Source organism: Platichthys flesus, chromosome 10, assembly GCF_949316205.1.
Source record: "Platichthys flesus chromosome 10, fPlaFle2.1, whole genome shotgun sequence".
Classification (NCBI taxonomy): Eukaryota; Metazoa; Chordata; class Actinopteri; order Pleuronectiformes; family Pleuronectidae; genus Platichthys; species Platichthys flesus.
The window spans coordinates 11,091,122-11,213,017 of NC_084954.1; the positions used below are offsets into that span (position 1 = coordinate 11,091,122).

General features: G+C 44.3%; 3 protein-coding genes across 5 annotated transcripts; 1 reads left to right on the forward strand and 2 right to left on the reverse strand.

Moving 5' to 3' along the window:
* Nucleotides 1-33,325: 33,325 nt before the first annotated feature.
* Nucleotides 33,326-35,882, forward strand: id2a (inhibitor of DNA binding 2a). The gene is made up of 3 exons (XM_062397436.1): nt 33,326-33,782; nt 34,112-34,172; nt 35,089-35,882. The coding sequence occupies exons 1-2, from the start codon at nt 33,429-33,431 to the stop codon at nt 34,166-34,168; spliced, it is 411 nt and encodes a 136-aa protein (XP_062253420.1). The 5' UTR covers nt 33,326-33,428; the 3' UTR covers nt 34,169-34,172; nt 35,089-35,882.
* Nucleotides 35,883-37,221: 1,339 nt separating this feature from the next.
* Nucleotides 37,222-82,054, reverse strand: kidins220a (kinase D-interacting substrate 220a). 3 transcript variants are annotated; one of them, XM_062396997.1, is made up of 32 exons: nt 81,934-82,054; nt 76,731-76,889; nt 75,350-75,448; nt 74,560-74,658; nt 72,345-72,443; nt 71,909-72,007; nt 71,580-71,678; nt 70,286-70,483; nt 70,094-70,192; nt 69,716-69,814; nt 69,340-69,438; nt 69,046-69,223; nt 68,751-68,915; nt 68,392-68,571; nt 67,658-67,823; nt 67,347-67,498; nt 66,860-66,960; nt 66,574-66,759; nt 66,301-66,441; nt 65,181-65,418; nt 64,982-65,073; nt 62,767-62,911; nt 62,472-62,634; nt 48,125-48,303; nt 45,712-45,923; nt 45,144-45,257; nt 44,631-44,690; nt 41,457-41,573; nt 41,120-41,218; nt 39,994-40,212; nt 39,048-39,269; nt 37,222-38,623 (listed from the first exon to the last, which is right to left on the reverse strand). In XM_062396997.1, the coding sequence occupies exons 2-32, from the start codon at nt 76,860-76,862 to the stop codon at nt 37,760-37,762; spliced, it is 5,115 nt and encodes a 1,704-aa protein (XP_062252981.1). In that variant the 5' UTR covers nt 76,863-76,889; nt 81,934-82,054; the 3' UTR covers nt 37,222-37,759. The 3 variants fall into 3 exon arrangements, with proteins under 3 accessions (XP_062252981.1, XP_062252982.1, XP_062252984.1); XM_062396998.1 differs by lacking the exon at nt 44,631-44,690; XM_062397000.1 differs by lacking the exons at nt 44,631-44,690; nt 45,144-45,257.
* Nucleotides 82,055-82,790: 736 nt separating this feature from the next.
* Nucleotides 82,791-121,605, reverse strand: mboat2a (membrane bound O-acyltransferase domain containing 2a). Its single transcript, XM_062397262.1, has 13 exons — nt 121,385-121,605; nt 103,524-103,669; nt 99,286-99,363; nt 94,127-94,222; nt 92,750-92,805; nt 90,824-90,878; nt 89,742-89,928; nt 88,867-89,059; nt 88,222-88,325; nt 88,065-88,129; nt 87,315-87,447; nt 86,598-86,749; nt 82,791-85,300 (listed from the first exon to the last, which is right to left on the reverse strand). The coding sequence occupies exons 1-13, from the start codon at nt 121,466-121,468 to the stop codon at nt 85,135-85,137; spliced, it is 1,515 nt and encodes a 504-aa protein (XP_062253246.1). The 5' UTR covers nt 121,469-121,605; the 3' UTR covers nt 82,791-85,134.
* Nucleotides 121,606-121,896: the final 291 nt, after the last annotated feature.

The following is a 121,896-nucleotide window of genomic DNA, read 5'->3' on the forward strand; positions in this document are numbered from 1 at the left end:
ATATAGCCCATTAAAAACAACAGGAGTTGAGCCAAAGCGCTTTAGAGGGAAAGCAAGACGGATAGAAGGGATAAGAGTTGCATGATAAAAGACACAGGAGATAGAAAGAAGAAATAAATCAAATGAAATCACGATAGACACGATGAGAAAGAATTTAAAGACATTTTAAAAGGTGACTTTAAATTAGATTTAAATTACTCTACTAGAATTTGGTAGATATTAAATCTAACCTATTGACAGAGCTTCACCCAATTTGTCTTTCAACCACCATATTGTACCAGCATGTGTTTTCATTCGATCTTCCTGAGGCTTCACCAGTGTGGGTCCCAGTCCAAGAGGGGAGGTGGGCCAAAACCTTTGATATCGAGATTAGAGTCTGAAACTTGTTCTATATGCCAGAAATGTTTGTATTGGTGTGTGTGTGTATGTGTGTGTGTGTGTGTGTGTGTGTATGTGTGTGCCTGGGAAACGGACAGGTAGACGCAGTGAGACAGACTTCACTGGACATTGTGAACCAAAAAGAGCCAATGATCCTTCCGGGGGCCCAGATGCACAGTGTCCCGGAGGTGATCAGAGCCGTGACCTGACACTCCGATGTCCCAGCATGCTCGGCAGATGTGGGTCAACCGACATCTGTTTCTCACCACTGCCTGGGCTCAGCTCAGCTCGGCCCGACCCAACCCTGATGCCATATTCATCCTAATAACCACTCCCATAATCACCAGGGATTATTCTAATATTAGTGAGCACGCGCATACAAAGACACACACACAAACACACACACACACACACACACAGAGGGACTGCTCTGATTAAGGTATAGTGCTCCATATGGTTTTTTGGAGGGGTTTGGGAGGGATTTGTATGTTTTTAGCCTTTCAGTGAAAAGCCTTGAAAAAGCCAGCTTAGAGAGGACTAAAGAGAGACCCTGCATAAATAATATTGGAAAATAGCCTGGGCAGCGGTGGAAGGGGGATGGGGGGGGGGGGGCGGGGGGGTCACGCTGGGGTGAGACGTGGACTGCCAGCAGAGGTGCTCCGACAATGTGAACACAAAGCGGGGGCTGCGGAGCCGAGACCTGGCCTTGAAGCGAGGCGTCGACGAGAGAGACAGTGGTGCGCTTTTTCTGTCTCCATAAAGGAGGGATTACGAGCCGCTGACAGGATGTGTGAATCAAGATGGCACACTCACCACACAACGGGCCTAGAAAGAGACACTGCGGGGGGCTGTCAAGACAGACCCGGAGTGAGCTGCGGAGGATTACCATATAATGATGAAAGATGATGAAGACTGATGAATGGCGCGGCGCTTTAGCTACGGGGGGACGGCCGATGACGAGCCTCTGTGAGGGACTTGACACTTCGAGCGCCGATGCCAGAGCTCCGGATTTGCAGTGTAAAGAAATGTGTTTTAGATTTACTCGCAGAATTGATTGCCTGTTATTTGGATTTTTTTTTTTTTCACTCCCCTTGTTCGATTGTAAACTCGTCACATTCCGTGCATTCTTTGAGTACATGTCTTTCTTCTCGTGTTGTGTGTGAATTCCCCCCCCCCACCCCAACCCAACCCTCCAGCCTCTCTTTTTTTTTTCTCCCCAAGAGGTCTATTTGTGGAAGTCATGGCCTGCTGGTGTTTATGAGTCTCACTGGGCCCTTACTGCTGGTGCCTCCCCCCCCTCCCCCACGCACACACACACACACACACACACACACACACACAACACACGCACAGACACACAAACATGCGTACACAGTGGGCCCTTACTGCTGACAGTCAACTTCATTCTTTGCTGCAGCTGCATCTGTTGTCACCATAGAGACCTTGTTTATTACTTAACCCCCCCTTGCTAACAAACACACACACACACACGCACACACACACACACACACACACACACACACACACACACTATGCCAGCGAAATAGGCAGGCTGCGTCTCCCTCTGTGTTTGATTTGGTGTTATAGGACCCATCGGATCACAGCCCCCAGCCATCCCGGGCCCATATGCACAAACACACACACGCAGCAGTTGGCCTGGATGGATGCAGCAGGCCCACGCTAAACACAGAGCCATAAGCAGCACACTACCTAATCACCTCCTGGCTGGTCTGGATAATGACATTTGTTAATGCTTTGACTCCACCTGCGTGAGCAGGGAGGCCAGCCGGGCCACCTCCCCTCTCACACACATCACCGATATAAATACAGAGGCTAACAAATGATGCACGTGATGTAAAGGAAGGCATGCATGTCCCGGTGTGAGTCTAGAGGGCGCTAGTGAAACCGCGTCCTGCTTGGCGGGCGGCGGCGTGCGGGCAGGTTTTTCAGGAGAGGGGGAATCTGTTATGCAACATGTGAGAGCCTGCTAATCTTGCCGAACAGCCTGCTCCTCCTGGCCACCACTCGGCTCGTACACACAAACACACACACACACACACACACACACACAAATATATAGGCACGTGCTCCCACACACCTCCCGGCCATCTTTCCAGCCACGCATGGCTACACACCCAGGTGGCCGTAATGGGTTTAAGAGCAGTCGGAGATCCTCCCGCACTTCTGTCCCGACCTGAGCCCTCCTGTCCCCGGTTTCCGAGTCTGACTGCGCAGGAGGACGCGCGAGAGGTCAAGGAGCCAAGAAGTCACAGAAGCACACCAGGGTGGGAGTTTGTTTACAGTCAGTCTAAGCAGAATGTAATGCAGCTTGAAATAAATTGCCTCTCGTTGCTTTAGTTCGGACTTGCTGGCAGTCGAGGAGAGTGTACGATGGCCAGCAGGGACACAAACAAGGGGCGCTTTAATGTTGTGTTGTTGTGCGGTGGCTGACTCTCATGGATCGATCTGCCATTTGGCAAGGGGGAATTTGGTATTTTTGGAGCCGGTGTCTTCTCCGAGACATCTGAAGGAAAGGTCATTGGGTAATCTATTGGGGTCAGGTGGCTCCACTCGCTAAGCTAACCCTCGGCAACATTGCTCAGCTTTTTGGCATATGCTGACAGGTTCCCAGCCGAGTGGCTCAGCCTGTTACTGACGCACACACACACAACACACACACACCTATGTGAGCTGTGAATACACACAGCCAAGCTGACCTTCAGGGGATATACGTCGTGCAGTCTGCTCTCCTCTGTAATTCCCTGACCTCACATGTGCCACTGCACACGACTACTCTAATGAGGATTCAAGCAGGGGAAGTCCCTAGTTTGTTATTATTTGTCTCACTTGACAGAGGAACAATTCTGAATTCCTCTTATCAATAATTCGCTTATCATTGCTCTGCGAGGCCGAGCTTCTTTCCAATTAGTTCCCTCTTTGATTTATGTGAATGGAACTAAAATCAGCCGCTCGGAGAAGCGATAAAAGTGTGAGAATGTTAACCAGTCGCACAAACTTGCACAGTGCAATCACTGCAACACCGAGAGACTTTGAAAGTGTCTTCTTATCAGGAACAGTTTGTCCTTATTTCATTTGTGCCCACAGCATTTCTTGCCATTTGGCCCCTGCTCCAGATATGTGACAGCTTTGATGTGCTGCGAGGCTCCGGGCCCTCTCTGCATCCACCACAGCAGCACAGCAGCACAATAAATACTTTGATAACGCCACAATCTCTCGGGCAAAAAACAAATAACTCCGGCAAAAACAAATAACACAGCGGTCCTTACAAGAGTTCTTTTGTCAGGGTTTGGTTCTGGATTCATGAACCGAACAAAACAATTGGTTCCAGATTGAGGCGGGCTTCTGTTCTCCCCAGGGGGATGGTTTAAATATATCAGAGGAGAGAGAGAGAGAGAGATAGAGAGAGAGAGAGAAGCAGGAATAACAGAGGAGAAATGGTGAGAAAGAAAATTGAGAGAGGAGGAGAGAGTGAAATGGAAAAGAACTCAAGCATGGCCAGTGTGGGAACATTTAAAGGGAATGGATGGGTTGGTGGATGCAAGGGTGAACGCTAGATAAAGTGCATACAATTAAAACAGGAAAAATAAAGACAACGCATAAAATCCAGACAGGAAGACTCCTTTGTGAAAACACACTGTATAATACTGTGGTCAGGGGAGGCACTGAGGTAAAGATAGGTGAGTGGTGAGATAAAAAACAAAGGAAAGGTTTTTTTAATATCAAATCAGATACATCCATGTTCATATCAAGTCAGTATGAGAACACTGGAATTGTTAGTGTTAAAATGTTTCCTTCTGTAGAACAGATTTGTTTCTATTAGCAAGAGACGGCCTTTCCCACAGTTTTTTGTATATTTCCCTATAAAATAAATGTTTGTTGAGAGTTATGAGATGTTACTATGGCGATAAGAGGTTTCCCAGAATTGAAGTGCAACGCCTTCGTTAGTTTCTGTGGAATTTCCATAACTTTTGTTTTCAGTTGCATTCCGACAGAGATTCACAGCTAAATGTACGAACAGCATCTTGACCGTACTGACCTTTGAGGGAACGTAGAGCCCAGAATGGGGGTTGCTTTCCGAACTCATTAGCCCCGATTTCGCTCAATCCATTTTTTTAACCTCTTCTGTGGGATTATGAACTGTGGATGTAGACAGTTGGTTCTCTTTGCCGTGAAGTAACAGAGCTAACTGTTAGCTAGCTCACAAACTTAGCAAAGACAAATGGACGTCACAGTAATAGATTGTACATAAAGATCTATTATAGTGGGAGATGTGTTTACACTTCTCCCACTATACAGAAGTGAAGCCCAAATATCAGGGATACAAACTCCACCATCTTTATTGATCCCAAGGAGGGCAATTCATTTGTAGCTAACCCACGATCACAGAAACAATATCCAATATGATGTGTCAAAAAGCACAGGTCAACAAACAAACAGAGGTCGATGAAGGACATCAGGATAACGATTAAGGAGGTAAACTAAACAGCAAAAAAAGACAATAATTAGATCATAAATTGACATTGTTACGTTGTGTTATCGTCATAAAATATGTCATTTAAAATGACTACTGTCTGAGTTTAGTAGCCTGATAGCAGAAGGAAGGAAAGATTTGGAGTATCGGTTAGTTCTCCTCAGAGGTACATGATAACCGCGGCCTGAAGGCATCACCGTGAACTCATGAGACAAAACATGATCAGGTTTGCTAATAATATTCTTTGTCTTCCTTTTCACCTGATTCTCCCAGAGGGAACATAAGTCTCTTTGCTTGACTCCAAATATCTTGGAGCAGACCCTGACAATGCTACATAGGCTGTTCTTATCTTTAGTAGATAATATAAGAATAATAACAAGAATATAATATACGTTGTCCCATCCACTAACACGGAGGAGGCAGGATTTATGATCTATACCGCAGCCTTTCCAGACGCTGCCATGTCGTCCATCTTTCTGTGCAGTCTATGGTGCCGCCCCATTGTGTGAGCAGAGGCCTTCAGTGAAAATTAAAGCAGAAGTGTGTTCAAAGGGTGATTCCTCTTTCAAGAGACAACCCTTGCCTGCAGACAGTGCTGACCTCGTACTGTACACATCTCACCATAGCTATACAGCACAGTTCTTTGTGCTATTTTTAGACCGCCCCATCTGTACGTAGCCAGCCAGCGAGCAGGAAGTTCGGGGACGAGGGTTGAGTGTGGGTGTGTTATTGGGGTTATGTCGGGGGCAATGTTCCATCCCAGATGTTCGGGTGGAATTGGGACCGCAGCACTTTCAAAAAACATCAACAAGAATTTCCCTTATCCCACCTCTGCACGCGCTCTCGACATTTAACACAGCTTACTCAACTGTGGCGCGGCGGCACGTTGCTGCTCTGTGACTTCAGGACTAATCTGAGCATTTTGTTCCTCGTTTGTCGCAGAGCATGAAAGAGGAGATGACTTTTTCAAGATGTTAATTATGTGACATGTTACATTGCTCTCTCTCACTCTAACACACACACACACACGCACACACACACACACACATTCTCTCTCTCTCTCTCTCTCTCTCTCTCTCTCTCTCTCTCTCTCTCTCTCTCTCTCTCAAGTGCATGCTTCATTCTTGAGAGGACATACTAAAAAGGACCTGGCAAGTGTTTGGCTAAGGTCCAGCTACCTTCAAACAGACAAACACACACACACACACACACACACACACACACACACACACAGCATACTTAGTCCCCATCTTGGGTGATTACATAGCCTTTCAAACTAATTTACACACACAAGCAGTCAAGCTGAAAACTAATTTGTCCCAACATACACAAAACAAGGATACGTCCACCAGAACACACACATACACACCCATACTCACACCAAACACACAGAAAAACACCCCCTCTTTCTCACACCCACAAGCGTAAACACAATATCAATAAAGCACGGAGAACAGAGGTGGAACGATATAACAACATCAGACCATGGCCACGTCGAATTTCGGAATGGTGATAAGTGACGATAATTTGACATGACAGCCATGAATTGTAAAATCAAACAATAAGAATCTGATGTCACAAAAGGACATCGCATAGCTGTGCAGGATGTGAGGCGTCAGTCGACAAATCCTCATCTGAAAGTCCGACTCAATTGGATGATTAGAAAAAGGGAGTTTCCTCCTTCCTTGCTCCTTATATGGCATCTTCTCTAACAACTTCCTACTTCCTAAATTCAATACTGCACCCCCAGCCATTAGCTGAGGCAGTACCTGTTTGGTCAGCTAATTACTCATTATCTGAGGTTCTACTGGTGTGTGTATGGATTTCTATAAGTGTGTGTGAGTGTGTGTGTGTCTTTGTGTTTAGGTGCCAACAGATGCAAACAGGAGGCAAGCCCGTACTCTGCAGAAAGGAGGCTGCTGTCGACTGAGCATCCACGCAGGGCGCTGGGGGAAATGAAGACAAACGGCTGCAGTGTCGGACGGATGACAGTTTGTGTGTCTCTTTCTGTGTATCTCTGTGAGTGTATGAGTATGTGTAAGTGCAGGAGAAGGACAGACAGACCGTTCTCCAGTTGATATGTCCCAGAGACAGATCCCTGGGCCATCTGACACCTCTTCCTGTTTGGACATCAGGCCCCTGAGGACACACACAGCTGGGGAAGGGACAAAGCTAGCTCCCTCTCTCTACATCCAAACACACACACATACACACACACACACACACACCACAGTGTCATCTATAAGGTCCCATCCATCAGCCATGTTGCTGACAAATTCTCCTTTTAATGTGTGACCAGCATCACATGGTCACACGAAGGATCTGAGACCAGCTGTGAGGGGCACACAGTGAAGCGTCTGTGTGCATGCATGGATGTGTGGATGTGCGTATGTGTGCGTGCAAGTTCTGGTCACGTTAGTCTGAGACAAACAAGTTTCTTCTGGCATCACCTTGTCATCAATGTGAAACGACTGTATCCAGAAAAAAAATCAGTCTGAATCCACAGCTGCATCACTGAGCAGAGCCAACAGTCTCAAAGTGAGACAAGAAAAATGACAAAGCAAGGTCTCAAACCTGCTCGTTTGGAACAGTTAGATCCAAAAGTTGTTTTTTTAAATGGTTCGCCCTTGGATCATTTGAGTTTTGGAGTTGAGAACACGCAAAAGGTTTTTCTTTAAGCATTTTGCCTTCATGGTAAACAGAGTGCAGGCGTGAAAGGGGGGGGGGGGGGAGACTGGGTAAGATGTGCAGCTAATGGCCACGTTGAAACCAAACCTGGGGCCGCTGGCTTCATGCTAAGCTAAAGTGTCCGTTGAAGTCAGATTCCCACTTACCATAGGAATGAGAACATCGGTATCGCTATCCCAACTACCGACAAATAACAAGTGTTCTTCACAAAATCTTGAGCTATCACTTATAAAGAGTGAAGGCCCTTGATAGGTCTGTGTAGAGCCAACAGCTTTGTCACTAGGTGGAAGTCCTGCACTCCTCACCTAACATCAGTATCTGACCTTGGATCTGCTCTTGTGACTGTAATCAGGAGGCTGTTACAGCAGCATACTATAGTTTGGGGTTTGACCATGTAGGGTTTTGACTTACAGACTTTACACAGTGTCAATGAAGTTGACTCAAAATTGGTATTTGGAAAGTTTCAGTATAAATTGCGCAACTGTGTTCTTTGGGTGTAGAATTCATCATCTCAAAAATGTATGTATGTGGGCGATGCTCTTTCTCTTGAGTCTCGCCCATGATGACATCACCCAAATTAGTAATTATAACTGGAGGATGTAGGTTGAACTGAATTTAGTCGATCTCTGTGAATTACGCTGATCTGACGGCATCGCTCCTCCCTAAGTATCTTGCCGAGCGTAGCTTTAAAAATATATGACCCTTACGGTGCCTGTCTGGATTTACAAGAGCGTTTCCACCCATGTTCTTGTGTCAGCAAGCTTTGGAGCAGCTCTTGCCTGGGGGCACTTAAACATTTAGCATGGCGTAGCATTTTATCCCGGCCTCACAAGGTCTGATAAGGGAGAAGACATGTGGTGCATTAGTGTGGCATCTTAGCCAGCCGGGCCTGTAATTCCTGCTTTGATATGAGCGAACCTAAGGAGGACGAGGGGAATATCTTAGCCGGCCACGCCAGTTAGAGCGAGCCTTGATATGGGACGACACGTGTGTGGGAGATAGAGGAGGAAGCAGAACGACTCTTCCCCTCATCTCTCGGCAGCAGGATTAGAATGTTTACCCGCTAATGTCTCCAGCTACTCTGGAGCAAGAGACGCACACAAATACATACACAATCTGATAATGGCTACTGTACATGCAAACATAGATGGAGGAACAGACGTGTTGTGCATGCATAATTTCATATACATACATAATCACACACACACACACACACACACACACACATACACATACATCGGGTACATTCAGCTGGCCTGGCCTTGCTTTGTGTGTTTGTGGGTGCTGAGGTCTGCACCCATCTGCTCCTGTGTGTGTGTAATCTGCCTCAGACAGGCTACAGTGCTTAGAGGGGCCAGACTGCAAACACTGCACTGGGATGAGACACCTGCCACAGGGCTAAGACCAAAGCCCTGACGCACAAAACACACACATGCACACACACACACGCTAACACACACAGATGGAGAGGCCACGGTTACCATGGACAAAGCAGTCACTTGATTAACGCTCAAGCGGAGCAACATTCAGGTGTTTTTCTATTGTCTCCAACCATATTTTCCACTTGGAGCGGTCTATTTCCTGGGGAGTGGGGATTTTCTGTCCCTGCGCTGCAACCTTCCATCCTAAACGGTTGTTCTAAGTTGTCCATCGAGGAAGCCCATTGGACAGCTCCATAACCGCACTGTTCATAACGATCTTCATAATGAGGAGTGGGGGGGGAAGAAAATCAGTACTTATCCTCATCTTGAAGTCTAGCTTTGAGCATCTGCTGTCAGAGTGTCACGTCTGAATTTAGCAAATGCCCAGGCACGAGGTGGCTGCGTTCTAAACGCCCAATGCTCAAAGGAGTGTCTGTCGTGCCGCGGTTCGGCGTGCCAAATCAGAGCTGGCTAGGAGCTCCCTATAGGCGAACAGATGGCCATTACTATCATTTATAACTTATTAGGGCCTATAATCCTACCTGCGTCAAACACACCCCGACGCTTAGGGCTGGCTCTCTCTCTCTTTTCTTTCTTTTTTTTCGTTTGTCTCATTTAAAACAAATCAATGTGCCAGAAAAAGTGAGTCCTCATGGTGATTTTCTCCGTCTCAATATCTCCCTCTGTACTTTTAATCGTCAAACTGCGTGGTGGACACATATGTGCGGGGATGATATGGTACAGGGATATCTCTCCTTTACATCAACAGTCAACAGATTGTCCCGCGATGGTGCAGAGCTGGAGGCTGGATCCAAATGCAGAAGCAACATGCAGGGTGCGTATTTATTTCATATTCTACTGCCTATAGACTGCATATAGCAACCCTACACAACTCTCCATCTGATATCCTGTGAACCTATGCTGCTGTTTGATGCCTTTAGACACTACAGGCACGTCTGTTAACAATTCTCTGGATCCATTTTCCTCCAGATTTTGTATCTTCAATAAAGTGCTGATGGTGTGCCACAGTGATAATTCACATTCTTGCGGTTCCCTGCGTCCTTCTTCATATTTTTTGTCGGAGTCTCAGTCTGGCTCCACAGAGGCAATCGTCAGTGATGCCTCACATTCACCACCCAAGCAGGTGTGGGCATTGACGTTTCTGCTGTGAACAGGCTGCATCTGTCATGTGGCAAAGCAGAAATAGCTCCAATCAATGTCCCCCTCGGACACACACACACACACACACACACACACACACACACACACACACACACTCACACACACTGACATACACATGCTAAGCTTGCACACACACCGCTGTTCTCCAGCAAACAAGGATCTGTGGAACAATCATTGTATACCACCCCGGCCAGCGGTGAGGACGATCGATCCGCTGCCTCCACTGTCTCGTACGGGAAGTCAGGCAGCTGTTGCAATCCCCCCCCCCCACCCCACCCAACACTCAACTCCACTCTTGCTTCAAAATAATCACAACCCGGAGAGAGGCCGCAGAGATCTCGAAACCTTTGACTTGGCGTCACCCACCCCCCACACGCCCATCTGTCGCCATTTTGCGGCAGGACACTTTATCGCAGCCATTTTGTGTCCCCGCCACTCTATTGAGCTTCGACTGTGGTATGCCAAATGTTGCGTGTGTACCCCCCCCCCCTCCCCATCTTGCCACCCCCTGTCCCATCGATGACAGACAAATAGACGGGCAGACAGAGAGACAGAAGGAAGGCAGATGACGGGCTTTGATGAGCTTTATGGGGATGTGTGCGGAAAGACGGACAGACAAATGTGTGTCGGCAAACAGACAGACAGATAGACAGACAGAAGGTATAGATGCGTGTGTGTGGGTGTGCGTGTCCATGTGTATTTGTGCGTGTGTGTGTGTGTGTGTGTGTATGTATGTATGAGCGGATGTCAGACCAGGTTGTGTGTTCCTGCAGTGGCAGAGATGAGAGGGAGAGAACAGGAAGCTGCTCTCCTGGAGACAGATGGACCGCCATGCTGTGGACACACACACACACACTCTCTACAACACTACAGCCAACAAGAGAACATATCAGAGCTCGACGGCTGAAAACAGAAAAACACAGCAACACGCTAGCCCAAACAGGCGCTCGAGGATGAAACTAGCCAATAGAACTGTTGAATCCACAGTTCACTTCAAGGCTTCGTCAGGGTCGGCCGCGTCCAGCCTCTCTCGAGTCTGCAGTGAACTTCTTCCCGTGGTTTGATCACAGAACTGAAGCTCACCTGTCTGCAAGATCCTTTTGCACAGAACTTCACCTCAAAAGCCTAGAATGAATGCAGGGGGGGGGACGCTCATTGAGTAACATGCCCGACACACTCATGAGTATACCAGGTGTTAATCCTGCCAGCCTCAGGTATGTGGTGACAACCCTCTCACACCCAACTCGAGAGCTCTGGCGGATCTGGGCTAAGCCAGGTTGTTACACAGGAAGTGTTGTGCGTCTACATATACACACACACAAACACACACACATACATACACACGCGCGTGCACACACACCTTCTGCTTCTACTCTTCACTTTTTCTGTGTCTCTCTTTTGAAACACAGGAAAAGGAAAGAGCGGCGGAGTGAGGGAGCGAAGATGAGAGAGTCTTCACAGACATCGACTCCAGCAGCGACAACAGCAGTATCACACCGTGTGTTTGGGTGTTTCTGCGAGTGCGTGCGAGTGTGTGTGCGAGCGACAGTGTCTGTGTGTGTGTGTGTGTGTGTGTGTGTGTTGCCCGGGCGCGTATGTTAGGTGTGTTTCACAGGATTGCCAACACATCTCCTCGCAGCGAGAGCCCTATAGGAACAGAGACATCTGTGGAGTGAAAAGACGCCAGCTTGCATGGCCGTCTCTGGAGAAAGCAGAAGAGAGAGGAGAGGAGAGGAGAGGAGAAGAGGAGAAAAGGAGAAGAGGTGAGGGTAGGATCTCCAAACCTTGTATGTCAGCTGATAATTAGAGAAGTCCTGTCTAATTTGGGCTGAGAACATGTCTAATCTGAAGATGCTTATTGAGTCATAAAGTAAACATTTTAAAGGAACAGGACAAAATTAATGAAATCTCTCATCTTATTTCACTTTTTTCCCTTGAAATTAAAGAACAACTTGTCACTACTAGTTATGGCATGAGGATTTTGTCGTTTTTCAATGCACTTTTCACAATCTCCTCTTACTCCAGACCCACCATAAGAAGTCGGTGATTACATGTGATGTGATTTCATGGTGATATACTTACATTCAGGTAGAGGTTATTTAATACAGGTAATTTAATAACTATGATTTATATGATTTGAATGAAAAGTGCCAAAGTGCAAAATCTGCTACAAGGGCCCTCTGTGAATATCAGCAGATTAGCAAATAGATATTGGAGACGTTGGCCTTCTCCAGCACTTCATCCAAAACCCTGCAGCCGGGGACTTCAGCCACAAATGGAGTTGATAACAATACAAGCAAATGTCCTCCTTGTGTGTACAAACAAGTGCACTCAAGCAGATGTGCACCGCAGACCTTGGGAATATGAGCCAGGGAACAGGACACAGGTGCACCTGCTCGCTGCTCTCAGAGAAAGGTCAGCCAAATTCAGAGAGGGATGCAACCTTCCGCTGTCGGTGTGTGAGTGAGCCGCAGGAAAAGCTGAACGTGCGCGAGGAGGGAGGCACAAGAGCGATGATGGTACATTTCAATTCTGAATATGCCGAGGAGATGTCTATTAACGTGTCTCCTTTGGTGGAATTAGTGTTGCCCTGTAAAGCTGGTCTCTTTTTTTTCTATAATCATTTTATACCACACTCTTTTTTTTCTAAGTAGCCATCATTGCCACACGTGGCTCGGTGATGCATGCCAAAGTGCATTTCCAGCGATCTGAGCAGGTATACAGGAGAAAACATGTGCAGCCGGACCGGTGCCAGGAGAGACAGAAGGTCCGCAATGATGTTTCACTACATAGATTATGCAGATGCCGCGGTCAGAACGAGGAACAGACAGGGGGAGAGGGAAACGTGAGAGAGGGAGGACGAGCGAGCGCGGAGAGAAACAGAGACGGCGAGCAGGCGGCGGGCAAACACAGACGGACGGCGAGGACGGAGACGGGAGCGAATGCAGAGAAATGGTTTGAGTGTGAGCATGAGAAGGGGAACATGAGAGACGGAGAGAGAGAGAGAGAGAGAGAGAGAGAGAGAGAGAGAGAGAGAGCGAGAGAGAGAGGGAAGCGGAGCAGGGGAAGGGGTGTGTGCAGGCTACAGCTGGCAGAGGGATTCCCAGAGCCAACTGCCAGTGTAGTGAAGCTCCTTAACAACTTCACAGGCCTCTCAGAAAGGAGCTTTAAAGTGGCCACATGGCCTGGCCAGCACAGCAGAGCAGAGCAGCAGGCTTTACTGGAGCTCTGCACACACACACACACAAACACACACACACACACACACACACACACACATTTGTGCACGAGCATTCGTACACACACAAGCTCAAACAAGACTCAGCCCGCCAGCTGCTGACAGGGACAAGAGTGTCCAGAGATAAATCTGCGAGCGTGTGCATTTGTGTGTGTGTGTGTTTGTGTGTGTGTGTGTGTGTGTGTGTGGGGCGGAGGGTTAAGCAAGATATAGCAAAAAAGTCAAATGCCTCTTCTATCCATACATGCTGCACAGAAGTTACTTTGCAGCGACATCCACCGAACTTCAGCCTCACACATGAGTCAAAGCCACTTCAACAAAAGTCCTCTCCCTCGTACCCACAGACGTCTTCCATGTCTTGCTAAGTAGCCTCTTTTTACATAAAACAAGAAACACAAATTCCTACAACTGCCGTCCTGTACCTGCAGTACGCCTCCAGCAGTGGAAACATGTGGCACACGCTGCTCAGCAAAGCAGCTTTGCTCCTCGCCGTTTGATTCTTTCCGATAACAGCGAGCGGCGGCTGATCATCAAATGTTTTTCAAAGAGTTAAGCCTCCTAATTTTGGAATCGCCGGCTGATCCTTTAAATGCCAGTGCTTGGAGCAAAGTAGAAATTGGTTCCCTCTCTCTCTCTCTCGTTCTTTCTCTCTTTTCTTTTTTCGCTCCATTCATATGCTTGATAATCATTATCCCTCTTTTGAGCCGAACTTAGAGGAAGGGATAGAGGAGGTTTAGAGCGGGGAGGGAGAGGGGAGGAGGAGGCCGGTGCATGAGATGCCTTGACACACCCCGACTCAGTGTGTGGTGAGACAAGTATCTCCCACTTACTTTCTCTTTCTCAGACCTTTGACTAGACCCCTGTCTGTCTGGATCAGCAAAGTATAGATTCCAAGGGGTTGTTCGGCGACAAGGGGTTTTGCAGTCGGGGGGGATTGTGGTCTTTCCCCTTTATTTTCCCACCGTCACTATGCTGGACCACTGCTATACTAATGGTGGGGCATTAGCATTTCAAGGAGCCTCCATTAAGGAGGGCAAGAAAAGCTGCTCTCGGCGGGGGGAAATCCATTTTGTCCCAGGCTCCAACATCTGCTGCAGCCGTCCCAGCCAGAAGGACGCTCGGATAAAGCCGAAGAGCCCTCTGATTTACTGTAATGACAGACAGACAGATAGACAGGCAGAACGGATGACCATATGCGTGAGCGAGGGAGGAAAAGGAAAAGACAAAAACAACTTCTGTCTCACTGTCTGTCATTTTCTGGTGCTTTCTATGCGCATGTGTCAGTGACAGTGGGGGAGAGGGACGCGGGGGGGGGGGGGGGGTCATGGGAAAGGCAGGTTGCCAGTATAAGCTCTGCTGGGTGAAATACTTCATACCCAAAGTCGTGGGCAGAACATAAAAACAACTTATGCGTAGATTTTCAAAATATCCTGATGGTAAGAATTTCCGGAGGAGACATCTGTCGTCCTAATGAGAGACGCGCACAGGTTGGCTGTCATCTGGTTCCACACGCCGGAGAGAAGACCTGAACCAAACAAGTCTGAGGGAGAAGCAGAGGGACGCAGGACCTTGATCCCTGGCCCATCTGTCCTGTTCTCTGCCTTCATCGCCTCCATCCTTCCATCTACATGGTTGTTTGCTTTGGTCTAAACTTATTAAGTCCCCCACCGCCCCTAAAGCAGGACAGCACGGCGGAGGCTGTCAGCAGACGGACATGGAGATAGACAGAGAGGACAGATCCATACATTTTAATCATAAACGGCTTTGTCAAACTTAAACAATCACTGCCCACAAGAGTGTTTGGGTCTGCATTGGTTTTAATGCCCGTCCATACAAACGCACCTGAAACAGATCATATGACCGCTCACCTACACTGGACATACGCATCAATCAATAACATTTTATTTGTATAGCCCATATTTACAATTTGTCTCATAGGGCTTATCAAAGTGCCTTTAACCCTCATGATAGCTCGTCTCCATCGCATGTCTTATTGTCAGTTGTTTTTATTCTAAAATGCAGCGTAACCGCACAACAGCAAAGACAACAGGGTCAGCAACGTTTGTAATAGATTAGCCAAGGCTAATGCTTCGTTTAATTACAAAATAGGGTCATGTGAAAGGACCCTGATGAGACATCATGACCGAAAACACCCAATCAGCAAACAGCTGCAAGTGTCTACGTCAGGGGTCTTCAAAGTTTTTCAGGCCAAGGTCCCCCAAACTGATGGCAAGAAGGAGAAGGGACCCCCTACTATATGAATTGCATAAAATAGTGTTCATATTATTCTGGGCCTAGTGCTATGTATAAACATAGCTACCCTGTTATTGTGCATTCAATACTACCCTTGTGGGTAGTAGCATGCTAACATTAGAAAGGTGGCTCAGACACCTCTCAAAATTCTCTCAGACTTATTTTACAGTAACACTAATGTTTTTTTTTACATTGCACAGTTTCTATTTCTCGGTAACTTTTAAAAAATTGAAGCAAAAAAAGTCAAACAAACAACTTTTAGGTACAAATACGAACATCTACGGAGTTTGGTCTGCCTTCTTTTATTTTTGAGCTTAGCGCTCTTTAGACGTGAGCATAAACGCGATCTGATTGGCTAGTGCCTGTGCTGTCGAATTTGCATGAAAGGTGCTGTGAACCGGTTCCCAGCTTGAGAGAGCTCCTGTGTGTAGCTGAATGTGTGCATTGCTGACTGAAAGATAACGTCTTCTGCCTCAATTTATCCGTTCCCTACAATATGTCGGACTCATGTTAATGTATATGTAAAGACAATAAAAACAATTCTGTCTCTGAAGACGACATTTTGTGGAAAAAAAATTGGTTGAAAAAAATTAAAGAAATTAAAAAAAAAATCTTAGCAACCAAAAATGTCTCGATCCCCCTGCAGTACCCCCGCGGACCCCCTAGGGGTCACGGACCCCCTGTTGAAGACAACTGGTCTACGTTATCGTTCACAAACATCTTCATTTCTGCTAAAACGCAAACCCAAAGTTCTCAAACTAAAATGGAGCCAGCAGCGTTTCCAAGCTTCTTTGTTTTATCGGCTCTAAAACGTCGGAGTAGGTGGACACCAGGCGTATCTGTGGCAGAGTTGATGCGTTGTCAAACAAATGGATGTGGCCGGGGAGACGTTTTCCAAACTCGGAAAATGCCAGCATGAAATCCAACGCAGGCAAAGAATGTGTGTGTTTTTTTTATCTATATAATAACTCATGTTATATAATGATACTGTGCCCTTCTAATGACAGAGTATATTGCAATTACATGACCTGTTCCTCCACCCGAATGGAGCGTCTGTGATGTCATGGCGCCACAGCGGAGATATTTATATGTCCATCTGTGTAGAGCATGCTTGATAATAGCCCATTCTCCGAGATAAACGCCGCAGCAGTAGTAGCAGGCATTTAACAACCTCTGGGCTGATGTGACACAACCCAACAGAACTGTGATGGATACTGACTGTTGCCATGCACCAAAACAAAAAGCTTGCCGAGGCTGATAAACTCTGCATTTCTTTATTTTTGCAGCAGAATATCTGACTCCGACTCTCTTTAGACACATTTGTCTCTGCTCTGTAACGTCTTCGAGGAGCAGAGATACAGATATAAAGTGTCTGCTGGAGTTTAAACAGATGGAGGGCCTCTACTGGGAAGAGCTTTTAAAGAGGTTTTTTCCACACAGAAAGACAGCAAACATCATTAAAAGTGTATTTATCAAGTCATTTCGTCTGACATTCAATCTTTGAAAGTCAGGCTTCATTCAGAAACAGAACAAAAGCTGGAACTGTCTCCAAAGAGCTTTCGATTCCACATGGATGAAATGTTTAACCTCAGCACCTGGAATCATCTACTTAACAGCTTGTTGAATATTTGTTTTCCTATGTGCAGGGATAAAATACTTTTTTAATATTGTCAGTTATTAATAATACAAAGACACAAACATACACACACACACGCTCGAGCTGCCTGGTCTAGAAGTGTGGTGAAGAAAAGGCCGATGATGTCATCAAGCCTTTGCAGCATCCCATCAGCGGCTGACCTGGTGATGTCGCCTGCGGTGAGCACCTGGCTGCTTTCACCACGAGAGAGCCATTACATGTCAGAAGGGTGTTTAGAACGCACAGTCATTACACACGCACACACACATGCTCACACACACACTCACACATACACACACACATAGCGCCAACAGCTGGTCTGCATCTCCAGCTGGACAAAACAATAAAACTTGGAACATCACAACACATTGGATGGTACAGAAATCTGGTAAATTTGGACAGAGCCGTGTGTGTGTGTGTGTGTGTTTGTGTGTGTGTGTGTGTGTGTCTCTCTCGCTCCTCCCTGCCACCAAGCCTTGACGCCACAGCTTTTAGCAGCAGCCTGACTGATGCTGTGTTACTCTGTGTGGTCCAGACGTAAGTCATCCAGGCCAGTTGCCTCACTTTGTTTACTAGTTGGTTACTTCTTGCGCACGCACGCACTCACACACACACACACATACACACACACACACACACAAAGACGTCATCTCTCGCTCCACAGGACTGGTTCTGAGCTCCATCACTCCTAACAATTATCTTTGGTGTTAGCTCACAGTCTGGGGCTGTTACAGACAAAGCGCACGCTGGCTTGGAGATGTGTTTACAAGAAGTGGGGGGGGAGTAAAGTGTGTGCATGTGTGTTATTGTGTGTCTGTGCGTGTGTTTGTGTGTGTGTGTGTGTTACACGTGTGAGACAGTAAATGTATGAGTAGTAAGAGCAGAAGATGAGCTTATAGTGTGCTACAGTCAGCAACACTTAAAAAGGAAGGCTTGTGGTGTGCTTTCTGCTACCGGATGATGTCCCAGTGTCCACACACTTATACACACACATAAACACACACACACACACGCACACACGCACACACACACAGAGCCAGATGGACAGCAGTGCTAAGGCTTAGTTTAATGACAAAAGGACCCTCAATCTGGACACGGATTTATCACTCACTTTAAAGTCCATCTGCGAGAAGTTTGGACTGAAAACACAACTGTGTGCCTTCCTCAGCTTGTGTTTGAGCTCAAACACACACAATACACACACACACACACTGCTCCAGCATCTGAATGAATGATAACTGTGAATGATGAATGTTTTAAAATGTTTGAAGACGTGTGGTGGCGGGAAAACAGACCAAAAAACGAGAGGGGACGACTGGGACTCGCAGCCTGGTGCCGATGTCTTGCGAACGACGTGGGCTTTTATTTCCGGGGATTTTAATGGTGTCCAGGGGCCTGGCAATATGTGGGGTGGGGGTGGGGGTTGGGGGGGGAGCGCAGGGTGAGCTGGAAGGCAGAGCGACAAGAAGAGTGACAGCACGGAGATAGACTAGCTACCTATTTATAGCCCGGGCCATCTGCAGAGCTCCCTCTTGTCTTTGGTCATCCTGTTCACAAAGGCTTGGAGGCAGATTCCAGCAGCCCAGCGCCCAGCCGCTCCATTCACTATTCATTCCAGAGCCGGCAGCACCATATGGATCCGGCCCCACTGCTGGGCCCTGGCCGGCCTGTTTCTCCCTCTCTATCTCTCTCCCTCCTCAGATTGACATGGTAATGACGCCTGGGTGGCTGCTTGCAAAGCACTCTCCTTTCTCTCGCTCTCCCCCACCCCCCACCCCCACCCCTCTCTTTCTCCCTGCGTCTTTCCCCCCCTCTTCTCTCTTTCTCAAAGACGCCGGGCTTGAGCATGACCGGACACCCCCTCCCTCTCCTCCTCCTCCTCCTCCTCCTCCTCCTGTTCCCCTCCGTCTTCTTCCTCCTCCATCTCCCTCCTTCTGTCCGTCTTTACAAGCAGCCCAGACACTCCTCCCTTCACCCGCTCTCAAACGATCTCATTTCATTCCCTGACACCTGTGAAGAGCTAATGTGACCTTAAGTGGCCGAGAGGCTCTGCCGCCGGTCTCGCTCTGACACGTGGAAGCAGAAACTATGGAACATTACAGAAACTGCAGTCAAATAGTCAGTGTCACATATCAGCAGCACAAGGATGCTCCCACACCACTTCCTCTTTTTTTTTTCAGCTCACATCCCCTTTTCCAGCCAAAGTGGCAGTAAAGTGGGAAATGGAATCAGAGAAGGGGATTCCACACAAGGAAGCTGTTAATGATGCTTCAGAGCTGCAGCCTCTTGAGGGAGGGAAGTAAGAGGGACCGTGAAACTAAAACCAAGCACGTCCGCCGTCAGCTTCCCTCTGTTCTCGGCCCTTTAGTCAGTGGACAAATTAGAAGTGTTTTATTTATAAAGCCATTCTGGACAAAGTTCCATCATAAAACCGCAAACTCATTTCTCAAGAGAAGTCTTATTTCTGTCCTCTAGTCCAACACTTGTTTGTCAACTTGAAAAAGAGAACATTGATTGACAACTTAAGTTTTTATAAAAAAATTTCAAATTGAAGTCCTCACTTGTTTTAATACAACTTGTTAACATGTCAACAAACTGAATTAATTTGTGTGATACCAATCAAAGTAAAACATTCTCTTCTGAGTGTTAACGAAAGGAGAGAGATGGAGAAAAGTCCTTCACGCTTTCAAATCCTTCCATCCAGTTAATGAAATGAATTAGCATTGAGGGTTTTGATATCTTGATCTTGGAGGCAAATTTACCAACTGACTCTTAACTTATTTTCTCTATATATTTGTTTAACTGTGAATCTTATTGGTTGACAGTTGTTTGGATCAACAAGTTATCCCTAAACTCAAAGGGTAAAAGTGGAGTGAGACTAGGTAACATTTGAATGACAGTTAACTTATTTAAAGGAGAGAGTAATTGACGTCAATAGACAGCTCCTAAGTAAACTGTGAAATGCTGTTGAAAGCTTTCCCTCCCCTCACTTGAACTTTAAGGCAAACAAACGGCCTGATGCAACATTTCATAGCTCTGGGCAACAGTTTTATCAGGTTACTTTTGTACTTTAATTATACTACGAGTTGTTATGGTATAATTATTATAATTATACTTCAATTATACCAAAGAGACTGCTAGAATTTTAAAACAACAACGTCACAAATATCAGCTCAGGACAATTAGTGCTCAATAAGGTTGAAACTCAGAGGGGAACTGTCACAAACCATCTGTTGTGAACATTTTACAAACCAACTTCCTGCCTAGTTTGACTTAGACCGATTGCCCTTAGTAATTCATTCACTGTTTTCCTGTGTAAAAATGTATTATAGGTAAAGTTCAGTAGGTCCGCTCCCTCTTAGTTTTACCACCACAATAAATTCATAGATAATCTGACAAAACTTCCGGATTGTTGAGAACCTTCTGATCAACTTTCATATTTTCTCTTTCAAATGGGATTTGTCTTTACATTACTTTCATTGATTTATTGATTAGTCAAATCAAATTCTAATCTAAATATGAATAATTCTAAATTACGTGACTGAATTTGCCTCTACTCTCCTCTGACCTCTTGCTGCAGGGAATTAACCACAATCCAAAGGTTAAGCAATTAAAAGCACTCCATTAAATACAGTACATAGGGCTAAATATTAAAGACAAACACTGACGGACAAAACTCAGTCTTAGCTTCAATCCCAGCTCCTGGAGTTTTACCGGCTAATTGTAGAGGGAGATGGGGGCGGGGGTAACTGTGGTTTGTTGGGGCAACATTTTTAGAAGATAGACAACGTTGCTAGTCGGAGGTATCATTCCTCGGCCATGGCGTGGCAGTCACCTAGGGATCTGTGGAGCCCGAGGCCTCGGCAGGCCTAGTTAACCATATACGCTGCGCTGGGCCTAACCTAATTAGGTGTCATCCCAATGTCAACACTGCTGCGCTCAGAGCCTGATAGAAGACGAGCCCTCTCCTCCTCTGCTCGCACTGTGAAAGGGCTACAAAGAGCCGTGTTAGAGAGAGACCCCCACCATCTGCAGGCTCTGTGTGTTTGTTTGTGTGTAGGAGACACATGCATGCTGTCACTTTGCTGTCAACTTTGAAAAAGAGAATCATCTTCTGCGAAATGTAGGGAAATAAAGAATCTGCAGGTTCTGAGTCCAACTCCTTTATTCCAACAGGAAACTGGCAGCGACGAGCAGCCGCTCTTGTGAAAAAACACACAACGGAATCGCTCACATCTCATTTACAGTAACGCACACTTCTTACATCTTCATACAGCTGTATCTCTTTCCGCGATGATTTCATGCCGTGTGTATTTTGTGAGTCTGTCCGCACTAAACAAAAGCACCTCACATCCCCGGCGTCATAAAGCACAGAGAACATTTTTGCAGAGGACTCCCAATTAGGGTCGATCAAGTATGGCTACTCGAGCACAGATCCACAGACCCACTCAACGTTTTTAATGTGTCGTCAATCCATCCACTAATTCCATTTATACGGATAAAACACTCTCACAAATAGATTACCTGCTACATACGATCCCCTCATTCAGTGTGAAATCGTGGCATGGCGCCACATCCTCCCACTGCTTCTTAGTCCATTAAAATACAGATGAGAGCATTTTACAGCCCGGGCCAACAGCAACGCCTCCCAGCTAATCCACCAACAAACACAAACATCAGATGAATTATCTGTAATGGAGAGGACTCTGTTCTGGCACGGCTGACGGAGAAATGAAACAAAACACGAGTTTATTTTGGTAAATATTTGGATTTCGTTTTGATTCTGCTTTTCATGTACGTAATTAGCTGGCAAATATAGATCTGTATAGAAATCCTCGCTTTGCTCATCAAGAGGGTGTTGGTGTTTCTCAGTGCATGCTTCCAGCAGTTCCTTTCAGAACTGCATCACGCGGGTTTTCTCTCTGAAAACTAGATATGAGAGGAAAGTTTTCTCTGGCTTTTCGGCATTTGAAGAGTTTGTCGAATTCGGCTTCTGTGAAAAAAAAATAGAAAAAGGACGCACTTTAAGAAGAGGAATCTCTGGATCCTCCATCCATCCATCTATCCGTGGCCGGCAGCACACTTGACAGTTTCACCGGCTCAGGAGGCAAACAAACAATGCTGCTCTGACAAGCGAATCTCTCCCTTGTCGGAATCTCATCTACTTAGAGCACTATTTATTCAGTACACATCCTTTTTAATGCTGAGTCTTGGCAACGGTGCATGAAATCCAGCACCTTAATTCCATTAGCTTGTTACTCCAATAAGTCCCAATAATCTAAAGCTAACTGCAACACATACCCGGGGCCTGGAAATACACAAGCCATAGCTGCTCCCTCTGGGGCCTTTTTAATAACACTAACAGCCTTTAAAGGTTGATTTATTCTGCTGATACCAAAGTAAATGGCCGCATTAACCTGCGTTGGCTGGGACCAGCTCACAGAAGAGGGGAGGCCAAAGAAAAACTGGTGGCAATATGAAACACAGCAGGTTTCCAGGATTCAAAATAATTACATCACAAAGATTTAAGGATGCCACAGCTGAAGAAAGTTGTTATTCAAATGCTTCTGGTCTCCCACCGCTGCCGAGGTTCCCACCGTCCTGAATGAAGCCGCCTTACCCTCGATCACAGTCCACACACAGGGCCGCAGCCATTGTGGATAACAGACTGAGGCTTCTCTTCAAATGGGGGCTTAGCAAATGTCATTCAAAGGGCCTGCTCTTCATTTCAAAAGTGACTCAGCTTTTGTTAGTCAAAGGGTGAAGAGGGTCCTTTAAGACCCAGATGCCCTCGGTGGGAAAGAACAGATAAACTGGTGAGAGAGGGAGAGGGAGGGAGAGAGAGAGAGAGAGAGAGAGAGAGAAAGAGAGAGAGAGCGAGAGAGAGAGAGAAAGAGAAAACAGGATCAAAAAATAAATGAATAAAAGACTGGGCTGGGGAGAGAAGGACGGCGGCGCAGGGCAGTTAATCTGAGAGGGAAGAGACAGAGAAAGTAATAGGGATATTAGGAGCATGCCAAAGAGGAGAAAGGCAGGAGAAAGTCTGTGCTGGTAAAGGTCTGATCCTGTGTGAGCCGATGAGATGGGTGACGGGTGAGGAGGGGCGAGAGATAAGAGCCAAAGAGGATTAGGGCCGTGAGAACCTTTGTTGTTGTGATCAGTTAAAAGCACAGGCGCCCGATGATCCACCTGAACCACTTCAGTGGGCTCACAGCAGCAGATCTGCATGGGACGGACTACATGACACCTTCAGCTCCGACTCAAGGCCACGTCCACATGTTTCAATAGCTCGTAATTTTTTTAAAAGATCTCAAGTGCATGTTGATGGAAATGAAAGTATTATGTAGATGAGGTTATTTAATAAACATTATTTGTAACAGACGCATCAAACCACTTAAAGGGATCGTCATTGTCGAGGGGTTGAAGTGTTTGAGTCCTCAAAACACTTGGAGTTTCAGGGGTAAACAGCATTCAAACTCAACTGGATTTTTCTGTTGTTTTTCTCACATTTGAGTTAGTGGTCACCAGTAACTTCAATCGTATCGGATTTGGCAGCAACGCTGTTTACCCCTGAAACTCCAAAACCCAAACACTTCACCCACCCCTCCATCGGCAAAGTGGTGAGTAGACAATGAGTGAATTTACATTTTTCGGTGAACTATCCCTTTAATGTGTTTGCCAGTTAGCAGAGTCGTTGACTATCGAGAATGATCTCACCCTGTATAATGGACTCTGAAAGCCAAATGAACTGGTAGTTATGTGAAGCCCTTTCCCTGTAACACATTGCTCACACACAGTCGTCAGGGGCCATTTGTGGTTCGCTGTCTTGCCCATGGACACTTCCAAAACTCTGGGATCGAACCACCGACCCTGTAGTTCATGGACGACCCACTCTATCTCCTGAGCCACAGCCGCCAACACTGTGGTCATGTCCCGGTATTTATATTTTTTCATTTGACAGAATTTGGGAAGCTTTGCAACCATAGCAGAGCACACAGTCGACCAACTGTTTACTTTTGGTGTTTAGTCCTGACGTCACCTGCCTGCAGTGGAACCAGCAACACAGTGAAGTTGTGTTTGTTAGAGTTTGTTAAAAGTTTCTGAATCACCCAATAGAAATGAGGAGAGCTGCGGTGGGTGTTAAATGATCACTAAATTGTGACTATGAATCATTTTACAAACACAATTAATCCTTGTGAATCTAACACGATCGCAGCTTTAAACTTTAATCACTTTTACACTGACACAAAAACAAGATCCAGAATTTCTCCACCTCAGTTTTATTCCCGGCAGCACAGAGAGGGTTTATGAATTCACCTCTCGACCTCAGTGTTTGACGTACAAACAGAAACTCTTTATTCTACTGACTCAAAGTTTCCTTTGAAGAGTCCTGTGAACAGCAGTGTGATCCGCTACTAATTACAGGGGAAATAAATACAAACCCGTGAGACAGTTTCAGTTATTGACTCAATGGTTTTCAGTGGAATTTCCTTTCAAACGTATATCTGATATATATGAACATCTAAGACACCTTCTCTCAACTTGGGAAATTTGTATGATCTGTCACCCTGTCCACAGCCCATATCATCTTCATAGAACTTCATCTAAAGGGATGTGGAGTGAAATAGTGAATGAGCTTTTGGACTCTGTCTCGCTCTCAATCACACATGATGTAGTTTTGAGAAACCGGACTCGCCTGTTAGAAATGTTCACACTTGTACTGTAAACAATAAATTACGCTTCAAAGACAATGGGAGGCCGCTTGGCAGAGATGGTGTAATGCTGTTGGCTTAGAATTGAATAGATTTAAGTTTTTTTTTGTGGATTTGGCATTCGGTGATGGATAGAAGATATTTACTAAATGATCAGAGAATGTATATCCGAAGTAATTAAAAACGACTGTAGAAGAAAAAAGGCTTTCTTTACAAAATCATCCTCCAGGTTACACAGAATGTATTGTATGTGTTCTGGCAGCGCCGCATACACGTCAATTACCTCAGTAGAAATAACAGCAGTATGGGTATGGGTGGTCAGAGAGGACATACATAGGACAATGAATCAGCCAGAGCTGTTCTCTGACCTGTTCTCTCTTTTCACAGAAACACAGCCGAGTGTGTTTCCTACATTAACTCTCTCTTCCCTGTGCGCTGTATAAATAGATGAAGATTGAGTAAGAGCGAGATGACTGTGGTCAGAGGGTGGAGGGTTGCAAGGAAGTGCTGCAACAAAAAAAAAAAAAGAACAGACACGGCTGAGGGAAACAGTTCTGCTGTGGGGGGGGGGGAGCTCAGTGCATAATACTGTCATAGTTTCAGTTCGTGACCTAAACATCGTCAGAGCAAGGGACCAGGAGCTGGTTCTACCAACTGTAAAAATGAAAACTTAGATTAAAGCGTCACTACATCAAAACAAGGGGATTTTTTATCAGTTCTTACAAAATGTTTACATCCAGGATCGGCCCGGTGTAGCATAGCCTTAAGGCCGATTCATGGTTCTACGTTGAAGGGGCCTATGCTGTTTTTGGCGTTCATGGTGGTGCGTAGGTGTGTGTGCATCGCTCTGCAATTACACCACTGAAACGCTAGAGTTTCTATGCTACTGTGTTGAGTTTCTCCCAGTTTCTGGTCCACTTATTTACAAATTCTCTGGCGTCTCTGTTGACTCCAGAATAATGGCGCGTGTTATCAGGTTGGAGTTGGAGCTGATAGATGTTGAAGGGCAATTACTTTTTCTATAAGAACTGCATGAAGAAAGAGAGACATCGGGGAAAGACATTAAAACCGAGTGGGGTGAAGCAGGAGATTTCGGAAATACTGTCTGTCGGAAATGCAGTGGTACCAAGCCAGCCAATCACAGCTCTTGCGGACTGCGTTGAATATACCCGTAGTTACAAGCCACAACCACAAAAGCCACAACACAAAACAACTATAAAAGCCACAACACAACCACAAACACAAAAGTCACAACAGCAAAAGCTACAACACAACCACAGAAGCTACAACACAACTTCAAAAGCTACACAACTGAAATGCAACCACAACAGAAGTGAGCAGCAACAGCTGTTACTTACTGTAGTCCATTCATGGGACATGTGTCAGGTGAGCTGCCATTTGTGAAAACCTTCCTGAAGTTTGATGCTTGTCTATTAGGGGCGTTAAGGTACAGGTGTACCGAAGGCCCAAAAATCACATTTTAAATTGCAACTTGTTTGTGTTCACGATCCATTGGCTGCTCGATACCTAGCTGCTGCTGCCTCTCTGGTTTGGAACTGTTGCATGTAAATATTACTTTGCTTTTTATTTCCATGTGTAAATGAGGTCTGTGTTGACCAACCAGTTTAAACACGACTTTGTTTACCAGCCGAGACTTTCCTTAGATTTAATGGTGCAATCTCATGGGTAATTCACCAGTTTATTAGTTTTACAGTGCACAGATTCATGGTATTAAGAGAGTTCACTATAAACAGCATATTTTAAATAACATTACTTTGTTAAAGTTATTTAATACAGAGAAGCATCATAACATAGATTATATTGATTATAATCTCATCACCAGATCTATTTATTAGCTGCTTTCAAACATATTTCATGATCTTCCTCAGCAGATTTCCCTTATTATAGAATTGTTCATGTTCAAATGTCCTTTTTCTCCCTGGGGGCCTTTCGCCCACATTGTCTTGATTTCAAACTATTTATGTCCTATTTCCTTTTTTAACTTGAATTTATTAATGCTGTTTTTAATAAACTAGAGGAACTTGTCTTACCCATTTCAATAAAGCTCCTATATTTGGTATTAAAATAAAAAATGTGGAAATAAAATATGCAGAAGTTCCCTGAAATGAAAAGCCAGTTCACAGTGGACAGTTTGACACACTCCCTTCACAAGAAACACACACACACACACACACACACACACACACACACAACTATGTTACCACAGATTCCAAGAAGTCTCAGGCCGGGGTGGTATCACAAGCTACTTTCACGTCTCGTATACATTCTCAATTCCCCTTGGAATAGAGGAACCTGAAAAACTGCCTCCTGGGATGAAAACACCAGCTTCATCTCTTCACTTGCTGAGTGACCGTGTGAAATCACTTTAGATTTCTGCTGCATCTGTCATTTTTGATAATTTTTCGGTGAAGTAACCTCACCTCTTTCTCCGAGCTGAATTCCCCCAAAAATCTGATTTCAACAATTACAGTCTACTAGGACGTTCAACTTCCACACTGTCATGCTCCCTGTGTGAGAGTGGAGATATGCAGAGCTCTGATTAGTGGGGTACAGACTGTTAGCTGCAGTGACAGCTGTGCCACAGTGATAGGTGGGCGACACAGCAATCTTGACGTGTGATTGTATGCCAATGGGCAATATTGCCCGAAAGTTATACTGCGGCCAACTTTTCCACACGGCCAACTGGTTGGTGGTTGTCACGCTGGCCAAAAGATTTGAGTGGTTCAACTCTAACAGAAAATATGAGAGTGGAATTTTTAAAAACTTTGAGTGAGTAGTTCCATCACATTATAAATGCAGGTTATGGCAGAACGTATATCTGGATGGGTCAGCCGTCCACCTCCACCCAGCCTCCTGCCTCGTCCCCTGCAGCCAGCTGTGTGCTGTGGAGGAGCAGTGTGTGTGTGTGTGAGCAGTGGAGGGCCGGGCCTCCGGGGAGGCTTCGAGTGGCCACTCCATGACCAGCCTGAAAGGCACTCGGGCAGCCATGGTGTCTTTGTCTCCTCGTCCAATCTGGCCAGCTCATCTCTCCCATCCATCCTTCTCCCCCAGTGCTTCCTGTCCTCCCTGTGCGCCTGCAGCAGCCTCTCACGTTACAATGGAGCCAGGCCTCGGTGGCTCAGAGAACAGACACTGTCCCATCTGGACCACTGAGGACACTGAAGAGCGGCGGGAGGTGGACAGACAGAGGAGGACAGCAACTGACCAGATGAGTTTTAGTCAAATCAAAGCTACTTTCTACCTTCATGTATTAGTGTTTATGTTGACAAAGAAAGGGAAGTTACTCCAGACAGATGGACTCGTGCTAAATTTACATGATGTGTGTTTCAGGCAGAAATGGATTTTATTTTGATGATGATAAGATATGAATGTTGCGCGTATGAACTATATTCTTGGATAACAACAATTATATTGCTAATTCTGGCCTATACACACAGACAGAAAGTGAAGCGCATGCACCCAATAACAATACACATAATACAATTACCCATCACTGGCTCACCTTCTCCCACTTGGAGCTTAGCTGTTGGTCAACAACAAAACAAAACAGAACAGAACAAAAAGGTAAATTAAAAGTTTACAAAAAAAAGTGCACGGAAAGGTTGATTTGGGATGAGAAAATAAAGATGATGAAAAGGTTAATGGATCTCAGGGAGCTTAGTATTTTATCATCCTGCAGATTAAAAATTATAATAATGATACCAATAACAATCATTATACATTTTAATTGCACAGCACTTTTCAATAAACTCTGGGACACATTTTGTATAATAAAAAAAGACAAAGTTAAGATAAACATAAAAAAGATATACACTATTAATCATAGATTGGTATATAATGAAGGATGATAATGTTGGTTATATGTTTATAACAGGAATAAAAGGGCCACAGATCTCAGGTCTGGGTGGGGGTGTCTAACTTCAGACCACGCCCCTCGGGGTTCGACGCAGCTACAAGAGTTGTCGCCACTCTATGATGTGCACACTCCTGCACGCGACAGGCGCGTGGCAGGCAGAGAGGAGCAGGAGAGCGCGAGAGCTGATGGACGTGGAGAAACACCAAGTCTGCGTGTGTGTGTGCGTGCTTCTTTTTTTTGTTTTTTTTACTCAACTTTACGGTGGAGACGGAGCGTGAAACAAGTTCAGGAATTCAGTGTATTTTGCGTAAATGGGCACGTTATGTAGAAATAGCTTCAAATCAGTGGAAAGAAGTCCTGGCAAGATGGAAGAAGTAAAAAAAAAAAGATTTAATATTTAAAGCGTCTAAATCAAGTGTTTGGTTATTTCCAGCATTTAATATTCGTATTTATCGTTTCTTTAATCTTAAACTTGTTACTGATTCTATACGGATTATTCTCCAAATCTGGCAACACGTTTGTTTTTATTCTACCGTCCCACAATGGCCTGTCTTTAACTCCAGGACAGCTCACACACACTAAATGTTCCTTACCAGTCAGTGGCTGCTTTAAGAAGATAATCTTTGCAATTATATATGTAGTATTAGTATTCATTATTATTATACTAATTAAGCGGGTGAGTGATTTTAGATGAGCTCCGTGCAGAGCGGAGGAGGATCAACACGTTGGCCGGAGCAGACAGCCTGACGCTGGGGCTGCAGGGAGGACTGGAGCCGGTGGGCAGCTCCACTTTGTTTTCTGAACCTTATCTCCTGAACCACAACTAATACGGAAGAGAAGGTGGAGGAGTGTGTGAGAGAGAGAGAGAGAGAGAGAGAGAGAGAGAGAGAGAGAGAGAGAGAGAGAGAGAGAGAGAGAGAGAGAGAGAGAGAGAGAGAGAGAGAGAGAGAGAGAGAGAGAGAGAGAGAGAGAGAGAGAGAGAGAGAGAGAGAGAGAGAGAGCTTTTATTTGTTCACTGGGACTGAGGAATGTCTTTCACTCTTGGAGGGGCAGCCTTTCTGAGAAACTTTAAAAATATGACTTGTGGCTCTGTGCTTCTTCCGTGACAAACTTTTTTTGGTCAACAAACCAAAATGACAAACAGATCCTGGTCATTTGACAAACTGACTCTGGGTCAGATGATGTCGGTCATCACGCTGTCACATCTGGAAACAAGCAGCCTGTGAAACAGAGAGGACACAGCTCTCACATGACAAACAAGCAGAGGGCAGGACACGTTAGGCTCGGTCAGTTCTACAATTTGACACACCTCAAACACTCACGAGTTTCACAAAAAGAGCATTTTAATATGTTTTCCAGGTTATAAAAAGAAGAGGTAAAGAATAATATAGTTGTAAGAAAGCAGCAACCAAAGGGATGGAGTTGTTGGATTTCAGCGTTTGTGGAGGTTTTCAATTACAGGAGCAATCCTGCTAAATTTAAAATACTCCATTACAAGTCTACATTAAAATAGGTATAATTAGAAAGATTTGCTCACAAGTAATTCAAGTTTAAGTCTACTCAAAGTGGAGGAAATTGTCTCTGTGAGGACTATTCCACATTACATTAAAGCATCATTTTATTGATGCATTAAGATGCAAGTATCGCGGAACCTTTTCATATCACCTGTAAAGGTTTCACTGACACAATTCTGTATTTTATTAGATCAAATTAACACATTAATGCAGCTATTGTTTAGACTTCGTTTGCACTGTTATTTACTTATCATGACAATAAACCAATCAAAAAACAAAATAAATGGAGCCTGGAGGTGTAAAGGTGTTGGTCAAATGATCTCCTCTGAAATGAAACTACAAGGATCTAGAACGTGTGAACGACTGTAACATTCCATCAGTGGCGAGTTCAAACTCTTCTCCTCCCTGCTGGTCACATGTCGTGTTGAGTGTTCGAGGAGCTCCGTGTGTTCTCCTCCTGGAACTCATGGCCGCTGGACCCTCTGACCGCCACCGAGGCGCAAACCCGCAGCGACCCCGAGGAAAAAACCCCGAGTCCAAACCCCCGAGTCCAAACCCCCGAGTCCCGGGTCGATCAGCTGAGAACCACCTCCGAAACCCCGTCTCCATGGAAACCGCCTCAGCGGCGCCGCGAGGCCTGGCTCGAGGGCTGCTGTGAATGGGATGACGTCACGGCGACGGCGCCAGAGAGTCTGTAAGAGGGAGAGAGAGAGAGTGAGGGAGAGAGGGAGTGGGAGAGAGAGAGGCTGCCGCTGCCTGGTGGTTCTCTGCTCGGCTCCGGCTCTGCACCGACGTGCCCTTGCGCCAATCCATCACCTGTCCGTCAGCCATCAGTCAGGGTGCGACGCGGGAAATGTGCACAGCTGCGGGCTCGCGAGGACGGAGGAGAGAAAATGGAAAAAGCCAATTGCACCAGATGTGGACCCAGACTGTGGGAGCTGCGCGTGATATTAGAAATGCACAAAAAGAAAGAGAGGGAGAGAGAGCGAAGGGGAAAGAGGATCGCGAGGAAGAATCGGTGCGTGTCTGGTGAAGAGAACCGCGCGTAAAGAACAGTGACATATGCGTTTAGTTGGATTTAGAAATATAATGTGGAACACGAGAGTTAAGTCTTGTATATCTGGATGCAAATGTATCATGACATACACCTTGATGGGTCAGAGCAACTTTTTCTCTGCTCGGTGTTTCTGCTCTCAATAATCCAGCAGCTTCTCTGTCGGCTCTGATCTGCGTCTCATCTCGTCCTTTACGCAGAATCGCTCCCTCGGTTTGGTTCAGATTCGCCTGCATGCGTCCTCCACTCTGCACTGTCCTGCAAAAATGACAATAAACATTAAAGTAATCATATTTCCATTTCAAGTCCACCCAAAGTTTTAACTGCAATCATCACCACTCCTCTTAAAACCAACCCAAACCATAACATGCATTGGTTTTAAATTATATCCTAATTTCATTCCATTTCACTATGCATGCAGACGCACATGGAGCAAATCACAACAGTATATCTCACACACACGCGCGCACCTGCCCCCGGGGCCACTCAGTCTCTCCGTGCCATCGAACACTATCCCATCACCTCCAGCTGCAGAATGAAGCGTGTAATTTCAAATGAGTCATTCTGGAAACATTAACGTGTCAAATAGTCGTCAGTCAACTCTTCACGTGCTCCGACATGAGAGCCGTGTGTGTGTGTGTATGTAAGTCATGAGTCAGTGAAGCAACAACAACACACTCAGGTGACCGTTTACAGAGGAGGTGCGCGAGGTGTTTGGATAAATGCGCAAAGCCCACTCCAAAACCATGAAGTGGCGCGAGGCAGGGCTGAATAAAACACTACTCTGACTGATGTTTGGTGCGCACATTAAAACATTTTACGAATGTAATTGTTATATTTGTTTGAGTTGTGTTACAGGCTACACGTTAAGGTGTGGAAAATAATTTTAAAACTTGTAAATCAGCTGGTACATTTTCTGATCGGCACTGTGGCGCACAAGGTCTGAAAGTTTCGATCACATTTCACAGAAGGAATTGAGCACAATTTAAGCCCCAGTTGGTAAAAAACAAACAAATAGAGAGTGACTAAAACAATCTGAGCGTCAACACAGTGAATCTTATATTTCGGACAAGTTTACCACCATTGGATCCACAAGCTTCATGCACAGGGACGCGCTTTCTCATGCGTAAAAACTGCTCCGTCTTTTCCTCTCGCTCTCGACCGTGTTCCTGGTGGAAGCTGTTTCTGTTTCACCACGAACATTTTCCTGCTGGAGGCTCCTGCAGTTTGATGAAACCTGCCCCCACGCGCACACACACAGAGACGCGCACACCGGTCCGGGCTGGTGTGAATTAAGAATCATCAGACGCGCCTGATGCCATCACTGCTCCTCACCTTCCAAACACCGCAACAGGAAGGAGAAGGAGAATAAAAGCACGGCTGCTGGTCCTTATTACTGATCTGTCTTTCGGATCAGTTATTAAAAATATATTAATATAGTGTTGCACATGGAGTTTGTGAAATTTTATTTTACTGTGGCTGCTCGCTTGGTGAATTTGAAGTATAAATGAATTTCTGCTTGATCTCAACTGCAGAAACGAGAGATCAAATCAAAATCACGCACGCGGGGGTGCTGGCGCGTGCACACACCATGCCATAGTCAATTGACAGCCACGCAAATCATTAATTTTCTTGATCAGAAACAGGTAAGGGCTTCATTTTCCCCAATTGCCCACCGGAGCTGCTGGAGCGCCCACTGCGCTCCGCCTCCAGCTCGCGTTGCCACCGGTAACGCGGAGGAGGAGGAGGAGGGTTTCCGCAGTCGCAGCCAATAGCAGAGCTCGTAGGTGCTGAGTGACACCGTGGCCGCTCCCAATCGTCGCGTTTGTCCCGCCCGTGTCGCTTGCCCAGCCTGCAGCCTATATAAAGCGCACTGACAGTTTAGCAACCCAGTCTGATCGTTCAACGTCTGGCTCCAACCGGGACTTTAAAAAGAAGAACCACCGCAGCTTCCCTTCGCTACAACATCAACACTGATTTAAAATGAAAGCAATAAGCCCCGTGCGATCCTTCCGGAAGAGCAGCGCGAACCTATCGGAGCACTCCCTGGGAATCTCCCGGAGCAAGACCCCGGTGGACGACCCGCTCAGCCTCCTATACAACATGAACGACTGCTACTCCAAGCTGAAGGAGCTGGTGCCCAGCATCCCGCAGAACAAGAACGTCAGCAAGATGGAAATCCTGCAGCATGTCATCGACTACATCCTGGACCTGCAGATCGCGCTGGACTCTAGCGTCGCACTCACCAGCCTGCATCACCCCGCGCGGCCGGGGCAGGCTCCGAGCAGGACCCCGCTGACCACCCTCAACACAGACATCAGCATCCTGTCGTTACAGGTAATTACACCCGCGCGCGTCCTCGTCAGAAAACGGGCCAGCGGCTGGATGGTGGTGGTGCGTTTGTGGAGGAAAATCCATTGCGTATTTTATCTGTGCGCATAGCTGCTGCGCCTTGTGCGCACAAAATGGCTTGTTGGGGGGTGGTGGGAGGGGGGGGGGGGGGGAGAGAAAGAAAATGGCATGTATGTGTACATTTCTTCTTTTGTTCATGATAAGAGGAAGAGCTCCGACCTGCACTGCGCTGTGGCAGCGTCGGGCACTTGGCTCTGGATGCTGCGTAAAACGAATTAATGCTCTGTTGTTTGTTTGTCTTTGTTTGTTTGTAGTCGCCGGAGTTGCCGTCAGAGCTGATGACAGATGACAGCCGGACTCTGCATCGTTAAAGCGGTGAGTAAAGGCTGTCCTCATGTCCTCATGTCCTCATGTCTGCTGCTGCTGCAGTCTGTCCTCTCGGGCTCCGCTGCTACAGACCGTCTCAGTCTGCTGGAGCAGGACGCCTCACGATTATTCATTCGCCAATTCATTTGTGCCATTTGCTAATGTGCGCTCGCGTTGTTGTTACGGTCCCAATGTGTGTGTGTGTGTGTGTCTGTGTGTTATTCTTATTGCATGAGAACGTGCTGCAATTCTTGGGCGTCAGTTATGGCAAAACACAGTCAACTTCCTTTCGATCGTCCATTAAAGCAGATATGAATTCATAACAATAATAATAATAATAAAAACAGATCCCACCATGGGCTTCTTCAGGATTTCTCCCTCATCCAAAGACGCATGGATCAAATTGTATAAAGTCACATTTGCAGCCACATTATTATTATTATGATTATTATGATTATTTCCCCTCTGCACTGGAGCTATGTGGAGTAAAATGGAAGTCACTGGCTCCAGGCTGCTTGGGTTACTGTACACAAGCGGTAGTCGTCAGGCTTGTATTATAGCCTCTTGTGTCTATAATGAAGAGCATCTGCAACAGGAGAAATAATGGCTGTTTGGATTACTGCTACTACGATGTCTGCACATAATTGGTACAAGAAGTGGGTAGGCGCCAGCTGAGCGGCAATTACGCTGATTCTTCCCCAGATTGTAGGTTGAAGTTGTGCGTAAAAAGAGTGTGTGTGTGTCCTCCCTTCTCCCTGCATGACTGTGACTGTGTGTGTGTACATCTGGAGCGCAGGGTTTGCTTAGTATTGGGAGTGTTTGGTTAAATGTTAAAAACTGCGGCTTCCTCCCTGGCGCCAGTCTGTCCGGATCTCTGCCCTGTTTGCATTTTCTAAACACGCCTCTCTTTCTCAATCTTTTGCAGGTGTTTGGTCAGGACGCAAAAAAACACACACACTCTCTCTCTCTCTCTCAAACACACACGCACGCGCGCAGGACCTGGGGAGCAGGACTTTACTCCCCCCCCCCCTCCATTCCTCCCCCGACTCACCACCAACCTCTGTCCTCCTCCAGGCCTGGACTCATGTTATTTTTTTTCTCTCTCTCTTCTGACGCTGAAACCCAGAGACTTTTTCTTGTTGCTTATAATGGGACAATCTTATGTGATGTGTTTTTTGTTTTTTTTTGGACACTTTCATTGTTATTTAACTTAAGATTTTTTTTTGTTGTTGTTGTTATTATTTGTGAGTCCTTTCTGGAAAATGGAAGGCGCGTTATATTCCCGTAAATGGGAGGAAAAACGAAATTATTGTCCCAAGGATTATTTCCCCCTCTCCTCTCTCTCCTCTCCCCCTCTCCCTCACCCCTTGTCCTCCCCCTCTCCTTGTTGAAGTCTTCGCTTTTTTTGCGGAGGTGGGAACGTGAAATAGAAGAAAAAAAAAAAACTTGGGTTAGTTACTGTAAAAAGTTTAGTCTTGTCTTGTCCGATTTGTTGGCACACGAAGGACTGGACGCTGTTTAAAAAGAAAAGAAAAAAGTCAAAATGAAAAGAATGAAACCTTTGTCAACTCTCATCGGGGGGGTTATCTTGTATAGTTGCAGGAATATGACACTTCTGCAAAAAGTGTAATGTTGTACTTAATTATGCTGAGACTTTTTATAAAAGTAATGTAAATTGTACCTTTTTTTTATACAAAAATAAATCGGAAAAAACGACAACGACTCGGAGGGTGTTTCCTTTTTTATTTGAAGGAGTGGATGAATTGGTGTCATGGAACCAGTGCGTGAAAAGCCTCGTGTCCCAGCTGTACGTCCAGCTGACATTCCCCCACAGCTGTATGGACACGAGGGCTGCTGTATGTACAGAGAACATGTGACGCACTTCAGAGACGAGCTGCACAACAGAGCGTCCTTATCAGACCTGCACTGTGTGACCCCCCCCTAATGGCTGGAAACGCTCCCTCCTCGGGGGCAAACGCGACCTGTAAGGCGCACAGTGGCGTCGCAGCTTATTTGGGGCACACTGGCTGCACTTCTACTTCCTCACATGCCATGTAAAGTAAATAGGCTTTAAATGGGGGTTTTCAGCGTGACAGCCTGAACCGTTAATGCTATGGGGCTGCAGGCAGTGTTTAAAAGAAGAGGGGGGGGGGGACAATTATGGAAATTTAACTTGAGGTGAAAGTGGGCCGCTGATGCGTTGCTGTTCCCAAAAGTGTTATTGTGGGAAGCTACGGGTTTTAATTCCCTTTTTTTTTTTTTTATACTGGGGTTTGGTGTTAGGGCTTTTAAAATGGGTTCTTCTGTCTTGATACAGCAAATGACAGATTCTACTTCTCACATTCGAAACATCAAGTAGTCGGAGCACCATCGAACAGGTTCTGTTTCTGGCCTTTCGAATCGACCTGGGGATGTGACCACAGTGAAGGGAATCAGAGGACTTGAACACTGCACTGTGCAAGTGGCATCAGTCTGGAGGAGGTACAAGGGGCCGGGGGCTGCTGGGGGATAAAGATACCTGTCAATCATCATCGCCCTCACATTGACACCCCCCCACCGGGCTGCACACTCACATGCAATGATGATTCACCCCCCCCCCCCCCCCCCCAGTACCACTTCATGGGATCTGTTTGGATCAAGTGAACTCTCTCTTTACGGCTGTTGAAACAAATAATACTGCATTGATGTATGAATTATAATTTTAGTAATTTACACTGAAATGTAGAATTAAAAACTGCTCAAAGACTCCACTAGGTCAAACTTTGAGGGTCACTGAGCTCAAGTTGTTTCCCCACTTGTCTGACAGACACCACGCCACCAGCCTGCAACACGTTCGTATGGAAAGTGCGCCATCTATCGGCCCTACATGAAACACTCCAGTGACAACCCTCCTCTCGGCCTGCGACTGTCTTCCATCAAACTGCATTAAAAAAACATAAAAAATAAGACTTTCAGATGAATTTACTTAGCAGCTGGATCTCAGTCTACATGACTCCACCGCTCCTCACTGGTTTTCCTGTGAGAAGCGGCGGAAAAAAAGAGAAAACATGACACCGAGTCCACAGAGTCCACAAGTTTATTGATTCACAAAACACAGTTTCACAAGGGATTTCGGAAAAGGCCGATACCGCTCTGGAGTCGAGTGCATGCGCTTTCTTCTACCACAGAAAATACCAACAACACCGTACCACTGTCTGCTAAGCCATCTATCTAAAATCTATTTCATATTTTTACTCGTTTCCCAAAACAGCGCCTCCAACAATTCGTCCACAACAAGTAACATAAGACACATTATTTCCACACTACAGCAGAACGTTCACATGAGAGAAATCGCACAGTAACTATTCAAACACAGGAGAGGCACACGCATCGTAACACAAGGGAACGTGAACCATCCCAGATTTGACCTGACCAAAGCATCTCCTGGTGTAATTAAATACTAATGTAACTACAGATGTATCCTAGTACTACTCACAGCTGGTTTCCTACACTTTCTTCCAAACATTGAAACACTACTCGACTCGAATATCGTTTGGAAGACGTCACAACATCAAACGACAACATCATCGGAACAACACACACGTTGTGGCTCCTGCTCAGAGGACGCTCTCCCTCTCGTCTCCCAGGCTGATGGTGAGCAGGTTCTGGTTGTGGATGGTGGCGGTCGTGGTGCCGCCGCTGCTGCCGGGGCTGATGACGACAGCCGGTGAGATGTCGATGCCCAAGGAGGAGTTGGTGGTGGACTGTGTGCCCGCGATGTTGGCCTGCTGCTGACGGCTGTTGTTGGTGTTTGTGTTGTTGTTCAGCGTGGTGTTGCTGGCCGTGCGGTTGAGGTTGCCTATGTCGCCGGACGGCCATCCCTCGTCGGGGCTGCTGGCCATCAGGCTGGCCTCGGACGGAGCCTCGGAGCAGATGGACATGCGGGCCACTGTGGCGTCGTGCAGGCCGCTCAGGCTGCTGGGGAGGAGGCCTCTCTTCTTCACCAGCCCCTCCAGCTCCAGCTCAAACATCCCGGGCTTCATAGCATCTCCCTCTGCGCAAGCGTCACCTTGAGCCTCCTCCAGGGAGCGGTCCGAGGAGCGGTCCGAGGAGCTGTCGCTGGAGCGCATCCCCGAGTCAGACGAGTCCTTCTTATCCAGGAGGATTTCTGGGAGGAAGCCGGCGGGCTGGGAGGCTCTGTGGGATGAATGAGCCTCTTGGTGGAGGAGAGGAGTGGTGTTGTCAGCGTCGTCCGGGCCAGAGTCTTCATCGTTGGGAAGCTTGTGGTAGTACGAGCCCGCCGCCTTCTTCCTGGGGCCCGGGGTCCTGGAGGATGAGCTGTGGTCCAGCTTCTCATCCTCTTCACTGATGGGGTCCAGGGGCGGGGGATCGGCCCCTGACGCGAAGTCTGTGGCATCACTAGTCTTGGAGCCTCTCTTGCTGAGGGACTTGCGGCCGTCTTGGTCAGCTCCTTCCTTAGCCTGACGAATGGGAAGAGAATTTCAATGAGAATAACATGAAAATATACAGTATCCTGAGCGATTGGCAGGGAGGCCTCAGTAGAGGGGAGTCCTGTCTGTTCTTATGTGCCAAGACAAACAAGGAGTTTAAGCCAATAATTAAGAAACACAAGAAGCAGTGATTTCCCCCCTTTCTGGTCCAGAGTAAAACCTTTACTACTGCACAGGCCAGAGAAATAAAAAAAAGAAAGTAAAAGCACAAGTTAAAGAATAACATAGCATTCAGGCTGACCTCAGGAATACGTCGACACAGATTAATGACGACGGTTACCACAAGTTATTTTCCTGACAGCGGGGAGCTTCTGCTCGGATTTGACTAAAGTATTCATGTCGCCAGTGATGCATTGACAAAAGCTCCACAGTGTACTCGTGACTGTCCACCCACCCCTCTGTCCTCGGCGCTGGCAGCCTGCAGGAACTGGCCGGGGTGGGGCTGCACGGGCCGCTCCCCTCCGCTGCCGGACATCTCCACCTGGGCCATCTGAGCGATGTACTCCCTGTAGGCATCACTGTACTCGGCCTGCTGCTTGTCTGTCAGCTTGCAGATGTCATTGGAGGATTCCTGGGAGTTGAGGCTGGACATGCTTGAGGTGCGGTGATTTGCCACCTGACGAGACGAGACAGAATCATGGGTTGGTTTGTAAACAGCCGCGTGAGTTTGTTGAAGAATATATTTGTGTTGAATCGTAGCATCATGGGTGTTGGGCTGTTCATTTACACTGCATATTTCATATTGTAAATGCACAGTTACAGTGCATTAGTAACCGATATTAGAATTTTAAGTTGCCGGCAGAGATCGCAGACGGAGCTGTGGTGTGTTTGCAGCCTTGCTTGATTTGAATTTGAAACACGTCAAAAAGTGCGATCATATAAAATAGCAGCGGAGCCAGCTGTCTACGTGTGAGTGTTTGCTCGTGCCTTGCAGATTCAGCAAATTGGGAATAGGGGAAGGTGAAAGCAACAAACACGGGGCCCTCGACACCTTTTTGCTGCACTGCAGATTGTGTGTGTGTACATGTGTGTATTTTTAATTCTTCCATCTCCGAGAACACACCATGAGCTTCCTGTGCCGTTCTCTTTTCTCACGTAAAACCACATTAATGTGAAACCACTGAGGTCAGTCACACGCTGGCGGAACGGGTGCGCGGTGCAGAGGACACGTGGCCGTGTGACAGTTAGGGGCGTGTGACCTTGCGAGTAACACACTCGCACACATATGCTAACACCTGCAGTTTTTACTCATCTGTTTTGGGTTGAGTATATTATGCACACATCAGATGAGTGTGTGTGTGTGTGTGTGAAGTATCTGAGGTGCTGGTGGAAACACTGACCGGCCAGTGCAAGTTGGTGCTGTTTCTCGGCGGCTCCTCCAGCCCGGCCCCGCTGAGCTCCTCGAAGCTGAGGTTGAGGCTGAACGCCGCCGCCTCCGACGGGGCTCCTCCCGGGCGCCTGACGGGCTCCACGTGGTGCACGCTGCTGCCCTGCTCGCTCACAGCCCGGGACTCGTCCTGAAGCACAGCCTGGCTTTCATCATGACGTTGCTCCATCACCTTGGGAAAAAAAAACGCATCGTGGCTCAAGATTTCACATCAACAAAAACGTTTGAGTTGGGTTTGGGAAGTTGGTCGTAAACATGTTTTTTCAGAGCATGTGATGTAGAAAACAAGAATGTTAGGGCGACAACAAAAAGCATGTGCTTACGAGAGGAGCACTGCGAGCCGCTCCTTAAGGAGAGCCATTCAACTGTCCACTCCTGCCCAACAATAACCTCCCTTCATACAGATACCAGGCAGCCATCTTGAACCAGATGGCTGTGCTGGCTGCGTCCTGGCAACACAACACTGTTTAGTGCGTGAAGCCGTCAGGACACTGCACTCTCCAGCTGCTCGTATGTGTGGCCCCTGCGTCAGATCCCCGGCACAACACGACCAATCCAGGGCTCTGGTTTGGTATTAGGAGCACACACTGACATCTGACGGAGCGGAGCCGGCTACATGTGTCAGTGATTTCAGCCGCGGCTCAGCCGACGGGACTCCTGGCTGACTGACCTTCTCGTAATACGGATTATAAAATCTCCGATCCTAATATATCTCAGCGCTGCACAAGATGTCGTAATTTTGTGATCCCGTCTTGCTTCTTTTCGGAAATAAACAGGAGCTGACATGTATCAACAGCAGGACGGCTCTGGCAGGAAAGTGTCTGCAAAGTATCACAGAGGAGAATGTGCGCTATTGTTAATCTATTTCAGGCTTTGACTCTATAGAGGAATGAAAAGGTGGCTGCTATGTGGTGGACTTTTTGTCATTTATATCATGATGGCCCACTTCTTCTGATTTGACTCAACACACCATAATCTCTTATCCCATTTGCAACTTTATATGTTTAACACGAGACCCCCACCGGGCAGCGATATTAAATCAGGCTGTGAGGGAAGCGAGGGCGGAATTTTAGTCTCACCATTCCCCTGAAGAGCTGCCAGTCGCCAAAGTTCATCTCCATCTCCTTCTTCAACTCATCCAGGTTACACTGAGACAGCACGCGGCCGTTTACATTGGCCTGTAATGGACAAGGACAGGATGGATTGGTTGGTGAATGCGTTTAAATTAGAATCAGGCAACATAACTGTGTGAGTTGGCAGTTAAAAAGGAAACTGGAAAGAAACTATACAAAGAATATGAAAACAACATGCGCGTTAACTATCTGCAAAGTACCAGAAAACTTTCTCCCCCCCCTCTTCAACAACAAGCTTTAGAAACATATGGATCGAAAATCTGCCTGTTATTGACAGACACACCTTCTTGATGATGGAGGTGTATTGAGGCAGCATGCTGGAGTCGACTCCATCCATCTGTTTGAGACGCTCACACACGGCATCTGTGTTCATCGAGCTGAGCAGGGCTCCGGCAGAGACCTGCACAGACACGTACGTACATAATGAGAGAAAGGTATTCAGAGTTTTCCAGTGGATTGAGGTCACCGGGGCAAACTCGACACACTGTGTTAGAGCAGCTCGTCACTCCTGACACATTCGGTTAGGTTCAAAACAAGCGACAATTCCTGGCGGAGTCGTGCAGGCCCGGTTGCTGCGACGCAGACGGAGGCGCGACACCACAATCCCACACCGTAACTTTTGTCTACCAGGCACACAGTGTCAAAGTGTCAAAGTAAACAAGGCTGTCAACCTCTCCAAATACACTGTTACCTGCTCTCATGCCCTTTTCCTCACTGTATACATAAAGCGGGTAAAGTGTGTGCACAACCCTTGAGGGATGGAGCCTGTAAGTCTGTGAGGCGCAGCGGAGCCGGGCTGAAGCAGCGGGCCGGCGAGGAGCCATGAGGCTCGGTGTGAGTGATGCCAGTGGCCTGTCGATGCTGTCGCAGGCCTCGCAGACAGACAACACGCCACCCGGCTGGCACGTAAACTAAACAAGCCTCACGTGCCCTCCCGCGTCCCACTCCCCGCCCTCCTTCCACTCACCCCACCAGCTCGTCTTTGTGTAACTTCACTCTTGTTCCTTCCTTCCCTCCTTCCCTCCCTCCCTCCCTCCCTTCCTCCCGCTCACATTCCTTCCCCCTCAGTCTCCTGCACTGACCTCCTTCTCTCTTTTCCATCACTCTGCTTCTCTCTTCTTCCCACCCCTCTCCTCACCTCTGTCCTCCCCCATCTCCCAGCTATTAACACCATTAAGAAGCGGCTTCAGACTCGGCCTTCCTTTGGGTTTTGTTTATGGTTTCGAGGGAGAGGAAAGAAGAGCTTCGTCGGACTGTGAGCGGCTGTTAGACTTAAAAAAGCAGCTCACACAACACTGAACACAAGAGTAGGGCCCGACTTTCTGTAGCGGTGGGCAAGAGGATGAAAACTGGCACACAGGGAGGATAACTACTGTTCATGTCCACATAAGGGAGGGATTTCTCTAGAATGAAACTACGTTAGTGAATCTACTGTACTACTACAGGACATTAGGATGTGTTTCGACTTCTATCATCATCTTATCTACAGCATGCTTAAGGAACCATTGTGTTAGCGGTAAAGGCGAGGAAGAGACTGGTGCAAGATGGAGGAAACGTTGGAAGTGGAAGTGAAAGCGATGAAACCAAAGGTGTACCTTCTTTAATTTGTAAGGCAGCGACTTTAAATGCTTCATGAGGAGACAAAAAAGCAGACAGACAAATAGTCAGACGGAAATACACACAGACGCTCATGACATTCTTTTTAAGCCCAGACTGTACCTGTGAAGAAAAAAGGAAAGAAGAGAGGAGGCAGAAATTAAGACAGACGAGCTGCACACATGTTGAACTCATCACCAGGGGACAGGAGAGACATTGACAACAGTGCAGACAGACATTTATCCGACGCACAGCAGGCAAGGACACGGCTCCTTTACAGCTGCCACCGCTCAGTCAGCCAGCTACGTCAGGCTGGAAAAGAAAAGGCTACTGGAAGTTGAATTATTACACAAGGAGATGTAGGTGTTTTCGCCAGAGTCAGCAGGCTTCTCGCAGTCATCATCTCTGCAGACAGGACGGATCGTGAAAGAGACAGAGACGGAGAGAAAGACCCAGCGAGAGAGAGAGAGAGAGAGAGAGAGAGAGAATGAGACATCTCTCACTAAACTGGAAAAAGGCAGAGGTTTCACTTCAGGAGAGGCTTTGAACGCGACTCCTCGACTCAGACTGCGACATGTGTCCTAAGAACACGAGCAATAGCGTGAATGTCTGCGGGTGTGTCTGCATGTCTGTGTGTGTTGTGTGTGTGTGTTTATGTGAACCCTCCCAGTGTGTGTGTTTGATAAGACCGTAATTACAGCTGGGCTGAGCTCAGGGCCGGGCAGAAGGATGGGGAAGAGGAAACAGAGCTCTGTGAGGGAGGAAGCGTCTTGGTAAGGAGATAAGCTCTACCAACGCTGGGCTCTTTGTCAGTGTGTGTGTGTGTGTGTGTATATGTGTGTGTGTGTTGCCAGCACCAACAGTTGCTCTGATGATAATCCCAGCAGGCCATGGAGTCCATACTCACAGTTATATCGGCGAGGCAATTACACTGGTCTAGGCCCGCATACATATGACAAAGACTCACACACAAATGAGCGAGTGTGCGCACACACATCCACATTCACAGATTTGCAGAAATACAGGCACACACATGAGCACTGCACAACGAGATAAAGAGCAAATCCAAAATGGGATAAGATGGGCTAACGTACATGGAAAAGCCAGAGCGGGAGGAAACTGAGAAAATTTATACTGAGGAACAAAGGAGACAAAAGAGCAGCTAAGATATGAGGAACGAAAAAACGGTACAAAAATTAAAAAGAGCGATGTCAGTTTAAAGGGGGGGGGGGGATTTTAAGAAATGTAAAAATAGAAATATACAGTCAGAAGAGATAGAGGGAAGGAAAATTACATAGTAATCTGTGTTTTAATCTTTCGTACAGCTCCTTTAAATGCTTGCTGGCAGTGCGCTGATAAGTGGCTTTGTGGAGCAGAGTGCTGTTATCATCAAATTGTTCTAATAGTGGCTGCCTGCTCTTGAAATGTGTGAATATCTGGGTGGAGAGATTTAGGTAATTTTTCAGTGTAACGTGCTGCATTCCTGAAGTGGGTTAACAGCCTTGTTTACCCACTAAGAAAGCTGCTCTGCCAATATCAGAGTTAACTTCAATCAGCGTGTTATATTTACATATGCTGAAGCTTGTTTCTGTATTGTTAAGTACATAGCACCGTGCTGCCCAGAGTGATTATCTTTATTTGCCCTCTCCGCTTCTATAAACCAAAGCGACAAAATAAGTGGTCTGTCAAACACTCGGGCGTGCATGTTATTCATGCAACACAATCGATGAAAGATGAGGTTGTAGCGTCAGGACAGCAGGCTGATTACGAAGGACTAGCTATGTGTAGTTAAGCACAGTGCAGCACAACTGTACGTGTGCAGCATGGGGGCTAATAAGTCAGCTAATGTTAGTCAGGTTACCATGGCGGGGTCAGAGGGGCAGGAGGGGAGGCTTTCTCTGGCATCCTCTGCAATAACATCCTGACGTAGGCACAGAATGGAGACACAAGGACTAATGAAGGTTGAGTTCATGACCGCTCAATTTACGGTTTAACCTTTGACTCTGGGTTCGGGCTCACAAGCTGAGATACAGCCCCACCAGCATCAGGAGCTGCACAGTGATTTGTATATGGAGCAGTGAAGAGATTAACAAAGATCGGGAGCTAATGGAAAACTTAACTGAAGAGTGGGGAACAGAGGGATGGAGGAGAGAGGTAGATGAAAAAAAAGTAAAGGAGGTCCTGCTGTAGGTCGCACAATGGATCCGAGAGTTTTTTTTTACAGCAAGTGATATAATAGCAAGTGATATAATAGTACTTTGAGGGTGTTTTTTTTTTATTACATTCAAACTTTCAAATCAGTCCAATCACACAGAAACTATTGTTGCATAATGTAACTGCAACAACAACCGTTGTGCACTACTTCTTTACTTACAAGTCCATTGTTGTCCTTAGGTAGGCCAGTTGGTTTAAAGAAGAGATGCGAGGATGGGGGAGCATGGTGGGAGTAATGCCGTGGCAGGTGATACACATGATGTGGGAAATAAGGCTACGAGGGAGGAAGAAAGTCATACAGGGGAGGGGGAGAAGAGAGGAAGTAAAAACAAAATGAAAATCATAAAATCATACAAGGGAACTCATGGGAACACATGCAGAGGGGAGATGATAACATTTCTAACTTAATCGTGTCAGACGGTACAACAAAGATCTGTTAACTGCAGAATTCACTCAGTTTTAAATACCAATGGGTCATTCCAACATTACACAATTACAACAGAGGAACGGAGGAGGTAAGCTCAGAGAGATGTGTGGTTGCTTGTGGTTGTGGGTGTCAGTGTGTGAACCTCAGGTGACACACGCTGTTTCTACTTTCGCTGTTAGAAAGCGACATGTTATATTATGACACTGACAAACAGTTCTTTTATTTTTGGATGGCACTAGATGAACTCTAAATAGAAGGTAGAAGTCTAGGTTATCTACTTGGAGTCCCTGTTCTGTCTCACCCGGTTGTAGAAGGGATGCTGCGGTCCAGTCATCCCGCTGAAGTAGGCACTGTGGGGCGGAGGAGGCAGGGATCCAGCGAAGGAGCCTGCCGGCGAGCAGGCGGAGGAGGGCTGGCCATAACCTGACTGGGGCCGGGGCACTGCCTCTTGCAGTGGCTGCGTGGGATAGGTCACTCCCCCCATGTGTATCTGCTCCCTGGCCGCACGCACATCTAAGAGATGACAGAGCGGGAGGGGAGAGAAGGAAGCATTTATCCGCGATGCTGATGATCATGTCTTGGCGATGACTATAAAGACCCTTCAGATCCACCCACGCATCAATAATTTTGCCTTATTTCATCATCTCCAGAGAATCGAGGCAGTCGTGAATCCACAGAGAAAAATACATATCAAACAATTCACGCTCACACGAGCAAAACTGCTGGATTCTGGACGCACTTGGACATACAACAAGAACATTGTTACTGAACATGTTCTCCTTACCCAAAATACAAGACAATCAAACAGCTGAATGCTGGAGAGACAACGAATGCAGATGTTACAATTACAACAACCTTTAGCCGAGAATTACTTTCTCATTTTGATTTCTATTACTTTGTTTGCTCACAAACCAGCAGGCTTGCTGATATTCTGTGTTTTCCAAATTAGATACCAGCCATGTGACGACTCTGGCACACAGAGCCCGATGCGGGCCCCGGCAAATAAAAAGACCCATGTCAACAAACAAAACAGACCATGTGAACTCATAGACACGGTCTCATAAGCACTTTGCCGCAATTGTCTTCACATAAATCAATTTGACTTTGAGCAGAAGTAGGAGCTGAGTGGGGAGCTTTGGTAAAATCTCCCAAATTAAAGTCAAATAAGCCCAGAGGCAGAACAGAGTGGCTCTGTGTGGCTGGCAAAGAAAGTACCAACCAGAAACAGAAGCAGGCACCAGAATGTCTCCTGGTTATACAAGTGGCTGCTGAATGACACACTGAGTGAGACCCAATCCAGCCTGTGAACACAATGGGGGCCTTATGATGTGAGTCAGCCTCATGGGCGGGTATCACTGACAGCACTGCCCACTGGCTGGCCACAGGACACCGGGCACCAAGTACCAACTCGGCCACAGAGGGAGGGGAGGGAGCGGGATGACTGGTTAAGAGCGTTGGTCATCTTCCGCTCCCGGAGGAGACGTGTGCAGGTGAAAATACCTGCATCCTCTTGAGTAAACAAACACAAATAAATACACTTGGTGAATGTGTGAGGTGTATACACACCTACGCTATTTTAGGAGTGGAGTGCTGTACTTCAGACTGGACGTCTGGTTGTAGAACTTGGTCAGCTGCACCCTCCGTGACTCAACCTTGGGCTTAATGGAACAGACTTTGTGTGTGTGTGTGTTTTCTGTGGTCTCATAGCACTATGATGCAGCAGCTTCACACTAGGCGTCATTGACACTCTTGTAAAGGCAGAACGGACACTGACGCACGGTAGCAAAAAGTATGCTTCCAAGAACGTTGCTCTGGCTTCCAGATGAATAATGATGCATTAGTACGTCACTGCAACTACTACCAGGGACATTTTGGTGCAACACTGGAGGCAGACTGGTGACAGCAGGTGAAAGTGTTGTCCCGATCCCACACCGCCGTAGTGGAAAACCTCCTCGACATTTGATTGTTTGGAAATGAAAAGCAGACTGAAGGTTTCCGAGAGCCCGACCAGAGCACAGTTCTAGAGCAGACCCCGCTTTAATGTTATGAGTAACGTCTCTGCCAAATGAGCAGGCACTCAACGCATCAAATCATGTACAGTTCTTTTGTTTCACCAAGCGATTGTATACTCCGTCCTTACAGGTACTGTAAACATGAATGTACAGTTTCTCTGATGACACAGCGACAGGCATTCAGGCTTAACACTGGGACTTTCTGTGTGCCTGTCACTCGGGTGCACAGAAGAGCAAACTCATATACCAGGATTAGGCTTATCAGCCAGTCACAGTCATCAACCACCACCAACCTGAGTCCCTTCAATGCCCAGGCAGCTTTGACTACAGGTAGAATCTACTACTGAGGGAAAAGACTGCTGAATGTAGATGTCAGCACAAATACTGGATATAGAGTATATATATAGACTATCACTAACAGTGAGTCATTGCTGTGGATACTGACCCCAAAAAGGTTGGACCTTTTGTTGAGGTCAAACCTGTGGCATCTTAGTCTTTAGACCACATCTTGCTGTCATGGAGATGGCTTAATTTTTGTTTTGTTTTGTTGTCATGTGATAACAATTAAAACCAACTCCATGACAACTGAGCAACTGTGCCGAAGGAGGACATGAGCTGTGGTTGCTGATACTGTGCGACAAGATTCCAAAGACATGGTCCGCTGGTCTTTCATGCATCTGCACGTTACAAGTTTGTACAAACCTGCTATGATCTCCCTGAGTTTGGGGTCCAGGTTGACGGTGCAGGGCAGGAACATCTCCACTTCTCTGGCAGTGAGGACAGGCGTCCTGGAGGAGAGGAAGACCTCAAAGCTGCGGATGTCTCCATCGATCTCCAACAGTGGCTCCACGTCCTTGGTAGTGGGGATGCTCTTGGAGATTCTTCAGAGGAAAAAAGGAATAGAGAAGGGGGTTAATGTCGAGATAGTTTTTACATTTTCCTTATTTATAACCATACGCAAATAGTAATTTGAATGGTTTGGCAATAAATAGTTGTTAGGATTAAGTTTCTTCAAATTCATTAGATTTGGAATAAAAAAAGGTTATACAAGTTAATTCTACAAAGCCTGATGGGGAAAATCGTATTATGTAAAAGGTCAAAGAGGACAATACAATAAATTATGCAGCGTTATTAAAATATGGTGCAAATGTGTCAACATATCAGCTTTCACTAAGTTTGACTGGTAGTTTTGTAGCTGTATAAGCAACACATTACTTTCAGATGAAAAAAGAAAGAGGAAATAGCAAGCGGTACTGTTCAGATGGAAGAGATATGCAACGGTCATCATCATTATGAGAGCAGAGAGATAACTGGATTTAGAGAAGGCAAGATAGTGAAAGGGGGGATGTTTGGGGACAGATAGAGTGAGGGATGTTATCTTTTCTCAGCAGAGGAGGAAACCTGAGAAGATGACAATCAGAGTAATTTAAGCAAGAAGCCGACGGAAGCACGTCATGATGCGCCGCTATGGTTGACATGGTGTTTGTTATCACAGGCTTTAAGTAAACACCATGTTTGGAGATTGTTCCGTTATTGTGTGATACTCTTTTTCCTGTCGCTACTGTAGAGAAAAACAATGTTGTATTACATTCAGAACCTTGCTGTGTTCAGTTTACGGAATATTACATTTAAAATAACCTAAAAACTAAACAATATCAAGCTTAAAGCTGTAGTTTATGAGTAGCGGCAGCCGAGTCTCTGAAAGTGTGAATCGTGAATACAAACACTCAAGTGTTGGGAGTGGGAAATTTCAATTCAATTTCGGCTGCACAGGGTTTAAAAAGAGATATCAGTTTAATCAAAGACAACGTGACATGTGGCCAAGGCTACAAGGAAAGCAAACACCAAGAACCCAGAGCGATCAGTACATCTCCCTAATCCTATCATTCAAACACGAAAAATCTGAAACCATGAGTGACTTGTGACACCAACCATTCATCACCAGAATGCGCCGCTCTTATCAGATGAATGAGGGGAGTTCAGCAAGGAGCGGGACAACTCTCTCATGTCTGCCTCCATTTCTCATGCAGCCCCTCCATCATTTCCTCAGTCGATGCCTTCGCTCTCCCTACATCCTGTTTAACCTTCCCTCCTCTCAGATCAACTCTGATCCCCCCCCCTCCTCCTCCTTGTGCATCGGCCCCTGTGTGTGCACTGGTCGGCCGCGCTGCAAAACGCTGGCTCATGTGTTGGGTTTTTCCCTGGGCCTGATCTGTGCTTGAGAGTGAACACAGGCAGGCCTTTCTGTGACTTGATTGGATGATTAGTGCCACAGCTGCAGCATGCTAGCGAAGTCAGTGTGCGGTCAGCATCTGGCGAAGACTCGACACGGCACACCGCAAACTAATAGTCAACCCTATCGGCTAAACCTCTCAAGTTAACAAAGTGGCTGAAATGTCCCCTGTCAGCTGTTATATCGTTTCGAATTTTCGGCTTTTAGCTGATACCCCTACCCACACTGGTTACAGTGAGCGAACAGGTAGGGGTCCAGTCTTCTGTTCAAGGACACTCTGACAGGACAGATGGCTGGTGATGGACACATCTGCTGCTGGGGGGCTCAGACCTGTGACCTTGTGGTTACAGGAGTCTGGCAAGAAATACAAGGAGGTGGTGTCCAAGGGAGGCGTTTTGATTATGAGTAATTTAAACAGGGAGATATTATAATTCGATCACAGAATCTCATTTTGCAAATTCCAAATAGAAAAAAACAAGCACCTGCTAATATTAAGATGGCGAAGACAGAGGCCTCTCTCCAACCAAAGCCCACACCCTCTTACTAACCACTTCCACTCCATTTGCATTTTGAAGTGTCATCTCAAATCAAGTATCAGGGAATGAAGATATGCCATCAAAGAAGCTTGGAAGACTTTTTATTTGGGAGTAAGCAGGGATGTGAAAAGATATGCGCTTTTTCCGTAACAGAGAGATTAGTCAGTCCGAAATTGTTCTGCTTAATTTACGCTCAACATCTTAATGAAAGCTGCTCCTGATCCCCCGGTCGTTGCTGTGCAGTCTCTGGCTCAAAAGGCCTAAGACGGAAGCATTTGTATCTGAAATATCTTTGCTTAAGTTCTGGATAGTGGGAGGAAGTAAAGATAACTCCTCTTTCTTTATAATCACTCTAAGGTGTGACCACTAACAGAGGCACACTCTGTGAATGAGTGTCAGTGGTTCGGGTGCTGTTTTGAGAAATGCCCATAATCTATATCTTTGCATCTGTGCTCCATCAATACATCTCTCCCTAATCCCATGTGATGTTCCTGCTGATTAACTTCTCAGCAGACCAGTCCAGGTGGGTCACCCCGAACCCAGCTTCCCCCATCACACTGCCGGCATAGAGACACTCTGACTGAGAGCAGAGAGAATAGGTTGTGAGGAGGGGAGGACACAGACACAGCTGGGTTCCATTGGAAAAAGCCCTCTCAGTGTTTTCCTCGATTAGAACCTTTAACAAGACCCAAAAGGTCGAGGAAGCTCCATGTTGGCACACAGAGTCCCGCTCATGTGACCTCTGCTGGGGAGGATGAGCGGGACACTAAAAGCACAGATGTTACCTGCATTAGCGGCACTGGAGACGATTCCAAACTATATCGACAAAAAGAGTGATGTGAAATGTCCACAAGAGACACCTGGGCAGTATGGATGGGGATATTAAAAGACACGGATGAAGGGCGGATTGTTTGTGTCTGTCCAGTACATGCACAATGTGTGTATGTGTGTGTGGGTGTTTGGTTCTTTTTCCCATGAACTGTATTAACCCATACCCAGGCCGAGAGAAGCCTGTGATTTTTCCCAATTTCCAGCTGGCTTACTGCTGTTTATTTGTGGGTCTGCAGACACAGACCAACAGGAGCCAGTGACTCACACACACACACACACACACACACACACACACTCACACACACATATACAGCGCACTTCCTTTGGCTATATAGAGATCCGCCTCCCAAGACTTTCTAAGGAATCTTGAGTCTTTTTACAGGACCTTCTAAAATGGCTCAGTGGTGTATACACACAGTTTGGTTAAACTCTGAATTCTTAAATTAGAGCGACATCATTATTGGCTACTTTTGATTCTGGATAATCCTGAATGCTAAAAAGAAATTCTGCCTGCACATGTGTCACCGAACACAAGCCATCCTGCAACAATGCCACACAAACAGATAGCTACAACACCTCATATTTCGCTGACATTCATATTTGCTCTTGAAAAACGTGGAGTACAGAGCACAGACGGCTGCGACTTCCAAAGACAACCAGGGGCCGGTGAGGAGAACAAATCAAGGGCATCCATCACAAAATTACACCCAGACAGATGGAAAGAGGAAAAAAAGTGAAAGTGGAGAGTCAGAGGTCCATTCCTGACGTTCCCAGCAGACTGGTCAGAGGTGTCTGCAGGAGAAGCATGCCAGAAACAAAGTGGAGCTCACTCTTAAAACTGGCCTTTAAAGATATTTGGTAAAGATCATAGGGCGACAATCAATGTATGATCAATAACTAGAGTTATAGAAATACTAGAGAAGAAAGGAGAGAAAAATAGAGAGGACAGAATTCCAGGTATACTAACGAACCAGACAATTTATGGTTCATTAGACTGTTTTTAGCCAATATGTGGAACTGCAGAACAAAGAGTTCCCATCAAATGCCAACAGCAGTTTGTCAGTGAGGTTTAACCACTGTAAATGTCATCCTTTCCAGATAACAGATGATGAGTCGTTGGCCTAGGTATTACACAATGACTTCATACTTAGTCATCCTCACTGTGAACAGATGATGCAGACAAAATTAACAAAGCCATTCTTATCAGCGATCAGCCAAATGACAAGATGGATGTACGGGCTGGAGCGCCAAGGAAGCCGGCGTGCTACTTTCAAGCAGACCGAGGACGAGTGAGATAAAGGCCGGCAGGCATCCCGGCAGCCGTTCCTGCACAATGGCTCCATTGACAGGAACCAGCTTATAGCTGTGGCAGCACAGGCGCCTAGGTCCAACGGCTCTCTGTGTGGTGTGGCCACTGAGAGCTTTCTGAGCTTATCCAAATGCTAATAGGTCCCAAAGTTGACTGGAGCATAGCCTTTCTTCTCCTCTCAACCTCCCACACGCTGCAGCTGACGGGAATGAGCAGAATTCATCACATTATCCCTTCCGTCCTCTCTTTGGGCAGTGAAACTATGAATGTGCCACTTGACTTTGCTTTACAGCTGCCCTCTGTGCTTACGGACGACATGCACACGCATGTCACAAAGAGGTGGTCTCGCTGCCAAACATTTCCATAAAGGGGCCCAAAGACAGAGATATCTGCAGAACAGACAAACGTCTGTGCACATTGTGTTTGAGAAATAATCAAAAGAGTTTCAGTGGGAGACACTATTGGGACCAGTACAACAATGTGTGGGTGAAGAAGTTAACCAGGCCCAGGTCCGGCACATTCCTCTGCTGGTCAGAGTCATGTCCGAGCCGCTGGCACAGTGTCTGCCAAGCGCGTGGATGAAACCAGAGAGGCCCTCTCTAGGAAAACAGTGGACAGGCGGACAGACCCACATGCTGGCGCGTGGACGCAGCATCAATGCTGAGAGAGGTTATTGTTACAATGGAAACTGCCAAGACCTCCAGCACCCCAAAAGCAGAGGGGGAGAGCTAAAATATGTTTTCACTTTAGATGACGCCATGTTCTTTGTCTTCTAAAAATCCAGACATATTTCCTTGATTTTAATCAAATACTTTGAGTAATGTGGACACCCTCATTCTCTGCTTTCCCCTCAGTCTCTATCTCTCTCTCTTTCTCGCTTCCTTGCCTTGGCAGTGCCAACTGACGACTTGTGGCAGCGTCTGCTTTCCATACACAGTCGTGGCAAAGTTTAGTTCAATAATTGAGACTCTCATGTACTAAGCTGGACCTGTGCATCCCAAAGCAAACCACAGAGACAAGCAGGCTAATGGGAAACACATAAGACTGATAAAAACCCAGCAGCTTGGGAACGAGCGGCCTCTCCATGAGACTGGCTCAGTATTCAGTGGTTCCCTGAAATGTTGATTAAACTCATGTGTAGCGCCGCGATGGAGCCTTCTTGTTCCAGACCCCAAAAACCTTAACTGAACCCTCCACTCGGAGTAACTAAGGCCTCATTCTTGACAAACCTCAGCGTGGTGATTTATGCACAAGAGGACAGTTTGGAGCATCACAGGGCCATGGCAGAGTTTGTTCATTGTGACACTAATTTCACCACAGAGTTCATATCAGCGCATGTGGTAGTGTGATAGCTGTAATGGCCAGCTGATCGGCGGAGTACGATGCCAAGTTAAATGGGCTGGACTGCTATAGCGAAGACAAATGTGCTCCTCTGCAGCAGACAATACATCTGGAATCAGTCTGAATGGAGCTAAAATCCATACAGTCACTGATGAATGTGTCAAATAAAGATTCAGGCTGAACCGATAATCCTCTGTTTGACTTAGCACAATGGGATGTGTGCATCAGAAATATGGTGAGAGGGGGACGCAGGAACGTTGATGAGTGTTTGAGCCTTGGAGAGTAAGAGAAGGAGTGAGAAGTAAATGATGTTCAGTAAAACGGATTTCTACAAAAGCTTCTGAAGTCCACTGTGTGTCTGAGTAAAAAACCTCCTCTGATAATTAAAAACTTTCAGCAGAACCTGGGGCACTTTGCTCAAGAGACCCTCGCAGACAAATCTGATATGTTAATCCTTAAGCTATACAGTGGCTGGCAGCACGAGTGCCTTATCGAGAGCTGCTTTAAAGCAAAGATGGGGTAGAAAAGGACACTAGAGATCCCTCCCAAAAAGGCTTAATCTTCAATTTGCCTTCTTTGGGCTCACTCGCTTGCCAGGTCATTCTTTGCCATTTCAGAGTGATTTCTTCACACACACCCTAAAAGGACCTGACCTTCATTGACTTTTAGAGGGCCAGGATGTTAATATCAGTTAAGGACCGGATGTGTTTGTGTCAGTATGTATTTATGAACGTGTGTGGCAGCCAAGTGGCGAATCTCACTGTCGTCTTAAAGGTCGTTGACCCCCTTGCAACCCCGGGCTGCTATTTATAATGAGTCCCCCCCCCCAACACCTTCCAGCAGGTCCAGCACAATGATACAGAGCAAGAAGAGATCAGAAATAGTTCTCTACACCAGATAAATAGCAAAGTACGAGGCAGACGTCTGCTTCTCAACCCCCGCCCACGTCAGCTTCCACCTCAGTGTCACGTTTAAATGTTAATCAAAAGCTTGTGGTCACTGATAGACGACCCTGTCACTTTAGAGCGGAGGCCGGTCGAGGCTTTTTATAACATTTGAAATGATTCTTCGCATAGAAAGGGGAACAGAGCAGTTCTCTTGTTTCAGACCAATTAGGCTAATCCTTCAACCTCAGCTTACAGGCAGAAATGAAAAGGGCTTTAAGGATTTTCTGACAAAGAATGCAGCATGACGTTCTTTCCCTCCTCACGTGGTCGCCTCCACACTCAAATACTGTATACACACGAATACACAATCCAAACCTCACCTTGCACACACACACACTCCTGTGTCACCTATATACAGCAGCCGACTTTTTTTTCTTTTAAACTTTAAGCAGCTCAGCAGGGGTTGAGCGTTGGTGGAGCTGGCTGAGGCTGATTCATGCCTGAGTCACCACTGCCAAACACCTGAGGGCTGGAACAACACACACACACACACACACACACACACACACACACACACACTAGACTGTATATAAATATGGACAACGCGGCTCCACTTCCCGCCACTCACCGGCAAGGACACCAAACCATACGCTACCATCTTAGACATTAAGAGCTAAATTCTGAACAGCAACGATTGGAGAGTTCAGCCGCAGTTGTGAGATTCCACCAATGCACTTGACCAATTGCAGTCCATAGCTGTCAATTCTGCTGTTTCACCCTTTTTTTTATAGCATCAAATAGTTAATTAATACCAAACTAACTGTAACAATGCGTGTACATCCATCAGTGGGATAAAAAAAGATAACATCTTGAAAAAAAATGTATTTCACAAGAACATTTACATTTTATTTTGGCCCATGTCCCATCCACTAACATAGAGGAGGCCGGGTTTATGGCCTACACTACAGCCAGCCACCAGGGGATGCTTTGACTTATATCATCATAATCCGTTTTTAATACACAGACAATTACAACACACACACACACACACACACACACACACACACACACACACACACACACACACACACACACACACACACACACACACACACACACACACACACACACACACACACACACACACACACACACACACACACACACACACACACACACACACACACACACACACACATACACATACATACATACATACATACAAAAAAAGCTGGAATCCACAGAGGACCAGTTTCGCTAATGTAAACAGCCATGTGGGACCCAGGGGGACGGGCATCAATCTGTATGTGTCCACCACCTGGGCTATCTCACTTGGAGCAGCAGCATCACCTGAGGCTGTGAATACACCAGAGGCCTGAGCTCACCAATGGCGAATTCGTCTCGCAATAATCCTGCTGGTATCTGGTCTGATCCTCTACAGTTTTCACACGCTCCGATTCCTTTATCTCTTTTCACCTCCTGAGAATGGACGCTTTTTTCCCTCTTTATGCCCTTTCTTATCTCTTCCACCCCCTCTCCATTTTCCATCTTTATCTCATGCCAACCATACATTCTGTTTTTGAGTCTGTCTGTTGTTTATCTGCTCGTCTGCTTCAGGTAGGCAGACAGCACACGCTTGTGTGTCGACTCAATGCTGGTATCCTATCAGTGATGGAGCCAGAGCTCTACCGAGACCTAGGTGGCTTCACAGCAGCCTTTACAAATACACACACATCTTCTGGTTCTCCTGGCAAATGGCGGCGCAAATGAGCGATCGAATAACCAGTTTTACTCCTGCGTTCACTAAATTACCTCCTAGAGGGATTTAGCACAGGGGCCATGGGCTTCCTAAAGCTGCTTTCAGACATGCACTGAACTCCGCAGTCCCTCCGTATTTTCTCAGGAGGAGATGCATGCGTGAATGTAAATGTGTCCAAGACGCTTCTAGCCCGCAAACAAGCGCAAAAATGAAAAAGCGGTGACACACACATAGAAGACACTGACGAGGATGTCAAGAGAATTTGTGGTGATAAGAGCTGTGTCTGTGTGTTATCTGCACAGCGGAGTTAATACGTGACTTCCTGTCTCTGTCTGCTGCAGCCCGGCCGAACCACCTCTCGCCGGAATAATTTGGAGGATTTGATGCTGTTGTGAACGGGCGTCTGTGCAGAGAACCTCCCACTGTGTTGTGCATATGTGAAAGACAAACTGTGGGTAAACTCCGTTTCTCTGGACTTTACCGACAGGTTTATGTCTGAAGACGGCTTAGGAGGACCCGGAGAAAGTGGGAACAATTTTTTTTGCATTTGCAGTTTGTGCACGTTACAGAAAGTGTCACTAACTTGATGGGGATTCAGCTGCATAATAGGCCGCGTGGCAAAGAATAAAGACATTTCATTCGGGGGCAGGGAAAGTTAAAAACTATTCATCATAAGAAAACAATAGGATCTCTCCATTCTTTTCCTATGCAGCCAGATATAAGAGCTTATTAAAGGATTCAACATAAAGAGAATCACCCGCATGAGCTTTGGAACAGCGCTTTTATCCCGGCAACCAAATTACAATAATTGTGCCAATTAAAGTAATCCTGAATGAAGAGAGTGTCATCTTAATGTTTCAGTGCTTGGGATAAGAGTCTCTCTAATTAAGACTGAATTGCCTGGCTACGTATTCACTCAGAGTGTGATTAGTGCAAAAGGAAAAAAAAAGAAAAAGTTTTGAAGTGTCCAAGAAGTGCCTGGCTAGTTATGTTTCTGAAAGCGGGGGAGGGGAATTCAGGGTCAGGCGACCAAACAGAGGAGAAGAGACGACAAAGGGAAGAAAAGAATAGGAAAGTGATATTCTTTACAAACTGTGAATTAAAAAGCATCAAGTGCGCAAAGATTTGTAGGTGCTTAAACAGCGACACCGCAATGAACAGCAATTCTAGACACTAACTAACCTACAAACCTACCTACCTACCTCTCCGCTGCTTTCTGCTTCCTGCGCTGCGTGAACGTGAGCTGTGTGTGTTCGGTGCATACGTGTGTTTGTTGAACGCAGCCTGCATCTCAGGGTTTGATTAATTACACTGATTCCCAGAGGAGTTTGGGGTGACATATGTTCATGCACTGGTGTGAGCTAGGTGTCTGTGTGTGTGTGTGTGTGTGTGTGTGTGTGCGTGTGTGTGTGTGTGTGTGTGTATGTGTGTGTTTGTGTGTGTGTTACTTGCATCCGCTTTATGTGTGATTTGAGGTGTGTTCATGCATATGTTCAATTACAAATGGTTATAGTGCCAAATACTGTTTGTATGTATAGTTGTTTTAGATGCAGCATTGAAGTGTTTTACCACAAATCCCTATGTGTGTGTGAGAGCCATTTTGAGCCTACAACCTACAGAGTGAGGGCATTTTGGCCGGCTCTCACTTTCTGACCCTCTTTTGATGGACTGTTTGAGGGTTTAGACTTGGTTTTAGGGTTAGTGTTAGGTTTAGTTGAGAATTAGGCATTTAGTTTTGATGGTTACGTTTAGGGTAAGAGGCTTGGGAATGCATTATGCAAATTAATGACCTCACTAAGATAGATATACAAACATACGTGTGTGTGTGTGTGCGTGCGTGTGTGTGTTAGTGCGTGTGTGTGTGTGTGGCATGCAGTTATTCAAGTGTATGTGTGTGTAATGAACATAAGATTCAGGTGCAGTGCCAGAAACACACTTGTGAGTGCGGCTGGGGGCATCCTGGCACAGAGAGGGCACCAGATGTCAGAGCAGTGCAGGAACCTGCTCAGTGGACCAGTGACACTTTTTTTTTTGAGAGCTGAAAACGGGATCTGGGCGTCCAGGAATAAACTCTCTGAGGAGCTGACTAAACCTGCCCTCATTCATTATTGGGTCCAAATCTGTTAACCCCCTCAACTGCAACAAGGTCAAAAAACAATCACCACTAAAAAGAAAAACACCTCAGAGACACTGACGGAGATTGTAACAGAATGAAGACAATGTATGAACAGTAAAAATACCAGATAGATGTGTATACGCAGTGTTGCTAATTCTAACCAATCATAAAAATCAAAGCAAATTGTTACAAGAAGGTTTGACGAAATCTAATCAGATGGTTTTCTTAGAATGGGACATGCAATTTAAGTGAGGAAATTTGGTTGTAATTGAATTTAAGGCTAAGGCAAACGCTAATGGAATAAAAAAAATTAAGGTGAGTTGATACAAAAAAAACGAAACAATAGTAAAGGTCAAAACAACAGCCAGGAAGTGTCCTTGAACATGATCCAGAAGGTGAACTCGCGCCCTAACTTGAAGTCCCCACACGGAAGAGCTCTACGTTATAATGGCTGAGTGTAATGTAATGACTCTAAACAACATCAAGGAAATAAAGGTACAAAAGCCTATTAAGAGTATTTGGAAATGGCAGGGCTGCTTTAGAGCAATAACCATGAAGCTGGAGAGAGCTAGGTTAGCTCCAGTCATTAAGTCTCTAATGGCAGCTAAAACCAGGAACAACTGACTCCTGAGAGACACAACACTGAGAGGGAAGAAATGATATGGCTGAAATGATAGTCACAAGGCTGCAGGCTCCAAATTCAATTTGCCATGGGACGGAAAAAGGAAAAGAAAACAGCATTTGAATGGTTGGATTTGGCGTTGTTAATTTGACAGCTACAAATATGACGGTCAGGACAAATGCGCTCCTTGTTCTGCTTCCTGTTGAGTTTCTGCTGCGATGCTGGCTCACTGCTCGAGCTGTAATTTATAGATTCCCCTACAGAACTAAAAGAAAACTTTAGTTATGCTCTCTGTGTGTGTGTGTGTGTGGGTGTGTGTGTGAGAGAGAGATAGAGTAAGTTTCAGTGTTATGAGCCAGTATCTCCAACAGACAGTGCCATCTTTGTTACACAATGCATTCCCCCTGCTATCTTGAGTTAGTCTGGGCAGCTCCCGCTCTTACCATTAATGATAGAATTGCTGAGGTTATTAACCGATTACACATTCTCCATCAGATTAGGGAAGGCTGTACTGGCCCGCTCCCTCTATGGGAATTAGCTCAACACATTTGACTTCACGCCGTGTCCTACAATGACACCTCACAGCACCCCATCATGGACGCTTGTTATTGCCAGGCAAGCTAAAAACGGCTTTTCGCTGTTTGGAAAGCGTGTGTGTGTTTCTGGGAGATATGAGGGAAGGTGGGTGAGTGTTTCTATTTTTTACTCCTTTCCTAGGAGTTCAGGTGCATGCCACATAGAGCGGCTGTCTTCCTCTTCACTAAGACGCACTCTGTTATTCACACAAGATTCCGGTGTTGTTCATTGGTCTAGTTTTCATTTAACAGGCTAAACTGAGAACAACTCCTGGCACATAAAGCTGCCTTCAAATTAAATAGTGGATACCGGACCCTTGCGGTGACGGGCCACGCTGGGTGAAGACAAACATTTAAAAAAAAATGATATTCGGGTTCAATTCAATTGGCTGGGCAGATTTGTGTCTATAATCAGGGTGAACAAGCCATAGCCATGTGTGTGTGTAAGGGACAGGGTGCAGCTTACATAACTGCAATGGGCTCGGGTTGTTTTCAAACACAAAGAACACAATGCTCGTCGGGTCAGCCTCGGTTAATGTTGCTGCCGTACGGATGGGGTTTGTAACAAAAATGTCAAATACAAAGCTCTAATTTTGTTTTTATTGGTGGAAAACGGCAAAAAGAAAACACCTTCAGTCGTATGGTTTATAATATATGATGTTTTTATGATGCTCTGTGTGGTGCGGCCTGCCATGCTATAGTGAGCCTTACAAAGAGGAGAGAAGAGGGAGAGCTTGCTGCCTTGTGACTGAGATGCAGGGCGACAGTTGACCTATAAGGGGCTGACTCACCCCCACGTTCACTTCACCACTAATATATTCACTTAGTAACGCTCAGGGGATGTGCAGTTCCGCTGTGAAAAATTGGCTGAGCACAACCACTCGTACACACATGCATGCTAAAACAAGGAATCTGCGAGACGCCCGAAACATGTTAGTTACAGAATTAAAAACAAAAAAAGCTCATTAGAACTTTGATAATAAAAGTGGAATCTATGAAAAACACAAGCGGAAGTATGAGCGATGTGTGTACACATGCTGCACGTGCAGGTATTTATATACACGGCTGAAAAGGAAAGCAAAGAGAAATAGCTATCCCTTTCTCAAACAGACAGACAGTTAGAAGAAGGGGCCTGAGGTTCTGAGAGGCCAGTCAAGTGCTCATCTATCGCTCAGAGACAGAAAGAAAGAATAAGTCATCCAGTGCAAAAAAAAGGGGACGTAAAGAGCCTCAGATCATAAGAAAGAGGAAGAAAAGAGCAAGCACGGAGACAGAAAAAGATACACAGACAGAGGCCAGAGTCTTATCAGCTGAAGATTAGCGCATGAGATAAGGCCTCTAGGCAAGGCGTTGTATTTAGCCTGTTTGAGGCTTCCTGTCATCATCATTAAGGGTGCTACTGCGACGGCCACTGCGGAAAACAGAGCAGCCATTTGGAAAGTCACCCAGTGAGAAGGGAGATAAAGAAAGACAGGACTGTTGGTCAAAAACAAGATGAAGGCTATATTAAGTCTAATGAGCAGTGTAAGCACAATATCATGCTGTAGTGACTGCACTCGAATTCAGATCTAGTGTGTATCTCAATCTACCAGTTTTATTTCCCACAATAATTATGGTGATAGCGTGCATATGACGTTTCCACAATACTTAAACATGGTAAAGGTATAGAATTTTTTTTCCACGGAAACAAAATACAGAGATCTTGCTCGTGCAAAAAAATACAGCTAGAGCCTTCTGAGTAAAATGATTCTAATCTTTTATCTGTGCAGCTGTCACTCCTTAATACGTCACATGTCACATGTAATACTTAACCTAAGCCATATAGTAGAAAAAGGAAGGTATTGCCTATTGTCCGTTGAAAACCAAACAGCTAATGAGACAGCAGCTAGCCTGGGAGATGGGAGGAGGGAGGTTTGTCTGCTAAATCTAGCTGGCTGACTGGTTGACAGTAACTGTCTGTGACACTTTCCTGCCGCAGGAGCTGTGGTTGCTAGTGTATTGTGACAGAGTGCAACCTTTAAAGGCCAACGACTGATGCACAACAGCACCCAAACCCAGCGCTTCAGCCGGCGTCGACCCTCCTCCTCTCATCTGTGTGGAGCGCATCAAATCCGCGACCACACACACATACAAAAGGCATAAACACTCACACTGTACACACGCACACGCACACGGAGAGAAAAGAGACAAAGAATTTCCCTTTATTGCTCAAATGAAGAAATCAGTTTTATCTTGTCCAGCTTTTAGGAATTTACTTTTTTTTGTAATCAGGTCAAGGCTATAATAAAGTAATTATGACCAATTACAAAATAGTTGACTATCAGGTGTGGCGCTACACGCACCATGTCCTGATGTGGCCCACATACCAAGGAAAATCCTCTACTGCCATCTGATGGTCAAAATACTAACATCTCACTTAGAACTTACATATCTGACAGAGAGAAAAGCAAGTAACAACACTGATGATGTTGTCGTGTTCTCATTTATTGATCTACTTATTGTGCATTTAGTCTTTCATTGTCAGAAGCTGGGTCACTTGGTCAGATGAATCCGAGATTGATCTAATTTTTGTTGAACATGCCCTCATTTGGTCAAAAGTGTGGCCCAAGTTCAAAAGACAAGGGATGGCAGTGAAAAAAGAGGGAGGGAAAGAGAGACACAGTAAAAGAAAGAAAGAAAATATACACAGATGTGTGTAAGAGGGCTGCGCATCTGGTAGATCAGATTAGCAACAAAAGAAGTTATTTTATCTGTGTGTGTGTGTGTGTGTGTGTGTGTGTGTGTGTGTGTGTGTGTGTGTGTGTGTGTGTGTGTGTGTGCGTGTGTGTGTGTGTGTATACCTCTCATAAATGGTCTTGAGAGGGATCTGGTCAGACACGCCGTCGGTCTCCTCCAGAAACAGAATGATCCATGACGTCCTGTAAGGCCACTCCTCGGTCAGGTTGATCCATGACGCCAGACGATCCCAGCTGAAAATGATCTGATTGGCCCGCAAAAGACGACCTGACAAAAAAGAAAAGAAAAACATACATATATATTACATGTGTGTGTGTGTTACTTGCATCCGCTTTATGTACACACAACAACCCACATCCCATTGTTTGGTGCTATTGTACGGAGTGATTAATTTCTTACCTGTGATAGAAACAATGTTGAGCAGCCTCCTCATGGTCTGTGGGCTAATGTCACTGAACCAGTCTTCAGTCACCAGCAGCTTGGTGAGGTCAAATGACATCTGTCTGGTGACGGTCCTCTGCATCTGGCGACGTCTGTATGTGTCCTTGACAAGTACACAGTGACAGTTAGTCTATTTAGCATAATACTGTAAATTCCTCTCTGTATCTGTTTGAAACCACAGTTGTCACTTGTTTCAATGATGTCTATTTGATGCTGAAAAAGTTCTGGAGTCAGAGTTGGATTGTGTAATAAGTAAATGGGAGAAATCCTTCAGAGAATCAATATCACAACATTTCTCCTGACCATGGCCGAAGTTTCAGACTTTATACATGTGTGCATCATTTCAGGGTCAACATGTGATCATAGGGCATGTCATCATACAACCTAGATGGCATCCAGTTATACATTGATGGGTCTGTTTTATTCTAGTGCATCAAGATAACCCAGCAAAGGTCTACAAGTAAGGCACAGTACAAAAGTCTGAGACCACTTTCCCATTCTGGGAAAAACTGTATGTGAAGTGCTGTGAGTGAAACCAAGTTATTTTTTTCTCACACTCAGCACAATCCATATCATCTCCTCGTGAGCAAAACCTAAAATTCTTTGTGACTGCAAATAAAAATCAAAGAGCCACAGTCAAGAGTTGAACACTCATGACACACAGGCAAGCTATTGACACAGATCTACCGGAGAACATCTGTGATGATATCAGACAGCTGCTGTGGTCATGAGCCAAGATGAGGCTTTTGGTTGACTTTGAAGTCGTAACGGCAATCTCATGACCTCTTTCACAGCGAGATGAAACATATGGCCACCACTCAGCCCGGAAAAGGTCTGTCAGACGGTATCGTACAGTCAGCCTCAGCGACCTGACTTTGCGCTATGTATTGATTTCTTTCTGCAGGTCTACATCTTTACTGCTACTTTTACTGTATTTGCTCACTGGTTCTTCTTCTCCTCACTGACACACTAGTCAGTCATTGGTGTTAATAAAATATCTACAAGCAAAGACGGCGAAAATACCGAATGCCAAGTTCTGGATAATAACCTTTTTCCTTGTAAACAAGATTAGTTTAATTCCGATAAATGGAAATTAGATGGTGGAGATACTCATAATGTCATCCACGACTTGAGGAGCCACATGAAAATGGAGAGGCACTAATTGAATTCCCCCTCCTGCCCTCATCTGAAGCTCCACTTGTAGAGAGAGGACCCTCCTGCCAAGAGCAAGCTAGTGGCGGAGGGCAAGTAAACAGAGCACACTGCCCTGTAATAAAAGGGCAGACACCAATAATTGACGGTACAAGATAAACCCGAGGTACAAACAAATGTCAAACAAACAAACAAGAGAGGGAGGCGGGACGGAAGGAAGGGGGAGTTGGCGGGATGGTCCCGCAGGGAGGGTAGGAAAGCATCAGCGACAGCAGCAGAGTCACTTAGCCTCCTGCCAGCAGACCTGGTGCCAGTGTTTTGTCACAGGGACCCACTGCTGCTAGGCCTTGTCATTAGGCTGTGGCAACGCAGCAGGAAGGATAAACAGCCATTACATCAATTACAACAGGAACCTTGGCCGCACACCGAGCACCTCTCTTGCTTTTTTTTGTCATCTCTGTGTATCTCCCTCTGTCCTCTGGACTCTGAGACGCCTGCCAACAGCAAGCATGTACTGAGCAGCCCCTTCAGGAAGGAGGCTGAAGAGAGAGACAGCAGCGAGGGGGTTCTCAGGCAGCGTCTCTCGGCCTAACCTGGTGTTTTGTATTCAAGTTGTAGTGAACTAACAGCGTTTTAATCTTTTTCCTGATTCACATGGGGACATCCATTATTAATGCCCACCTTCTAGATGACACTCATGTCTTGAAAAAATAAAATTATTTGACCAAAACGTATGTGTCGATTTTTCTTTCTGTATTAAAAATTTCTCTACAACCAATTATCATTTTTGTTTTATGAAGTGTGGGGTGTATGAACTGTATCTATTTAGGGTGACCATTACAATATACAAAGCTTGATATATTGGTCTTACTATAAACCTACTATTGGACTCTTGGTATCGATGTCAACTATACGGATCAAGTAAATAATGGGGTCAGGAACAACTAATGTGGAGCTATTAACCCCCACAAAACATTGTACAATCTATGAAAAATTAAAATGAACTTCAATATTCCATTACCCTGCGATTAAGGGCATTCTTGCTGCCAAATTTGGCCTGGTCTTGGCCCAGGGTGGTCTGAGACAACTTCCTGTCCAATTCGTCATGCCATCCTGAAGAGAGAGAGAGAGAGAGGATATGAGAAAGAGAATGACAGCTGACCAATGCTTGTGAATGAACACCAGAAATGTATATATCTATACAAGCCATTGTCATTTACCCTCAGCAGGCATTGCCTCTCCATTGGTGGGGGCTGCCATGCAAAGCTTTTTGGAAGTACTGAGGCCCCTGCTGTTGAGGAACACTGGAAGGTGGACGATGTTCCTCATGTAGTCGTGACCGTTGATGTTGGAGTCCCTCAGCACACTGTTGAGGTTTTGGTTGATAGCTTTTATGATGATATGGGGGTCGCTGGCAAAGATGGAGATAAAGGGGCCTTTGGAGAAGAGTACCCTGACCTGCAACGAGAAATTAACCATGAGTTTGTTTGTAAAGGACACAGTTCATGTGGACTGGATTTGGTTGAGCGATCAACCCATTTTAAGGTCAGCAGAACACTCAAAATGGAGGGTTTACAATCTTATCAATCAACAACATAACAACAACAGCTCGCTGTGGTGCTTAAACTTAATAAGCCCTGTGAGAGCAGACTGTCCGCAGCACATGGTTTTGGGGATTTCCACTTGGATAACTAAGGGACACAGTCCAAGTGTCACAGGACATAGCTTTGTGCTACATGCAGACACGGCTTGTTAAAACCCGGCCAGCGCCCTCGGGCTCGTCCCACAGGATGATGAACCTCCGTCTCTACAGCAGCTGTCAGCATCATCAACTAAGGCTCCATCACATGATGGCTGCATCTTTAAGATACATTGTCTGGTATGAAGAGTATACAGACTGAAAACATATTAAGATTTGATTTAGTAATTTGTGTAAACTAAGAAAAATAGATTTCTGAGTATGCGTTTGATCTCTGAACTGAAGATGGTTTCAGAGTGATGGGGAGGTGCTTGCAAAGATGGGAAGATTAGATTAGCACGCAGGAGGTTGCCATGCTTTCTGGGATTACTCCACCAAATAATAACATTTGGCTTAAGGAAATTATATTACAGGGGGAGGAAGGATCTAAACTTGGAGGTGAGCTGAGGCAGCGAGGAGCACTAGGGGGCTGCACTGCTGCAGAGCTGTGTGGGCTCTGAGGTGAAAGACCTCGTGGCAGCTGTTTTACAACAGTGGGTTCCATGGTTTAAATTTAATTGAGAGACAGATGTTGAGCATTTTAATTTTTCACATTAACTTGTTAACAGTCAAGAGGAAGCTGCACAATTGAAAACACACACCGTGTCCAACATTTGCAGCACTTTGTCCTGCTCACAGGCATCCAGGCCATCGATGATGACGGCCATACGCGTCTGGTTCTGGGTGAAACCATCAATGGTCTTGGCCATTTTTGACATTAGTTCCACCTCGTTCTTCAGAACCTGGTGAAAGACGTCAAAAAATGTAATGGCTCATGAGATTTCAATTTAACATCATAAACAAATGTAATGTCTCCTGAGCTACGACAAATGATTTCCATTAGCCCATGTTTAGGTCCTATATAAAGTGTCTACCTTCATAAATCCTTCACTCTTGAGTTTGTGCAGGTTGTTGGCAGCGCTGTGCAGGCGTTTCCTCTGGGAGTTCAGGACGGAATCGGCCACTTGCCACCAGGTCCTGCAGTTCAGCAGTAAAGCCAGACCCACAACACTGGCCATGGCTATCAGCACTGCATTTACCGTCAAGTTATGAGGGTCCACCTGGAAAATAAAAGGATTTAGGTTAAATACTTCAAGTGATCTAGTGGTTAGAAGACACACTGTTTTAATGAAGGGTCCCCCGTTCATTGATATAACCAACCTTAAAGATGACCAGCAGGGCCATACCGGTGATCAGGCAGCCTATTGTCAAGCCAAACAGCACAAAGGAGGGAACGCAACACGTTTTCTTCCACTTTTGACCTGGAGGATGAGAGGGGCAAATCAACCTTGTTTCTTTCATTTTCTACACAGAGCAGCATTAGCTTTAGCATAAGGATGAGGTTGAGAATGCAAAAAGCAATTTCTGAAACCCTGCTTTTATTGTGCTTACGAGTTTCATCATGTTTAAAAGATTAATTTTAACAACAATTTATTTTACAGCACAAACTGCATAGCAACTACTTTATAGTGATAACGCCCTCAAAACCACCATCATATATTTCACTTTATCAGTAATCAGTATATTGGATTGATGTTATGTAATCTGAACAGATTATTTTATTTATTTCAACACTAGACCAAAACTGTGTGTGTAGGCCCAAACTTGATACATGACTGACATCTGAAACTAAAGAAAGAGATATCACCTTGGATTTCATCATTCTTGAAAACCCTGAAGAGTCTTGTGGCCATGAAGCCAAACTCCCTCTCACAGGCATCTGAGAGCGTGGCAACCATCTCAGCCATGGACGTCTCTCCTCCAACGCTGGATAAGCGATTATAATCAGTGAACAAGAACCTGTGTGACATTGGAGAGGGACAGAGAGATGGATAATTGATTATTTCTCTCAGATAAGAACAACCTCATTTTTTCGTCTTGGACGTGGGAAACTGATGTTTTTTGTATACCAGCAGAAAAGTAAAGTGACTCGAGTATATTTGTGTCTGTCGTTGTCACCTGACAGGCAAGGCACGTGTCGTCTGCTCAGGAAGCTCAGGCGAGTTGACAAACATCAGTTTGAGCAGCAGCTCCAGGTAGCCAACCTGGCGAGCCAGACGGGTGCTGATGAACCATGCCCAGTTCCAACTTTCCCTCTCCCGACGGCTTCCAAAGTAAACCAGCGCTGGAGATGGGAGACGGGGTCGACAATGGAGCAATTAGTTTTAGCTTTTTACGGAGGTGTCAATCAAATAAAATATAATATCAATATTCTAGTGGTTAAGTTCTATTCCTTAATATGTGCGAGGTATCTTCTCTAAAAATCAACAAGGTCAATTCAAAAGCTCAACACATCATGTTTGATATTGGTTGTGTAATGGCTCCCTCTAGTGAGCAAAGTAGTTTCAGTTAAAAGGTTCATTGTGTTTAAATGGAAAAGTATCACATATCTATATTATTGTGGTTTTCTAAGCAATCTGAATATCACCTTGGCTGGAACTGCTGTAGCTCTAAATGAGTTCCTTACACTTAGGTTGAGGACACAAAAGCACTGATTTGTGGATGAGATATATAAAGGAGATATAAATTATATCTGATAATGAGTGTTTGTTATATAAATAAAAAAGAAAAATACCAGGCACCATATAAAATATGTTTGAAATGTTGTATTTGATCCATTTGCGGCGTCCTCAAATAAAAACTACATTTTCTTAGTCATCACTACTGCAGCGTCACAGCTTCTGTCCTCTCACCAAAGAAGATGTAGAGCAGGGCGAGGAGGCTGAGGGACACAGCAATTGCCAGCTTCGAATTAACAGTGAAGCCCAGGACCACAGCTACCGAGCCACAGAGTACTAGGGTGAGGAAGACCACCAGCCACGAAAACTGGAACAACGGCTCTATCTGCTGGCCAGCAAATGTCTTCATCTCGTCTAATGAAAACAAAGGACGAAGAAAAAGTGCCATGTCAGATGTTTAACCGAAGTAAAAGGAGACAAAAATATGCAAGGATAATAAAAAGATTCGCTAGTAAAGTCTTAAATTGTTACAGAGGGATTTTAAGGAAAGAAGTGTTTCCAAATTTCCGTACTTTTCCTGTTTTCTCACTTACCCTCCAGTTTCTTAAGAAGGAAAGACTTGCCGCTGCCCCACTGAGCATACAATCCAACACAGATCGGCGGCTGCATGGTGGGCTCGCTCAGGATGTCTGCTAGAGCGCTGCTATACAGGTCATAACCCAACATGTCTCCTTCTGTCTCCGACGGGGAGAGGTGCTCTGAGAGAGAGAAAAAAAAAGAAGAGCAAAGAGGAAGAAGAGAAAAGATAAGGTAGAAGAGTTTAATATTTTCTTCATTTGTTTTCGTCACACAATCTTTTCTAAATGACGAGCAGAAATAGGGTCATACTGGCTCCGAATATCTGAGTGAGGATGCTTTTCTGGTGGGTGCAGTCGATGTTGTACGGGGTCTCTCCGGCTTTGTTGGGCCGGTAGAGCAGGCGGCCGTCTTTAGGGTTCCTCAAAAGCAGCTCGGCCAATTTCCGGCTCCGACCTCGGATGGCAATGTGGAGCGGCGTGTCTGCTTTCTGTTTGAAGACAAATAGAATGGACTGATTCCACTGAAAAACTGAGGCTCCAAATCAATAAAACTACACACGATTAAGGTTTTCTATACAAACATAAGTTGTGTCTAAATGCGTACCTTGTCGACTGCAGACACTTTGCCTCCTTTATCAAGCAGCAGCTCCACAATTTCTATGTTCCGCATCTTCGTGGCTTTGATAAGTGGGGTATCTCCCTCCTAAAACAAAAACACACAAACAAAATGGCTCATCAAATTCATTATGAAATGTATTTGTTTTTATGTTCATATGCATTGGATCTTTACATTTACAATACTACACTACACAATTGAAAGAAATATACAACTCCCTCAATATAACAGCTTTTAGGAGGAAAGCCTGAAGCATGTTGTTAAGGTCATATTCATAGTTTTCTGCTTGCATCTTTGTGTTCTTTATTTGAAAGCATGAGAAGAAAAGAGTAGATTCACCCTTTACCTACTGACTGTGCCTTACCTTTGTGCAGCTCTCTGTGTCAGGGTTACACTGCAGGATGTCTCTCACCATGGTCGCGTTGCCTTTCTCCACTGCCCAGTAGAGGGCAGTCTTTCCATCCTGGCGTTGAAAGGACAACGCAAATACTAGCTTGTTTAACTTGGAAAAGGTCAACAGCATCAGGAATGCAAATACAGAGTGTCACGTTGTGCCTATTGATATAGGAGTAATACATTTGTGGATTTCTCACCGATGGATTTCAGTTCACTTTACCAAAGAACAATAATGCATGAACAGTATTAAGTAGCAGTGTGATATTTCAAACCGAACACAAGGACGGGCTGCTGCTTGTATTTAAACATCAGTAAGGGATCAATAATAGAGGGAGAGGATTCCCACCTGGCCCCTGACGTCAATATCAGCGTATTTGTTCAGCAGAGCTCGGACTATCTCCACATGACCTCCTCGCACTGCTCCGATCAGCATCGTCTCCCCACTCTGACAGAGAGACAAGTAGGAAAAAACAACCATTTTAGTACATCCTGCATGTTTCAAAAAGCAGCAGGCTAAGCTGCAGTGAGGAGGCCTCACCCTGTCTGGGATATTGACGTAGGTGCCGGCATCCAGCAGGTCCTGTACAATCTCAGTGTGTCCCTCCTTGGCAGCAATGGCCAGGGCTGTGTTGCCGTCCTTGTCCGTCATGTTGACATTTGGGTTCCTCTTCAGCAGCTCCTTGACCACTTCTGTGTAGCCGCCTTTCACGGCCACAATCAGAGCTGTCATTGAATTCTGTGAAATAAAAGAAAGAGCTCATTTGCACATTAGAGGATTCTCTGACATTTCTCACTTGTTGTTCTCTACCGGACAGTGTGCCAAAAATGTGGTTCATGTTTGGATGTTCAAGTGACAGATGTTCAATCATTTATGGCTGATCAGGACAAACTGTATTCCGCACATGTTGTCAGTTTATCTCAGCAGCTCTGGGAGGACACGACGGGCCTAATGACAATTTATTATTGACATCTCATTTAGCGAGCCCAATAATTCATATATTTTTCCAGGCGCCAGTGTCTCTTAATCACATATGAATGAATTGCTCTGAAACATTAGCTAGCACAGTTCCATCTGATAATTGATGCTACATATCAAACCATCCCATCATTCACGTTGTGTTGGCACAGATGCGACAAGACTCGAAGGGGAACAGATGTGCTGTGTCATAGGTGCAATCAATTATTTAATATCGCAGTTTACTGACACTTTTGTGGCGCTTGGCAGCGTTAGGTGTTGATTGTGTGAAAACTAAACTAGCGAGACCAGACAGGGTTTTTGTGTCATGGTACAGACGGTGACCCCAAGACAAAATTATACTTGGTCACCAGTTAATGTACCTGATCAAAACCATAAAGTACCACTGTTCAGGAAACACTGAAAAAAATTACAATAAGTTTAACAACCGCTTTAGCACTCGGTAGAGCGCATAACACCGCAAAGGACCAACATTCCTCTTAAATTAAATCGAGCTGCACCAAATCTCGCATATTCATAAATGTCAGTACCCTAATTATGCCTGCTATTCCATGAATTATTCCTGTGTAAATCTGTAAAAATCTTACGATGTTAGAAAAAGGATTCACACTGAATGGAATGGTTCCTTTCTTGGCCCATGTCCCATCCTTTCACCATGTTTCCTTGAAATACACTCTGCAGTTTTTACTCAGTTCTTCTGAATTGATGTTTGACTATTAATCAAAATAATTTTGAGTTGAAACAGAAATAGAACAGGGTCAAAAAGGCTTTATTAAGTCCTTCTATTATGAAACCTGGACACTACACAGAGTAAACATTCACAGGAGAGATAAAGAGATATTTGAAGTTGACTTACAGCTCCTTCCTGGTCCACATCAGCTCCGTTTTCCAGAAGGTGCATCACACTTTCATAGTGGCCCTTCCTGGCAGCCCAAATTAAAGGAGTGGTGCCATACTGTGAGGTTAAGAAGAACAGATTATACAATATATGAGTCAGGAGATGTCTTAGTCAAGAATCCAGGTAAATCATGTTTAAAGGGACATTGATAAATAAAGGCAGAATGGGAGAAGGATTTGAGATTGTGGGTTGGATGTGGGCCAAAGGATTCAAATCTTTTAAGGTCATACCACTAAGTACATCTTCTGTGTGATTGAAAAGGAAGTGAATTTTCGGTATGTGGTTACCTTGTCTGAGCAGTTGACCTTGGCTCCGTGCTGCAGCAGGAGATGGACGATCTCTGCGTGGCCGCGACCAGCCGCCCAGATAATAGGGTAGACGCTGTACTATAGGGCCAGAGGACAGGGTTGGAGTCAGTCACTAATGATCAGTGTCACACTGGCACTTTCGGCCATGTGACATGATGTAAACAGCAGATGATGGGGTAAAGCATCACGCTGTGCAGGTGAGGAGGGAATTATTTTTACTGATATTTACAACTCATGTTATTCTACATCGGGCTAACAATCAGAATAAACACATGATATGAAAATATCTGACACAGACAGAGCTATAAACCTTTCCTGCTTTACAGAAGTTTGACATCTATGTTACTTTCAATGCAGAGATAAATTAAACAGATGCCATCGATGATATCGAAAAAACTGTGTCCAGTCTCAGTACCTGTCCAGTGATGTTGGGGTTAGCTCCTTTTTCCAAGAGCATCTGGGCCACTTCCGTGCTCCCTTTATAGCCGGCCCACATGAGAGCAGTCCAGCCCCCCTGAGAGGAAAACACACAGACAGATAAGTTGAGTAGAAAAAGTATGAGGATTGGACGAGACAGAAGACTTGCTCTTGAATCTTCATACAGTACATGTAATAATACAGACATATCCAATAACAAAAGGTGTTGTTGTTTTACTATTAATTAGTTAGGTTAGTGAGTTTAGTTAATTTTATTTCCCACAAGTCACAAAGTTACATAAATTAAATAAGAGAAGCCGGATATTAGTTTGTCTATATTCACATAATTGTTGTTTTTATTTGTGTTTGTAAGCATGGGCCCACCTCCCACCTAAGGTGTTGAGGGCGTGTGATTTGATTGTAATTTGATGACCATGATGAGTGAAGGTAAAGGCGGGTGACAGCAGATTGCTGCGCTCTCCCTGTGGTGAAATATAGGACCGTGGGAAAAAAGGGTAACAGGTCAAACCCATTCTTAAGATGTTTTAACACTAGAGTAGTGAAACCCAATGGATGCAACAACTACAATGCACATGGTGAGACAAAGGCCAGTGGGAATAAATGGGTTTTTTTCAGTTGTTTTTATGGTATTTTTTTAGATAATTCAGAACGTAAATCTATAAGAGGAGTGTTCCATATTGTTAAGGGTCCCAACTTCAGATCCACACTCACTTCTAGTGTGAAGATCTGTGTAAGGGCAACACATTATTAGTATTACATGCTCACCACACAGATTTGGTAAATTCAAAGTGGATTTTTGTGGTAGGAAAATGTGCTATATCCAGCTGGCGTGACACATTTTCCAGGGAGTCAACACTGCCCATATTGTGGCTTATTATAACCCCACAGGGATGACTGGCTGTGATCTGTCCCTGGAAGCTTACGCACACCCCCCACAAGGCGATGACTCCGGTAATGTCCTGACTTACTAATGTCACAGGACTCAGCGTTTAAAATCAGCTCTACATGTCATATGTCACGTCAATGTGGAGCCTTTTAGTGCCAATATAACATTTTAATGCATCTTTTATGCTACTTGCTAATGGCTAACGCTTATTGGAAATGCTGCATGGAATACACACCGCCTCTAACAAGTGCTTTCCCAAAGATGCTTGGTGCCAGGTAATAAATATTTGTATCTCCTGTTCCCAATGCTCTGCTCATGATTACACAAATTTTCCACAACATTAGTCCTGAAGACAACTGTCTGCCCCTGACAGCTCTGTATCCAGTAACTAAATCATATCACTGCTCCACGCGGAGACCACCAGAGCTCAGTAAATGGGTTTACTACTAGAGAGCAGCCATCGCACAGAGGGTAATTTCATTTTATGTCCATTACAAGGATAATGGATCATCCTGTCCCACCAGCACTGGGGTCATCACCCCCAGCAGAAAACATTAATGTACATAAAATCAAGGCTTCATGTCTTTATTATATTTCAAAATTGTAGACACGTACATTTTAACAGTCAACTTACAGTATGAGTACGAGCAGACTGTAAATCAACCTCAGACCCTTTATGTGTAGTTCTTTAGCTATGACATCTTTAACCTAAACATGAATTGTTACATAATTGTAGCACTGAGAATAGATTAATATCGCTTTAAGTTTTATTCTTTTTCCTCCTTTAACTCTTTTTTCTACCAAATATTATAACCTAATTACACTTTTTGATTTATCCTACTTTTTGACTCATATTGACTCTGTGAATATGATATTGACATGATGTCATAACCAGAAATAGAGTATTCTAACACTTGATAATGTGACGTCAGAGTTATGTTTTATATATATAAAACAGATAATCTGCACATTTATTATTATTATTGTTATTCTATAATAATAATAATAATGAGGACCCATGGACACCTAAACAATATATTTTAAATAGACATATGAATATTATAGTTAAAACCAAGCATTGAAATTGGAATAAGAGATGTAAATACATATCAATACAACAAGAATAGTGGAGAAGTAAAAACCAAGGTTAAGATCAGGTAATAGGCAAATTCACCTAACAGTAAACACCAGTAAATATTTTACAGATTTTACAGGAATAAAAAACATTTGGAGAGTTACTATAAAGTTAAAACGTAAACTTTTTCAAGTGACACTACCCAGTTTTCTTTTCCACCCGTGTCCTTACCATGTCTCGATGTTCCAGGTTGGCATTGTTCTCCAACAGTTCCCTCACCACCTCAATGTGGCCCTCTTTGGCTGCCGAGATCAACGCCGTCCAGCAGTCCTGCACACACAGACAACCGTTTACCTTGGGAACTCCCATCAGACTCCACATCCAGTTGGACTGACGCTTGTCAGAGCTCTACGTGGGCACATCCTGGGAACGGTTACAGCTATGTACCTACCAGCTGGTCGTACCAGGTGCTCATGGGAACACAATGTCGCATGGAGAGAGCAGAACGTCAGAGAAGAGGGCAACTACAACCTGCTGTGCTTCTCCTTCCTCCTCTGCGGTAGAGCGAGCGCAGGTTTGAGTGTGCTGTGTGTAATTGTAGGTTTCACGTACGTGAGATGTTAATGAGAGGTGTGCAAGTGGGAGAGCGTACGAATGCAGTACAGTAAGTGTGTGCGTTTGTGGGGGGCTGGCTTCTGGAGACACAGGGTGTTGGCCGACCAGTGGATCCTGTCATTTAGTTAAAAGAGTGAAGGTGAAATAGCGTAATAAGTTATCATTACGGCTCATGGCGGCTGGTAATAGATGAGGACTTAGCCCGAGTGTGGTGAGTTTAGCAGGTTGGAAAATCACATACGCCTTCGTTGTCGAGCGGATGATGTGGTTAAGATGACCGCATTGTTTTTCACCTGTGCCTGGACTCCGATCTCCTCTGTATATCTCACCACCTGTACCTGTGTGTGGGTGTGTGCGCTCTTATGAGGCGGTCTGGGATGTTTTGTGTTTGCGTTTGCATGCTTACCACATCATCCAAGTTCACGTTGGCTCCTCTCTTAATGAGCTCTTGTAGTATCTCCAGATTGCCCTGCTCAGCCGTCACCATCAGGGGAGTCTGTCCATTCTGAAATACGGAGAGAGAGAGAGAGAAAAAGAACACAAACTGTGATAAGGATGTAAACAAGCTAATTAACTGCACTGTTTTCTCTGTAACTCACTGGGAAAAGAATGACAGATGGTGATGCTGTTTGAAGACTGAACTCTAATCCTATCCTGTACGACATCCACACGATCAATCCCTCGATGAGATGTGGCCTACATGTTGCTTTTCTATTAGTCAGTTTATGGGATCTGTATCGCACTGTGCAACAATTTTCTTATCATCAACACATCTCAAAACTAACGCTGAGCCCGTCTCAATAATTCCAGCAAACATCCCAGCCTGACAATTCATTCCAAATAAATAAATACATATTTACAGGACCAATGTGTAGTATTCAAAGGCATGGAGCATCCTTTAACTTGTAAAACAGTTACCTAATATATATACATCACAATGACAGCAGCTAAAATAGATCAAATACTGTATTGTAAGAAGAGTGGGGCATTACTTATACTGGCTTCTTCCTGTAAATACCCATTTTGCTTCTTTCAGGGTACATGACCTCATGAAGTAGTGCCCATAAAAAGTATGTAGGTCCCTTTAAAGTGACATCTTAGTTGTCGAATCATTAAATTTAGCATTAACCTAAGACAATAGCCGCACTGTAGTCCAGACATTTTGCTGACATTTGCTGTAGGAACTTCAGAATGTGAGAACGTAAATGTGAGTCGGTCGCTCTGCACATGTGAGAAATCAGCAGGAAAATGTCTGGTAAATCCTCAGCATTTGAGCCGAGCTGTTGATGATGTTTCTAGCGCGTGACGGACGCAAAACTGAACTCAAAATACAACAAATGTCTCAAGATAAAGAAGTGAGTGTCATTTGGCAAGGGGGGGGGGGGGGGGTACAAGCCTGGTGGATAGCAAGTGTGTCATAGGACTGACATGTAGAGACACAACTAAATATCTACTGGCAATTTAGAGTCTGCAATCATACAAGGCTGCATGTGCGTGTTACATTAATTATGAAAGGACCGTGGAAGGAAACCCCACACAGAAAGTCCCTAGTAGAACCAGGGCTTGAACATAGAACGTGATGGCTTTGAAATTAGCGTCCTAAACACTATACCGCCAATATTCACAAACATTTTCAGTAATATCATCATTCTGTTGAGTTTCACAATGGATATAGTACTCCGTTCCCCAGAAAACACCTTTTCACGTGATCTTCAAGAGACTTTGTTTGCTGCATACTGAAGAATAAAGTAAACACCCAGAGTAAACCGAGGGTTGTGCTGACTTACATCGCTCCTGCTGTCCACATCTTTGAACTTGTCCAGATGTGCTTTGATGGCCGCCAGGTTCTCCTCCTCCACGTAGCTGAACAGTGTCTGGACAGCCAGGGAGGTCATCTTCAGGGAGGTGGTGGTATCCATGGCTCGCTTCTAAACGCCTGTACACCACTGTAGAGCGACAGAAAAGCAGGTTAGCATTCACAGTTGGTAACAGGACAGTGACAAATATCTATGTAGCCAGCACAGCACAGGCTGTTACTGTCAAACAACGGTATGACTCTACTAAGAGAAAAACAGAGAAGTTCAAATCCTGACATGGAAGCAGGGTGTGGTGTCTCTTTGAAATGATGCTGTGTCCAAACTCAAGCCACACACAAAAACTAACACAGACAAACACAGGCTGGATCTCTTTTTTAAAAAAGGAGTTACAATAGTTGACCCATTTATAATAATTTAAAACAAGAAGAGAGGTTGTCATATTTTAAAAGAGATGAGAACCACAGAAAGTAAACACATCTGCTGTATAGAAAGAGACTTGCAGAATAAACAGGGCTGTGTTTGACTTATATTTGTGTGTGTGTGTTCCTTATGTAGTATTTCTCTGCCATTTCTTATTTTTCTTCTTTTTCAAAGTTAAAGTAAAACCAAAGAGTGCAATTTTGTACGAAGTCATATATGCAAAACACACTTCCACAAATTAAACAACCGCAAAAATCCTGTTGAAGAATCCTCAACCTTTGGGATGCATATTACTCAATCGATCGACTCTTATGTATAACCTATATTTACAAATCACATTTGCCTAAATCTGTACAAGATGCATCAGGCTCTGTCCTTAACTCTCGACTAGGATGAGGGAAAACTGCCAAAACCATCTCATTTAGCAGGAGAGAAAAAAACATAGAAACTTCAGGGACAGACACAAGTGAGGGATCCTGAGGCTTGCAGAAGATGCTGCGTCTAACAGAGCACATAAATAAAAATGACAACATTTCAAACATTCATGAGAAAAGACAGTGTCTAGCAGACTTACTCGTCCAGGATGTTTAAACTACGGCTACATCAGGACAATGCTCTGGATATTACACGCTCATTATAAGAGCTAACAGGGGGTCACTCAGTTCAGTCCAGTTTAGTTCCGTCTGCTCGCTCATGCTGAAAACATGAACGGAAATTAGTCTGCTCAGTACAATGAAGGCAGAGCGATCACGAGGAAAACTGCAGCGACTCATCAAATACCGCTGAGGAAAAACAATAGTCAACAACTTCCTTCCTTTGAAGAACTAATGACTCGGACAATTGATGCTCTCGACTGCGCACTCCAATTACAGAGAGAGCGACGTTGCTTCCACTCTCCTCCACTGCCTTAAATTGGACTTTGTGAAACTTGTGTACACTAAACAAGATAAGTGCCTTTTTTAATGAGTGGAAGCACAATAGGTGCACAGCTGCACAGTATTTGAATGCAACTGCTTTAATTTGAGGGTAAAGGGCAGTAAGACACAGTTAGGTAACTACCTGCATCTGACAAATCAATGCTGACAGCCAACTTCTGGGAGATTATTTATAATTAGGCGGCCACCTTAAAGGAAGCATTTTAAACCCAGACACAGATGAGCCTGTTCGTCTCTTTACTGAATCATTTTAAACCCATTTTACGCAGGCAGTTCCTCTCTAATCACACCAAAGGATCATCAGGCTCGATCTGGATTTTTATTTGAATTTACACCAAAATGTTGCACACTCATAAATATAAATACGCAAAATAAATTTGTATGTTTCATCAAGATCCATGACTTATTCCCAGGGAGATCCGTGACAGAGCCCAATAAATATACAGCTTTATCAAAATAATAAAAAAGGGTGAAAAAAAAAATCTTGGATCTGTCCCCTCAATCAAATCTTTTACGTTTTAATGGATTCTCTGTTGGCCCCTGCATGTTCCATCCTCCCAACAAGCTTTGTGCTAATCCGTCCAGTAGTCTTTGCGTAATCCTGTTAAATAACAGACTAATGCCAATTTATACACAACCTTCTTGGCGAAGGTAATCTGATTTTTGTAGCTCATTGGCAGTAACTTCCTCCCATTAACAAAATCGCATCAAAAGAATAATAAAAGATCTACAAAAACTAGAATTGCACTCAATACAGCACACACCTCCGGCAAGGTCCAGCTGTCCCCTTATGAAACCAGATTTAGATGCATTGGTCCGGATTTTTATTTGGATCTGTACCAAATTGGAAACACTCTCACATTAATATCAGATCCCTGAACATGCATGATTTTTTTCCATCAAGATCACTGAATTATTCTCTGAGAAATCCACACTGAATATAATGGGGGCTTTCATGGCCCCACCCTTCCACCAACTTTCAATAAAATGGATTAGTAATTAATTTGTTTCCCTTATTCCTTCCGACAAACAAACAAAAATGAAAACATTGCCTCTTTTGTTGAGGTAAAAATCTCCCATTATTATAAGTACACTGAAAAGAAATGTTGTTTGTCTTTGTATTTCAGGGATTCAGTCGATCGATGAGAACCTCATTAATGATTCATCAAGTTGGGCTCTTCCATCACGGTCAGCCTTGCTTCCTGCCACAATTACACAAAATTAATCGGCCGCATTCATCGCGAGTTGTCCTGGAAACCGGTTTCACATGAAGACTATCAACCACACTGCTCAGTATTTCACCATAATCCCCGAGGCGAGCAGCTCGGGCTCAGGTCAGAAAATGCTTAAATGTCACATGCCTGTGAGGCTGCAAGTACAAAGGCCCAAAGCAGCCAGTTCACTTCAGTCACATCCAGAGCTGCCAATCAATGACTATCTACACGTTTTTTCCTTTTTCCCCCAAACACAACCCTGTTTCTCCAGTCAGACACCACCTATAGCTCTTCCTCCATAACAGACAGTGTCACACCTTATGGGGGAAAAAAATCCTTTGTTTACAGTGAAGCCTGTTGACACACCCTCCTCAGCCTCCATGTCTCTCAGCACAATGGTTGGAAGATAACGCCACACAAGAACCAATCAGTAAACATGCATCTCTCTCTCTCTCTCGGTTGAGCTATGATCAAATGGGAGTTCACACACATCCTTTCTAAACGCAACACACACGCCCAGTAAAACCAGCAGAGAAACCCCCCCCTATATAGAAGGAGCAACAAATTATTAAATACATGAAAGGACCCTTGAGATGTGGTCTCTGGAAAGACAAGGATTAAAGAAGAACCTCTTACCTCGGTGCAGGGTGAAACTTATATTTGGGCTATTTGACACCAATCTTTATCCGTCGCTTACTCACACAGTGTATCAACAAGCACTGCCAGGCTCACGCTCAGCATCCCCCCTTCACTCAAGGATGAATATTGAATGAGGGGGCTGGCCTACGCCCATCTCCTCCAAACACAATAGACACACGCACACAATCCAGCATTTCATTCATTGCATGCACTGGCTCGGCACCAGTAATACAGATAAAAAGGGGAGAGCCGATTATTGTGTCGGACCTAATGTGGGTGATTTAATTTAATGAGCGATACGATAAAGTAACATTAGGGTGGTATTAATGTGGAGCTATCACTGGCACAGATTAGTACTGAAGACACTGCAGTGCGTTTAAATGACTTAATTGCTCATCGGTTTAAGCCCCAAAAAAATTAAGCTGGTCCTGCTTTTCTGTGATGTTTCTTCAAATATCCACTACTATCTATCGGCCATCTTTACCTCCAGGGTTGGGCAGAAAAATCTTGACGAAATCAATATCACAATATCTTCATTTTAAAACACTAATATATATATCAATTCAAATTATCACTATTATCAATAGTGAAGGGCTGCAAAATAAAGATCATATATCATTTATCATCAACTGAGAAAACAGGGGAAATGTTGAATAACTCGCTATCTGGACACAAATACTCACACTTGAAAAGTCATGACTCGTCACAACTAATTATTTTGCTTTTAGAAAAAAACAAATCAATTTTGGAAATGGGTGAAGATATATTTCAACTCATTGATTAATTGACATATTGTTTCAGTTCTTACTTCAGGAGGAGGTTGTTTGTGCTTTCAGCCCTTTACACTATTTTCCCAGGGAATCATTCAAGGATCCCGATGACACAAATCTGTCACATGTTCAGGGAACTGATATCCATGTTAACGAGAGAGTTGTTTTCTCTCCACAGTCGCCAAAGTGCTTGCTCATTGTGGGAACTGTTTCTCGACCTTACTTTGTTAAGTGCCTTGTGATAATGTAAATTATGATTTGGCGCTTTCCAAATAAATCTGGATGGAAGTGACATGATGAGGCATCATATAAAATCATGGGTCACATAACTGTAAAGTAGAGAAGCACAAATAAATCATGGAGCAAACCAAAATCCCTCGTGATAGGTTGCTTGCTTTCACATCACATATGGTATTTATGTCAAAACACAAAACCACTGGATGTCATCATAGAAACTCAAATACAGCACCAGTCAGCTGAACCGTTATCTGAACTTGAACCTGAGCCGAACAAGCAACACTGGATAGGATCTCTAAATTTAACCAGTCAGCTCTTCCTGTCATATGAAACTGCTGAGAACTCCACTTCGACACACGCTCGAAAAAACACATGTTCCCATGTTGCACAAGAGAGAACGAAGCTTGAACCGTGTACATGCATTATTAGTTGGGAGATCTGGCTCTTACTTTGGAAAAAGTGTCACCTGAGTAAACCTGCAACTTAAAACGGAGCCCTGGTGACGGGAAAGGACTGACAAACACACAAACAGCCGGAGCAGAGTGTCAACTAACCGGTGACAACACACACACACACACGGAGGATTCAGCGCGAGAGACGTGACCACAACCCGCCCCTGTCCAGTGCTCGTCTTCAGGGTTGTCAATAAGTAAACATCTGGATGACGTACACGCATCGCTCGGCTTCAAATGTCCCCACGCGGGCGAAGGAGAACGTGTAATAAACTTTGTTGTTTCTCTCCTTTACGGAGGGACAGGGGTTTCACACCCGTGGCTGAAAAGCAAAGTGGCTTCCTATGTTCGGTTCTGTCACAACAACACAACAAGCTAGCTGAGTAGGCTAGCGTTAGCTCCAGCGAGGCTAGCTCCCCAACAGGTCCTCCTTCCTCTTTCCACGTCTTAAAAGTGAAGGGAAACCAGAAAGAAGAGGCACAGTCAACAGGTTGAAGGCTTCTTACCCAGACCGAGCTGCTCTGTGGCCAGTTAAACCCACCAGTCCGGGTAACGTGGTTTAATGCACCACTTTTTCACGTCATACTGGGAATCTGTGGCTGATTTACACAGTAGCGCTGACCTACTGCTACAGTGAAGCTCCGCCCACTACTACCTCTGGTTACACACAAGCGCGCACGCACACACACCACACATTTAGCAATCAATATTTAAAGGGATTTTTCTGACTCAGTTCAGATTTTGAGAACTTTTGATGAGAACACATGTTATCTTTTAATACGATAAAACATTGAGTCAATAACACCTATTTTGCTAAAGCAGTTTTTCAAAGAATGACTTATTTAAAATGTAGTAATTTTGTATTATGGTACTGCTCCATTTATAAAGTCTCAAAGGATTTGAATAGCACAACACTGCTCCGTCACCGGTTACATTCATGCACATTGAAAAATATACAATGGGCCTCCAGTTGAGACGCCATGGTCTTGTGCTGAGATGGTTTTAATACTTTCTGCAATGTCTTCAGGAGTCAGCCACATACAGGAGAGTAATTTATATTGTGTTAAAAGCTTTGGATCAGATAAGTATGTACTGGACTTTCTTATTTGAAATATGATAAATTGAACTGGTTTTCCTTAAATGATTAAAATATGAAAATGTGAATGCCAATGTAATTTTTCTCCCTTGTGTTTGCCGCGTTTAACTTAAAGTTTAAACAACATTTTACTTACAGCAAGAAAGCTACAAAAACAATTTGGTATTGACTCTTAATGCAATTTAAAATTTAAGTCACAGCAATCACCCTACCAATATTAATTTTCCATTATTGGAAAAAAAATAAGACATATTTTCCAACCATCACTTTAGTGTTTAAAAATAATTTCTCTTTATTTTGCCACATAAATCAGAATTTGAATGTACTGTTATACAAATCTTTCAATAAATTTCCTTCTGACACAAAAATAACCATTATGTTACACAGGCGCACACTCAAACGCACTACATGAACACATGCCCACACATACTCACACAGGCACACATGCATCCATACGCACAAAACAAAATGCGCCGTTCATGATTTGGCACTTTGGACATGTGGAGCAGTTTGCAATGATCTGCTGGTTTGGGTGGCCATGCAGTGCAAAAATCGCTATGTTTGTAGAATGACATCCCTTTCCCTTAGGTGGGCCGCACGCGCCGACACGGGGCCCAGGCTACAAATATAGATAACGCTAGACCACATCTACATGTACAGATCACATGAATACTGGTACGTACACACACACACACACACACACACACACACGCACACACGGTGATATGGCAGGAATATGCAATGTTAGAAAGACAGAAAAAGAAATGAAGAGGTACACATTTCAAAGCTCACCACGGCTGCTTTGTTATTCTTTTTTTACATGACACAAATGCATGAAACCAACTAAATATACTGACACGTTTTCAAGAAAGAAAAACATATGCACAACTTCAAGGTGTTTATGATATTGTGGGCTTAAATTCCCCCGACTATTTCCCTTCTCTAACAGATACGTAAAAATGTGACTCGTTTGACTGTTTGAAAAACAGTTTGGCGCGTTTGACATCGGGTTCTCCTCACCGCATCTTCTTCACCAAACCCCTGAAAGTGTCTCATGAACTGCTGAGTGTTGTTAAGCGTGACCTGGATGAAGTGGAAGGCTGAAGGTGAGCCATGGACCGAAAAAAACAACATGAGGAACCAGTGTCTCTTACACCACACAGTAAATGCACCCTGAAACATCCCCTAATCTAACATAAGAGCACACAATATGAAATAAGACCATGAAACTACAGTTGGTCTATGTCTTTGAATTTTGTACAATAAAATGTGACATACATAAATAACTGGAGTTGGTCAGATTTCCTTACAGACGAATGCAAACTGCACATACGGCTGCGGACAGGATTTAAAGCCTGAATGCATTAACTGTGCATCAATTTGGAAACTTTTTTTTTATACATTCAATTGGTTTTAATAATTAATGCTACAACATCATATTACAATAAATTAGTCTTCAGTGAACGTGGTAATCGGATTTAGATTTCTGTTGCACCTCTCAGATTTAAGAGTTTAAGAAGAGTTTAAGAATAGACTTTAACTGCTGAGCAGTGATGGTAATCCACTGTTTTACCAATTATACAATTTTATTATTTAGACTTAAACTGATTAAATATCTGTGGAGAAATAACAGTTTCACAGAGGCATTTGAACACAGAGGACACCTGTTGTGTGAAGAAAAGATGAACACATTTAATTAAAAAAAAAAAATCATCATACAACTGAACCCATGGTCAGAAATCTTAAAAAAGAACAATAACAAAGGTTTTCTATATAACGACAGGTTAATAAACTCCCTTTGAAACACACATTTATCTGATCCGAGTGAAACAGAAAAAAAAAAGCGGCAGATATGAATAATATTAAAAAGAAACAGAAATCCATGTTTAGACATCCCAATGCTGGAGATGGACGAAGTTTGGATTGCACAGTCAATTCATCCCAGCGAGAAGAAAAAAAACAAAACATTGAAAAATGGATTTCAAATAGTGACGTCACAAAAATCCAAATACAAAACAAGTACAATGCGAATTCTTCTCCAATAAAGGTTTTTAAAAAAAGACACAGATCAGACGATGGTTTGAGGATCCTAAGGCCTGTTTGAAATTGGCAGCTGATGATAAAGAATTATGTTTTCTTTTACATGAACACATTTCGCTGTTTCCACCTAACAGAGGCTTGTATCCAGACAATGACAAAAACCCTCCACATACTGCACTTCTCCTGCGTCTGTATAAACCCAACACCACACTGCGTTCAGGCTCCTGCAGTGCGCCGTCATGACCGAGTACATAGAGGGTTTAAGGCAGCTTGGAGGTCTTCAATTTCCACTCATGTAATGCAAAGTTACCACTATCACTCATTAGTTTACACTGTGGCCGTCGTTACGTCCTGGTCTCTTCTCCATGTCAGAAAGTGTGATTGCTGTCGTCCTTGCTACAGGAAGTCTCGACAGGACCTTTGTGTTTTCTGTCTGTTAGGATTCTCAGAGCGTCCGATATTTGGTTCCTGGTCCAGTAGACAGACTCGCCGCGCTCCAGTCTCTCAATGTTTTCTAGTTCGTCTCAGGTGGTCCTGCTGCTGTAGGGACTGTGCGCCGCCGCCCCGGGCCTCATGTGGCTTTGGCTTTCTGGTTGCAGTTGTTGTCTGTGCTGTTGTGCTCCACCTGGTTGTCCTGTAGGCCGTCCTTCTGCTCCTTGGCCTGCCGGCGCCTCGATCTGACCGGCAGGGCCAGGACCACCAGCAGACACAGAAAGTGTAAGCAGAAATAGCAGGACCTGCACAGACATGGCACAGGTGAGAATGGTCACAACACAGATCCATAACCAGTGCTGAACATGAAATTATTAGTTAGTTTTAAGTGTTGTTAGGCTACTGAAGTGACTACACAACCCTGTTCACACCTGTTATTAAAATGCATCCTGAATGTGTCTTGGATAGCCTTTGCTCACTCCATATGCAAATAAATAGGTAGGTCGTTTGTGTAACCAAATCATTTAGTTTCCACCCAGTCTGAGTTTACAGATGTGTCCATTGTTAATGTTTTTTTGTGTGTATTGGTGTGTGTGTGTGCGTGTGTGTGTATGAGCGAAATGTTAATATAAACATTCATTTGATTAATTGTGAAACTGTAGCGGGTCAGAGGACGTCAGCTGAGGGGGTGGGCCTTAATGTTTAACCTGGGACGTATTAAAACCTTAGAGCAGACCACATGTGATCAGACCTGATGTCGGCTCTGACCTGTGTGGATCTGTCGCCTGGTCGGTCCACCACTCTGGTTCAGACCGAAATAGTAACAGCTTCTGGAGATCATTGTGTGAATGTAGAATATGCACTGTACATGAGTAAAGCCTCAAAAAGCAACAAGTGCAGCTCTGGTTCGGTTACACAATGGAAGCAATTCATGACCTATATAATATATAATATGATATATAATATGAGCAGTGGCTCAATGAGCATCATTTACAGCAGAGAGAAATAAAAGTTTTAATCGAAACGGGAAATATTTGCTAAAATTGGCTTAAAAAACAAACTTCTTCTCAACCAACCTCAACCTATTCCAGACTATACAGTTATCCTTATTGTGTAATGGACCAAACCAATAGCCACAGATATCACCTCCTGCTCCGTTAATGAATCTGTCATGTATCTCCTGTCTGTGGGACACGTGCTCCGCTAACGACACCGGCCATTGTCAGCTGTATATTTCGTGGCAGCAGGCGAGCGCCGTTGAGGCCGTTGGTTTTATTTCCCTCGTAATCAATCCTCCCCGTCCTCTGCTCGTTAAGCTGTCTCGTTAACGGTTACAGCCGGTTACCGCTAACAAAAGGCAACCAGGTTAATGAAAAAGTGTTAATTTCTGCACTGTGGGCAGTAACTTCATCTACAAGCTCGATATTAAAACGATTATGCACAACATCGGCGTGCAAAATTTCCCGCTACTAATGACTTGATAGGGAGGCCTATGGTTTCTCCTTCTACTCTGATACTGGATGTCATTTTCTTCGCCGTGTCAGAAGCACAACTCGGAGCAGTTTGGCATCAGTAACACACTATTCAATCAAACGCACATACCTGTAGAATTTGAGTGAGGGTGCCACGGTGAGTAGGACGAAAGGCACCACTGTGTAGCTAATGGCGACCTGAGTCCACGCCCATGTGATGACATCATAGATGCACTTGTACGAGTCAGAGACCAGGAAGTATGGTCTGATGTTGTGCCTTACCTGGAGGAGAAGGAGAAAACAAAGGTTGTGTAACTTGAATTTCTCAACATGGAATTCAAGCAAAAGAAGTAGCACACAGTGTAAACAGTAGTATAATGGTGTAGTGGGGTCAGGGGTCATTGTGTTGTTTATCTCTTCCTGTGCCGACACTCCTCTTGTCCCTACGAACTGTAAATATGCTCTTGGCTTCTTCTTTCACAAAACCAGAGTGAAGTGATCTGGCTTAGCAGAGATTAGTGGTAATGGCCTCACACTTAACATGAGGTATAATCGGTATACAGCTATCATTATCCCCTGAGTCTCCATAAAGGGATTTTGTTGCATGTTTGTTGGTCTGCTAAGTAGCTGTGGTAAATCTAAAGTGCTCATAGACTCTGTCAGGACAGAGGGAAAACAAATAAATCAATGTCCGGGCAGAATGTCTGGATCAAATGTGGGATCAACGTCTCCTGCAAGGGCAAAATATGTCACCTCGTGAATATGGATTTTTATCTCCTTTGTTCAATCTGGCGAGAAAAGCTGAAACACTAGATCCTGTACAAACAGAAACAGTGTCTGTACTCACTGCACGTGCTGCCATCGTCATGCCGATGCCGGTGAGGAAGGTCAGATAGTAGCCGGGGTACACCCCGTGCCACATGGCCGACAGCAGGAAGGTGGCGGCAGTGGGGTTAATGGGAAAGCGCTCGTAGCACACCCTGCAGACAGGACACACATTCAGTGTTTGAACCAAGCAAACTCATGTAGAAACAAATATCAAGCTCCAATACAGACTTCAATCCATTATTTCAGATTCTTCAATGTAATAGAAGTGATACATATTTTATGAGATTTGTGTATTCTTTGTGTTTAATAAAAAACGGCCTTTGCACACTTGACATGTTTTTAGTAGAAGAGCATCTTCCTCCTCTATCCAGTCTGATATCAAGTTTGTTTGTTGATTTTGACATCAAAATGATGATTGTTCCCAATTTCGAGCAAGGATGGAGCAGGGGACCCAAATCCTGTCGAAGAAAACTAATGAACCAAACTTGAACATCTGAGGCTGTTAACAAATGAAACAAGACCTTTGTCAAATTAAATACTCAACTTAATTTGGGCCAGATGTTGCAGCAGATGTGTACATCTGTGTTGAACATTTGGAGTTATTCTCTGTTTTGAGCATTTCTATAAATGTACAAAGGCCTTAGAGCTAAACATTCGCAAAACATTTTGTGGCATTTGAACAATCAAAACATTGAATCTTTGCCCTTAGATATGAAGATATGTATAACACTCTCACACAGACGGAAGATTAGAACCTGAATGCTTTTACCTTTTGAGCCAAAGAGATGTCTGGATATTCCAGTTGTCTAGGAACATCTTGAAACTTGTGGCAAACTAAAATGGGATTGTAAAAAAAACACTTTCAGGGCTTTAGTTAAAAAAGGGGCATTATCATGATTTAATCGATCACATGAACATAGCCTGACCTCAATGTCCAGAATCCTGAGATTTGATATCATGTCCCACCGTGGGGAGCCATCTTTGTTGTATCCATTGAAGCCGAATCCAGCTGCGTTGTTGATAGCATCAGCTGCAGGAGAGAGGCACAAATGTTTCTGAGTTCCTTTAACAGCAGCAGTGAAGAATGGCTACGCATCGGTTAAATCTTGGTTTGAGAAACAATAACAGGAACAGATGGGGGGGATGCAGCACCATATGTATCTGTCACCAGAGAATAAAGAGTTGCAGTTTTTCAATTCACCACTAGATGACACCGTTACGTCAAGAAACATCATTAAGTAAGAGTTTGGATTTTCTTTTTTTAGGTAACACTCTACTTTAAAAATAACTGAGCTTTCTGAGGCCAGAGCAAATCAGTGAGTTCATATCACTCAATGGAGCAGAGGCGACAAACAACAAAGCTGCGACATAAATATACAAAAATCACATCAGATTTAATCCTGCTTCATCTCAATATTGCCTGAATTTAACTTGTGCTGCTTCTGTCTTTTGATGCACGTTAGACTAATGTATTCATTCATTTTCAAACAATCAAATAAAGATATGAATCTTCATATCAAATAAGTGGTCAGGAAATGTGCTCTTCTGTGAGACATTCATTTCTAACTCACCGAGTGTCCAGACGAAGTAGTACTTCGGCCTCAGTGCCAGCATGGCCACGTAAAGGTAGATGACCTGAAGATAGAACGGCGTGGTGCGGACAAATTCGTCGTTTATGGAGTGCTCCACCGGGATCAGATTGCACAGGGACAAATAGATGCCCAGCGAGATGGCACACGTGCACAGCTTGGAGATGACGTCATTCTGCGTGAGGAGGAGAGGAGAGAAGGGGGAGGGGAGGGAAGAACTCATTACACTGCATTATACCCAAAAAGGAACAAAAACCACGTTTCGTGATGTGATACTTTGAAAACGTTGCAAACACAAGGTTAACCCCAGTCCCTGAGCATTCTTTCAGGTTTTATATTTAGCAGCGCTTGAGTTTGACTGTCTTCCTTTCTCTTCTGAGATAAACACACTTAAATCTTGGAGAATTATTTCAGTATTGATGTGTGATACAGACAGAACACAGAAGTAACCTTGAGGTTTAGACGTTTGGTTAATAACATTCTCAAAGTCTCAGTTTCGGTTTCTCTAAAGGGGTTCAGAAGCATTATAAATGGGCGCCGGCTCCTTTAAATAAACTCGACTCTGTGCCTTTTATTACACATTACCCAAATATGCACTTAAAAGAGAATTGCACGGTTCAAAGTCCCACTTTGCAAAATCAAAACCACTAATAATGATTTCAAGTAATCTCTTTGTGGATTTGAAGCAGTTTGGAAAAAATGTCCCACCCTCACACTAAATGTAGGTCGATTTCCCCTCGGTGTTTACAGATATGCACTGTGCACTTCTTCTCCACAGTTTATTATTGTTCATCCTGTTCGCTTATAATAGTTTTCAGACTACAACTACACAGCACTTCCAAAGACGTGTGTCGTACCTTGGGAGAGGGTTCACTCTGCTTGTACTTCCCGTTCTCCTTGCCGTTGGCGTTCTCCTGGTGACGTGGCTGGTAGCAGGTGCCTTCGATAAAAGCCATGTAGTCGTTGTAGGAGCAGGTGGGCCCGGCCAGGATGCCCATGAAGTTACAGTTGTAGCTCAGGTACTCCAGCAAGCTGGGCATCCGACTTGAGGGCAAGAAGGAAGGGAAAAGGGGGCAGATATATTAGGACAACAAAATGTTTTTCATTACACAGTCCAACACCGACTCAAACCAGGAATTCGTGCCTTAGATCGGTAGTTCCGAATCCTTTTTTTGAGACATCAATTTAAAAAGGAAGTGTAACGTTACACCAGACAAAACACCACTTGTGGGGATGGTTGCCTGTCCACTGAGAAACCAGGAGGGAGGGTCTGAGTGCTTTTACCGACTCCGAAGAGTTTGTGGTCTCTTACTCTCCTCAGATGAATTTATTCTGCTCAGGCAGCGATCGAACTGTCTGAACAGGAGATCTGGTTTCAACTGCTAATCCTCCACCTTCCCAGTATCCAGGTCTGAGTTCTCAGCTGACTGACAGCGAATTAACAAAGGTTCATGAAACAAAGATTTAGAACCTCATTTTAAAAGCCTTATATTACTATTACTTCTACTAATAATGACAATAATAAAAATACAAACAACATTACTACCACTACTGCTACTACTAATAATAATGGTCATCCTAAGAGCACTTTTATTGACAAAGCTACCCATATCCTTCTTTTTCCACAAATGAACCACACTTCTGTCTGCAATACTAATGATTACTGGAAACCATTCCCCAGCTGTGTTACGGGATTGATAAGGCAATTCCGACAATATAGGTCACATGAGAGTAGTGAATGGAATGGTTCCCTAGATACCGGGCGCCTGACAACAGCTTGACAGAAACCCCAGAGAGCCTGAAGGGGGGGCGGCATGCGGAAATCAAGCCTTCACTAACATTAACTGGCAGGATCTCCTTCACACTGAGCTTAATGCTGATTTGAAAATTCAGCTTAACCCAGCACCTGAGGCAGTACAAACATACCTGCGTCACATACCTGATAGCAAGGTATTTCTGACTGGGAGTCAGCTGCCCCTCTCGCTTGGTCATTCCTACAGGCACACACACACACACACACACACACACACAGACACACTTTAATTCATAGCATACACAAAAATCTGACATTTTCAAACAGACTCTCAAGGATTGTGGGTATTGGAACCCGAGAGCTACCTTGCAACGCTCAGGCTCAAGGGCCATGGGGGAGCAGGTGTGAGAGGCCCCTACAATATGCTTATTTTCCTCCCAGCGGAGTAAGCAGAGGACAGCGAGCGAGAGGTGAGAGAGGGCCGAGAAGATGACGCAGCAGTGAGAGCCGAGCTGTTGTGTGCGTAACCTCATTAGAACTCTTCATCTAACATGACTCACTCCATTGTCCAGGCTGCTCGTTTGCACCGGCCTCATAACGAGGGAATATTCTGAGCGAGGACGATCCCGGCCAAACATTTTTCACAGCCGTTATCTTTACTAGCGAGAAGGTTTGTAAAGGTTGGCTCTGTTCTCTGGGCTAAATGCATCTGGGTACATTTGTTTTAATCAGCCTGCTCTTTGTTTATAAAGACCTGCGGTTACGGAGCTCATTAGACTGAACGCTCTGGCAACATGGGCCACAGGTATGGTTGAGCTGAGACTATTTAAATTCTGCTGCTCCTCTGGCCACGATTACGCTGATTTAATGATCCCAATCAAACGAACGGGGGGGAAGAACTCTGAGCCCCTGATAGTCTGGAACATGAGAGGTCTCCTAGTGTTTTACTGTACAGCTGCTTTTTCTGGAATTATTCAGAACGCTCACGTCTGTGAAAACGTAAATAATCAAGTCAACTTTTTGCAGACATTTCCCGGAACTCTTCCTGCCTGCCCCCTTAGTATAATGTCCGAGTCTGGCCGGGTGAGAATATAACAGGAGCTCAAGAACTCACAGCGAGTGAGAGGGCATGCTGAGGACATTTAGAAATGTAAAGATGGCACCGACGTGAGTGGCAGCCTCTCCAGTAGCTCCTCCTAAATTTCCCTCGGGATCGATCCTAAATTTCCCTCGGGATCAATAAAGCATCCATCTGTCCATCCAAACATCTATCTATCTGACATGCGGTGAATGCTAAGGTAACCCCCCCCCCCCCGCAAGAAATACAGCAGTGGAATTTAACAACAGTGCAGTGTGTGCATGTTTGCAAGTATAAACGACCAAGAAATGTTAGTGGAGAGAAAACGCCTTGCTTCTCAGAACCAGTGATCTGAAAATACAATATACAACACCCACCAAGATGTGAATTGTAATCATTCTAAATGTGAATATCCTGAGGGGCCAAGCAGGAACTAGAAAAAAAGCCTCTGAGTGACTCCCTCCTCCCCCGCTAAATCTACAAGCCTCTTCTCACCTCCGATACATGATCACACTTCATTTTAATGCGGGTGTCAAATCTCCATCTTTCTTTATTGCTCATAAGCACCTTAGATGCTTCAGTAATGACTCTTCATCTCCTGCAAAAAAGCTGAGACAGTCACGGGGTCAGCCAGTGGAGGATCCCCTGGAGCATGTCAAAGAAAGCTGCTGGGACTTAAAAGGGTCTACAGCGCTGCCGTGGCACATGATTGGTCGGCTACACAAACAGTACCTTGGCTTGTACATCGAGTCGTGAATGGATGAAGGATTACCGTCCCCTTTTAACACTGTGCTGTTTTAGTTCAAACTGAGCTTGTGCTTCAAGTCAGCCATTAAACACGCACAGGGGGGGGGAGAGGGTGCATGCTTGGTCACTGCTCGATTACATAACTGTTGATGGTCTCTTTCTGGTTCACTGGTCCACTGTTAGAAGTCACTACTGGGATGGAAACATGTCGCCTTTTTTTTTTTTTACTCCAAGGAGAATGTTAGGGACACTTTAACTTTTGAGAATTTTAGAGACACTTGTCTTACCGTCATGGATTTCAAACGCCAAGCTGGTGATCTTCTGCGTGATAACCATCATGGGCCTAATAAAGAGCATTAAACAGAAACGTTAATGTTAATATTTTCAATTTCAAACACATTCCACTCTTTACAGAACAATCACTCACACACAACACAGTAAATATTATCGTATCATCATGCCCGACCTTTACTGTGGATGTTTGTTTGTTGTTAGTAAAGATCCTCTTAAACTGAGATCCCAATTCTTATTCTGCCAGCATCAATGCATCTTGAGTGACGGGCATTTGGAAAACATTTTGCGTTGCTTTGAATCCAACTTCAAAGCAGGATAACTTTATACAGTCTGATCATGGGCTTTAGCCGCAATGCATGTAGATATATAAATCTTTTACTGTTAATAATCATATAAGTCCAAGTTCCTGACAAATTATATGGATGAAAACCGTCAATGGCCACATCAAGTTTGTCTACAGGGTATAAAATAAGCACCACAGATGCTCTGGTCTTTCAAAGGAGACATATTAGGCTCATATTCAGGTTCATACATTAATTTGGGTAATTACCTAATTTTAAGAAAACTGTTATTTGTGAAAACTGTTATTTGCTAAACCTCTTGGTTTTAGCTCCTCTCTCTTTAATGCTCCTGCCCCCCCCCCCCCCCCCCCCTATAAAGCCCAGTCTGCTTTGATAGGCCAGTTGGCTCCCTTTGTGTAATTGGTCGACTGCACGTGCAGGAAATATCGGCCTCTGCTCTCGCTTTACCTTGTTTTGTAAGGGGGCTTTCCAGACTAGCCCCAAGGTATAAACCATGCAAATGACAGGGCATCTTGATTTCAGGTGATCTTTTTAAGAAGTGTTGGTTACAATACTGACAGTGTTTCAGGAGCTCCTTACGTTTATAAACACACTGGAGAAAAGAAGAACTGAAAAAACATCATATTTTTTCTCTGACAATATTTGAGGTCCATTCCTGTACAACAAGGCATGTTAGACTGTGAGGGTCAGTGCTATTTCGATGGATTTGACATTTCACAGACAACCGAGGGAGATCGGTTGAACGGAGTGAAATCACAGCCCTTGCAGAGGCTGTAATGGTTTTCAGATGGTTGCTTAGCAACCGGCCACCCCCCACCCTGCAGGGAGAGCTGGCTGTCTGCTTGAATCGTCAGACAGTCTGGACGAGTTGGAATCAACCACAGCTCCTCCTGTGGACACAGCTGAGCAGTGTGACCAGCTCTCGTTACTGGTTGAGTCATACGAAAGATTTCTCCGACTCCGACTGGTAGCTTCATAGCACGAATTGCTCTGCATCTGGGATTGAATATTAAGGCCGAGGGAGGCCTTGTATATAAAAATATAACAAATTATTTTAGTGGATCTTACCCCGTAAAATCTGCAGAGTACATGCCGTAGTCAAACACGTAGACTCGTGTGACCTGACACACTATCAGATAGCCCAGCGTCACAATGAAGCAGTACCTGGAAGGGAGAAAAAGAAAGGGTCAGAAATTACATTTAAAACAAACAATATCTCAAGAATACAAAATAACTAGTTTACACTTAAAATAACTATGATATTTTTATATATAATATTAATGATATAACACTATTTTGTATTAATTATATGATATATTATTACAAATGTTGGGGTAAAAAGATAAAGCGATAATACACATAAAAAAAGCCCCATGAACACAAATAAATCCAAAACTGTAATATAACTGTTTATATATAAATTAGGTCGATAAAGAGCTTATTTTCTCTTCTCCCAGGTTTTCTCCAGATAACATTTATATATTTCACAAAAAAAACAGCTAACCTAAACAGAGTGTTCCTCTCGTTACACATTATGTAAACCTGTAATTTTGCAGTTCACCTTCTCTCCGATACAGTACAACAGAGTGTCCATGGAAATAGGGCAGAGCTACAGAAATGGGGGAGGGGGTCAAAAATTGGACAAAGGGCCAGAGGAGGCTCTAATAATGTGTCACTGTCAGAGGCTGAAGACTGAGGGAGGACAACACGACCTTTCAGCAGAAGACTAAAGACAGCGCGGCCCTGAAGCCCAGGGTACAAAGCTGTTGCAGAGTCAGCGCGGCTGAGGGCTAGCTAGATAGCATTCCTCCACTGCCAACAATAAGTGGATTGTGCTGCTAGGAGAAGGAGCACAGGACACGTGTGGGAGCGAGACTGTGCCGGAGATGGCACATAACAGGGTCCTACTGTAGCTGCAGTCCAACATACAGCAAAGACGTAATCCGGGTTTCAGTGCCAAGACTAAATAAAATAAGCCACTCACACTGCAGTGATATGAAATTCAGACCTTTCAAGAGCTCTCTTAGTCTCTAAAAAAAAATCATAAAGCCCTCAGAGAAGGCCCGGTGATATTACTACGAGTAGATAATCATTATCGTCCTTTAATGGGCTCTGACTTACACCGTTTGTTTCCAGCCCACGCTTGGTATGCTTTGTGGGGGGGGTTAAACAGTGTCGACAACATTCTTCAGCATCCTACACACAGAGTAGGAGACTGCATGGCTGGTTACAATAGCAACCATGAATCAAGACATGTGTCCAGTCCAGCCCTGCATCAAGAGGGCTCATTCAAGTGTGCTGTGAAAAAAAATTTAACTCACACAGACAAGGGGAGAACATGCAGACTCCACACAGAAAGGCCCTGCCCAACCCGGGACTTGTACCGGGAACCTCCCCGCTGTGTGAGTGTACATCAGAAGGACCATCTAGATTACATTGTCTAACTTTTCTATAGAGGCAAAGAACATGAAACAGAATTGTTTTTAAAGCATGCAAATATTCTCAATGCTACGTGTTTTTCGTAAAATGAAATCACTGAAACAGATCTTTAGAGGAAGTGACTTCAGTTGGAATCAAAACCACAAGGATATCTACAAATTGTACACCAGGGTCCGAGCACCCAACACAAGCTAGAATTGAAAGTGCACCCAACTTGGGAGCACGAAGAGGGTAAAATCGCTGCTGCCAGGATCTGCTCCACATCTTGAGTCTGTACCTGCATGAGACTTGTCTCAGTAAAGCTTAATCTCGTAATAATTCAGGCTCAATTCTCTCTGATACACTGAAAACCTTCAAGGCAAAAACAAAAGTAAACCTAGTTAGCTCACTTCCCATTTACTGATGTGTTACACGCAGCAGGAAAAACTAATTCTACCTACAGAGTAGAGTTTTCACTTATTTACAATGTCAGAAAGTGACAATATCCTATTGAAAACAACTCCAGCATGACAAGAGAAATAATTACAATTAACACAAAATAATTAGTACTGCACTAAAACAACAAAGAAATATATCTAGTGTTGTTTTAGTCGTTTAATACAAACCCAAGTGCGTTCATTACTGACATTTTGGCTTAAAAGTAGCTATAAAATGCTTAAAGTTTTGCTGTTGATTCTCCTAACACTCTCAGTCCATGGCAACATCCCTATTTACCCGAGCTCAGCGCTCTCCGCCAGCAGCTGCAGTTATCACTGGGGATATGAGCTATATGTGCTGCAGCAGCTACATTTGCCGCGAGCCCACCAGTGAGTCTTTATCCTCATTTTATCGTTTGTGTAATTCACAGCTCAGAAGTGGATCTTTCATTAACACTTCAGGTAATAAAGTAACATACTTTACTTTCATACTTTAACTGTGGTTCCCAAACTGTAGGTTGGAGCTCACATGACAGGTCACAAGATACAGGGTTTTATGTCTTAATCAACTCTTAGATCAAAAGGATTACAACTGTTAACACAAGTTTCAGGGGGGTTGGGGCAAAAAATGCAGTCGACAGAACCCTGAGGCTGCACCACCGCTGCTGCACAAAGAGCTGTTCACCTGTTTATTTAAAGTTCAGTGAAGCTCGACTCAGTACCGAGAACCTCGAGCTGGAGATTCAGCTGTTGTTGCAGTTGACAATTGACACCGTTAAGATGAGGAGTCCGAGCTACTTCTGCTACAGAGCGTTTGGCTCTCCGTTTACTTATTATCATTAATATTGAACCCATTGCATGACTACATGCTACCAAATCTGACACTCTCCTTCCTTTGGCCATTAACTATACACATTACAAATGTTAAGCCGATAAGTTGACCAGTCCTGGAGATATGTGTTCCACACACAGCCACACAGAGGGGAAATAGGCTATATAATACACTGAGCATTTATTATACGTACACTTAATGCACTGTATTTGCATCACGACACATCCCTTGGACCGTATCTAAGGATTGCACAGTTGTCTCGTCTCGCTTCCCTGTCCCCCCCCTCAGCCAGTGCTGTGATCACGCTCGAGGCGAGTGGGGAAGCGTCTGGAACATTCCCTGTCTGCTCACTAAATCCAAAGTCAAACAGTGCGGGGAAGTGGGAGAGCGGAAGAGAGCGAGAGAGACCCGGAGACGCACAAGAATGAGCGGCATGAAATACGACGCCCTGCCATCAAACAAAAAGAAGTCTGGTAAGGCTCGAGCCACACATTCCCAGCAGGTCCCGGGGCCCATGGGAGAAAGAAAGCTTTTTGCAACTGCAGCTGCCACACTGACCTCACTGTACACTTTCCTTCAATGACAGGGGGCCTGAGTGAGAGAACAGCGAATGGGGGACCGCAAGTATTGGGAGAGGTCAGCTGCACTGTGTAGCGTGCGTTCCCAAAGAGTTGGGAGATACAGATACACAGGGCTAATGCTGGTTTCTACTAAATAAACTATAGACTATAATTGATACTGTTTTTTTAAGTATGACAGATATGAAGGAATATCAGAGTTCTAGAATAACTTAATATTAACCCTGGTAAACCAACGTTCTCTCTCAAACTACAGACAGACAGTGAGTATCCACATGCTTTCCCACAGCCAAGATAAGTAGTGAGATAAATTCTGACGGTGGTGTTTGGAGACTCAGTTACCAGTTTGGTGTTATTTGTAGTTTTACTACGGCATGCTCACATCTGTATCGTTGAGAAAGAACTACAAAACACAAAAACACCAGAATCTAAGCATGCCACCTAAAAGCTATTTTCAAAATCACTATGGAAGAAGAGTTAAATAAACATCATATTTCAGATTTACCTAAACATATTTAAGTACTAGTATGTAGTATTTAAATAAACTTAAGAATTCTTAAGGCCTGAAATTCTGCTCAAAAAATTTGAGACTTTCAGGAAATTATAAGACCCCATGAAGACCCTGTGATAATAAGGGACATCTGAAAGGAACGAGACAAAGATGTGAGGATGCTAACAGGCAGAAAGGGGCAATCTTATCATTCGCTGGGTGACAAACAAACCTAATAACATCCCACAGGCGATAGTGTAAAACAAGGCAAAGTGCCAATTGCCGAAATCTTTGATATGCAACCAACTCAGCGGTGTAGCTCAGAGATTAAAGGTCCTTGGAGGGCTTCTTCACCCAGCTGGCCAAAAAAAACCCATGGGGCCAGAGTTAAATCTATACCTGCTGCTAGGATAATGGCTAATTTGTTATGCAAAAAAAACGAGGCGGTGGGTTCAACTGCCTCGACAAACACGAACATGTCAGTGCATCCTGCCTCTGTGGTTTCCCTCCCCGCGGCCCCCGACCTGCACCCGGTGGGGCCGGATGAACTTTATCTCAGAGCATGGTGGAGGTGAGCAGGTTCAGCATGGGTGACAGTGTACACAGTGTAAGAGTGTGTGGACGCTGCTTATCTATACACTTACAGCAGAGACAGAACACCAGGCTAAAAGCCCTCTAATGCTGTTTGTGGACGTTTTAATCCTGGAGGAAGTATGTGATGTGACATTTGATGTAAAACATGACTGGACGTCAAAATGTCAGTGTCATTCTCCCTTTTTATACGAGGGCAGTTGCTATTTAGAGTAATGCTTTGTTAGCATCTATCTGAAGGGTTCGCCCGACGGATAAACCTCTACTGTTTACACCTGGAATTATAACCCTAAATTCTGATTAAAAAAGGCCTAAAAACATCAAAGTGTGTGACTACAGATGTCTTAGTGAGGACGTTAGGAAAATGAGGACATCACTTTCTGACCCACTGTCAATGGGCTGTTACAGGGTTGAGACTTAATTTTAGGGTTAAGGTTAGAATAAGGTTTAGGTTAGGGTTAGGGCTAGGAATTTGTCGTGATGGTTTAGGTTAGGGCAGGGGGCTAGGGAATGCCTTATGCCGATGAGTATCCTCACTAAGATAGAACTACAAGATTGTGTATGTGTGTGTGTCTGTTTGTGCGTGTCTTGATGAGCTATGGTCACAGATGGAAGCCTGGAGGCAAAATCGTTGTCACTGTGACCCGGGCTCATGCGCCTCAAAAAGAGTCGAACACAAAGAAGAGGCGTGTCTGAGGCTCATCCACAGTGGACCCATTCTCCGCATTTATCGTGTCTAACATGCTATAAAACCTTTTTATAGTATGATGGTTTACTGGCTTTATTGCTCTTCCTTATTGTGGGAAATTGTGAGGCATTATAAATCCGTCACTCCCAGGAAGCACATGATGTCAACTATTACTTTACTCCACTTGACTTACTTGTGCATGTGCTCCAGGCCAGCGAACACCATGACGCTGTAGGAGAGGCCGCTCTGCACCAGGAAGTGGAGGGAATACCTGCGAGGAGACAGACAGACATAAATAATACATCACTGATGCAAATGAACAGTAAGGCAGATCAGATCAGTTGACTGGTGCTGTATGAGGAGTGAGAAGAAAATGAAGAACAGAGGTATCACAGGCTGTTGCAGTATAAAAATGGTCTGGAACCTCATTTTATTGGTGTTTTAACTAGAATGGCACTCGACAGTGTAATCCTCTGACCAGGTCCCGAAGTCCCCGTATGATAACCACATATAAATTCACCAAATGCAGAATTTTATTTAGAGCTGCTTCAAGATCTACTGATTATTCTCTGAGAAATCAATGATGTTGAAAAACGCCCTAAATCTAACTAGAAAGTGAAAATTAAATTCACTGAGCTGCGCCCTGTTGTGTTCTTTCTTGAGTCAACCCCCCCGACCCCTCTGCAACAGCTCATGGAAATCATATGATACAACCTTTCTAGCGGAGAAGAGATATCAGTGTTTTAGTAGTGCAGCATTTCTTACGAGCCAAATTTGCAAAAGTGAAGCAGTGCATGAGTAGCGCGCAGAGCTCTGCGTCCACTGCCTGCAGGCATAGTGGGCGGGCCAACCGTTTTTCAGCTCTTCTGACACAGCTGCGAGGGCCGGCCCACAGAGCCAGTGTGTTGAAGTTGTTTGACACCAATGAAAACCACGGGAGCCAACAAATTAAAGCGCTACAGGTTAGCGAATGTGAAAGACCTTTTTACCTTTTTTTTGACGAGGCAGTTTGCTTCAGTGACAATTCTTTAATTTAGCTTTGTAAACCAACTTAAAAATAATGATCAATGCACATGCCCCCTGCTTAAAAGCGACCATCTTAAACTTTATTTGCTCTCTGTTTTATGGTCCACATCCTGTTTTGTCATCACTTACTGTCATGGGAAGAGGAAATTACTGCATTTCAAAACCACAGTCACACCGTCAGCCATGTGAAGCTCCCCCACTCTGTGTGTCAAATCCAGTCACGGGAGGGAACGGTGACGGTCGCGTCACACCATCTCATCACCTGATTCATGTGCCTTCCCCGCTGCAAAGGTTCCTTATGTCGAACCATTACAGTGAATTGTGTGTGTGACCCCGCTGATAAAACATCCACCTCTCGTCCGTATAGCACAAAACAGTGCACACACACACAGCTCAACAGCAGCAGCTACCAGATGGGTGTTTGAAGGGCACAGTGTGTGGTGCTGCCGACGTCAAGCCTCCAGGAGAGCGGAGATGCCACACTGTGTTAGCAGTGAGTCAACGAGGAGGGCAAGGGCATCGGGGGTTGGCGGGGAACGAGGGGCCGGGGTGAATTAAATGAACGAAAAAAAGGGGGTTAACAATGCGGTATTATCAGCAGCCGAGTGGATGTGTTGTGGACTTTTCTAAAACACAAAGACAACCTCTGCCTGAATGATCTGGAATCAATCCCGCTGTCGTGAATGTGTCTGATCTGAACAATATCCTGCTGCGTTCTTTTATATGTGAGCGGCAAATGCCTCTAGACCCAATTTTCTGGAGTTCCTGCAGCATCTCTATGGCAGACACTGTAGAGCCTGCAGCCAGGTCATCTCTAACCACCGAACAGTATGAATGTGTGTGCATAACAAAAGTTGAAATATACTTTATGGGTCTGTTTGTGCTCATGAGGATAGAGGAGTGCAGACAAATGAGTGAACATAGATGCTTTCATGCATAACACATGAGCAAGCTGCACTGGCTTAGTTGTTTTGTATCCTGCAAACAAACATTTGCACGGAGCTCTGAGTTACCTTGACAAGTTCAGATTAATGTCATCAGTTTATTTGAATCAATATATTGTGTGGCATAAAAAAAAACACCTTTTAGGTAAAGAAAAACACTTTGGTTCTTGTATTTAGCACATTATTTAGATAGTTCAACATAAAGAGCTGGTGCACTGAGACAAGAACAATAAAAAACATTTATTACCTTTGTAAAATGTATCTACTAATAAACATTTATATGGGTTTATGTCTATTTAATTACAGTAGCAAAAGTGTCAAGACATAAACTTCACTTATTGTTTGTTTGACCCATATGGACGAATATAGGCTCAATTTAGGTTCAATAGGTTGTTGAGGTTGTAAAGTGATCGTAATTCCTGAATAAAATAAATGTGTATGGGAAACTAAAGTTTGTATTTTTATATTACCCAAATTGTTCCAAAGCAGAGAACTGTAACTGAAAACTGTATAGTAGAAATATTGCCCCTGGTTTGAGAACTGAATCTGATTGGACAATTACTGATCGAATTCGCCTTAAATCACAAATCCTTTAACTTAAAAAAATATATATATGTACATTAAAGGATATATGTGCATATTTGAATTATTTAACATGCATACCAGGCCATGCTTTCTCTTTGTGTGCATTTTTAATGCATTTTATATATGATAGCCTTGTACCTATTTGGAAATATGAAATTAATCATGCAACGTTAGCTCTCCTAGTCACAACAACTGATATAATCCTGCCACAGATCAGTGTCAGGCGCAATGTGTACTTGAACTGTCTGCCGCCGGGTTATCAGATCAAAGTTCTCACCTCAACCCTCATCACCTATTACCGGAAGACCAGGTAACATTCACCTGATTAGCATGTTTCCGCTAGTTGGATGTCTAGCTAATGTTTTCTTAGGTCTGGGACCGTGCACACACACACACACTAATCCATCCACATGTATACACCGCAGCACTTTGAGAGGCACTCTGCCAGATGTATACAGTCAAGTGGGTTGTCTATTAAAGAGCAATAGCTTTGTAATTTGATATCAGTTACTACATGATCGACCCATTTGCTTTGGCATGGATGAAGAGAATCAGGACAAGGTGAAGGAGAAGAGAAAGAGAAAGTAAAGGGACAGAAGTGAGGGGAGTGGCAGATGTGATAGGAAAAAAGACGTTAACATGGAGAAGGTTGAAGTCAGGAGAATTAAAGCAGAATAAGAAAGAGAAAACTCAATGGGAAGTGAAATACTCTACTGGTATAAATAATGTTTCGATTATCATCATCATGCTTTATCATTAACATTCATTTACACATCAAAACCTGTTTTAGAAATGGACTCTGGGTAAAATCCAGAGAATTGGTTATGGAGAAACCAAATGCCCAACAGAACAGGAGTTTCTCTGCACAGACGTGTTAACAACAGCATGAGATCCTGCGCAATGTTTCAGGCGAGAGATGGAGCAGCAGGGTGCAGCAGACAGAGGCAGAAAGTGATGCATTGACTAAGAAGTTAATAAAACTATTTCACAATGTGCACCGAGTGTCCAAATCCAAATATACTAAGTCGTAGCTCTTCCACTTATAAGGTCGAGTTGGCAGTTGCCAGATGTTAGCACGTGGCCCATACCAGCGAAACACCAGGACTGGGAATATTAGGCCACTCTGGCCAACCTGAAGGAGTTCCAGTATGACATGCAGTTTAATTTGTTATTCAGCCTCTTCAACTTTCTTGCTATGATTACATATCAAAGACCTGGATTGCAGTCACAAAACCTGTTGTGTTTTGCCTCAGGGATGTGAGTTTTTCTTTTGCACAAACAGAAAGGCACTCTACTTGAGGGTACAGCGGCATGGGATAAATACTGCTGAAATTATACTGCAATTAAAGATAATTTTATGTTGTTGATAAATCCACCACAGCAGTGTGTCACTTTGACCAACAGTTCCTACAGTTCCTACCTAAGACCAACAGTTCATACTGAGAAAAGTGCCAAATCTTCTCACTGAAAAAGTTTTTGATTGAAATAACTGAAGAATAAAAAATTGTAAATAAATTGTAAATTAGATTTAGTTAACTAATTGATTTATCAAGTTATCCTTTTAGCTGTAGCTGAAACAATCAGGTACATTGTCTGCAGTTTGTGAATAAGCATTCTGGGAAATGTAGAAACGGAGGAGCAGCAGTTGTCACTTCATCTCATGACAACATCTTTCATTACACAGCATTATATAACATTTCAAAAACCAATAAGTATTCACCAGAATAACAATATCCTTAAAATAGTCCCACATCATTTACTAATAATATTGTACAATATTGGCAAATTGGGATATGGCCACTGTCTGATGGAAGAAAAGAGGGAAGAGAGGAGTATAATGACAAAGAGCTGCTGGTGAACCCGATAAGTGACTCACCAGCCAAAGCAGAAGAGAGCTAAGTAGAAGCCCAGCAGAGTGGCCACCACATGTCTGATGAATGGACTGGTCTTACTGGGGTGGAGGTAGAGCCGAAACCACACAGCCATCAGCAGGGCAAACAGCTGACACGCCACAAAGTTAACCTGCACAGAAGAACACACAGATATATTAACACAGATGCATGAGAGCCGGAGATGGAACAAGTTCTGTGATTAGAGAAATGTTGAGGTAAATAAATAAATGAAAAATAATTAGAGAGAAACATTTAGTTGACCTGGTTTACTGTGGAAAACAAATGATTTGCTAACAAAGTGTATATACACAGCAACAAGTTAAATCCCAGATGTCAGCTGCATGAACGTTGTATAAAATAGCTGTGTCTAAATTCGGGGGGCCACATTCGGGGGTCGCAGCCTTCGGAAGCTTCATTTATATAACATCACAGTGTCACGACTTATTTATTATTATTTATTCATTATTATATTACTTTCCTCGTAGTATAAGATGTTTCGTTTTGTATATTTTTATATATTTATATAAAACGCTGTTATTAAATATATATAAATGTTATATGTGGAGAAAAAGACCTGTGAACCTGAACCAGAAATCGCCATGGGTGATGCTTCGGGGCATTTTATGCAGTCTATCTTGCAGTAAACAATAAGACAAGAAATAATCTCCCCAAATGTACCATCATGTTGTATTTGTATATACTTTTCTCATGTTCAACCATGTTCTGTCTGAAAGGTCAGAGTAAAGCCGGGTTAGAGTCGGCATGAGACCTCATTTCATCTGCTTATGTCTCTAAATGTCAAAGAAAAGAGGCTTTGCTCCAGACAATAGTGAGAAACACTGGATCTATCAAGAGGGGACAAGGGAAACCTCTCTGTTTGATAACACTTCATTTCTCTACATTGTGCATATGCATAGTGTGCTATTGATACCACTGGGTCATGTTATCCTGTCAATTTGATTATTACAAGACATTTTTGATGGAAGGAACATCACTACCCAGCATTCTATTGTGTTGAGATAGGGAGAGAGAGAGAGAGAGAGAGGGAGAGAGAGAGAGAGAGAGAGAGAGAGAGAGAGAGAGAGAGAGAGAGAGAGAGAGAGAGAGAGAGAGAGAGAGAGAGAGAGAGAGAGAGAGAGAGAGAGAGAGAGAGAGAGAGAGAGAGAGAGAGATAGTGAGTGTGTGTGTGTGTGTGTGTGTGTGTGTGTGTGTTTGTACATCTGTATTCCTCCCATAAAGAGTGATGACTCAGGTGTTGTACTTGAAGTGTCATGATTAATAATCTATTCACCTACTCTCATCATCACACTCTACACTTGCCCACACACACATCTACACACACGCACAGAGTAAAAGCTTCATCATTTATTTCTAGTTTTTTTCTCTAAGTCAGTCCCCTCTGCCTTCATTCTAAAAATGTAATAAGTACAAATCTATAACAAACAAGACATCCATGAGTAACTGCAGTTCAATAGCTGCTCTTCTAGTGCAATGACCTCATCACACATGATCAGTGACTACGCACATTTTTAAAACCCAGACTTAATTACCAATTATTAAACGCCTGATTTCGGACAAAGGAGAAGTAAAAAACAAGACTCGTTGAAAAAGTCATTACTCTCAACAGTGTAAAGCTGAATCAAACACTTGTCCTCTAGGAAACCTTCATTGTTTGATGTCACATCAAGTGATGCATGACTGAAGACACAATGGACCACAAATATAGGTAATGTTAACAGATCCGTCTGGCCAGTTAGCAGCGAAAGGCTAAAGACACCCCGAGCACCATCCATTATCTATGGAACCTGCATGATTAATGAGAGAAAGGGAGAGGGACAGACATAGCCCTAAGCATGTGGGCACATTAAGTCTCCACGGCTAACAGTTGGATTAAAAAGGTAAATACTGAAGTGACTCGTATTCACTTCCTGGAGACCTACTCAACCCAAACCAAAACCAGTACCTGCCCAACTGTACCGCTAACTTTAGTCTGAACCACTTCCCCCAATTGAAACACAGCTTTGGTCTAATTGGACATGGTGTCCCCAATTTACTTAGTAAATTTGTCCCCAAGGTAGCCTATGACAAAAACAAACACACACAAACAAAGAAACAAACGCACACACTCCTCACTAACAGAAGGTGGCCTTCTATTGTTCTTCTATTGTCACGGACATTATTGTTCAAGTGAGTATCCCAGTTGGGACTAAAATTAGTAATAAAAAAATTACAATCCAGCAAGAGATCCTAAAACAAAAGGCTGCAACTGTCTGAGCTTCACCCAAGAGCAAATTAAGGCCCTGTTGATACCATAGAATGTAAATGGTTGATACCTGGCATTCCCAAGCATTACAAGTGGACAGCTCTAAATACACAAGTTCACTCCTGGGTTTAGAAGGCTCCTCCATATGGGTTTCCAGTTGTATATGCAAATAAGCACCTACATCATATCTACTTGCAAAGACCAAAGTCTGACTATGACAGGTCTGTTATCAGTGTGCGTGTGAGTGGGCAATATACAGAGAGAGAAGGAGCGAGAGCATGGCCATTGAATTCAGCTTTTACTCATTTGAAATAGTATCAACATTCAACCTGTGGAAGACAAGACAGGATGGAGCTGTGATAAGCACACTTGGCCAATCTTGAGTCAGTCTCTGCTGTCAATCAGGATATTTTACCCATTTCTATAGCATTAAATAACTAATAAAACCCTAATTTAGAGAAAAATGTACACTCAAACATTCAGCATAGTGATAAGACCTATGTTACATGATATATGCATTTCATATGCACCTTGCAGTAATTTGGTCCATACCCCATAAAATAACATGCAAGAGGCTGATTTATGACCTATGCATTCTATGACACCCATCAGTTGGCACATGAGGCCTTGGTTTCACTTCTGGGGAGCTTCCATGTCCTCCATCTATACTGGGTGGTGTTTCGATGTGCCCACGACCCACCTATGAGTTTGGTCTGAGTGATTGGATCTCAGATGTGTCCTGAGCGCGTCTTGCGTGCATTCAAACCCTTATAAACCCCTTAACTGCCCACCTTCTGATTGCTGATGCCATGTCTGAACAAGGCCCAGAGAGGCAATTAAAAACTAGGTAATCCACTGGCCATTCATTTCTACCCAGGCGTGTCAGTTTAGACACCGTCTCTATTGTATCGAAAAGCAAACTTACCGTCATTGGTCAATCTAGCTACAGTTCCTTTCAGAGGCAAACAAGCCAGCCCATCGTTGTGTCAATAAAGATAAAACCCTTTATTGACACTGGCTGCTACTTCGGTCATTCAACGATGGATAACACGATAAGAAGATGAATGCTGGGTAACCCTTTAGTGTAACAACTTAGAATTAGTGCCAGGTTCAACTGCGGGTGACCCCTTCCTCCATTAAACTGCTAAAAACAAAATGAGATGCTCTGGTAATGACAGCGAATCACATCAAATGGACTTCCTCTGGCTCCCTCTTCTCATGCAAGCCTCTTTTTTAAACAGTGTTTACCCAAACCCCAGCTTTGGATGTCATTTCACGCTTTGATTACTTCAAGCTGCTTTCGTTCTTAAGAAGCCAATGCTGGCTGGTTCACTGAAAGAAAACTTGACTTGCCGGCTTGTGTGCCTGTCACTGAAATGACTGACTGGCTCGTCTGCAAACATCCCACTCTTACTACAGCTGCTGATTTATCAAACCCACGGAGGAAAAAATAGCTGGCTATGTCACACAGTTAGACAGTTTCAGCATGAATCAGTTTTCCTGTGCGGACGCATACATGTCTCCACGGACATAACAAACCCACAGATGATCAAATCCTTTTCAGTATCTTGTTCAGTAAATAAAAAACAAAGGGTATGGTCACTACTGTTCTACGGTCTGTGATAGAACAAATGACTGTAAAAGTGGATAGACTAATGAGATTGAACCGGATGACGTAAAATTGTTGCCTGCTCTAGCCTGCGCTGTGGAGTTCAGGGTGTGAAGTCAGCCCCTCCCTGGATATGAACATGATGCTTTGTAAGAAAAGAACTTCATGTAGGAGACTGGAAGGGGCGTGACGGAGGACCTGTATTGTTCAAGCAAAGCCCAGATATGGGTGACTACAAACACTTGTTGGAGTGGATGGTCTCTCTGTAGCTCCTCTGTTTGCCCATAACCACAGGCCTCCGTCCAAAAATATAGGAAGCATTCAACATCACAAACACAAACCCTCTCAGTTCTCTAAATTCAAAAAGCTAGTCTGCGTTCAAAGAACCAACTTATGTGGTGATGAGATGCGTGGAAATCGCTGTATCCAACCATGAAATAGGCTGCTATTGTCTCCTTGTAAAAACGTGTATGTGGACCAGTTGATTGGAGAGATTATCAGAGACCTCAGGTGCCCTGAACCTGAGGCCACTAACAGTCACCTGGGAAACGCAGATGATGAATGTACTGGGATGCATCTTTAAAAGACAGTTCCTGAGAGTTTTAGTTTTTTCCCGATCACGTCATCACAATATATGATCTCAATATTCATGCGTATATATTTTTTTATCGCGAGATTAACGCAGAGCTGCCAACTCTCACGCTTTCGCCGTGTGACACCGTAGCCCCGCCCCCTGCCCCCGCGCCTCTCAGTGACTCACTGCTTCTTAACTATGAAAACAGTGAAAACACAGAGTTTCTCTGGTCTCCGCTGATCAGAGATCAGCGCCTAAGCTACTCGATCAGAGCAGAAGCTGCAGTTGGTTTCTATCGCGCTTCAGTATCTGTGTTCGGCTCCAGTCTGACCTGCTCTCCCTTTTTGTTTTAATATTTCGCCAACTAAAATATATATTTTTAAGCTACTAGGCTGCAGCTTTATGTTTTTATTTATTTCAAAATAGGGTTCTTCTTATTTCATACATTTTCCACAAATATGGGGAGGACTCAAATAGCCCTACACAGTTCTGTGTTTAATTTGTTTCAAAGTATGCCGACACTTTCCTGTGTATTTTGTTTGTTTGTTATTTTGTTGCTTGTCTGTTTGAGAGGCCTGACTGCTATGTTCACAGCAAACTTGAAAAAAAGAAAATATTAAGCCATGGTTTAACTGCACTATAGGCTGAGTCCTTGTTTACCTGAAATGTGCACTTTATCATTTTATTTTGTACCGCCCTGTTGGGCAATGTTGTTTTTGCATAAAGCAAGCCAATCCACTTTCCATGCTGATGGGAAACTGTGAAGAGAACCGTTATTTTTGCCTGAGCAGCAGTTGCACAATGAGACCACATTCCAGTCAACCTGCTACATATCACTCACAGATGTTATTTTACACCGTGGTCTGACACCCATGCATCACAGATGCCTTCCACACTAGTGCAAATAAATTAATTAACCACTGATGCCTCCAGGGCGCAAGCTGCACCTTACAAAGCATGTATAGCAACACGAGACGTTAGATAATGCACTGCATGAAAGAACTAAAACAAAAGAGACAACTCTTTGTTATACAGACAAGGTTAAATGTGTTTTCTCTTAACCTGTCACTGGAGTTGGAAGTAGTTTATTGAATAAATATTTTGCAATAGACAATCTCCTGTGCCAGGGTGCGATGGTTTCTTAATTCATAATGCATGGATCTCCTTTTCCATTATTGATTCATTCAGCAGCCAACCCGGTCCTGGGGTACGCCACTCTTATTGTTTGTTTTGGAGTGTAAGGTTGAATATCTCGGCTACAGAATGGCTTGCAAGAGACTCAAAGGGGCATATTAAAAAAGAAAAAACACTCAGAAAAGACGATAAAAAAGTGTGACAGTGGTTCAAACTATGTATTAACTAGAATACAAGGGATGGAAACAAAGGTTGGACAGTTGGGGTTGTGTGTCCTCCACCAAGAAACTTTGACCCAGTTTGGGGCCAATTGGGGGGGATTCGAAAATGTGTTGGCAAGTGGAAAATCATGTGCCTTTATTTTTCATTCTTTTCTTTCTTCTCATCTGTGTTAACAAACCCCACTGCCACCATATTTGTTATTTTCTTCCAAAATCTTAAATAAAGCCACCCCCAAGAGGTTTGGAAAGAACTTTTTTAACCACCTTCCTCCTCAGTTTGCGCTTTCTTTATCTCAGTACAGGAGGATGGTTTCTTGGCAGATCGATCACAACCTGTTACAGGGTGATGGGATCAGGCAGACACAGGGAGGGCAACATATGTGCAGATGTTTTGATGGGTAGCGGGCACCAGTGAATGATAAGCGCTTAAGGGCAATGAGCTGTCAGGGAGTATCTCCTGGTAGCGGTGGCACAGGGCTTAGCTCAGATTTAAGAAGCGAGTTACATTATAGACTGACACACAGACTGGCAACCGGGCTGAGGGGGAGGGAGGAAGTGGCTGTGGATGCAGTGGAAGAAGGAGATAAGCCAGCTTCCTGAAGCTCATTACTGAGGGAAATACTGTGTGTCAGTGTATGTGTGAGGTAGAGAAACATCACGAACTTCGGGGGTGGGGGGGGGAGCACTGTTCCTGTTTGTGTCATTCTCACACCACATTCCATATTTCTATTGTCAATCATGATTTTACAACGACAATCATGATTTGACAATAAGTTCTCCCCTTTCCCCCCCTGCTTGTTTTTCAGTCTGTCTCATCAGCTAGAGATGAGAGGATCAGGGTTGTGAAGACGTCAGTGATGGCGAGGGAACTGACAGATAGGGAGTTATTTCTTCCTCTTTCCAGAATCACTAATTTCTCTTCGTAGGACAATTTGTAGTAAAAACTCACGGAAATCAACCCAAAAGCAAGTATTGAAAAAAAAAAAAAAAAAATGTCATCCTCATAGTGTTTCTGAAGGAAGAGTCGGGATCATCCGAAGTACTCGTTACTTTCTAACCTTCATTTTGTCATCAGTGTGCGTCTGTATATGATTCAGGAATATGCAGGAAGTTCCCTTGGGGCACATGAGGCAGATATACATCTCAACAAAACTGGCCTGTTGAGTCTGACCGGCTCTCTGCAGGTGCAGGACACCGCTCTTTGCTTAGGTAATGACTTTTACTCATGCAATTAGCCCGGGCAGCATCCCCCCCTTCACTCGCCTCTACCCCCTCCCTGTGTGCACTGTCGTTGTTTAGCCCAGAGAGAGTAAAATACGTTTCCCTATCAAAGCCTTAGCCGGAGCGGCTGGTGGCTTCCTGTCTGTGCGTGTGTGCTTGCATCTGTTCGTTTGTGTCGGCGCATAGAGTGGGCGATAAATTTAGACAGTCATTAGCATAAAACCCATTTTTCCATGTCGTTAAGTCACAGCTACCCCCCCCCACCCCCTCAACCCTCCACCCTTACAGCTTATGTGACGCTACCGCCCAGTTCTGCACGTTCTCCTTTCCATCAGCTGTAGTCGACAGTGACTCATGCAGATTCAAGGCACTGCAGCCAGCGTAGAGGGAGGGAATCAGCAGCCAAAAGTTAAACTAAAGAAAATGTCTATGGTGCATACTGTGTCTTACACATATGTCCCGGATCCTCTTTAGGGTCTAACACTGCACAAACACCCTGTGGTCAGCAGTTTTCATGTCAGGTGAGAGCTGGAGAGAAGTCGGTTCCCACGGAGGATTTACAGCTGACAATGAGAGTACTTTCAAATGTTATAGGGCTGGCTTAAGGAAGTAAGTAGATCTTCATTTGAATTATCCAATATGTATTCATAATATGCTGAGGACAATCATTAAACTGCAGTATGACTTTGGCTGTATGGCCTTTTCTTGTTGAAGGGTACGAAGCTTCAACCAAAAATATGGGAGCTGCTCCACTGATGGCACCAGTAAGCTTAGAGGCAGATGTCTAGTTGCATTTTCATGAAAGCGTAGGACTGGACAAATACAAACCTTTATTTAAGATGTGCAACAAAACTAAGGGAAGTTCAAAAATTCTTACAAAAACCACAGTGCAGTCCGCAATGCATCATCTGTCCAAAACAAATATACACAGCTGTATATATAAGGAAGAGAGGAAGAGCTCAAACCGATATGTAGAAGCAGAGACGAGAATGTAGACTGTTGATGAAGCAATAAATTTAGCTTTCAATCAGAAACATGGAGGGAGTGTATTAAGCAAAGCTCCAGGAATAATGCTTCGTCATCCTCTGCCGTTCAACCCCATTCATAGGGAAATGAGAGTGAGGTCTGCCAGTGTTTTCCCACACGCAGAGCGCACGCACGCACACACACGCAAGCACGCACACACACACTATCTGCAGACAGAAAAAAAAGACATGGACGATATCATGACTACTTTAGTCAAATGTGGCACAATTCATCACAGCTTCTTGAGACAAACTGATGCGTGTGTGTGCGTTTAAACTAGCTCAAGCTGACAGTATGGGAACATCTTTACATGATTGGTGGGTTGCATTGTTTCCAGTGTACATGGAGGCAGCAATGGATTTTACTATAATCCTCAAGGCTGCAGTGCTGGTTGTGTTCATGCTGGAAATCATGAGAGAAGTACCAAGGCAGGACATAAGCAGCCCAAAAGAGACATGCACAGACAACATACACACACACACACAGAGAAACGAGTGTGCGCAGCAGGGTGCACTCCTCTCTGGGCTGATCAACAGATACCAGTCGGCTCTACGGTCAGACCGGCTCAAAATAGCCAAACAATGAGCCATTCCCCACAAGGCGAGATTACAGGGCTGCTTTCGTTCAGAAACGTCAACTGTGCTCTGAGCAGTCATCCCGGTGTTCGTTGAGAAGGCATATAAGCATAATAATGAGGTAATGTTATCAGAGTCGGGATGCAATCGCACAGTGATGAGTGACCTTGGTTTATGTTCGTGTCCATCTGTCATCATGTCAGTGCACGGACAAACAGGAACAAAGGACAAGGAGGAGGGTGACAGACGTATTTTTTTCAGTGTAGCTTTGAGTCAGTCTCTAAATGGGTCCTTCTTTATTTAATGTGATTCTATTGGTTCCTTATTTTTCCTACTGAGCTTTGGTTGCTGCTCCATTGAATACACGTCCTTGCAAACAACTGCCAGCCATGTGACTTATATTTAAATACATAGTATTCAGACGCCTTCACGTTCCTGTTGCAGCCTTATGGTCCAACTGTTCAAATTCAACTTCTCCTCACATCAATCTACAACTCAATACCCATCATTTTCAAAGTTTCAAAATTGAATACTTATGTATTCAGACTCTTTACACCATACTTAGCTGAAGAATGTTGGCCAGAGATTACAGCCTCACTTCTTCTACGACACGCTGTGCACATCTGGATTTTGGAATTTTGGAATCTGATCTGAATCAAATTGAACACAATTTGAATGGATTCATAAAAGATCTTGCGAAAGATCTTTAAATATTTGTCTCAAGTGTTGTCTCCTATTCTTAATCAAGAGCCAAAACCCAAGATCTGTCGTCTGATGGGTTTCTCATGAAGAATATCTGCTGATGAAGACTATGCTAAGAAGTGAGACAGGCTGTAGATACACTTTAACCAGCACCCTCATGTTGTTTGAGCATGGGGCCACAGCTGTAGATCCTCAACATGGAACGTACCAAGACTGAAGTTCAGTGGGAGGGCATGTTGCCACAGGTGATCATTTATGCTTTGAAAAAAAAGACTGACTTTGAAATAATAAAAAAAAGACTACCGCTGCTTACATAATAATGGTAATATATCATCTCAGAACATTCTGTCGTCTCTCTGTTGGACCGCCATTACTGTCTCTTTCCAGTCTAAACCCAGAGGCTACTAAAATTATTAATGAAGACTTAGCCTCCCTGAGAACTACTGTAAGAGATTAATGCACTCAAACAATTGCCTGCGTGTAAATGTAAGTGTTGAGTGGGAGGTGAACTGTGTGCAAAATGTTGGAATGTGTTTAAATATGTCTCATAAAGTCTAAAGAGAATCAACTAAACACAAAGCAAACTCTAAGTTCTGTCCATGTCCTAGTAACTTCTGATTAGCGTTGATGTTTATTGTTGACGTGCTAAGTGAGCGTAGATCAGTGGGAATGCACGTATTGGAGAATGTATTAACCGGATTAAGCGACATGAGCAAGATTAAGTCGCTGAGCGGTTATAAATGTCGTTTGCGATACATTTTCGGTTAATTACCCAGCCCCACTCAATAATGGTATGAATGCACCAAATTAACGTCCTCGTCTTTCAAATATTATTTCGTCAGAGGGCGAGGACTCCAAGCAATCCAGGGAGTCACATCTGTTTCTTTTTTCTTCTTCTATATTTTAATGCCGTCTCAGATACCAGCAATCGGTCTGAAAGCCAGATCAGATTGATCCTCTCCGAGACCATCTCGTTTGTTCAAGGCACCTTTCACACCTGCTATGTAAGTCTGAATGTAGATGTGAAAGCGCCCTCAGTCAAACAGTGAAGAACCAACAATACACCACTCATTGTTCCTGAAGCCCTAATCCTCAACAATACAAACCTGACAGATCAGGTTAGTCGTCTATTCATGACTTAAATTGACCATAAGCTGTAAAGAACAGCACTGAAATTTAAGTTAAACTGTTAGTTAATCTATGCTTATGTTATCAGTCTGACGACTCTTCAACAATAGTTTATGAGTAAAGGAAAAATGGGAGGAGAAGAAGCATTCATAGCTTAAGCCAACTCTACCTAGATGAGAAGAGGAGGCACTCAGTTGCTATGAAACAGCACCACAGTATATGCAAAATTCCTCAATGGTGTTCAGAGGGTGAAAACAACAGATCTGTACAAGGACTCTGGCATGAATCTGCAGTAAAGTACTCAAATGACCAATTGTGAGTGTTGACATTGACAGTTGAGTGTGAAGGCTTTATACAAACTTTGCATTTCACAATAAAAGTCCACTCAAAACCTCAACTTTAACAATAATGCTGAAGTGTCAGATCTGAGAAAATAAAGAAAGGTTGTTTCATTGGTAAGGTTTTAAAAAAAAAAAGAAAAATGGAAGGCAAAAGTTACATACACACGTTAAGTAGCAGACATTTTCTGTCTGAGTGAATGTTCTGAGATTGTTCTGCTATGATACTGCTCAGATACAACATCAAGAAGAGCTCCATGTCCCATTCAATGGCGGTAGTTTATAGTTTTGAAGAGACAATTAACTGAGGGGGGTAAACACATTCAAAAAAAAATTGTTATACTGTTTTGTTGAGCCTAAGGTTTAACAAAAGAATATCTTAAAAAAAGTGAAGAGGATTGAAAAAAAGCAGAGGAAAACTTACTCACAGTATGATGGAGACATGAATACAAGTTTATGTTTAATCCTGATTTGTCCAATTTGTCAGAGGCATCAGCTATTCTTTTCTAAATCACCCCATTGTCTTGTAACTTAATTTTCTTTTAAGTTGTATTTTTGAGTTTTGATGATGTCACTGGTGATGGACGGATGGACAGATAGAAGAAAAGACAACACGAAAGTCAGCAAGAAAGAAAGAAAACATATCCACAGTATATGCTGACATAAAGGGAGGTGTATCGTAAGTCTTTGATTCTTGCTTGTCGGCCAAACCTCCAAGCAAAAGGAGAGTGGAGGCTTATTAAGCACAGAAACCCAAATCACCCTCATGACACCGCACCATTACCGAACGGACCTGATGAGTTATGAAGCTGAGTCATGCGGGCATCCACTTTCATGGCAACAGCGAGTACTTCAGATCGAAGAGGAATGACCAATGCACAGATTCCCCTGCCTGTCTACATCCACAGCAAGCCACTGTAATGCAATAACTCTATCAATACGGGACAAAAGCATGGTTGATGTGATCCAACAGGCTCACTCTGGCAAAATTCATAAACTCAAATTAGATCAAACTCTGCGGAAAAAAAGTTTGGAAAATGCAGGGAACACACAAAGTAATCTGATTCAATTATGAGCCATCATCAGATCAATACGGATTATCTCTCTCCATCCCACATTGGGGCTTTTTGGAGGAAACATGACCCGCACCGAGTAACACTGTCCGAGATAAATGGAGGAATAGAGGAAGCCTGACAGTTGTACAGTCAGAGGGTCCATTCCTCTGCTTCTCTGGATTTCATTTTCCTCTGGCAGCTGAGACACATGATCATAAAGTCTAAGCCAGCTTCAATGGGAACTGCCTGCTTGTGCATTACTGTGAAGTCAACCACCCAGTAATGTTAACAACACACCCAAGTCTTTCCGTGTTCCCCAGGAGGAATCACACATGCCTGTGTTTTTGACTGTGCGCCATATTATTGGCATCAGCCAGCAGCACTCCATTATACAGAGTCATGGGGAAAGAAATCAATTGGAGGGATAAGACTCCCCAGACGACGGCCAATTAAAAGACAAGGGGGAGGTAGGGTAACTCTGACAACACCCATGGGCTTAAAACTACGTCCAGTGGCCCCGAGCTGGAGGCTCTGGGGGACTCAGTCAACAGCGGGAGGTGTTGGAGGGAAGCCAACTTGAGATTCTTCAGGTAAAGATGCTCATCACAATAAAACCTAAACCTTCTGAGTTTAACTCTGTGTATAAAGCTGTTCCAGAAGATTGGGTCCAGAGGTTTCGCCTTTCACAAATGAAGAAAGCTGCAGGAGATTGTTCAACTTCACAACAACAGGGAAACATCGAGAACATTCAGGTGAAGGGTGATGCCTGGGCATCATCAGCCTCAGCCCCCATCACAAGAAGCTCTTGAATCTTCCAAGTTGACATCTGCATTTTTCAACATGTATGCCAACTTGTTTTCATCGTGGGATATTTGCATTCTTTTTGTCTTTTTCAGTTTTGCGTCCGTCACCTGTTAGAAAGCTCTTCAACTCCCCCACACACACTCACTGATGTCTCCCGACATTTTCCAGCTATATCCTCGCACTGACATTTTGCGGATATTGAACTTTTTTACCCTAAAAAAATGTCCGGAGCACCTGATTTTCACCTTCCCCTTCATTTAATGACAAAGTCCGACTTGTATCACTGATAGCAAGGAACCGTCAGAGGATAAAAGGTGAGCGGAGAGTCAAACCCTCAGCACCATATGAGCTCACAGACCCACGGTACAATAGCCGGGTGGGAAACGCAGCAGCGACAACAACAAAAGACGGCTTGTTATCGTGATAAAAGATTTGGCTGTTGACTGTGACAAACTGCAATGCAATATGTCACATAAACAGAAGACTGATTGTAAAGCTGGGCCAGCATAGGCGGGCTTTCGTGACCACAGGACACACAGCAGCACCACCTCTGCACGGCCAGCTGGTACTGGGGCAGCATCTTTATATCCAACACAGTAGGTTCACTGAAATGATGGCTGCATATTAGAATCAATACCAACAGAGCTATTATAATTATTACAATCCATATAACCATGTGACACAAAAGAAACCAATATGTCATCTCTCTGCCATAACTTCGCTGTATGTACTGATAGAAAATTAGCTAGTAGTTTACTCAAGTATCAAGAAACAATAGATGTCCAGTCTACATTTGCCCCACATACTGAATAAGCAGTCTCCTTTTTTCAAACCCACTTCAGCCACTGAAAATATCATCCAAATTCCATACTTACATGAATACTAAATATTAGAATAACCCTGCCAACAAAGAAGCTGTGGATTTAATTTAAAATGTCAAATACTGCCAGGGTATCAGGTGTGAGCTTGCTAACCAAGATGCAGTCTGCAGACACAGATGAAAAACCTGCATTGTGTAAGCCTCAGCACTGTGTGGTCACCTGCCTTTAACACAAAGAACAAAAGGTACATGCTCAAATCAACAGTATTAAGGGGTATGCATGAGTCACGCTATATCACCACCTTTTTGTTTTAGGCGACATCAAACTAAAAAACCCTGGCACCTCTTGGTTCGAGCACAAACACTTTGAAATGCATTAGGAGGGCCGAACAATGAAGGGATTAACAAACAAACAGAAGGTTGTGAGGGTTCATTGTATGTTATGTATATGTGAGAGAGCCAGCAGAGAGATGCACCACGAGCACAGCTGCTGCATGTTGAAACAGCTGCACCGAGCGAGTTACCAAACGCCTCCTTTCAGGGGGAACAATAGTTTCAAGGTCAACAAAAGGAAGAAGGGGTCTAAATTCTGATGTTTCAGGTGGATAAACCAGGGGCCCACAAAACGTCAAGGTTGCTAGTAAACCTTAGTAGTGACAGTGCAATGGTTTGTGGGAATTTTTTTCCTGCTCTGGATAATACATTTTATGGTGCCCTGACCCACTGCATGGGAGAACATACGGGTGGGATATTGGCACGCACCACAGACAATGGAGAGACTGGACCTGGTATGGTTTCACACTGTCCATGAAAATGCAATGCTAATCTACAAGGCAGCTCTGCTTAATAGTATCAAATGCATGTGTGCTAATGCCTCAAGGGACTGAGATAAATCAGTATGCAACACCTGCAGCTAAAAAACAGTGAACAGAGAGAGAACTAAAGTCATCTTAAAGACCGTGAAAACGTGTGTTCTGATAGAAAGGGACACTTGAAATCAAGTATGCTGTTTTTAGACTGGAGCATTATGGAAGTTTAAAGTGGAGGTGGGGGAGTCCAAACAAGCTACAGCTACAGCTTTAGGATTTTCTGAATGAACACGGCCAAGTGTTGCAGACTAAGGATATGACCCCCGTTGCCACAGGACTGGTGACAAGCAGATGAAAAGTGCTCAAATAAAACCATATCTGAGGAAGACACAGCTTTTGGGGGGGGGGGGGGGGGGTCAGGGTGTGATATCTTGAACCTATAAAGCATCTTCAGAGCTCCTGAACAAGAGTGGGCCTCATTCAAAGCATCTACAGTGTGTTACAGCGAAGAGACGGAGCACTGTGTCATAGAAAAAGAATGGAAAGCAGAGAGAGGCAGGAGCATGTGTCAGTTCAGATTTCACAGCTCCCATTATAGCTCCGGCACACAGAGGTCCGTCTCTCCAGTGGGTTACCGCCCTAACAACATACATACAACCGCTTCAGAAAAACCAGTGTCTGCTGTGCACACGGATCATACTGTATCTGAGTGGCTGTATTGATTCCTGTGGCGCTGATAGCAGCCCTGGCACAACAGGGCAACCCAGTTGGCGGGAAGCGCACAAACCACAATGGGTGACAACCTGTCCAGCAAAGTAGGGTTGGCAACGATAAGGCATGATTACGCGCCCTGTTTGTGTAGTGCCATTGCCACATACTCAGCCGGTATCCATTCAAAACCAGAGAAACAACTAAGCACAGCCACAGGTGTAGAATTTCCAGAGTCAATACGAATAAACAAATACATGACAGAGTGGGTGACTTCTCATTTCCTGCTGAGCAGCTGCAATAGACGTTCACCCGCGGCACTGTTCTGAGCACTGAGGCAAAGGGCTTGAAACTGTCAAATAAGATGAATGTTTAAATATTGTGAAAATGTATAATTGTGGTCCAAGGGTCAAGAAAATTATTAGATTTACCAATGTAGAAAATGACTAAACTGTACCTATCCAGCTCTTAGGCACAAAACGAATAGACTTGAACTCCTTACCAAGTTCAGCCGAATCATTTGTCCTTAAAAGACTTGAGGTCTTGCCATGCAACATTCCAATCAGAGGGTGGAGAGGTTTTATAATGAAGCGCTCCAGTCTGCACATGCAGGAGGGATGGAGCTCTTCTTATATTTGAACTACAAGAAGAAAAGGGGTGACGTCACATGGCTCGGCAGCTGTGGTCAAGATCTGCTGATGTGGAAGTCAAGTTTGCAAAAATATTATGTATCATCCGGAATAATGCTGGGTGCATAAGAATCTTGTCGTATCTTCAAAATGTCCGCTTTTTGATATGATTTCAAAAATGAATTATTTACGACATCTCAGCTGAGGATACACACACTTCCTCCCCTGTGCTCCTTTGTAATCACTACAAGGCTTTGCTTGGGTTCGGTTCGGAAAATGAAGTGAGTCATGAGCTTGTGGCTTGCATTGTAAAGGTACTTTGCAGTGGGAGGAAACAGGCTCATCTGTACGTGACACCATACCGATAACAAAAGAAAAAAGATAGCAACAGTACATTTCTCCTGATAAAAAGACAAAGGATGGTTTTGGAGGTTGCAAAGGGGCAAGACTGTATTTTCCCGGATGACAATACACACATTGGAAAGCTGGAAATCAAGTTTAATTTGAGATTAAATTGTGGAAAAGAACATTGCCTGGTGTCCTTACAACCAAAACTACAGCTGTAACCATGTGGCTAGCAGAGCGAAGGTATTGGTTGGACCAGTAACTCAGGGGGAAATTGCATCCACCCGCATAGAAATGGTAAAATCACAATGTAGTTTGGAGGAAACCACTGTGGTTAACGTGGGATATTTCTACAGTTTCCTCGCTCCAGCCACAGCAGCACTTCGACAAATCAAAGTGTCAACAGTTGAGGTGATGGAGGGAAAAGCAAAGAAACTGGTGTTTTGGTAAGGGGGGAAATCTGGGCTAACAAACCCTGAGTCGTGAGCAAACGCTTCCACACACATCCACAGGATATCTGTAGTCTATAAGCTTCTACATTGCTATGGAAATATTATTTGCATAAGTGCTTGTGTACACTGGTGGGTGCGGCGCGCATTCGCTTCTGACTGCGTTACTATTTAAAAAGCTCATATTTGTACACATGCACTGGATTCCCCTTCTGTAATCTAATACAATCCCAATATCCATCCTATTATTTAAGGTGGACCGCACCTATGTTATCTTCCCAACCCGTTTCAGGACAGACTGAGAAGGTGTGGTGGTGCCCAGTAACTGCAGATGAGCAGTCACAAGAAAGAACGCCACAGACCACACGTTTTTTAAACTTTCCTCTCGGCCTGATGTATTATCTGTATTATTAATAATATTATAGGGTTCTTAAACTGTAATAATTTGGTTCTCTGCCCTTGCTTTATGATTCACAAAAATATGAATTCCTATATACTCTGTAGTCATTCTTATCGGTTGCTGAATAAGGTTTTTTGATTACACGTTTGACAACAGTTCTGTTGGTTTTGATGCAGTTCAGGAGACACATAAATGAAACCTGGAAGCCGTGATCCATACAAATCATGAGCGTCACCTCATGACAACATATCAAATGCATGGCCTCCTCCAAACTAAAGCAGTATGATGCCTAATGCAAAATCTGACTTCATTCATAAATACATGCCCCCTGGATTTCAATATACCCACATTACCGGGTTTTTTTCCGTTGTACAACGGCTTTTCTTCCTCAGCTGGAAGAAAACAGTTGCAATGGCATCACATTGATCCCGAGGCCTAAATGTTCCACTCGATTCTATGGCTGAGTGCATGTTAAATGAAATGTAACTAGTTAATCCAGATTAAACTGGGTAGACTGCAGATCCAGTGATCTCCAAGGGAGTCTCCGGCTGTGGCCACCGCTGGATCGGAACTGGGTGGCCATTGAAGGGCACAGACATTAGCTGTGCTCGTAGCCCTGAGCTGATGTGTGAGAGCGGAACAACGACAGTGATTTGAGTGTGTGTGTGTGTGTGTGTGTGTGTGTGTGTGTGTGTGTGTGTGTGTGTGTGTGTGTGTGTGTGTGTGTGTGTGTGTGTGTGTGTGTGTGTGTGTGTGTGTGTGTGTGTGCGTGTGTGTGTGTGTGTGTGTGTGTGTGTGTGTGTGTGATTTTTGTGTGTGTGTGTGCACTCGTTTTCTGTAAATCCGCAGGCTGAGAATAGCGGTTTTTTTCGGGGGGGCCGAGGAAGAGCAGCGGTGCGCATCACCAACCTCTGCTACATCCGCACGTACGCTAACGCTAAATACGCCGATTTTAAAGTACGTATTCCACCCGGGCGGATCGTGAATCGCTATTTCATCAACCATCCCCTCCCAAAAAAAAAAAAAACCCCGTACCTGGTCGACGGGGAGATTGATGATTTCGCTGATGGGCTGCAGCAGAGTGGATCCGGTGCATGGTGCCGCCGTTTGGGTCGCCATGCTCGGTGAGGATCCGTTCGAAAAAAATCCCCAGTTTTCTCTCTGTTGTCTCCTTCCTCCGCTTCTTCTTCCCCTCCCGGCAGCCGCTGGTAGATCCGCTGCTGCTGCTGCTGCGACGGGCTGGACGCTTGTAATCCACAGAACCCCAGCGACAAAGAGAGCAGGGGTGGGATGGTTGCGACCAACCACTTCCTGTTTCGCCTGTTCGCTCCTCTTTTAGCTAGCACGTCACAAATATGAGCACATCTGTGTTTGAGCTAGTTTAGGTGAACATATGTGGTTGACATCTGCCTCGACCGGTTGGGGTGAGGGGAGAAAAATGGAGGAGAGGAGAGATGGGAGGCGAAGAGAGAGAGTTGTATAACTATCATGTTTATGCTCTGTAAGACTGGTTGTTATAATGAAAATAGTAAACTTCAGTTGTGCCA

What these genes read in the sequence shown, in the direction of transcription:
- mboat2a (XM_062397262.1), bottom strand. Translation starts at nt 121,468, where the DNA reads ATGGCGACCCAAACGGCGGCACCATGCACCGGATCCACTCTGCTGCAG. An exon ending in GCTCTCTTCTGCTTTGGCTG is followed by an intron (nt 99,364 to 103,523) that starts GTGAGTCACTTA and finishes GTCTCCTCGCAG; the next exon opens with GTATTCCCTCCACTTCCTGG. An exon ending in GGCGTTTGAAATCCATGACG is followed by an intron (nt 90,879 to 92,749) that starts GTAAGACAAGTG and finishes GTGTGCCTGTAG; the next exon opens with GAATGACCAAGCGAGAGGGG.
- id2a (XM_062397436.1), top strand. Translation starts at nt 33,429, where the DNA reads ATGAAAGCAATAAGCCCCGTGCGATCCTTCCGGAAGAGCAGCGCGAAC. An exon ending in TCAGCATCCTGTCGTTACAG is followed by an intron (nt 33,783 to 34,111) that starts GTAATTACACCC and finishes GTTTGTTTGTAG; the next exon opens with TCGCCGGAGTTGCCGTCAGA.
- kidins220a (XM_062396997.1), bottom strand. Translation starts at nt 76,862, where the DNA reads ATGGATACCACCACCTCCCTGAAGATGACCTCCCTGGCTGTCCAGACA. An exon ending in ACACAGAGAGCTGCACAAAG is followed by an intron (nt 69,439 to 69,715) that starts GTAAGGCACAGT and finishes TTTTTGTTTTAG; the next exon opens with GAGGGAGATACCCCACTTAT. An exon ending in CAACATTGTTTCTATCACAG is followed by an intron (nt 62,635 to 62,766) that starts GTAAGAAATTAA and finishes CTTTTTTGTCAG; the next exon opens with GTCGTCTTTTGCGGGCCAAT.